Below are 144,179 nucleotides of genomic sequence, written 5' to 3'. Positions count from 1 at the left end.
GCAACACAGGACAGCACTGCAATACAGGACAACACTGCAATATAGAAGAACACTACAATACAGGACAGCACTGCAATACAGGAAGCACTGCAATACAGGACAACACTGCAATACAGGACAGCACTGCAATACAGGGACAGCACTGCAATACAGGACAATGCTGCAATTCAGGGACTGCACTGCAATAAAGGACCACACTACAATACAGGACAGCACTGCAATACAGGGACAGCACTGAAATACAGGGACAGCACTGCAATACAGGGACAGCACTGCAAAACAGGACAGCACTGAAATACAGGGACAGCACTGCAACACAGGACAGCACTGCAATACAGGGAGAGCACTGCAATACAGGACAGCACTGCAATACAGGGACAGCACTGCAATACAGGACAGCACTGCAACACAAGACAGCACTGCAATACAGGACAACACTGCAATACAGGGACAGCACTGCAATACAGGGACAGCACTGCAACACAGGACAGCACTGAAATACAGGGACAGCACTGCAATACAGGACAGTACTGCAATACAGGGAGAGCACTGCAATACAGGACAGTTCAGCAATACAGGGACAGCACTGGAATACAGGACAGCACTGCAATACTGGGACAGCACTGCAAAACAGGACAGCACTGCAATACAGGGACAGCACTGCAATACAGGGACAGCACTGCAACACAAGACAGCACTGCAATACAGAACAGCATTACAATACAGGAACAGCACTGAAATACAGGGACAGCACTGCAATACAGGACAACACTGCAACACAGGACAGCACTGAAATACAGGGACAGCACTGCAAAACAGGACAGTACTGCAATACAGGACAGTACTGCAATATAGGGACAGCACTGCAAAACAGGACAGCACTGCAATACAGGGACAGCACTGCAATACAGGACAGCACTGCAATACAGGACAGCACTGCAATACAGGGACAGCACTGCAATACAGGGATAGCACTGCAAAACAGGACAGCACTGCAATACAGGACAGCACTGCAATACAGGGAGAGTACTGCAACACAGGGAGAGTACTGCAATACAAGACAACACTGAAATACAGGACAGCACTGCAATACAGGGACTGCACTGCAATACAGGGACAGCACTGCAACACAAGACAGCACTGCAATACAGGACAGCATTACAATACAGGAAAAGCACTGAAGTACAGGGACAGCACTGCAATACAGGACAACACTGCAATACAGGGAGAGCACTGCAATACAGGACAGCACTGCAATACAGGGACAGCACTGCAATACAGGACAGTCCTGCAATACAGGGAGAGCACTGCAATACAGGATAGTACTGCAATACTGGGACAGCACTGCAATACAGGACAGCACTGCAATACAGGGACAACACTGCAATACAGGGACAGTACTGCAAAACAGGACAGCACTGAAATACAGGGACGGCACTGCAATACAGGGACAGCACTGCAATACAGGGACAGCACTGCAATACAGGACAGCACTGCAGTACAGGACAGCACTGCAATATAGAAGATCACTACAATACAGGACAGCACTGAAATACAGGGACAGCACTGCAACACAGGACAGCACTGCAATACAGGACAACACTGCAATATAGAAGAACACTACAATACAGTACAGCACTGCAATACAGGGAAAGCATTGCAATACAGGACAGCACTGCAATAAAGGACAGCACTGCAATACAGGACAGCACTGCAATACAGGGACAGCACTGCAATACAGGGACAGCACTGCAAAACAGGACAGCACTGCAATACAGGACAGGACTGAAATACAGGGACAGCACTACAACACAGGACAGCACTACAATACAGGACAGCACTGCAATTCAGGGACAGCACTGCAATACAGGACAGCACTGCAATACAGGGACAGCACTGCAATACAGGGACAGCACTGCAAAACAGGACAGCACTGAAATATAGGGACAGCACTGCAAAACAGGGACAGCACTGCAACACAAGAGAGCACTGCAATACAGGACAGCATTACAATACAGGAACAGCACTGAAATACAGGGACAGCACTGCAATACAGGACAACACTGCAATACAGGGAGAGCACTGCAATACAGGACAGTACTGCAATACAGGAACAGCACTGCAATACAGGGACAGCACTGCAATACAGGGACAGCACTGCAATACAGGACAGCACTGCAATACAGGGACAGCACTGCAATACAGGGACAGCACTGCAATACAGGACAGTACTGCAATATAGGGACAGCACTGCAGTACAGGACAGCACTGCAACACAGGACAGCACTGCAATATAGAAGAACACTACAATACAGGACAGCACTGCAAAACAGGGAAAGCATTGCAATACAGGACAACCCTGCAATACAGGACAGCACTGCAATTCAGGGACAGCACTGCAATACAGGACAATGCTGCAATTCAGGGACTGCACTGCAATAAAGGACAAGACTAAAATACAGGACAGCACTGCAATACAGGGACAGCACTGAAATACAGGGACAGCAGTGCAATACAGGGACAGCACTGCAAAACAGGACAGCACTGAAATACAGGGACAGCACTGCAACACAGGACAGCACTGCAATACAGGACAACACTGCAATATAGAAGAACACTACAGGACAGCACTGCAATACAGGGAAAGCATTGCAATACAGGACAACACTGCAATACAGGGAGAACACTGCAATACAGGACAGTACTGCAATACAGGGACAGCACTGCAATACAGGACAGCACTGCAACACAGAGACAGCACTGCAATACAGGGACAGCACTGCAAAACTGGACAGCACTGAAATACAGGGACAGCACTGCAATACAGGACAGCACTGCAATACAGGGACAGCACTGCAATACAGGGACAGCACTGCAAAACTGGACAGCACTGAAATACAGGGACAGCAGTGCAATACAGGGAGTGCACTGCAACACAAGACAGCACTGCAGTATAGGACAGCATTACAATACAGGAACAGCACTGAAATACAGCGACAGCACTGCAATACAGGACAACACTGCAATACAGGGAGAGCACTGCAATACAGGACAGCACTGCAATACAGGGACAGCACTGCAATACAGGACAGTACTGCAATACAGGGAGAGCACTGCAATACAGGACAGTACTGCAATACAGGGACAGCACTGCAATACAGGACAGCACTGTAATACAGGGACAGCACTGCAAAACAGGACAGCACTGCAACACAAGACAGCACTGCAATACAGGACAGCATTACAATACAGGAACAGCACTGAAATACAGGGACAGCACTGCAATTCAGGAACAACACTGCAATACAGGGAGAGCACTGCAATACAGGACAGCACTGCAATAGAGGGACAGCACTGCAACACAGGACAGTACTGCAATACAGGGAGAGCACTGCAATACTGGGACAGCACTGCAAAACAGGACAGCACTGAAATACAGGGACAGCACTGAAATACAGGACAATACTGCAATACAGGGAGAGCACTGCAATACAGGACAGTTCAGCAATACAGGGACAGCACTGCAATACAGGACAGCACTGCAATACTGGGACAGCACTGCAAAACAGGACAGCACTGAAATACAGGGACAGCACTGCAATACAGGGACAGCACTGCAACACAAGACAGCACTGCAATACAGAACAGCATTGCAATACAGGAACAGCCCTGAAATACAGGGACAGCACTGCAATACAGGACAACACTGCAATACAGGGAGAGCACTGCAATACAGGACAGCACTGCAATACAGGGACAGCACTGCAAAACAGGACAGTACTGCAATACCGGACAGTACTGCAATATAGGGACAGCACTGCAAAACAGGACAGCACTGCAATATCGGGACAGCACTGCAATACAGGACAGCACTGCAATACAGGACAACACTGCAATACAGGACAACACTGCAATACAGGGACAGCACTGCAATACAGGGACAGCACTACAAAACAGGACAGCACTGCAATACAGGACAGCACTGCAATACTGGGACAGCACTGCAACACAGGACAGCACTGCAATACAGGACAGTCCTGCAATATAGGGAGAGTACTGCAACACAGGGAGAGTACTGCAATACAAGACAACACTGCAATACAGGACAGCACTGCAATACAGGGACTGCACTGCAATACAGGAACAGCACTGCAACACAAGACAGCACTGCAATACAGGACAGCATTACAATACAGGAAAAGCACTGAAGTACAGGGACAGCACTGCAATACAGGACAACACTGCAATACAGGGAGAGCACTGCAATACAGGACAGCACTGCAAAACAGGGACAGCACTGCAATACAGGACAGTCCTGCAATACAGGGAGAGCACTGCAATACAGGATAGTACTGCAATACTGGGACAGCACTGCAATACAGGACAGCACTGCAATACAGGGACAGCACTGCAAAACAGGACAGCACTGAAATACAGGGACAGCACTGCAATTCAGGGACTGCACTGCAATAAAGGACAAGACTACAATACAGGACAGCACTGCAATACAGGGACAGCACTGAAATACAGGGACAGCACTGCAATACAGGGACAGTACTGCAAAACAGGACAGCACTGAAATACAGGGACAGCACTGCAACACAGGACAGCACTGCAATACAGGACAACACTGCAATATAGAAGAACACTACAATACAGGACAGCACTGCAATACAGGGAAAGCATTGCAATACAGGACAACACTGCAATACAGGACAGCACTGCAATACAGGGACAGCACTGCAATACAGGACAATGCTGCAATTCAGGGACTGCACTGCAATAAAGGACCACACTACAATACAGGACAGCACTGCAATACAGGGACAGCACTGAAATACAGGGACAGCAGTGCAATACAGGGACAGCACTGCAAAACAGGACAGCACTGAAATACAGGGACAGCACTGCAACACAGGACAGCACTGCAATACAGGACAACACTGCAATATAGAAGAACACTACAATACAGGACAGCACTGCAATACAGGGAAAGCATTGCAATACAGGACAACACTGCAATACAGGGACAGCACTGCAATACAGGACAGCACTGCAATACAGGGACAGCACTGCAATACAGGGACAGCACTGCAATAAAGGACAGCACTGCAATACAGGGACAGCACAGCAATACAGGGACAGCACTGCAATACCGGACAGCACTGCAATACAGCGACAGCACTGCAAAACTGGACAGCACTGAAATACAGGACAGCACTGCAATACAGAACAGCACTGCAATACAGGGACAGCACTGCAATACAGGGACAGCACTGCAAAACTGGACAGCACTGAAATACAGGGACAGCACTGCAATACAGGGACAGCACTGCAACACAAGACAGCACTGCAGTATAGGACAGCATTACAATACAGGAACAGCACTGAAATACAGGGAGAGCACTGCAATACAGGACAACACTGCAATACAGGGAGAGCACTGCAATACAGGACAGCACTGCAATACAGGGACAGCACTGCAATACAGGACAGTACTGCAATACAGGGAGAGCACTGCAATACAGGACAGTACTGCAATACAGGGACAGCACTGCAATACAGGACAGCACTGCAACACAAGACAGCACTGCAATACAGGACAGCATTGCAATACAGGGACAGCACTGCAACACAGGACAACACTGCAATACAGGACAGCACTGCAATGCAGGGACAGCACTGCAATACAGGACAACACTGCAATTCAGGTACTTCACTGCAATAAAGGACAGCACTGCAATACCGGACAGCACTGCAATAAAGGACAGTACTGCAATACAGGACAGCACTGCAATACAGGGACAGCACTGCAATACAGGGACAGCACTGCAAAACAGGACAGCACTGCACAACAGGGACAGCACTGAAATACAGGGACAGCACTGCAATACAGGGACAGCACTGCAAAACAGGACAGCACTGAAATACAGGGACAGCACTGCAACACAGGACAGCACTGCAATACAGGACAACACTGCAATATAGAAGAACACTACAGGACAGCACTGCAATACAGGGAAAGCATTGCAATACAGGACAACACTGCAATACAGGGAGAACACTGCAATACAGGACAGTACTGCAATACAGGGACAGCACTGCAATACAGGACAGCACTGCAACACAGAGACAGCACTGCAATACAGGGACAGCACTGCAAAACTGGACAGCACTGAAATACAGGGACAGCACTGCAATACAGGACAGCACTGCAATACAGGGACAGCACTGCAATACAGGGACAGCACTGCAAAACTGGACAGCACTGAAATACAGGGACACCACTGCAATACAGGGACAGCACTGCAACACAAGACAGCACTGCAGTATAGGACAGCATTACAATACAGGAACAGCACTGAAATACAGGGACAGCACTGCAATACAGGACAACACTGCAATACAGGGAGAGCACTGCAATACAGGACAGCACTGCAATACAGGGACAGCCCTGCAATACAGGACAGTACTGCAATACAGGGAGAGCACTGCAATACAGGACAGTACTGCAATACAGGGACAGCACTGCAATACAGGACAGCACTGTAATACAGGGACAGCACTGCAAAACAGGACAGCACTGCAACACAAGACAGCACTGCAATACAGGACAGCATTACAATACAGGAACAGCACTGAAATACAGGGACAGCACTGCAATTCAGGGACAACACTGCAATACAGGGAGAGCACTGCAATACAGGACAGCACTGCAATAGAGGGACAGCACTGCAACACAGGACAGTACTGCAATACAGGGAGAGCACTGCAATACAGGACAGCACTGCAATACAGGGACCGCACTGCAAAACAGGACAGTACTGCAATACCGGACAGTACTGCAATATAGGGACAGCACTGCAAAACAGGACAGCACTGCAATATAGGGACAGCACTGCAATACAGGACAGCACTGCAATACAGGACAACACTGCAAATAGGACAGCACTGCAATACAGGGACAGCACTGCAATACAGGGAGAGCACTGCAATACAGGACAGTACTGCAATACAGGGACAGCACTGCAATACAGGACAGCACTGCAACACAAGACAGCACTGCAATACAGGACAGCATTGCAATACAGGGACAGCACTGCAACACAGGACAACACTGCAATACAGGACAGCACTGCAATGCAGGGACAGCACTGCAAAACTGGACAGCACTGAAATACAGGACAGCACTGCAATACAGAACAGCACTGCAATACAGGGACAGCACTGCAATACAGGGACAGCACTGCAAAACTGGACAGCACTGAAATACAGGGACAGCACTGCAATACAGGGACAGCACTGCAACACAAGACAGCACTGCAGTATAGGACAGCATTACAATACAGGAACAGCACTGAAATACAGGGAGAGCACTGCAATACAGGACAACACTGCAATACAGGGAGAGCACTGCAATACAGGACAGCACTGCAATACAGGGAGAGCACTGCAATACAGGATAGTACTGCAATACTGGGACAGCACTGCAATACAGGACAGCACTGCAATACAGGGACAGCACTGCAAAACAGGACAGCACTGCAATACAGGGACAGCACTGCAATACAGGGACAGCACTGCAAAACAGGACAGCACTGCAATACAGGACAGCACTGCAATATAGAAGATCACTACAATACAGGACAGCACTGAAATACAGGGACAGCACTGCAACACAGGACAGCACTGCAATACAAGGACAACACTGCAATATAGAAGAACACTACAATACAGGACAGCACTGCAATACAGGGAAAGCATTGCAATACAGGACAGCACTGCAATACAGGACAGCACTGCAATACAGTGACAGCACTGCAAAACAGGACAGCACTGAAATACAGGGACAGCACTGCAACACAGGACAGCACTGCAATACAGGACAACACTGCAATAGAGAAGAGCACTACAATACAGGACAGCACTGCAATACATGGAAAGCATTGCAATACAGGACAACACTGCAATACAGGACAGCACTGCAATACAGGGACAGCACTGCAATACAGGACAACGCTGCAATTCAGGGACTGCACTGCAATTAAGGACAGCACTGCAATACAGGACAGCACTGCAATACAGGACAGCACTGCAATACAGGGACAGCACTGCAAAACAGGACAGCACTGCAATACAGGGACAGCACTGCAAAACAGGACAGCACTGCAAAACAGGACAGCACTGAAATACAGGGACAGCACTACAACACAGGACAGCACTGCAATACAGGACAACACTGCAATATAGAAGAACACTACAATACAGGACAGCACTGCAATACAGGGACAGCACTGCAATACAGTACAACACTGCAATACAGCAACAGCACTGCAATACAGGGACAGCACTGCAATACAGGACAACACTGCAATTCAGGGACAGCACTGCAATACAGGACAGTACTGCAATACAGGGAGAGCACTGCAATACAGGAACAGCACTGCAATACAGGGACTGCACTGCAATACAGGACAGCACTGAAATACAGGGACAGCACTGCAATACAGGGACAGCACTGCAATACAGGGACAGCACTGCAAAACAGGACAGCACTGCAATACAGGACAGCACTGCAAAATAGAAGATCACTACAATACAGGACAGCACTGAAATACAGGGACAGCACTGCAACACAGGACAGCACTACAATAAAGGACAACGCTGCAATATAGAAGAACATTACAATACAGGACAGCACTGCAAAACAGGGAAAGCATTGCAATACAGGACAACACTGCAATACAGGACAGCACTGCAATACTGGGACAGCACTGCAATACAGGACAATGCTGCAATTCAGGGACTGCACTGCAATAAAGGACAACACTACAATACAGGACAGCACTGCAAAACAGGACAGCACTGAAATACAGGGACAGCACTGCACTACAGGGACAGCACTGCAATACAGGACAGTACTGCAATATAGGGACAACACTGCAATACAGGACAGCACTGCAACACAGGACAGCACTGCAATACAGGACAACACTGCAATATAGAAGAACACTACAATACAGGACAGCACTGCAATACAGGGACAGCACTGCAATACAGGGCAACACTGCAATGCAGGGCCGCACTGCAATACAGGGACAGCACTGCAATACAGGACAACGCTGCAATTCAGGAACTGCACTGCAATAAAGGACAGCACTGCAATGCAGGATAGCACTGCAATACAGGGACAGCACTGCAATACAGGACAGCACTGCAATACAGGACAGCACTGCAATACAGGACAGCACTGAAATACAGGGACAGCACTGAAATACAGGGACAGCACTGCAATACAGGACAGCACTGCAATACAGGACAGTACTGCAATATAGGAACAGCACTGCAATACAGGGACAGCACTGCAATACAGGACAGCACTGCAATACAGGGACAGCCCTGCAATACAGGACAGTACTGCAATACAGGGAGAGCACTGCAATACAGGACAGTACTGCAATACAGGGACAGCACTGCAATACAGGACAGCACTGTAATACAGGGACAGCACTGCAAAACAGGACAGCACTGCAACACAAGACAGCACTGCAATACAGGACAGCATTACAATACAGGAACAGCACTGAAATACAGGGACAGCACTGCAATTCAGGGACAACACTGCAATTCAGGGAGAGCACTGCAATACAGGACAGCACTGCAATAGAGGGACAGCACTGCAACACAGGACAGTACTGCAATACGGGGAGAGCACTGCAATACAGGACAGCACTGCAATACAGGGACCGCACTGCAAAACAGGACAGTACTGCAATACCGGACAGTACTGCAATATAGGGACAGCACTGCAAAACAGGACAGCACTGCAATATAGGGACAGCACTGCAATACAGGACAGCACTGCAATACAGGACAACACTGCAAATAGGACAGCACTGCAATACAGGGACAGCACTGCAATACAGGGAGAGCACTACAAAACAGGACAGCACTGCAATACAGGACAGCACTGCAATACTGGGACAGCACTGCAACACAGGACAGCACTGCAATACAGGACAGAACTGCAATACAGGGAGAGTACTGCAACACAGGGAGAGTACTGCAATACAAGACAACACTGCAATACAGGACAGCACTGCAATACAGGGACTGCACTGCAATACAGGAACAGCACTGCAACACAAGACAGCACTGCAATACAGGACAGCATTACAATACAGGAAAAGCACTGAAGTACAGGGACAGCACTGCAATACAGGACAACCCTGCAATACAGGGAGAGCACTGCAATACAGGACAGCACTGCAATACAGGGACAGCACTGCAATACAGGACAGTCCTGCAATACAGGGAGAGCACTGCAATACAGGATAGTACTGCAATACTGGGACAGCACTGCAATACAGGACAGCACTGCAATACAGGGACAGCACTGCAAAACAGGACATCACTGCAATACAGGGACAGCACTGCAATACAGGGACAGCACTGCAAAACAGGACAGCACTGCAATACAGGACAGCACTGCAATATAGAAGATCACTACAATACAGGACAGCACTGAAATACAGGGACAGCACTGCAACACAGGACAGCACTGCAATACAAGACAACACTGCAATATAGAAGAACACTACAATACAGGACAGCACTGCAATACAGGGAAAGCATTGCAATACAGGACAGCACTGCAATACAGGACAGCACTGCAATACAGTGACAGCACTGCAAAACAGGACAGCACTGAAATACAGGGACAGCACTGCAACACAGGACAGCACTGCAATACAGGACAACACTGCAATAGAGAAGAGCACTACAATACAGGACAGCACTGCAATACATGGAAAGCATTGCAATACAGGACAACACTGCAATACAGGACAGCACTGCAATACAGGGACAGCACTGCAATACAGGACAACGCTGCAATTCAGGGACTGCACTGCAATTAAGGACAGCACTGCAATACAGGACAGCACTGCAATACAGGACAGCACTGCAATACAGGGACAGCACTGCAAAACAGGACAGCACTGCAATACAGGGACAGCACTGCAAAACAGGACAGCACTGCAAAACAGGACAGCACTGAAATACAGGGACAGCACTACAACACAGGACAGCACTGCAATACAGGACAACACTGCAATATAGAAGAACACTACAATACAGGACAGCACTGCAATACAGGGACAGCACTGCAATACAGGACAACACTGCAATACAGCAACAGCACTGCAATACAGGGACAGCACTGCAATACAGGACAACACTGCAATTCAGGGACAGCACTGCAATACAGGACAGTACTGCAATACAGGGAGAGCACTGCAATACAGGAACAGCACTGCAATACAGGACAGCACTGCAATACAGGGACTGCACTGCAATACAGGACAGCACTGCAATACAGGGACAGCACTGCAATACAGGGACAGCACTGCAATACAGGGACAGCACTGCAAAACAGGACAGCACTGCAATACAGGACAGCACTGCAAAATAGAAGATCACTACAATACAGGACAGCACTGAAATACAGGGACAGCACTGCAACACAGGACAGCACTACAATAAAGGACAACGCTGCAATATAGAAGAACATTACAATACAGGACAGCACTGCAAAACAGGGAAAGCATTGCAATACAGGACAACACTGCAATACAGGACAGCACTGCAATACTGGGACAGCACTGCAATACAGGACAATGCTGCAATTCAGGGACTGCACTGCAATAAAGGATAACACTACAATACAGGACAGCACTGCAAAACAGGACAGCACTGAAATACAGGGACAGCACTGCACTACAGGGACAGCACTGCAATACAGGACAGTACTGCAATATAGGGACAACACTGCAATACAGGACAGCACTGCAACACAGGACAGCACTGCAATACAGGACAACACTGCAATATAGAAGAACACTACAATACAGGACAGCACTGCAATACAGGGACAGCACTGCAATACAGGGCAACACTGCAATGCAGGGCCGCACTGCAATACAGGGACAGCACTGCAATACAGGACAACGCTGCAATTCAGGAACTGCACTGCAATAAAGGACAGCACTGCAATGCAGGATAGCACTGCAATACAGGGACAGCACTGCAAAACAGGACAGCACTGCAATACAGGACAGCACTGCAATACAGGACAGCACTGAAATACAGGGACAGCACTGAAATACAGGGACAGCACTGCAATACAGGACAGCACTGCAATACAGGACAGTACTGCAATATAGGAACAGCACTGCAATACAGGACAGCACTGCAATACAGGACAGTACTGCAATATAGCCACAGCACTGCAATACAGGACAATGCTGCAATTCAGCAGAACACTGCAATACAGGACAGCACTGCAACACAGGACACCACTGCAATACAGGGACAACACTGCAATACAGAAGAACACTACAAGACAGGGACAGCACTGCAATACAGGGACAGCACTGCAAAATAGGGACAGCACTGCAATAGAGGACAGCGCTGCAATACAGGGACAGCACTGCAATACAGGACAGCACTGCAATACAGGGACAGCACTGCAATACAGGACAGCACTGCAATTCAGGGACTGCACTGCAATAAAGGACAGCACTGCAATACAGGGACAGCACTGCAATAGAGGACAGCGCTGCAATACAGGGACAGCACTGCAATACAGGACAGCACTGCAATACAGGGACAGCACTGCAATAGAGGACAGCGCTGCAATACAGGGACAGCACTGCAATACAGGACAGCACTGCAATACAGGGACAGCACTGCAATACAGGACAGCACTGCAATTCAGGGACTGCACTGCAATAAAGGACAGCACTGCAATACGGGACAGCACTGCAATTCAGGGACTGCACTGCAATACGGGCCAGCACTGCAATACAGGGACAGCACAGCAATACAGGACAGCACTGCAATACAGGGACAGCACTGCAATATAGGACAATGCTGCAATTCAGGGACTGCACTGCAATAAAGGACAGCACTGCAATACAGGACAGCACTGCAATTCAGGGACTGCACTGCAATACGGGCCAGCACTGCAATAAAGGACAGTACTGCAATACAGGGAGAGCACTGCAATACAGGACAGTACTGCAATACAGGAAGAGCACTGCAATACAGGACAGTACTGCAATACAGGGAGAGCACTGCAATACAGGACAGTACTGCAATACAGGAACAGCACTGCAATACAGGACAGCACTGCAATACAGGGACAGCACTGCAATACAGGACAGCACTGAAATACAGGGACAGCACTGCAATACAGGGACAGCACTGCAAAACAGGACAGCACTGCAATACAGGACAGCACTGCAATATAGAAGATCACTACAATACAGGACAGCACTGAAATACAGGGACTGCACTGCAACACAGGACAGCACTACCATAAAGGACAACACTGCAATATAGAAGAACATTACAATACAGGACAGCACTGCAAAACAGGGAAAGCATTGCAATACAGGACAACACTGCAATACAGGACAGCACTGCAATACAGGGACAGCACTGCAATACAGGACAATGCTGCAATTCAGGGACTGCACTGCAATAAAGGACAACACTACAATACAGGACAGCACTGCACAACAGGACAGCACTGAAATACAGGGACAGCACTGCAATACAGGGACAACACTGCAATACAGGACAGCACTGCAACACAGGACAGCACTGCAATACAGGACAACACTGCAATATAGAAGAACACTACAATACAGGACAGCACTGCAATACAGGGACAGCACTGCAATACAGGACAACACTGCAATGCCGGGCCGCACTGCAATACAGGGACAGCACTGCAATGCAGGACAACGCTGCAATTCAGGAACTGCACTGCAATAAAGGACAGCACTGCAATGCAGGATAGCACTGCAATACAGGGACAGCACTGCAAAACAGGACAGCACTGCAATAAAGGACAGCACTGCAATACAGGACAGCACTGAAATACAGGGACAGCACTGAAATACAGGGACAGCACTGCAATACAGGGACAACACTGCAATACAGGGAGAGCACTGCAATACAGGACAGCACGGCAACACAGGACAGCACTGCAATACAGGACAACACTGCAATATAGAAGAACACTACAATACAGGACAGCACTGCAATACAGGGACAGCACTGCAATACAGGACAACACTGCAATGCCGGGCCGCACTGCAATACAGGGACAGCACTGCAATACAGGACAACGCTGCAGTTCAGGAACTGCACTGCAATAAAGGACAGCACTGCAATGCAGGATAGCACTGCAATACAGGGACAGCACTGCAAAACAGGACAGCACTGCAATACAGGACAGCACTGCAATACAGGACAGCACTGAAATACAGGGACAGCACTGAAATACAGGGACAGCACTGCAATACAGGACAGCACTGCAATACAGGACAGTACTGCAATATAGGAACAGCACTGCAATACAGGGACAGCACTGCAATACAGGACAGCACTGCAATACAGGGACAGCCCTGCAATACAGGACAGTACTGCAATACAGGGAGAGCACTGCAATACAGGACAGTACTGCAATACAGGGACAGCACTGCAATACAGGACAGCACTGTAATACAGGGACAGCACTGCAAAACAGGACAGCACTGCAACACAAGACAGCACTGCAATACAGGACAGCATTACAATACAGGAACAGCACTGAAATACAGGGACAGCACTGCAATTCAGGGACAACACTGCAATTCAGGGAGAGCACTGCAATACAGGACAGCACTGCAATAGAGGGACAGCACTGCAACACAGGACAGTACTGCAATACGGGGAGAGCACTGCAATACAGGACAGCACTGCAATACAGGGACCGCACTGCAAAACAGGACAGTACTGCAATACCGGACAGTACTGCAATATAGGGACAGCACTGCAAAACAGGACAGCACTGCAATATAGGGACAGCACTGCAATACAGGACAGCACTGCAATACAGGACAACACTGCAAATAGGACAGCACTGCAATACAGGGACAGCACTGCAATACAGGGAGAGCACTACAAAACAGGACAGCACTGCAATACAGGACAGCACTGCAATACTGGGACAGCACTGCAACACAGGACAGCACTGCAATACAGGACAGAACTGCAATACAGGGAGAGTACTGCAACACAGGGAGAGTACTGCAATACAAGACAACACTGCAATACAGGACAGCACTGCAATACAGGGACTGCACTGCAATACAGGAACAGCACTGCAACACAAGACAGCACTGCAATACAGGACAGCATTACAATACAGGAAAAGCACTGAAGTACAGGGACAGCACTGCAATACAGGACAACCCTGCAATACAGGGAGAGCACTGCAATACAGGACAGCACTGCAATACAGGGACAGCACTGCAATACAGGACAGTCCTGCAATACAGGGAGAGCACTGCAATACAGGATAGTACTGCAATACTGGGACAGCACTGCAATACAGGACAGCACTGCAATACAGGGACAGCACTGCAAAACAGGACATCACTGCAATACAGGGACAGCACTGCAATACAGGGACAGCACTGCAAAACAGGACAGCACTGCAATACAGGACAGCACTGCAATATAGAAGATCACTACAATACAGGACAGCACTGAAATACAGGGACAGCACTGCAACACAGGACAGCACTGCAATACAAGACAACACTGCAATATAGAAGAACACTACAATACAGGACAGCACTGCAATACAGGGAAAGCATTGCAATACAGGACAGCACTGCAATACAGGACAGCACTGCAATACAGTGACAGCACTGCAAAACAGGACAGCACTGAAATACAGGGACAGCACTGCAACACAGGACAGCACTGCAATACAGGACAACACTGCAATATAGAAGAGCACTACAATACAGGACAGCACTGCAATACATGGAAAGCATTGCAATACAGGACAACACTGCAATACAGGACAGCACTGCAATACAGGGACAGCACTGCAATACAGGACAACGCTGCAATTCAGGGACTGCACTGCAATTAAGGACAGCACTGCAATACAGGACAGCACTGCAATACAGGACAGCACTGCAATACAGGGACAGCACTGCAAAACAGGACAGCACTGCAATACAGGGACAGCACTGCAAAACAGGACAGCACTGCAAAACAGGACAGCACTGAAATACAGGGACAGCACTACAACACAGGACAGCACTGCAATACAGGACAACACTGCAATATAGAAGAACACTACAATACAGGACAGCACTGCAATACAGGGACAGCACTGCAATACAGGACAACACTGCAATACAGCAACAGCACTGCAATACAGGGACAGCACTGCAATACAGGACAACACTGCAATTCAGGGACAGCACTGCAATACAGGACAGTACTGCAATACAGGGAGAGCACTGCAATACAGGAACAGCACTGCAATACAGGACAGCACTGCAATACAGGGACTGCACTGCAATACAGGACAGCACTGCAATACAGGGACAGCACTGCAATACAGGGACAGCACTGCAATACAGGGACAGCACTGCAAAACAGGACAGCACTGCAATACAGGACAGCACTGCAAAATAGAAGATCACTACAATACAGGACAGCACTGAAATACAGGGACAGCACTGCAACACAGGACAGCACTACAATAAAGGACAACGCTGCAATATAGAAGAACATTACAATACAGGACAGCACTGCAAAACAGGGAAAGCATTGCAATACAGGACAACACTGCAATACAGGACAGCACTGCAATACTGGGACAGCACTGCAATACAGGACAATGCTGCAATTCAGGGACTGCACTGCAATAAAGGATAACACTACAATACAGGACAGCACTGCAAAACAGGACAGCACTGAAATACAGGGACAGCACTGCACTACAGGGACAGCACTGCAATACAGGACAGTACTGCAATATAGGGACAACACTGCAATACAGGACAGCACTGCAACACAGGACAGCACTGCAATACAGGACAACACTGCAATATAGAAGAACACTACAATACAGGACAGCACTGCAATACAGGGACAGCACTGCAATACAGGGCAACACTGCAATGCAGGGCCGCACTGCAATACAGGGACAGCACTGCAATACAGGACAACGCTGCAATTCAGGAACTGCACTGCAATAAAGGACAGCACTGCAATGCAGGATAGCACTGCAATACAGGGACAGCACTGCAAAACAGGACAGCACTGCAATACAGGACAGCACTGCAATACAGGACAGCACTGAAATACAGGGACAGCACTGAAATACAGGGACAGCACTGCAATACAGGACAGCACTGCAATACAGGACAGTACTGCAATATAGGAACAGCACTGCAATACAGGACAGCACTGCAATACAGGACAGTACTGCAATATAGCCACAGCACTGCAATACAGGACAATGCTGCAATTCAGCAGAACACTGCAATACAGGACAGCACTGCAACACAGGACACCACTGCAATACAGGGACAACACTGCAATACAGAAGAACACTACAAGACAGGGACAGCACTGCAATACAGGGACAGCACTGCAAAATAGGGACAGCACTGCAATAGAGGACAGCGCTGCAATACAGGGACAGCACTGCAATACAGGACAGCACTGCAATACAGGGACAGCACTGCAATACAGGACAGCACTGCAATTCAGGGACTGCACTGCAATAAAGGACAGCACTGCAATACAGGGACAGCACTGCAATAGAGGACAGCGCTGCAATACAGGGACAGCACTGCAATACAGGACAGCACTGCAATACAGGGACAGCACTGCAATAGAGGACAGCGCTGCAATACAGGGACAGCACTGCAATACAGGACAGCACTGCAATACAGGGACAGCACTGCAATACAGGACAGCACTGCAATTCAGGGACTGCACTGCAATAAAGGACAGCACTGCAATACGGGACAGCACTGCAATTCAGGGACTGCACTGCAATACGGGCCAGCACTGCAATACAGGGACAGCACAGCAATACAGGACAGCACTGCAATACAGGGACAGCACTGCAATATAGGACAATGCTGCAATTCAGGGACTGCACTGCAATAAAGGACAGCACTGCAATACAGGACAGCACTGCAATTCAGGGACTGCACTGCAATACGGGCCAGCACTGCAATAAAGGACAGTACTGCAATACAGGGAGAGCACTGCAATACAGGACAGTACTGCAATACAGGAAGAGCACTGCAATACAGGACAGTACTGCAATACAGGGAGAGCACTGCAATACAGGACAGTACTGCAATACAGGAACAGCACTGCAATACAGGACAGCACTGCAATACAGGGACAGCACTGCAATACAGGACAGCACTGAAATACAGGGACAGCACTGCAATACAGGGACAGCACTGCAAAACAGGACAGCACTGCAATACAGGACAGCACTGCAATATAGAAGATCACTACAATACAGGACAGCACTGAAATACAGGGACTGCACTGCAACACAGGACAGCACTACCATAAAGGACAACACTGCAATATAGAAGAACATTACAATACAGGACAGCACTGCAAAACAGGGAAAGCATTGCAATACAGGACAACACTGCAATACAGGACAGCACTGCAATACAGGGACAGCACTGCAATACAGGACAATGCTGCAATTCAGGGACTGCACTGCAATAAAGGACAACACTACAATACAGGACAGCACTGCACAACAGGACAGCACTGAAATACAGGGACAGCACTGCAATACAGGGACAACACTGCAATACAGGACAGCACTGCAACACAGGACAGCACTGCAATACAGGACAACACTGCAATATAGAAGAACACTACAATACAGGACAGCACTGCAATACAGGGACAGCACTGCAATACAGGACAACACTGCAATGCCGGGCCGCACTGCAATACAGGGACAGCACTGCAATGCAGGACAACGCTGCAATTCAGGAACTGCACTGCAATAAAGGACAGCACTGCAATGCAGGATAGCACTGCAATACAGGGACAGCACTGCAAAACAGGACAGCACTGCAATAAAGGACAGCACTGCAATACAGGACAGCACTGAAATACAGGGACAGCACTGAAATACAGGGACAGCACTGCAATACAGGGACAACACTGCAATACAGGGAGAGCACTGCAATACAGGACAGCACGGCAACACAGGACAGCACTGCAATACAGGACAACACTGCAATATAGAAGAACACTACAATACAGGACAGCACTGCAATACAGGGACAGCACTGCAATACAGGACAACACTGCAATGCCGGGCCGCACTGCAATACAGGGACAGCACTGCAATACAGGACAACGCTGCAGTTCAGGAACTGCACTGCAATAAAGGACAGCACTGCAATGCAGGATAGCACTGCAATACAGGGACAGCACTGCAAAACAGGACAGCACTGCAATACAGGACAGCACTGCAATACAGGACAGCACTGAAATACAGGGACAGCACTGAAATACAGGGACAGCACTGCAATACAGGGACAACACTGCAATACAGGGAGAGCACTGCAATACAGGACAGCACTGCAATAGAGGGACAGCACTGCAACACAGGACAGTACTGCAATACAGGGAGAGCACTGCAATACTGGGACAGCACTGCAAAACAGTACAGCACTGAAATACAGGGACAGCACTGCAATACAGGACAATACTGCAATACAGGGAGAGCACTGCAATACAGGACAGTTCAGCAATACAGGGACAGCACTGCAATACAGGACAGCTCTGCAATACAGGGACAGCACTGCAAAACAGGACAGCGCTGAAATACAGGGACAGCACTGCAACACAAGAAAGCACTGCAATACAGAACAGCATTACAATACAGGAACAGCCCTGAAATACAGGGACAGCACTGTAATACAGGACAACACTGCAATACAGGGAGAGCACTGCAATACAGGACAGCACTGCAATACAGGGACAGCACTGCAAAACAGGACAGTACTGCAATACCGGACAGTACTGCAATATAGGGACAGCACTGCAAAACAGGACAGCACTGCAATATAGTGAAAGCACTGCAATACAGGACAGCACTGCAATACAGGACAACACTGCAATACAGGACAGCACTGCAATACAGGGACAGCACTACAAAACAGGACAGCACTGCAATACAGGAGAGTACTGCAATACTGGGACAGCACTGCAACACAGGACAGCACTGCAATACAGGAGAGTACTGCAATACAGGGAGAGTACTGCAACACAGGGAGAGTACTGCAATACAAGACAACACTGCAATACAGGACAGCACTGCAATACAGGGACTGCACTGCAATACAGGAACAGCACTGCAACACAAGACAGCACTGCAATACAGGACAGCATTACAATACAGGAAAAGCACTGAAGTACAGGGACAGCACTGCAATACAGGACAACACTGCAATACAGGGAGAGCACTGCAATACAGGACAGCACTGCAATACAGGACAGCACTGCAATACAGGGACAGCACTGCAATACAGGGACAGCACTACAAAACAGGACAGCACTGCAATACAGGACAGCACTGCAATACTGGGACAGCACTGCAACACAGGACAGCACTGCAATACAGGAGAGTACTGCAATACAGGGAGAGTACTGCAACACAGGGAGAGTACTGCAATACAAGACAACACTGCAATACAGGACAGCACTGCAATACAGGGACTGCACTGCAATACAGGAACAGCACTGCAACACAAGACAGCACTGCAATACAGGACAGCATTACAATACAGGAAAAGCACTGAAGTACAGGGACAGCACTGCAATACAGGACAACACTGCAATACAGGGAGAGCACTGCAATACAGGACAGCACTGCAATACAGGGACAGCACTGCAATACAGGACAGTCCTGCAATACAGGGAGAGCACTGCAATACAGGATAGTACTGCAATACAGGACAGCACTGCAATACAGGGACAGCACTGCAATACAGGACAGCACTGAAATACAGGGACAGCACTGCAATACAGGGACAGCACTGCAATACAGGGACATCACTGCAAAACAGGACAGCACTGCAATACAGGACAGCACTGCAATACAGAAGATCACTACAATACAGGACAGCACTGAAATACAGGGACAGCACTGCAACACAGGACAGCACTGAAATACAGTGACAGCACTGCAACACAGGACAGCACTGCAATACAGGACAACACTGCAATATAGAAGAACACTACAATACAGGACAGCACTGCAATACATGGAAAGCATTGCAATACAGGACAACACTGCAATACAGGACAGCACTGCAATACAGGGACAGCACTGCAATACAGGACAACGCTGCAATTCAGGGACTGCACTGCAATAAAGGACAGCACTGCAATACAGGACAGCACTGCAATACAGGACAGCACTGCAATACAGGGACAGCACTGCAAAACAGGACAGCACTGCAATACAGGGACAGCACTGCAAAACAGGACAGCACTGCAAAACTGGACAGCACTGAAATACAGGGACAGCACTACAACACAGGACAGCACTGCAATACAGGACAACACTGCAATATAGAAGAATACTACAATACAGGACAGCACTGCAATACAGGGACAGCACTGCAATACAGGACAACACTGCAATACCGGACAGCACTGCAATACAGGGACAGCACTGCAATACAGGACAACACTGCAATTCAGGGACAGCACTGCAATACAGGACAGCACTGCAATACAGGGACAGCACTGCAATACAGGGACAGCACTGCAAACCAGGGACAGCACTGCAACACAAGACAGCACTGCAATACAGGACAACGCTGCAATTCAGGGACTGCACTGCAATTCAGGACAGTACTGCAATACAGGAACAGCACTGCAATACAGGACAGCACTGCAATACAGGGACAGCACTGCAATACAGGACAGCACTGAAATACAGGGACAGCACCGAAATACAGGGACAGCACTGCAATACAGGGACAGTACTGCAAAACAGGACAGCACTGCAATACAGGACAGCACTGCAATATAGAAGATCACTACAATACAGGACAGCACTGAAATACAGGGACAGCACTGCAACACAGGACAGCACTACAATAAAGGACAACACTGCAATATAGAAGAACATTACAATACAGGACAGCACTGCAAAACAGGGAAAGCATTGCAATACAGGACAACACTGCAATACAGGACAGCACTGCAATACAGGGACAGCACTGCAATACAGGACAATGCTGCAATTCAGGGACTGCACTGCAATAAAGGACAACACTACAATACAGGACAGCACTGCAAAACAGGACAGCACTGAAATACAGGGACAGCACTGCAATACAGGGACAGCACTGCAATACAGGACAGTACTGCAATATAGGGACAACACTGCAAAACAGGACAGCACTGCAATACAGGACAGCACTGCAAAATAGAAGATCACTACAATACAGGACAGCACTGAAATACAGGGACAGCACTGCAACACAGGACAGCACTACAATAAAGGACAACGCTGCAATATAGAAGAACATTACAATACAGGACAGCACTGCAAAACAGGGAAAGCATTGCAATACAGGACAACACTGCAATACAGGACAGCACTGCAATACTGGGACAGCACTGCAATACAGGACAATGCTGCAATTCAGGGACTGCACTGCAATAAAGGATAACACTACAATACAGGACAGCACTGCAAAACAGGACAGCACTGAAATACAGGACAACACTGCAATATAGAAGAACACTACAATACAGGACAGCACTGCAATACAGGGACAGCACTGCAATACAGGACAACACTGCAATGCAGGGCCGCACTGCAATACAGGGACAGCACTGCAATACAGGACAACGCTGCAATTCAGGAACTGCACTGCAATAAAGGACAGCACTGCAACGCAGGATAGCACTGCAATACAGGGACAGCACTGCAAAACAGGACAGCACTGCAATACAGGACAGCACTGCAATACAGGACAGCACTGAAATACAGGGACAGCACTGCAATACAGGGACAGCACTGCAATACAGGACAGCACTGCAATACAGGACAGTACTGCAATATAGGAACAGCACTGCAATACAGGGACAGCACTGCAATACAGGACAGTACTGCAATATAGCCACAGCACTGCAATACAGGACAATGCTGCAATTCAGCAGAACACTGCAATACAGGACAGCACTGCAACACAGGACACCACTGCAATACAGGGACAACACTGCAAGACAGAAGAACACTACAAGACAGGGACAGCACTGCAATACAGGGACAGCACTGCAAAATAGGGACAGCACTGCAATAGAGGACAGCGTTGCAATACAGGGACAGCACTGCAATAGAGGACAGCGCTGCAATACAGGGACAGCACTGCAATACAGGACAGCACTGCAATACAGGGACAGCACTGCAATACAGGACAGCACTGCAATTCAGGGACTGCACTGCAATAAAGGACAGCACTGCAATACAGGACAGCACTGCAATTCAGGGACTGCACTGCAATACGGGCCAGCACTGCAATACAGGGACAGCACAGCAATACAGGACAGCACTGCAATACAGGGACAGCACTGCAATACAGGACAGCACTGCAATTCAGGGACTGCACTGCAATAAAGGACAGCACTGCAATACAGGACAGCACTGCAATACAGGGACAGCACTGCAAAACAGGGACAGCACTGCAACACAAGACAGCACTGCAATACAGGACAACGCTGCAATTCAGGGACTGCACTGCAATTCAGGACAGTACTGCAATACAGGAACAGCACTGCAATACAGGACAGCACTGCAATACAGGGACAGCACTGCAATACAGGACAGCACTGAAATACAGGGCAGCACCGAAATACAGGGACAGCACTGCAATACAGGGACAGTACTGCAAAACAGGACAGCACTGCAATACAGGACAGCACTGCAATATAGAAGAACACTACAATACAGGACAGCACTGAAATACAGGGACAGCACTGCAACACAGGACAGCACTACAATAAAGGACAACACTGCAATATAGAAGAGCACTACAATACAGGACAGCACTGCAAAACAGGGAAAGCATTGCAATACAGGACAACACTGCAATACAGGACAGCACTGCAATACAGGGACAGCACTGCAATACAGGACAATGCTGCAATTCAGGGACTGCACTGCAATAAAGGACAACACTACAATACAGGACAGCACTGCAAAACAGGACAGCACTGAAATACAGGGACAGCACTGCAATAAAGGGACAGCACTGCAATACAGGACAGTACTGCAATATAGGGACAACACTGCAATACAGGACAGCACTGCAACACAGGACAGCACTGCAATACAGGACAACACTGCAATATAGAAGAACACTACAATACAGGACAGCACTGCAATACAGGGACAGCACTGCAATACAGGACAACACTGCAATGCAGGGCCGCACTGCAATACAGGGACAGCACTGCAATACAGGACAACGCTGCAATTCAGGAACTGCACTGCAATAAAGGACAGCACTGCAACGCAGGATAGCACTGCAATACAGGGACAGCACTGCAAAACAGGACAGCACTGCAATACAGGACAGCACTGCAATACAGGACAGCACTGAAATACAGGGACAGCACTGCAATACAGGGACAGCACTGCAATACAGGACAGCACTGCAATACAGGACAGTACTGCAATATAGGAACAGCACTGCAATACAGGGACAGCACTGCAATACAGGACAGTACTGCAATATAGCCACAGCACTGCAATAGAGGACAATGCTGCAATTCAGCAGAACACTGCAATACAGGACAGCACTGCAACACAGGACGCCAGTGCAATACAGGGACAACACTGCAATACAGAAGAACACTACAAGACAGGGACAGCACTGCAATACAGGGACAGCACTGCAAAATAGGGACAGCACTGCAATAGAGGACAGCGTTGCAATACAGGGACAGCACTGCAATAGAGGACAGCGCTGCAATACAGGGACAGCACTGCAATACAGGACAGCACTGCAATACAGGGACAGCACTGCAATACAGGACAGCACTGCAATTCAGGGACTGCACTGCAATAAAGGACAGCACTGCAATACAGGACAGCACTGCAATTCAGGGACTGCACTGCAATACGGGCCAGCACTGCAATACAGGGACAGCACAGCAATACAGGACAGCACTGCAATACAGGGACAGCACTGCAATACAGGACAGCACTGCAATTCAGGGACTGCACTGCAATAAAGGACAGCACTGCAATACAGGACAGCACTGCAATTCAGGGACTGCACTGCAATACGGGCCAGCACTGCAATAAAGGACAGTACTGCAACACAAGAAAGCACTGCAATACAGAACAGCATTACAATACAGGAACAGCCCTGAAATACAGGGACAGCACTGTAATACAGGACAACACTGCAATACAGGGAGAGCACTGCAATACAGGACAGCACTGCAATACAGGGACAGCACTGCAAAACAGGACAGTACTGCAATACCGGACAGTACTGCAATATAGGGACAGCACTGCAAAACAGGACAGCACTGCAATATAGTGAAAGCACTGCAATACAGGACAGCACTGCAATACAGGACAACACTGCAATACAGGACAGCACTGCAATACAGGGACAGCACTACAAAACAGGACAGCACTGCAATACAGGAGAGTACTGCAATACTGGGACAGCACTGCAACACAGGACAGCACTGCAATACAGGAGAGTACTGCAATACAGGGAGAGTACTGCAACACAGGGAGAGTACTGCAATACAAGACAACACTGCAATACAGGACAGCACTGCAATACAGGGACTGCACTGCAATACAGGAACAGCACTGCAACACAAGACAGCACTGCAATACAGGACAGCATTACAATACAGGAAAAGCACTGAAGTACAGGGACAGCACTGCAATACAGGACAACACTGCAATACAGGGAGAGCACTGCAATACAGGACAGCACTGCAATACAGGACAGCACTGCAATACAGGGACAGCACTGCAATACAGGGACAGCACTACAAAACAGGACAGCACTGCAATACAGGACAGCACTGCAATACTGGGACAGCACTGCAACACAGGACAGCACTGCAATACAGGAGAGTACTGCAATACAGGGAGAGTACTGCAACACAGGGAGAGTACTGCAATACAAGACAACACTGCAATACAGGACAGCACTGCAATACAGGGACTGCACTGCAATACAGGGACAGCACTGCAACACAAGACAGCACTGCAATACAGGACAGCATTACAATACAGGAAAAGCACTGAAGTACAGGGACAGCACTGCAATACAGGACAACACTGCAATACAGGGAGAGCACTGCAATACAGGACAGCACTGCAATACAGGGACAGCACTGCAATACAGGACAGTCCTGCAATACAGGGAGAGCACTGCAATACAGGATAGTACTGCAATACAGGACAGCACTGCAATACAGGGACAGCACTGCAATACAGGACAGCACTGAAATACAGGGACAGCACTGCAATACAGGGACAGCACTGCAATACAGGGACATCACTGCAAAACAGGACAGCACTGCAATACAGGACAGCACTGCAATACAGAAGATCACTACAATACAGGACAGCACTGAAATACAGGGACAGCACTGCAACACAGGACAGCACTGAAATACAGTGACAGCACTGCAACACAGGACAGCACTGCAATACAGGACAACACTGCAATATAGAAGAACACTACAATACAGGACAGCACTGCAATACATGGAAAGCATTGCAATACAGGACAACACTGCAATACAGGACAGCACTGCAATACAGGGACAGCACTGCAATACAGGACAACGCTGCAATTCAGGGACTGCACTGCAATAAAGGACAGCACTGCAATACAGGACAGCACTGCAATACAGGACAGCACTGCAATACAGGGACAGCACTGCAAAACAGGACAGCACTGCAATACAGGGACAGCACTGCAAAACAGGACAGCACTGCAAAACTGGACAGCACTGAAATACAGGGACAGCACTACAACACAGGACAGCACTGCAATACAGGACAACACTGCAATATAGAAGAACACTACAATACAGGACAGCACTGCAATACAGGGACAGCACTGCAATACAGGACAACACTGCAATACCGGACAGCACTGCAATACAGGGACAGCACTGCAATACAGGACAACACTGCAATTCAGGGACAGCACTGCAATACAGGACAGCACTGCAATACAGGGACAGCACTGCAATACAGGGACAGCACTGCAAACCAGGGACAGCACTGCAACACAAGACAGCACTGCAATACAGGACAACGCTGCAATTCAGGGACTGCACTGCAATTCAGGACAGTACTGCAATACAGGAACAGCACTGCAATACAGGACAGCACTGCAATACAGGGACAGCACTGCAATACAGGACAGCACTGAAATACAGGGACAGCACCGAAATACAGGGACAGCACTGCAATACAGGGACAGTACTGCAAAACAGGACAGCACTGCAATACAGGACAGCACTGCAATATAGAAGATCACTACAATACAGGACAGCACTGAAATACAGGGACAGCACTGCAACACAGGACAGCACTACAATAAAGGACAACACTGCAATATAGAAGAACATTACAATACAGGACAGCACTGCAAAACAGGGAAAGCATTGCAATACAGGACAACACTGCAATACAGGACAGCACTGCAATACAGGGACAGCACTGCAATACAGGACAATGCTGCAATTCAGGGACTGCACTGCAATAAAGGACAACACTACAATACAGGACAGCACTGCAAAACAGGACAGCACTGAAATACAGGGACAGCACTGCAATACAGGGACAGCACTGCAATACAGGACAGTACTGCAATATAGGGACAACACTGCAAAACAGGACAGCACTGCAATACAGGACAGCACTGCAAAATAGAAGATCACTACAATACAGGACAGCACTGAAATACAGGGACAGCACTGCAACACAGGACAGCACTACAATAAAGGACAACGCTGCAATATAGAAGAACATTACAATACAGGACAGCACTGCAAAACAGGGAAAGCATTGCAATACAGGACAACACTGCAATACAGGACAGCACTGCAATACTGGGACAGCACTGCAATACAGGACAATGCTGCAATTCAGGGACTGCACTGCAATAAAGGATAACACTACAATACAGGACAGCACTGCAAAACAGGACAGCACTGAAATACAGGACAACACTGCAATATAGAAGAACACTACAATACAGGACAGCACTGCAATACAGGGACAGCACTGCAATACAGGACAACACTGCAATGCAGGGCCGCACTGCAATACAGGGACAGCACTGCAATACAGGACAACGCTGCAATTCAGGAACTGCACTGCAATAAAGGACAGCACTGCAACGCAGGATAGCACTGCAATACAGGGACAGCACTGCAAAACAGGACAGCACTGCAATACAGGACAGCACTGCAATACAGGACAGCACTGAAATACAGGGACAGCACTGCAATACAGGGACAGCACTGCAATACAGGACAGCACTGCAATACAGGACAGTACTGCAATATAGGAACAGCACTGCAATACAGGGACAGCACTGCAATACAGGACAGTACTGCAATATAGCCACAGCACTGCAATACAGGACAATGCTGCAATTCAGCAGAACACTGCAATACAGGACAGCACTGCAACACAGGACACCACTGCAATACAGGGACAACACTGCAAGACAGAAGAACACTACAAGACAGGGACAGCACTGCAATACAGGGACAGCACTGCAAAATAGGGACAGCACTGCAATAGAGGACAGCGTTGCAATACAGGGACAGCACTGCAATAGAGGACAGCGCTGCAATACAGGGACAGCACTGCAATACAGGACAGCACTGCAATACAGGGACAGCACTGCAATACAGGACAGCACTGCAATTCAGGGACTGCACTGCAATAAAGGACAGCACTGCAATACAGGACAGCACTGCAATTCAGGGACTGCACTGCAATACGGGCCAGCACTGCAATACAGGGACAGCACAGCAATACAGGACAGCACTGCAATACAGGGACAGCACTGCAATACAGGACAGCACTGCAATTCAGGGACTGCACTGCAATAAAGGACAGCACTGCAATACAGGACAGCACTGCAATACAGGGACAGCACTGCAAAACAGGGACAGCACTGCAACACAAGACAGCACTGCAATACAGGACAACGCTGCAATTCAGGGACTGCACTGCAATTCAGGACAGTACTGCAATACAGGAACAGCACTGCAATACAGGACAGCACTGCAATACAGGGACAGCACTGCAATACAGGACAGCACTGAAATACAGGGCAGCACCGAAATACAGGGACAGCACTGCAATACAGGGACAGTACTGCAAAACAGGACAGCACTGCAATACAGGACAGCACTGCAATATAGAAGATCACTACAATACAGGACAGCACTGAAATACAGGGACAGCACTGCAACACAGGACAGCACTACAATAAAGGACAACACTGCAATATAGAAGAACATTACAATACAGGACAGCACTGCAAAACAGGGAAAGCATTGCAATACAGGACAACACTGCAATACAGGACAGCACTGCAATACAGGGACAGCACTGCAATACAGGACAATGCTGCAATTCAGGGACTGCACTGCAATAAAGGACAACACTACAATACAGGACAGCACTGCAAAACAGGACAGCACTGAAATACAGGGACAGCACTGCAATAAAGGGACAGCACTGCAATACAGGACAGTACTGCAATATAGGGACAACACTGCAATACAGGACAGCACTGCAACACAGGACAGCACTGCAATACAGGACAACACTGCAATATAGAAGAACACTACAATACAGGACAGCACTGCAATACAGGGACAGCACTGCAATACAGGACAACACTGCAATGCAGGGCCGCACTGCAATACAGGGACAGCACTGCAATACAGGACAACGCTGCAATTCAGGAACTGCACTGCAATAAAGGACAGCACTGCAACGCAGGATAGCACTGCAATACAGGGACAGCACTGCAAAACAGGACAGCACTGCAATACAGGACAGCACTGCAATACAGGACAGCACTGAAATACAGGGACAGCACTGCAATACAGGGACAGCACTGCAATACAGGACAGCACTGCAATACAGGACAGTACTGCAATATAGGAACAGCACTGCAATACAGGGACAGCACTGCAATACAGGACAGTACTGCAATATAGCCACAGCACTGCAATAGAGGACAATGCTGCAATTCAGCAGAACACTGCAATACAGGACAGCACTGCAACACAGGACGCCAGTGCAATACAGGGACAACACTGCAATACAGAAGAACACTACAAGACAGGGACAGCACTGCAATACAGGGACAGCACTGCAAAATAGGGACAGCACTGCAATAGAGGACAGCGTTGCAATACAGGGACAGCACTGCAATAGAGGACAGCGCTGCAATACAGGGACAGCACTGCAATACAGGACAGCACTGCAATACAGGGACAGCACTGCAATACAGGACAGCACTGCAATTCAGGGACTGCACTGCAATAAAGGACAGCACTGCAATACAGGACAGCACTGCAATTCAGGGACTGCACTGCAATACGGGCCAGCACTGCAATACAGGGACAGCACAGCAATACAGGACAGCACTGCAATACAGGGACAGCACTGCAATACAGGACAGCACTGCAATTCAGGGACTGCACTGCAATAAAGGACAGCACTGCAATACAGGACAGCACTGCAATTCAGGGACTGCACTGCAATACGGGCCAGCACTGCAATAAAGGACAGTACTGCAATACAGGGAGAGCACTGCAATACAGGACAGTACTGCAATACAGGAAGAGCACTGCAATACAGGACAGTACTGCAATACAGGGAGAGCACTGCAATACAGGGCAGTACTGCAATACAGGAACAGCACTGCAATACAGGACAGCACTGCAATACAGGGACAGCACTGCAATACAGGACAGCACTGCAATACAGGGACAGCACTGCAAAACAGGACAGCACTGCAATACAGGACAGCACTGCAATACAGGACAGCACTGAAATACAGGGACAGCACTGCAATACAGGGACAACACTGCAATACAGGGAGAGCACTGCAATACAGGACAGCACTGCAACACAGGACAGCACTGCAATACAGGACAACACTGCAATATAGAAGAACACTACAATACAGGACAGCACTGCAATACAGGGACAGCACTGCAATACAGGACAACACTGCAATGCCGGGCCGCACTGCAATACAGGGACAGCACTGCAATACAGGACAACGCTGCAATTCAGGAACTGCACTGCAATAAAGGACAGCACTGCAATGCAGGATAGCACTGCAATACAGGGACAGCACTGCAAAACAGGACAGCACTGCAATACAGGACAGCACTGCAATACAGGACAGCACTGAAATACAGGGACAGCACTGAAATACAGGGACAGCACTGCAATACAGGGACAACACTGCAATACAGGGCAGCACTGCAATACAGGACAGCACTGCAATAGAGGGACAGCACTGCAACACAGGACAGTACTGCAATACAGGGAGAGCACTGCAATACTGGGACAGCACTGCAAAACAGTACAGCACTGAAATACAGGGACAGCACTGCAATACAGGACAATACTGCAATACAGGGAGAGCACTGCAATACAGGACAGTTCAGCAATACAGGGACAGCACTGCAATACAGGACAGCACTGCAATACTGGGACAGCACTGCAAAACAGGACAGCACTGAAATACAGGGACAGCACTGCAACACAAGAAAGCACTGCAATACAGAACAGCATTACAATACAGGAACAGCCCTGAAATACAGGGACAGCACTGTAATACAGGACAACACTGCAATACAGGGAGAGCACTGCAATACAGGACAGCACTGCAATACAGGGACAGCACTGCAAAACAGGACAGTACTGCAATACCGGACAGTACTGCAATATAGGGACAGCACTGCAAAACAGGACAGCACTGCAATATAGTGACAGCACTGCAATACAGGACAGCACTGCAATACAGGACAACACTGCAATACAGGACAGCACTGCAATACAGGGACAGCACTGCAATACAGGGACAGCACTGCAACACAGGACAGCACTGCAATACAGGAGAGTACTGCAATACAGGGAGAGTACTGCAACACAGGGAGAGTACTGCAATACAAACAACACTGCAATACAGGACAGCACTGCAATACAGGGACTGCACTGCAATACAGGAACAGCACTGCAACACAAGACAGCACTGCAATACAGGACAGCATTACAATACAGGAAAAGCACTGAAGTACAGGGACAGCACTGCAATACAGGACAACACTGCAATACAGGGAGAGCACTGCAATACAGGACAGCACTGCAATACAGGGACAGCACTGCAATACAGGACAGTCCTGCAATACAGGGAGAGCACTGCAATACAGGATAGTACTGCAATACAGGACAGCACTGCAATACAGGGACAGCACTGCAAAACAGGACAGCACTGAAATACAGGGACAGCACTGCAATACAGGGACAGCACTGCAATACAGGGACAGCACTGCAAAACAGGACAGCACTGCAATACAGGACAGCACTGCAATATAGAAGATCACTACAATACAGGACAGCACTGAAATACAGGGACAGCACTGCAACACAGGACAGCACTGAAATACAGTGACAGCACTGCAACACAGGACAGCACTGCAATACAGGACAGCACTGCAATATAGAAGAACACTACAATACAGGACAGCACTGCAATACATGGAAAGCATTGCAATACAGTACAACACTGCAATACAGGACAGCACTGCAATACAGGGACAGCACTGCAATACAGGACAACGCTGCAATTCAGGGACTGCACTGCAATAAAGGACAGCACTGCAATACAGGACAGCACTGCAATACAGGACAGCACTGCAATACAGGGACAGCACTGCAAAACAGGACAGCACTGCAGTACAGGGACAGCACTGCAAAACAGGACAGCACTGCAAAACTGGACAGCACTGAAATACAGGGACAGCACTACAACACAGGACAGCACTGCAATACAGGACAACACTGCAATATAGAAGAACACTACAATACAGGACAGCACTGCAATACAGGGACAGCACTGCAATACAGGACAACACTGCAATACCGGACAGCACAGCAATACAGGGACAGCACTGCAATACAGGACAACACTGCAATTCAGGGACAGCACTGCAATACAGGACAGCACTGCAATACAGGGACAGCACTGCAATACAGGGACAGCACTGCAAAACAGGGACAGCACTGCAACACAAGACAGCACTGCAATACAGGACAACGCTGCAATTCAGGGACTGCACTGCAATTCAGGACAGTACTGCAATACAGGAACAGCACTGCAATACAGGACAGCACTGCAATACAGGGACAGCACTGCAATACAGGACAGCATTGAAATACAGGGACAGCACCGAAATACAGGGACAGCACTGCAATACAGGGACAGTACTGCAAAACAGGACAGCACTGCAATACAGGACAGCACTGCAATATAGAAGATCACTACAATACAGGACAGCACTGAAATACAGGGACAGCACTGCAACACAGGACAGCACTACAATAAAGGACAACACTGCAATATAGAAGAACATTACAATACAGGACAGCACTGCAAAACAGGGAAAGCATTGCAATACAGGACAACACTGCAATACAGGACAGCACTGCAATACAGGGACAGCACTGCAATACAGGACAATGCTGCAATTCAGGGACTGCACTGCAATAAAGGACAGCACTGCAACGCAGGATAGCACTGCAATACAGGGACAGCACTGCAAAACAGGACAGCACTGCAATACAGGACAGCACTGCAATACAGGACAGCACTGAAATACAGGGACAGCACTGCAATACAGGGACAGCACTGCAATACAGGACAGCACTGCAATACAGGACAGTACTGCAATATAGGAACAGCACTGCAATACAGGGACAGCACTGCAATACAGGACAGTACTGCAATATAGCCACAGCACTGCAATACAGGACAATGCTGCAATTCAGCAGAACACTGCAATACAGGACAGCACTGCAACACAGGACACCACTGCAATACAGGGACAACACTGCAATACAGAAGAACACTACAAGACAGGGACAGCACTGCAATACAGGGACAGCACTGCAAAATAGGGACAGCACTGCAATAGAGGACAGCGTTGCAATACAGGGACAGCACTGCAATAGAGGACAGCGCTGCAATACAGGGACAGCACTGCAATACAGGACAGCACGGCAATACACGGACAGCACTGCAATACAGGACAGCACTGCAATTCAGGGACTGCACTGCAATAAAGGACAGCACTGCAATACAGGACAGCACTGCAATTCAGGGACTGCACTGCAATACGGGCCAGCACTGCAATACAGGGACAGCACAGCAATACAGGACAGCACTGCAATACAGGGACAGCACTGCAATACAGGACAGCACTGCAATTCAGGGACTGCACTGCAATAAAGGACAGCACTGCAATACAGGACAGCACTGCAATTCAGGGACTGCACTGCAATACGGGCCAGCACTGCAATAAAGGACAGTACTGCAATACAGGGAGAGCACTGCAATACAGGACAGTACTGCAATACAGGAAGAGCACTGCAATACAGGACAGTACTGCAATACAGGGAGAGCACTGCAATACAGGGCAGTACTGCAATACAGGAACAGCACTGCAATACAGGACAGCACTGCAATACAGGGACAGCACTGCAATACAGGACAGCACTGAAATACAGGGACAGCACTGCAAAACAGGACAGCACTGCAATACAGGACAGCACTGCAATATAGAAGATCACTACAATACAGGACAGGACTGAAATACAGGGACAGCACTGCAACACAGGACAGCACTACAATAAAGGACAACACTGCAATATAGAAGAACATTACAATACAGGACAGCACTGCAAAACAGGGAAAGCATTGCAATACAGGACAACACTGCAATACAGGACAGCACTGCAATACAGGGACAGCACTGCAATACAGGACAATGCTGCAATTCAGGGACTGCACTGCAATAACGGACAACACTACAATACAGGACAGCACTGCAAAACAGGACAGCACTGAAATACAGGGACAGCACTGCAATACAGGGACAGCACTGCAATACAGGACAGTACTGCAATATAGGGACAACACTGCAATACAGGACAGCACTGCAACACAGGACAGCACTGCAATTCAGGACAACAATGCAATGTAGAAGAACACTACAATACAGGACAGCACTGCAATACAGGGACAGCACTGCAATACAGGACAACACTGCAATGCAGGGCCGCACTGCAATACAGGGACAGCACTGCAATACAGGACAACGCTGCAATTCAGGAACTGCACTGCAATAAAGGACAGCACTGCAATGCAGGATAGCACTGCAATACAGGGACAGCACTGCAAAACAGGACAGCACTGCAATACAGGACAGCACTGCAATACAGGACAGCACTGAAATACAGGGACAGCACTGAAATACAGGGACAGCACTGCAATACAGGGACAGCACTGCAATACAGGACAGCACTGCAATACAGGACAGTACTGCAATATAGGAACAGCACTGCAATACAGGGACAGCACTGCAATACAGGACAGTACTGCAATATAGCCACAGCACTGCAATACAGGACAATGCTGCAATTCAGCAGAACACTGCAATACAGGACAGCACTGCAACACAGGACACCACTGCAATACAGGGACAACACTGCAATACAGAAGAACACTACAAGACAGGGACAGCACTGCAATACAGGGACAGCACTGCAAAATAGGGACAGCACTGCAATAGAGGACAGCGTTGCAATACAGGGACAGCACTGCAATAGAGGACAGCGCTGCAATACAGGGACAGCACTGCAATACAGGACAGCACTGCAATACAGGGACAGCACTGCAATACAGGACAGCACTGCAATTCAGGGACTGCACTGCAATAAAGGACAGCACTGCAATACGGGACAGCACTGCAATTCAGGGACTGCACTGCAATACGGGCCAGCACTGCAATACAGGGACAGCACAGCAATACAGGACAGCACTGCAATACAGGGACAGCACTGCAATACAGGACAGCACTGCAATTCAGGGACTGCACTGCAATAAAGGACAGCACTGCAATGCAGGACAGCACTGCAATTCAGGGACTGCACTGCAATACGGGCCAGCACTGCAATAAAGGACCGCACTGCAACACAGGGACTGCGTTGCAATACAGGACGGCACTGCAATACAAACAGCAGTGCAATAATGGACAGCACTGCAATTCAGTGACTGCACTGCAACACAGGACAGCACTGCAATACAGGACAGCGCTGAAATACAGAAGAACACTGCAATACAGGACAGCATTGCAATACAGGGACAGCACTGCAACACAGGACAACACTGCAATACAGGACAGCACTGCAATACAGGGACAGCACTGCAATACAGGACAACACTGCAGTTCAGGTACTTCACTGCAATAAAGGACAGCACTGCAATACCGGACAGCACTGCAATAAAGGACAGTACTGCAATACAGGACAGCACTGCAGTACAGGGACAGCACTGCAATACAGGGACAGCACTGCAAAACAGGACAGCACTGCAAAACAGGGACAGCACTGAAATACAGGGACAGCACTGCAATACAGGGACAGCACTGCAAAACAGGACAGCACTGAAATACAGGGACAGCACTGCAACACAGGACAGCACTGCAATACAGGACAACACTGCAATATAGAAGAACACTACAATACAGGACAGCCCTGCAATACAGGGAAAGCATTGCAATACAGGACAACACTGCAATACAGGGACAGCACTGCAATACAGGACAGCACTGCAATACAGGGACAGCACTGCAATACAGGGACAGCACTGCAATACAGGGAGAGCACTGCAATACAGGGAGAGCACTGCAATACAGGGAGAGCACTGCAATACAGGACAGTACAGCAATACATGGACAGCACTGCAATACAGGACAGCACTGCAATACAGGGACAGCACTGCAATACAGGGACAGCACTGCAAAACTGGACAGCACTGAAATACAGGGACAGCACTGTAATACAGAACAGCACTGCAATACAGGGACAGCACTGCAATACAGGGACAGCACTGCAAAACTGGACAGCACTGAAATACAGGGACAGCACTGCAATACAGGGACAGCACTGCAACACAAGACAGCACTGCAGTATAGGACAGTATTACAATACAGGAACAGCACTGAAATACAGGGAGAGCACTGCAATACAGGACAACACTGCAATACAGGGAGAGCACTGCAATACAGGACAGCACTGCAATACAGGGACAGCACTGCAATACAGGGACAGCACTGCAATACAGGACAACACTGCAATACAGGGAGAGCACTGCAATACAGGACAGCACTGCAATAGAGGGACAGCACTGCAACACAGGACAATACTGCAATACAGGGACAGCACTGCAATACAGGACAGCATTACAATACAGGAACAGCACTGAAATACAGGGACAGCACTGCAATACAGGACAACACTGCAATACAGGGAGAGCACTGCAATACAGGACAGCACTGCAATAGAGGGACAGCACTGCAACACAGGACAATACTGCAATACAGGGACAGCACGGAAATACAGGGACAGCACTGCAATACAGGGACAGCACTGCAACGCAAGACAGCACTGCAATACAGAACAGCATTACAATACAGGAACAGCCCTGAAATACAGGGACAGCACTGCAATAGAGGGACAGCACTGCAACACAGGACAATACTGCAAAACAGGACAGCACTGAAATACAGGGACAGCACTGCAAAACAGGACAGCACTGCAATACAGGACAACACTGCAATACAGGGAGAGCACTGCAATACAGGACAGCACTGCAATACAGGGACAGCACTGCAAAATAGTACAGTTCTGCAATACAGGACAGTACTGAAATACAGGGGCAGCACTGCAATGCAGGGACAGCACTGCAATACAGGACAACACTGCAATTCAGGGACTGCACTGCAATAAAGGACAGCACTGCAATACAGGACAGCATTGCAATACAGGGACAGCACTGCAATACAGGGACAGCACTGCAATACAGGACAGCACTGCAATACAGGACAACACTGCAATACAGGACAGCACTGCAATACAGGGACAGCACTGCAATACAGGGACAGCACTGCAAAACAGGACAGCACTGCAATACAGGACAGCACTGCAATACTGGGACAGCACTGCAACACAGGACAGCACTGCAATACAGGACAGTACTGCAATACAGGGAGAGTACTGCAACACAGGGAGAGTACTGCAATGCAAGACAACACTGCAATACAGGACAGCACTGCAATACAGGGACAGCACTGCAACACAAGACAGCACTGCAATACAGGGACAGCACTGCAATACAGGACAGCACTGCAATACAGGGACAGCACTGCAATACAGGACAGTCCTGAAATACAGGGAGAGCACTGCAATACAGGATAGTACTGCAATACTGGGACAGTACTGCAATACTGGGACAGCACTGCAATACAGGACAGCACTGCAATACAGGGACAACACTGCAATACAGGGACAGCACTGCAAAACAGGACAGCACTGAAATACAGGGACAGCACTGCAAAACAGGACAGCACTGAAATACAGGACAGCACTGCAATATAGAAGATCACTACAATACAGGACAGCACTGAAATACAGGGACAGCACTGCAAAACAGGACAGCACTGAAATACAGGGGCAGCACTGCAGCACAGGACAGCACTGCAATACAGGACAACACTGCAATATAGAAGAACACTACAATACAGGACAGCACTGCAATACAGGGAAAGCATTGCAATACAGGACAACACTGCAATACAGGACAGCACTGCAATACAGGGACAGCACTGCAATACAGGACAACGCTGCAATTCAGGGACTGCACTGCAATAAAGGACAGCACTGCAATACAGGACAGCATTGCAATACAGGGACAGCACTGCAATACAGGGACAGCACTGCAATACAGGACAACGCTGCAATTCAGGGACTGCACTGCAATAAAGGAGAGCACTGCAATACAGGACAGCACTGCAATACAGGGACAGCACTGCAAAACAGGGACAGCACTGAAATACAGGGACTGCACTGCAATAAAGGACAGCACTGCAATACAGGACAGCATTGCAATACAGGGACAGCACTGCAATACAGGGACAGCACTGCAATACAGGACAACGCTGCAATTCAGGGACTGCACTGCAATAAAGGAGAGCACTGCAATACAGGACAGCACTGCAATACAGGGACAGCACTGCAATACAGGGACAGCACTGCAAAACAGGGACAGCACTGAAATACAGGGACAGCACTGCAATACAGGGACAGCACTGCAATACAGGGACAGCACTGCAATACAGGACAACGCTGCAATTCAGGGACTGCACTGCAATAAAGGACAGCACTGCAATACAGGGACAGCACTGCAAAACAGGACAGCACTGCAATACAGGGACAGCACTGCAATACAGGGACAGCACTGCAAAACAGGACAGCACTGAAATACAGGGACAGCACTACAACTCAGGACAGCATTGTAACACAGGACCACCGTGAAATACAAGACCACGCTGCAATACAGGGACAGCACTTCCATACAGGGGCAGCACTGCAATACAGTCAGCACTGCAGTACAGACTCAGCTCCTTAAGTTAAAATGTTCATTTAAGCTTGCTAATCTCATTTCTTTCTTGCCTTTTACCTCCCTCCTAGACTCACTAATCCATGTTTTAACTTCTAATTCCATTGCAGGCTGTCTCCTTCCTGAATTACCATCTCCCTGACCATCTAGTCTAAATCCACTCCCAACAGCATTCAGAACCCTTCATGCAATGATGTTGATTTCATTTCTGTTCGGATGTAACCGGCCAGCTTGGACAGAAATGGTTAAATATGTGTCATGTAACAAGCTCAAACAGTTTGTGTCATTCGGCCTCCCATTGATCAATGCAGGCAATGACCGATCCTGACAGGATGGAAAACAACTGGTAGCATGAATTTACCAAGAACTCAGAATAGACAGAAATTAATTCCATCCAGCGATCTCCAATATTATTGTTCGAGGTTTCTTGGTGCAGGACAAAGTGATTAGCCAAGAATTGAATGGGATTGAGTTAACTTTATTGTCATGTGCACTTGAATTAGTACAGTGAAAGGTTGGTACTGTCACCACTTATGGGACCATCTTGGGTACAAGATGGCGAGGTACAGATACTTCAGTATTTGGTACAAAATTGAAAGTGCAATAAATAAAAGTCCAGCATAAGAATAAAAAGGAAAAAAGGTACTCATTTCACCAAACACAATGCCAGCTCAAGACTCCAGACTATGCCGGGCTTCAAAACTGAAGGCCTCGCCTACAGTCCACAATGTTCACATCTCCCAGTGACATCCTCCAGTCTGGGACACACCTCCCCACACCGGCCTCCAGTCTGGGACGCACCTCCCCACACCGGGCTCCAGTCTGGGACACACCTCCCCACACCGGGCTCCAGTCTGGGACACACCTCCCCACACCGGCCTCCAGTCTGGGACGCACCTCCCCACACCGGGCTCCAGTCTGGGACACACCTCCCCACACCGGGCTCCAGTCTGGGACACACCTCCCCACACCGGCCTCCAGTCTGGGACGCACCTCCCCACACCGGCCTCCAGTCTGGGACGCACCTCCCCACACCGGCCTCCAGTCTGGGACGCACCTCCCCACACCGGCCTCCAGTCTGGGACGCACCTCCCCACACCGGCCTCCAGTCTGGGACGCACCTCCCCACACCGGCCTCCAGTCTGGGCCTCCATTCCTCTTTAAGGAAGCTTAAAAAGTTAAACGGTTGAAAGAAACACTAGGAAAGAGAAAAACAAGAGATGAAAAAGAATGGTTGGTGCAGAGGTGTTCTGGCTGCATTGACCTACTCTGCTGCCACTTTAGGATGTTCTCAGATGTATCATGTGGAAGATTAAGGAGATGTGTGGAGGCATTGAGGGGATTTTAATTTGGTATATTGAGCTATGACTATTCTGTATTCTGTTTTCTAGACCATCATCTGGACTGTGCTGGCCTCAGTTCGTATTTATTACAAATATCGCCGAGCGAAGCCCCTCACTAAGCAGGTGCTGATTCGAGATCCTTACGCTATTAAGGGAATTCGTAAAGTGATTGATGGCTGTGCCTTCAAGGTGTATGGACACTGGGTGAAGAAAGGTTTACAACAGAACAGAGCAGCCTTATTTGAGAATTCTCCAAAAGCGTTCCTGTTCTCACTGGGCAATGAGTGTGGTTATGTGTCTGAACAACGTATGGAATGAGTTCTTTCATTTAATTTCTGACCCCACTTTCCTCTTTAGTTTTTTTAGTTTTCAGATGGGTTGTGTGTGAGGCTGATAATCTAACCACCAAGTTAAGATTCATAGAAATGTAGCACCAGTGTGAGCCCCGTTGTAGTGATTAGAATTCAAGCATTCATGTGTGAGGAGCTAACCATTTATTGAACTGTGAGATGTGCACAAATTCTCCAGGCTTTCTGATAGTGCTCTCAAGATGCCCTAACCCTGATGGCAGTAACAATTATTGTGTTCTCCCCCTGCCCAGAGTATTCCTTTCTCCACTTTCCCCTTTCTAGTTCCGTTCCTATCTTAAGGATCCTTGCTGTGTCTCTGACCGTACCTCCCAACGTAAATGCATTTTGGAGAAGCCAGTTCCTACAGTAATTACCAATTTATTGACCATTTAAGGCACCTCCCCTCAGCCCCATACCACCACAGCTTTCAAGTGGTGGCCACTCATGAGACTGCAACCAAGGCCCAGTGGACATCAGAAGTGAAAGTCCCTTGAGGGACTGGAGTCTCACCAGAGCTTGGCTGTCAGGATAGGGTTGTGTTAGTGGGTTGTTGAGCTTGACAGGGTGGGGAAAGGTGAACATAGAGGTGGGAAGAGTTTGGAAGAGTTCATTCGGCCCGGGGAGTCAGTAGACGTTCAGCTTTCCTTTGTTCACAACTAGATCAAGCAGGTGAAGTGTGAAACACACGCTTGGTACAGACCTCCATTCACCACAGGGAAAGTCGTAGCCAATGGAGGCAGGTACAATTGAGGCATTCAAAGAGGGCACTGTATATTTTTTTGGAAAGAGAAAAGGCAGGAGATTGGCACAAAATAATGATACCCATTTGAAGAGACAGTATAGAGACGATGGGCTGAGTGACCTCTTTTTGGATCATAACAATTTTGTGATTCTGTGAGGAGTGGAAAGATGCCCTTAAATGGACCCATGGCAGACAGGCCCTTGAAATCACTATCCTGCACAGATAGTGAGCAGTTGTCTAACGGAGGTACATCAGTAGGGGTATCAAGGGTTACAAGGAAAAACCAGCCTATTGTTCCTATTTCTTATATTATTATGGGAATGGTGCCTCCATCACATTCACTCCACATCTGCCATCCCAACCCCAGACACAGTATTCTCGAAACTGACTCCCCAGAGATGTAAAACTTCAACTTTGAATCTGTGGCACTAGCTTAAATTTATAATCAAAAATGAAAAGAACCAACAAAGAATTCGCTTGCCCTGCATGAAATGGTAACTTCTTTTGTTCAGTCCACCACAGAATCTGTCCTTTACTGAATGATTGTGCTGTCATTGCATGTCCTGTAACAGGCTGTGTGTGTGAATGCCTGCACTCTAGTTCTTTTCCAGTAAAGAAAAAAGTCTCATTTTTGAGACTGTGTGTAAAATTTTTTCATTATTTTGTCATTATTTATATACATGCACATAAACCTGAGGATGACTCTTGTAGGTGCATTCCTGCCTATGTGATTATAATATAACTCCACAGAGTCCGGTATTCCATCACCAAGTCCCCCTTTATTTAAACATGGAAAGTCCTTGACACTGATCCAACTTCCTCAGAGCTGGCTCTCAGTGACCAAAACTTATTTTTTTCCTTTTTTTTTCTTTTATCCTTTTTTTCCTTTTTTTTAAACACCCAGAAACCAAACAATTACAATAAACATTAAAGAAAAACAAAAATTCAAAATAAACTTATCCTCAGTAGTAGTAAATAAGACACACTGACTGTGGTTCCAGGCTGTTCAGAGCTCAGTCTCCTCCTTAACACAGAAAAATGGAGAGTCCTTCACTCACTGATCCAGCTCCCTCAGAGGCAGCTCTCAGAGTGACAGAACCCCTGATGCTTCTGTTTATTTTTGATGTTGTGTGTGTGCAGGTGTCGGACACAGTGAAAAACAACAAGTGTGTAAATCTTTATTTATATTCCACCATCAGGAAAGATGGAGACACCCGAGTGTCCAGTGACAATCAGTGCCCTTCACATCAAAGGGCAATGCTGTGTGATCAAACAGTGAAGGGGAGGGCAGGGATTAAATCAAAATAGAGTTGGAGAGGGAAATAAAACACTCTACTCCTTGCGATGCCCACCTCTCCCTGAACAGCTCAAGCGTATTGGTGGACACCACGTGCTCCTTTTCCAGAGACACCAGGCCCTAACGCAACCGCGGAAAAGAGGCAGGCAATCGGCCCAACGGCCCCCTCCAAGGGCCGCTACCTGAAGCTGCGTGTCGTAGTCGAGGTTACACACCTGGCGGAAAAGATACACCGTCAGGGTGCACCACCAAGGAGAAGGCTCAATGTAAAGGTATCGCTGCAAGGTCTGAAGGCAGAACGTTGCGACCTAGGTGCGGACGCACACCAGCGACCCTCCTCAATAGGGAGACTCAGAACCTGCGCAGCGACCCAGTGCATCCTTTGTCCCAAAAGACATCAACCAACGTTCTCTGGATGTCAGTGACAAAACCAGGAGGAGGGACCAAAGTGACCAGCCAGTACCATAGCATGGCGGCCACCAGCTGGTGTATGACCAGCACTCAACTCCTGTAAGATAGTGCTCAGAGCAGTCCTGTCCAGCAGCCTAGGTGAGCTGAGACTTTGGCCTCCAGCTCCTGCCAGTTGGCCGGCCAGGATTCCTCAGCCAGGCTAAGGTAGACCCCAATACTTTTGTTTATCTTTTTTCTAGTTTTTTCTGTACAAGCAGTGACCTTCTCATGAAAGGGCAATGCTGTGTGATCAGACAGTGAAGGGGAGGGCAGGGCATAAATAAAAATAGAATTGGAGGGGGAAATAATGCACTCCACTCCTTGCGGCACCCACCTATCCCTGAACAACTCCAGGGTGTTGGTGGATACCGCGTGCTCCTTCTCCAGAGACACCCGGGTTCCAGAACAGTCGAGGAGCCAGGCACATTTTTCTCTCACACACTGCGAGTTTGCAGCTTCATATTGATCCTCATGTTTGTTCAGGACTGTCACACCTAGCAAACTTAATACGTCACTAGTCCTGTGAACTCTAGCTTACTTGGGATGCCTGGATCACATTTATTTCCCTTCTAAGACATATGCCTGTCTGGGAGAAACACCTGACAACAATGTCCGAGTCCATGTAAGTGCTCCCTATTGGTCTTCCCTGTTATGAGCATGTCATGTAGGGGTAAACCTTGTAAAATGTTCTCCATCGTTCACTGAAACTGACCATATATTGGTCCTTCTGGGTATTAATTGTGGCTTACTTCTCGGAATCCTCATCGAACCGCAATTGCAGGTACACATGGCTCATCTCCATTTTCATGAAGGACAGCCCCCTGCCAGATTTCCTTATAAATCATCTGTGTGAGGGATATTTGGGTCTTTTGAGTATTTTGGGTATTTATCCAGCTGTTGATCATTTGTTTAAAATCCCCACAAAGGCAAACAGCTTCACAATCAGAACTGCCCATTCGGCAAACTGGACTGATTTGATAATTCCTTCACATTCCAGCCTCCTGATTTCTGCCTCTATTTTGCCCAGAAAGCAAATGGCACTGGGTGGGCCTTGCAGAGTCATGGAATTGCTTCCTGGTCCATGTGGCCTTGGCTCCTTTGATCATCCTTAGACCTACCTGCAACGCATCCGGATATATAATTAGGACTTCACTTAAGCGTCTACTTTCTAATTGGAAAGTGTTGAGTCAATCAAGGTGAATCTTTCTCAATGAATCTCAGGCCTGAGTTTTTAAGTACAATCAGTAATCACTGAACCAGCTGCTTCTGATAAGAGACCGGAACTGAAGTTGTACTCTTAATCTGTAAAGGTTCCCTGGTGTAGGTTCTCAGTTTATGCATAAGCTTAAGTGTTGGAGTTCAGATCAAGTTTTTTTTCAATATTTTTATTGAGAGAAAAAGATTCTTTATTACTAAATTACAAAATTACAACAATAAGCCAACTATATAAATGAAAAACAAATAAAAAACAACATAAACAAAACTATACTCATGTGCAAGATAAACGCCCAGCAGAAGTAATAAATAAATAACATTGCTCAGCGCAACCAAACAATTGCTGTCAACCTTCGAGAGCATTACACCCACATTTATTCGAAATTCTTCCTCTCGGGGTACCAAGTTCGCTAAATCAGATTGTCATGGTTATACAAATGTCCTCGTTAAAAGGCAGACAAATCTGTGTCTAGGTAATCCAAATAGGGCTGCCATATCTTATAAAAATGATCAGTTTTTGGTGCACCATACTTGTGAGAAAGTCCGGGGTGGGGTGGGGGGGAATATGTTCCATGATTAGCTTACGCCAACTTGACAGGCCCAACACATCAAAATGTTTTTCCTAGCGCAGAAAATATGGATATTAAAACATTTTCTCCCCTGAGTATCTAAAGAAGATTAATTGGGCAGGCCCAGGAGAAGAGAGATCGGGTCCATCTTAACTTCAGTCCCCAAGACGCTCTCCATTACTCCTGCCACAGCGCTGCAGCACGTAGAAAGCCTGTGGCAGTACCACGGACAGTGAGTGAGAGTACCAGTACTTATTTTACACTTGGGGCACACTGAGGACACTCCCACCTTAAATTTCGAGAGACTGTCTGGGGCTACATGGATTCTTCATGGCTAGGAAGAATCTTCAACTGCATGGCATGGGTTCTATTATAGATCAAAATCTTTCTCGTATTATGACAAATATCCTCCCATGTCTCAGAGGAGATCGCAACTCCTAACTCTCTCTCCCAGACCTCACATAGTTGCTCAATATCATCTGAGGGACTACCTCACCTGAAATGATGAAGAGGACTAACTGAGAGAGTGTCCTTAGCATGGAGCACCCTCTTCTCTGTATCAGATCTGTAGGAGTCGGTCCTGGGCATCGTTCCTTTTTGAACAAATTTTTCCCTCATCTGGAAAAAGTGAGAAAGGTTTCTGCTAGAGAACCTATACTTGTGGCTTATTTAGTCAAAGGACATCATTGCTTCACCCTCAAAAGTCACCAGGAAACTCCCCTAGCTGCCCAGAGTTTAAACCCAGGGTCCATTATCCCTGGCCGGAACCCTGGCACACCAACTACAGGGGTAAGAAAATAAGTTTTCGATATATTCCCCTCACTCTGCCGCATTGCCCACCACACTTTGACAGTATTACTAATTATTGGATTATGACAGTAGTCCGCAACTTTCCTCATTTTATCTAAGAACAATGGATTCTTTGCCTGAGAGGCCTCAATGTCCAACCATATTGATGCCGGGTCCTCAGTCATTCACAAAAGATGAAAGGGAGCTTAATTGATATTTTTTAATATCCGGGAGGTCCACTCTCCCCTGCCGTTGGCGTAATTGCAATTTGGCGAGCTTAATAAGGGGCCATCTGTGGTGCCAGATAAAAGAGCTAAACCAGCCATTAAGTCGCCAAAGTGTTTGCCTGGGAAAAATCAAAGGAAGCACTTGCATAGGGTATAGCAAACAAGGAAGGACATTCATTTTAATAAGGGCTACTCGACCTAACCAAGATATTGGAAGGACCTCCCATTTTTGATGATTTTGTTTAATCTTGTCAAGCAAGTGGACAAAATAGCATTAAATAACTCATCGAAGGTGGTAGTAACAAAAGTACCGAAATAAATAAAACCCCAACCTATGACCACTTAAAGGGAAACCGTGACTCACCCTCAATGTGAAATATTCCCCCAAGGCCCCTATAGCCTCTGATTTTGAAAAATTAAACTTCTGCCCAAAAAGGAGCCCAATAAATTTGTATCAAATGGGGTACAGAAACTAATGGAGTTCAAAAAAAAAAATCATTTACATATAATTGTGATCTTATGTGCCTTTAATCCCACTTCTGGGGCAGTTATGTTAGAATCCCTGCACATTGCCTTTGCCAGCAGTTCAATCACCGATGTAGAGTGAGTGGATGGGGGACCTTGCCGACTACCCCTACAGATACCAAGATTACTGGATCTTACACCATACAGCGAAAGGATCACTATAAAGGACCCCTACCCACCCAATAAAGACTTCACTTAGACTAAACCACTCCAGGATGTAAAAAGGATATGGCCACTTCGCCCGGTCAAATGTCTTCTCTGCATCTAAATTGATCACTAATCCCTGAACCGATCTCTGCTAACACACTAGGACCATATGAAGTCATCTCCTGACATTGTTGGAGGGTCTGTGCGCGGCCCTTTATAAAACCTGTCTGGTCCACTTTGATAATGGAAAGCAACACCGTTTCCAGCCTTAATGTAAGAGTCTTGGATAAAATTTAAAAATCAGAATTTAGAAGTGAGATGGGCTATAAGGAGCAGAGGCCTCCTGGATTTCCCTTTCTGAAGGATGAGAGATATTAGCCTCTCTCATGGATGGTGAGAGGCAATCATGGCTGTACAAATAATTGTAAATGTCCAGTACTAGCTCTGACAGGATATTTATAAATTCTTTGTAGAATTCTCTAGGGAAACTATCCAGGCTGGGCACCTTCCCACTCTGAAGCTGCTTCACTGCCTCCTGTACCTCTTGCACTGTTAAAGGGGCATTAAGGACACACACCCGTTCAGAGGTCACGCCTGGAAGATCCAGGCTCTTAAAAAAGGATTCCACCTTAGCCCATCTGTCCTCACAGAATTCTGACTGGTATAATTCGGAGTAAAAGCTACAAAATGCAGCATTGATCTTTTTAGAATCACAAGAGTTTCAGTCCCTTCCTTGATTGATCTAATAGATTGGGGGATGTTCTTTTTCCTAGCCAGATATTTGCCCAGCCTATCACTGTGCTCAAACAACCTTTGTTTCACAAAGGAAAGTTCCTTCCCTGCTGTGTGTGAGAGCGTGGAATTCAAGGTGGACTGAAGAGCTGTGACCTGCTGCAACTTAGCCACCAATGGCGGTCTCAGCTGTCTTCAGTCGCTCCTCGAGCAGAAGCTGCTGCTCTCCCTTCTGTTGCTTCCAACTGACAGCAGATAATTATCCCCCTGGCATCAGCCTTAGCAGTCTTCCACAGAACAGATGGGTTGCTAACCATATCCAAATTAATGGCCAAGAATGCTTTACACTCATTAGAGAACTACTCGATGATCTTACTGTCCCTGAGAATAAAGGGATCCATTCACCAGTGCTGTGAACCTGCTCCGTTGATCTGTGTCTTGACGGCTAAGTATACTGCTATGTGATTGGATATGGTAATATTCCCAATTGTGCAGGGCATCATCAAATCCAAATAAATTGCGGGGGCTAGGAAAAGATCAATCCTAGTATGACACTTGTGCAGTGTAACAAAAAACAAAGTCCCTACTTGCAGGACGGAGACACCTCCAAAAATCCACCAGCCCCAATTTCACACATAAATCAACTAGTTGCTTAGATTGCAGAGAAAGTTCTTGGCATCCACCTGACGGAGAACCTCATCTGCGCCTCAACACCAGCTCCATAGCCCCATGGATGTCCCCCATGAATGGGTTGGTATATGGGCACATACTCAACAGTCAGCTTCTTTTCCTGCCATACGGATTTGATTCGCCAGATACAAAATGTTTTGGGGTGTATTGTGATCGCAGAGGGGAAGCTGTTTTTCTCAGCCATACTCTGCAGCACCTGAGGCTTCTCCAAAAGCCAAACCCGAGACTCTAGGCACCAGTGCAAGGAGCTTTGCCCAGGGATACTATATATGGAAAAATACACTATCTCCCTGACCCCTGTATTGACAAACCCCATGTGTCACACGAGAATTGTCGATAAGCTCAGTTTGGGATTGGGAGCAATTCAAATTGCATCTCCGTCTGACACATGCCTGCGAACTCCTTTCACACACTTGCTAGAAAACCCTTTTAGTTTCCATACCTTCCCCTGCAGCACATTCCTTGCAAAACGTGATCCCCCTCACATCCCCGAGAAGCACTACAAGGAAATCTTGGAAAATACGTCAGACAGCGGGAGGCTTAACTTACAAGAACCAACATTGCAAAGCATCTGATACTCGTTTTGACCTCCCACTGTAGTGGAGGAAAGATGGTTAACCCTCCCCAGACCCAAATTTTTCAACATCTGACTAAAAACAGCGTTAGAGTACATCATCATTGCATAACCGATGGGTACTCTTGGCCACACAAGGCCAGATGTATTTAGATTAGATTACTTACAGTGTGGAAACAGGCCCTTCGGCCCAACAAGTCCACATCGGCTCGCCGAAGTGACAACCCACCCATACCCCTACATATACCCCTTACCTAACACTATGGGCAATTTAGCATGGCCAATTCACCTGACCCGCACATCTTTGGACTGTGGGAGGAAACCGGAGCACCCGGAGGAAACCCACGCAGACACAGGGAGAACGTGCAAACTCCACACAGTCAGTCGCCTGAGGCGGGAATTGAACCCAGGTCCCTGGCGCTGTGAGGCAGCAGTGCTAACCACTGTGCCACCGTGCCATCATTCGTTTGCAGGCTGAGGAGGCCCAGGAATTGCATCCGCAGGGTTCTCATCATTCGCTTTAGTAGTTGCCAAGTTGGTGGGGTTATGGATTTTACAGTTGGTCACATGCGCCCACACGTTATATCCTTCCAATTTAATTGCAGCTCAGATTGTCAGTAACACTTGTAACGGTCCCTTCCGCCAAGGAGAGAGAGAAACTGACTTTGTTAAGGTACTTAACATACATGAAATCGCCCACTTAAGAGACTTAACATAAAACAAAATGGATGTTTCTGTAGGCAAGGGAGTCCAGAACTAAGGCAGTCACAGTCTAAGGATATAGGGTAATCCATTTAGGAACTAAGATGAGAAATTTTATCACACAGAGTAGTCAGCTTGTGGAATTCAATCCCACAGAATTAAGTTGAAGACAAAAGCATTGTCTGATTTCAAAAAATATTTGTATCATCCATAAACATAGAAGTACCAGAGGACTGCAGAGTGGCTAATGTTCTGTCATTGTTTAGGAAAGATTGTAAGGTGAAGCCTGGAAACTATTGGCCTGCCAGTCTGACATCAGTGGTGGCTAAGTTCAAGCTGATTCTGAAAGATAGGATTTGGATGAGAATATAGCAGGCATGGTTAGTAAGTTTGCAGATGATACCAAAGTTGGTGGTATAGTGGAGCGTGAGGAAGTTATCTAAGATTACAAAGAGATTGTGATCAATTAGGTTGATGGGCTGAGGGGTGACAGATGGAGTTTAATTTAGATAAATGTGAACTATTGCTTTTTCATTAATACAAACAAGGACAGGACATACATTATACAATGAATGGTAGGGCCCTGGGTAGTGTTGTAGAACAGAAAGACCTAGCAGTTTAGATACATAATTCTTTGAAAGTTGCATCTCAGGTAGACAGAGTGATTTTTTAAAAAATATTTTTATTAGAAATTTAACATTTTTACAAGTTTACAAAGATAAACAAAACTCTCAAATACAAACATTGATGTACAATTAAATCAAATATACAATAGTCAAAATTTAACAAAGGGAAAAAAAATTACCAAAATAAAAAAAAACTCAACTTTCTCCTAATCTAACCTATAACTAACCAGAGTGTATACTTAAGTCTCTTACATGCTCGGAATGTAATAACATCAAATGTAATAAAACCTGTATTCGTGTGGGATTCCTCTCCTAAGGGGCCCCGGAGCAGCCAGGTTTGTGATCTTCATTAAATAAAAGCCCTAGTTAGGATGGCCGAAATATCTGCATTTATGTAATTCAAAAAGGGCTGCCATATTTTATAAAATAATTCAGTCTTTCGGTGCACCATATTTGTAAGGAAGTCAAGGGGAATACATTCCATAATTAATCTGTGCCAATTTGAAAGTCCAGGGGGGCCCTCAGCCACCCAGTTCACCAAAATATTTTTCCTTGCACAGAAAGAGAGAATAGAAAATAGTCTCTTCCCATGCATATCCAGGGAGGGAAAGTTCGAAAAGCCCAAAAGGAGAGATACAGGGTCCACTCTAATTTCCGTTCCTAAAATTTCTGTCAGGGTACTTGCTACTTTAATCCAATTTCTACGGATCTTATGACAAGTCCATAGGCAATGTACAAGAGTGCCCACCTCTATTTTGCATTTGGGACACATTGGAGATGCTCCTGCCTTAAATTTTGCCAATCGAGCCGGTGCTATATGGGCCCTATGAAGTATCTTCAGCTGGATAGCCTGGGTTCTGTTATTTATAGTAATTCTAGCATTTTCCCAAATATCATTCCACATTTCTATAGAGATTTCTAGTCCCAAATCTTGATCCCATGTTTTAAGCAGATTGTCCATATCTCCCGATACTTCATCATGTAGTAAATGATAAATAGTACTGACGGAGGATACCCCCACTGGTTGTAGGACATTACATTCTCTATCTGATTTATAAAGACTATCTATTAACGTAGTCGTCTTCTGTATATAATCTCGAATTTGGAAGTATCAAAAGAGGTCTCCATTGGGTAATCCGAATTTCTGACGCAGCTGTTCAAAAGACATCAGGACCCCATCTTTAAATAGGTCTCCTAAACATGAGATGCCCCTGGATCTCCAGAGTTTAAAAGTGGCATCTGTAAACCCCGGTTGGAATCCCCATGCCCCTACTATCGGTGCATGGGGGGATGTTTTATGTAAATTACCCTCATTTTGCCGCATTATATTCCAGGCCTTAATTGTGTTTAGTATTATGGGGTTTTTACAGTGATCTGTAATGATTTTCCTCTTGTCTGAAAATAAGAGGTTAATAAGTGGGTATTTTACTTGAGAGGCCTCGATGTCCAGCCAGATTGATTGTGGGTTGGACAAGACCCAATCAGCTATGTAGCGTAGTAGGGAACTTAACTGATATTTCCTAAAGTCTGGGAAGTCCAGTCCTCCCCTTGCCTGTGGAAGCTGTAGCTTCTTCAGCTTAATGAGGGGCCGTCTATGATTCCAAATAAAGGAACCCAGCCAGCCATATAATTTACATAGGGCCATCCTTGGCAGCATCACCGGGAGCATTCTCATAGGATATAGGAGATGGGGCAGAACATTCATTTTAATTAGTGCTATTCTACCCAACCAGGAAATTGGAAGGTCTCCCCATCGCTGGAGGTCCTGCCTTATCCTTTCCAGTAATTGCACAAAATTAGCCTTATACAACTGACCAAATACTGGAGTAATAAAAATACCTAAATATAAGAAACCCTCCAGGGACCAACGAAAGGGAAAAAGGGATCCGTCCACTAAGTGGGGTGTCATAACCAGGCCACCCACTGGCATAGCCTCCGATTTTGAAAAATTAATTTTATAGCCTGAGAATGCACTAAATGTATTAATAACTTGAATTAGACGAGGTACAGACATCAGAGGCTTATTGAGGAATAAAAGAACATCATCTGCATAAAGGGTAATTTTGTGTTTACCTGTACCAATCCTCGGGGCCGTTATATTAGGATCAGTCCGTATAGCTTCTGCTAGTGGTTCAACTATTAGCGTAAATAATAATGGCGAGAGAGGACATCCTTGACAGCAGCCCCTACCCACACTGAAGCTATCCGAACCTAATCCATTGGTAACCACAACTGCTTTGGGATCACTGTACAATGTTGAGACCCATTTGGTAAACACCTGTCCAACGCCAAACCTTTCCAATGTGTAAAACAAATATGACCATTCAACCCTATCGAATGCCTTTTCCGCGTCTAATGAGACTACTACTCCTGGTATCTTTCCCTGATGACAGGCTTGGATCATGTTCAAAACCCTTCTAATATTATTGGATGATCTACGGCCCTTAATAAATCCCGTCTGATCCTCCTTTATAATATATGGCAGTACCCTTTCTAGTCTCAGTGCTAACATTTTAGAGAGGATTTTAAAATCTACATTTAGCAAGGATATTGGTCTGTATGATGTAGTCTTCTGGATCTTTTCCTTTTTTAAGGATAAGAGAGATATTTGCCTCTTTCAGCGAAGGCGGGAGACAGCCCTGACTATATGCATAGTTATACATGTCCATAAGTGGATCAGCCAATATTTCTGTAAATTCTTTATAGAATTCAGCTTGAAAACCATCTGGGCCCGGTGCCTTTCTGCTCTGGAGTTGCCTAGTTGAATGAAGTATTTCTTGGACTGTTAGAGGAGCATTTAGGACCGATACCTGTTCTGGAGTCAAGCCCGGAAAGGTCGAATTTTTACAAAATGACTGCATCCTCCTAGTCCTATCTTCACAGTCCTGCGATTTATATAACTCAGAATAAAATTCTCTAAAGATCGCGTTAATCTTTTTATGATCATGAGTCAGAGTACCTGTACTTTCCTTGATAGACGTAATAGTCTGAGGGGCCTTCTTTTTCTTTGCAAGAAATGCTAAGTATCTACCCGGTTTGTCGCCATATTCATATAACCTTTGTTTTGCAAATAATATTTCCCTCTTAGCCGCTTGAGTAAGCGTAGTGATTAGAGCTGTCCTAAGAGCCGTAATCCTCTGCAATAAAAGGTCTATCAGCGTATGCTGTTTCAGCTGCTTTTAAGCGAGCTTCGAGCAGGCGCTGCTGCTCTCCCTTCAGTTTTTTCTGGGTCACTGAGTAGGAGATGATCAAACCTCGTGCATAAGCTTTGATGGTCTCCCACATCATTGATGGGTTGCTAGCCGTACCTGAATTAATTTCTAAAAAAGTTTTAAATTCTTGGGAGAAGTACTTTACAAATTTACTATCTTTTATCAGGAAGGGGTCCATACGCCAATGCCGAGCGGATGTCCCATTGTTCCTTGCCTTAGTTTCCATATATACAGCGGCGTGATCAGAAATTGCTATAGTACCTATTTTACAGGATGATATGGAATTTAAAAAAATTGATGGGGCAAAAAACATATCAATTCTTGTATGACATTTATGTGGATTAGAGTAGAAAGAAAAATCTCTACCCTGTGGATGGAGACATCTCCATACATCTACCAATCCTAATTCTTTATTCAGATCCGCCAGTTGTCTAGATCTGGGAGATACTCCAGCAGCACTCTTGGGAATCCTGTCTATTTCCGGATCCATAATACAATTAAAGTCTCCCCTATAATTGTATGACGGGCACCAAAGGCCATCAATTTTGAAATAGCTTCCGTTATAAATTTAAAGGGGTGTGCCGGGGGGCAGTACAAATTTAGAATCCCATATTCCTCTCCATTTACGAGGGCTTTAATCAAAATATATCGTCCAGATTCGTCTTTTATCTGATTTAGAATTTTGAAAGGGAAATTCTTCCGAACAAGAATAACAACTCCCCTGCTTTTTGAGCTAAAAGAAGAAAAAAAGGCCTGATCAAATCCACCCTGCCATAATTTTAAGTGTTCTTTATCCGACAGGTGTGTCTCCTGTAGGAGAGCTATATCAACTCTTTCTTTCTTAAGATTTGATAATATTTTCTTCCTTTTAACTGGCGAATTACTCCCCCTGACATTCCAGGTGCACCACTGATCACCATAATCATCTGGGCAGATCCGAGACCCCTCAGGAGGGGAAACCCTATCTGGAACATCCTGAGCATGGAGCATATAAAATGTACAAAAATAAAGGCTCTCTAATACACTCAAAACAATATAATAAAAAACTATTTCTAAATAAAAAAAATATAAAACGTACCTAAATGGAGATTTTCCCCCTTGTTCCCAGGGAGCATCACTTCCTCTCCAAAAGTCCATCTTATCCTCTCCCAACCAATGCGCCAACCTTGACCCAGGTGCTCCTCAATAAAATGAGGAGAATTCAAATATAATACAAAGCTAGAGTTAACAGTGAGCACCCTACCCCCGCCCACACCAACACCTGAATATATTTGGGAATGTTAATACCATATATAAATATATAACTATAAAATTACAATCTCAACAAAGTAATAATTAAATATAATAATACAAAATAACAGGGGAAAAACAACCCTGCTCCTAAAGACAGAAGTAAAATAGAATAAGGTAACCACCTCCCCCCAATAACATTAACCAAACGCCCCAACATGTATATACATACATACATACCCACATATATACATAAAGTAATAAAAGAAAACAAACCCACGCGGGGGGGAGAAAATCAAATCCCTCTCCCCACCCCCCATGATAATATTAAACAATTAAACAACAAAAAAGAGAAACAAAAAAGGTGGGGGGATGTAAACCAAAGTAGAGGGAAAGGCAAACCAACATCCACTATCTCTTACAGTTTATTTAAGAGAGTCCAAGAATTCCTTAGCCTTCTCTGGTGATCCGAAGTTATATATGGATCCTTCGTGGTTAAAGCATAGCGTCGCTGGATAGCGTAAGGAGTACTGAGTATTTAAGTCCCTTAAAAGCTTCTTCACCTCATCGAATGCCTTCCTCTTTCAGACCAGAGCTGGGGAAAAGTCCTGGAATAGCATGATCTTGGATCCTTTATAGATCATGGCTTGATTTCTTGAGGCTTCCAGGAGCATCTGCCTCTCCCTATAGCTCTGCAGCTGGAACAGGACGGGGCATGGGCGCTGGTTTGAGCCGGGCCCACGTATTGCGACCCGGTAGGCCCATTCCACCCTTACCTGGCCTGATCCAGCGTGCAGATTTAAAAACCGTGGCAGCCATTGCTCCAGGAATGCTATAAGCTGGCCTTCCTCTTCCCGTTCAGGAAGGCCCAGCAAACGAATATTTTTTCGACGACCTCGATTATCGAGGTCGTCAATATGATTTTCAAAGGTCCGGCTCGCTGCTCGAGAGCCCGGACCTGATCCGCGGCCGATTGAGCTGCAGTCTCGGAGGTCGCGGCCTTTAACTCCGCCCCTCCGACTCGGCGCTCCAGTTCCTGGATGTCTCGGCCGTGCTGCAGAAGCACGGCCGAGAGTGATTCCCAGCGATGTCGGGACTCCTCGATAAAGGCATCGATCTTCGCGTCCAGCTTGGTGATCATCTCCACAAGACTTGTTACCATCGGTAAGTCCCCCCGGGCGGCTGTGGACGCCTCTGCTGCAGCTGAAGAGGGAGAAGGTGGGGGAGGGGGTCCTGCTTATTGAGAGCTGCGGGCTCCTTTCCCTTTGGTCATTTTTCACTAAATGTTAGATTATTTAAATGTTATACTAAGCAGCTATTTAAAGTTAACAGCTATTATGAATGATTTGGTGAGTGTGGTGGTGGTGGGTGACCCACTTTGCCCAAGTCTTGGGAAGAGCACTATAGACTCAGACTTGCTGGGTCGCCGCCATCTTGGATCCCCAGACAGAGTGATTAAGGCGGCATTTAGCACAATTGCTTTCATTGTAGGAGTAGGGATGTCATGTTGAGGTTGTACAAGACATTGGAATATTCTGGGCAGTCTGGTCTAGGAAGGAAATTATTAAATTGGGGGTGGTTCAGAAAAGATTTACCAGGATGTTGCTGGGAAGAGAGTTTGAGATATGAAAATAGACTGGAACAGTTTTCACTGGAGTGTAGGATGTTGAGGGGTAATCTTATTGGAGTTTATAAAATCCTTAGGGGCACAGATAAATGACAAGGGTTTTTTTCCCCCGAGGGTGGGGGGTGCATATTTTTAAGGTGAGAGGTAAAAGATTTGAAGAAAATATGAGGGGCAACTTTTTCTGTTACACAGTTAGTTTGTGGAATGAACTGCCAGAGAAAACGGTGGCTGCAGGTATGGTTACAATTAAAAGACATGGAAAAGTTCAAGAACAGGAAATGTTAGGAGGGATAGGGGCCAAGAGCAGGCAGGTGGAACGAGTTTAGTTTGGGAATATGGTCAGCATGGACTGGTTGGACTAAAAGGTCTGTTTTTGAGCTGTGTGACTAAATAACTCTGAAGAAGTTGGATATAGCTAAAGGAACCAAAGGATGGGTGGGGGGGGAGCAGGAACAGGCATCCAACAGGAGTAAATGGCAGAACAGGTTTCCAGGGATGAATGGCCACCTCCTGATTTCATTATCTATGTTTTTATGATCTTTCAGATTGTCATGAACTTACTTTTTAATCTAACGTTACATTTCCTAAACATTAAAACATGTATAACCCAACAAAATATAAAAGCTCCATTTAGAGATGATTTTCAACTTTAATCTACTTCACATTATAAAAGAGTTAATGGCAATTTAAAAGAAGCAAACAATCTGCTTAATTATTCTGATCCATGGATCATGCTGTACATTCTTCAAAACTATTGCTGTTTTTCAAATGACATTTAGAGCTCCGTTTGAACTTTTGTATTTTGTTTCGGAGATGAAGCCTTGCTTGTAGCACATCGAAAGCCCAAGTTATCAGAAGCTGAGTCAGGCGTGTTCCCCATCCTAGAAAGAAACACAGCAAATTAGCTTTCTGATACTTTTCCTTATTTTTGATATATGTTTAGGTCACAATCACACTTAGTTACTGACTGTCATCAACTTGTATGTGTTGACAGGACAGCACATCACTGTTTTCTTGTTCTCTGTCAGCAGTTTTTTGCAATGCTTGGTATCTTTAAATTCTTCACTGAGGCTGCATATACAACGTTTAACACAAAGTAAGATACCTTACAGGCTGCTGCACATATAATGCTGCACAAAACACTTAGTATGTCAAATGCTGCTCTCATGCTAATTATTGACTCGCTATGCCAGGGGGTTACCAGAAAGACAGCGCTACAGAGAGACAGCTAGTATATTTTTAAGGGGTGGTACATCTAACTGGAAGGATGTTTATGGTACTTGCCACAGAAAATGTTGGAGCTGAGAAATAGCTGGCAACCTTCTCAGATGATGATGTGGTGGTGTAGGTGCAGGAAGTGGGAAGGAGGAAACACACCCTCTCTATCCTCAATGTCACTGATTTTCAACAGGAGTGCTGCATCAAGGTGAGAAGTATGCCACATCGGAAGGCAGTGCCATCTTAATTCCTGATACTAGACACTCAATTGGGTTAAGCAGGGGAGGGGCAATTCCCTGCATCGGATTGGTGAATGGTGCTGTCACTCAGTGTGCAACACTGATGAGTCTGACAATTCCAGCTTCCAGCAACAGGTTTCCTCTCCAGGATTGGGCCACTCAGTGACTTCTGCAGGGTGGGCATGTGCTGAGAAGTGTCTGGTTCATGACTGGGGGATCAATGACACTGAGGAAGCTGCAGGGGAGCCTCACCAGAAACTCAGTCTCCATTCCTACTGAGGTAGTAAATGCAAGTACATGCGATGTTTATGAAAGTAAGTAGATATGCTGTGGAATTGCTTGCCTGATTAAAATGTGCCTTCAGTACAGGAAGCCATCTGTGCAGGTAAAGAGACAAAATCAGGAAGAAGGTGCCTAGGTCATATGGTTGAGGGTTCAAATCTCAGTCTATTTATCCAACTCAGAGTACGAGGAGAAAAACAGAATAATTACGCTCCATCTCAACAACATTTATCCCTAGATCAACATCCAGAACAGAATAATGGCAGCACAGTGGCTCAGTGGTTAGCGCTTCTGCATGAGGGGGCTAGGTTTAATTCCATCCTCTGGCAACTGTCCGAGTGGAGTTTGCTCAATTTCCATGCCTATACGGGTTTCCTTCAGGTACTCCTAATTTTAATGGTACGAGGCAAGAACTTTCAAAATTTGATGGCATGCGATTGTTCGCAGGTAAAGGGACAGCTGGACAATGCAAAACCTTCAAAAATGAGATAACAAGAGTCCAGAGATAATGTGTTCCTGTTCGAGTGAAAGGGAAGGCTGGTAAGTGTAGGCAATGCTGGATGAGGAGAGAAATTAAGGTTTTGGTCAAGAAAAAGAAGTATAGACAGCAGAGATCGAATGAATCCTTAGAGTATAAACACAGTAGGAATATACTTAAAAGGGAAATCAGGAGGGCAAAAAGGGGAGATGAGATAGCTTTGGCAAATAGAGTCAGAGTCAGAGATGTACAGCATGGAAACAGACCCTTCTGTCCAACCTGTCCATGCCGACCAGATATCCCAACCCAATCTAGTCCCATCTGCCAGCACCAGGCCCATATCCCTCCAAACTCTTTCGATTCATATACCCATCCAAATGCCTCTTAAATGTTGCAATTGTACCAGCCTCTACCACTTCCTCTGGCAGTTCGTTCCATACACGTACCACCCTCTGCGTGAAAAAGTTGCCCCTTAGGTCTCTTTTATATCTTTCTCCTCTTACCCTCAACCTATGTCCTCTAGTTCTGGGCTTCCCCACCCCCGGGAAAAGACTTTGTCTATTTATCCTATCCATGTCCCTTATAATTTTTTAAACCTCTATTAGGTTACCCCTCAGCCTCCGATGCTCCAGGGAAAACAGCCACAGCCTGTTGAGCCTCTCCCTATAGCTTAAATCCTCCAACCCTGGCAACACCCTTGTAAATCTTTTCTGAACCCTTTCAAATTTCACAACATCCTTCCGATAGGAAGGAGACCAGAATTGCACACAATATTTCAACAGTGGCCTAACCAATGTCCCGTAAAGATCAGTAAGGCAGCCTGTGTGTGGAACCACAGGAGATGTAGAAAATACTAAATGAGTATTTTGCACATGAGTGTTTACTGTGAAAAGGAGCATGGAAGATATAGAATGCAGGGAAACAGATGGTGACATCTTGAAAATGTCCATATTACAGAGGAGGAAGTGCTGGATGTCTTGAAATGCAAAAAGGTAGATAAATTCCCAGGACCTGATCAGTTGTACCCTAGAACTCTATGGGAAGCTAGAGAATTGATTGTTCAGCCCCTTGCTGAAATATCTGGATCATTAGTGGTCAGAGATGAGGTGCCATAAGTCTGGAGATTGGCTTACATGGTGCCACTATTTAAGAAAAGTGATAAGGAAAAACGAGGGAACCAAAGACCACTGAGCCTGACATTGGTGGTGGGCAAGCTGTTGGACGGAAAATGTAGAGTAATGGGGTAGGGACAGGATGTACATGTGTTTGGATAGGCAAGGACTGATTAGGGATAGTCAACATGGCTTTGTGTGGGAAATCATGTCTCGCTAACTTGATTGAGTTTTTGAAGAAATACCAAAGAGGATTGATGAGGGCAGAGTGGCGGACATGACCTATATGGACTTAGTAAAGCATTGTACAAGGTCCCTCATGATAAACTGGTTAGCAAAGTCAGATCACATGGAATACAGGGAGAGCTAACTAATTGGGTATAGAACTGGATCAAAGGTAGAAGGCCACTTGAAGGTGGTTGTGGAAGATTGCTCTTCAGACGAGAGGCCTGTGACCACTGATGTGCCACGTGGATTGGTGCTGGGTCCACTACTTTTTGTTATTTGCATAAATGATTTGGATGTGAACATAGGAGTGATAGTAAGTTTGCAGATGACACCAAAATTGGAGGTGTAGTGGAAAGTGAAGAAGGTTAACTTAGAGTAAAACAGGATCTTGATCAGATGGGCCAATGGGCCAAGGAGTGACAGATGAAGTTTAATTTAGATAAATCGGAGATGCTGCATTTTTGAAAGGCAAATAAGAGCGGGACTTTCATAGAATTCGTGTGGAAACGAGTCCCTCAGCCCAACAAGCCCACACTGATCCATTCCCCTACCCCATTACTCTACATTTATCCCTGACTAATGCACCTAGTCAGGTGCATCCCTGAACGCTATGGGCGATTTAGCATGGCCAATTCAACTAACCTGCACATCTTTGATTGTGGGAGGAAACCCACGTAGACATGGGGTGAATGTGCAAACTCCACACAGACAGTTGCCCAGGTCCTCGGTGCTGTGAAGGCAGCACGGCTAACCAATGAGCCACCGTGCTGCCCCAACTTATCTTAATGATAAGGTCCTGGGGAGTGTGGCTGAACAAGAGACCTTGGACTGCAGGTTCATAGTTCCTTGAAAATAGAGTGAAGAAGGTGTTTGGCATGCTTTCCTTTATTGGTCAGATCATTGAGTATAGAAGTTGGGAGGGCATGTTATAGCTGTACAGGACATTGGTTAGGCCACTTTTAGAATATTGTGTGCAATTCCTACAGGAAGGATGTTGTGAAACTTACAAGGGTTCAGAAAAGACTTAGAAAGATGTTGCTAGGGTTGAATGATTTGAGTTGCAGGGAGAGGTTGAACAGGCTGGGGCTGTTTTGCCTGGAGCGTTGATGGCTCTCAGCATCTTATGGATGTCCAGACTCGAGTTGCAAGATCTATTCAAAGTCTGACCCATTTAGCACGGTGATAGTTCCAACACGATGGAGGGTATTCTCAATGTGAAGTTGGATTTTTTTTCTCCTGTGCAGTGGTCACTCTTACCATTACTATCATGAACAGATGTATCTGCAGCATTGCAGACTGGTAAGGATGAGGTCAAGTATGTTTTTCTCTCTTGATGGTTCCCTTACCATTTGCTGCAGGCTCAGTCGAGCAGCTATGTCCTTTTGGACACTGATCAACTTGATCAGTAGTGTTAGTGTCAAGCCACTCTTGGGAGGGGCATTAAAGTTCCCCAGCCAGATTACATTTTGTCCAGGTGTTGTTCATCATGGAGGAGCACTGATTCATCAGTGTAATAGAGTATGTGGTAACCAGCAATAGATTTCCTTGTCCATGTTTAACCAGAAGGCACAAGACTTCATGGGGTCTGGAGTCAATTGTTAAGGGCAATTCCTTCCGACTGTACACCACTGTGCTGCCATCTCTGATGTTGGTGGAGGTGTCTGGGACATGATCTGTCAGGTTTGACTAGGTCAGGCTGTTGTTTGACTAGTCTTTACTACAGCATTTCCAATTTTATCACTAAACCCCAGATATAAGTGAGGAGGACTTTGCAGGATTGAGAGGGATGTTTCTGCTGTTGGCTATTCTGGTGCATAGGTTGATGCGAAGGGGTTCACTTCTTTCTTGAGACTTCATAACAACTGTATCAATCAAGTGGCTTGCTCGGCAATTTCAGAGGGCAGTCGAGAGTCAACCACATGACTGTCTAGGGTTGCGGATAGACCAGACCAGTTGAGATAGGCAGATATCCTTTCCTGAAGGACATTAGTAAGCTGGAGGGATTTTTCTGACAATTAACAATGGTTTCATAGTCTTTAGTAGATTCTTAATTTCAGACACATCTTTTGTTGAATTCAAATTCCACCATCTGTCGTGGCAGGACCCGAACCTGGCTCCCAGAACATTAGTTGAGTTTCCAGATTAACAGTCGAGCGATAATACAACCAGGCCATCCCCTCCCCTCATAGATTAAATAGATTGCAGAATTTTGTCCATCAGTTAGCTAACCTATTGGTTCCCGCTTTTCGTTTCCAACCACTTCTTGAATACAGGAGTTATATTTGTTATTTTCCTGTCTAATAGGATCTTTCCAGACAATTTGGACGATTAAACCCAATACTCCTAGTACCTAGTCATGACACTTTAGAAAGGACGGTGAGATTTCTTGAAAGGCTGCAGAGGATATGTTCTAGACTTTAGGAACAAGTTTACTTTCCTAAAGCTGGAATTTTTCTCCTTGTAGCAAAGAAAACTGAAGGGCAAACATATGGAGGTGCACAGGTGAGAAAATCTGTTTGCATTCGTTGTTGACACAGGATGAAAGGATACTGGTTTAGGGTTTTGGGAAAAGAGATAAAGGGGAGATTAATTGACAATGACTTACCCAGGAGGGTGCTATAAGTGAGGACAATGAATGATTTCAGAAGGAAATTGAATTGGCACTTGAGAGAAATAAACTAGCAGGACTTCATGGCTATAGCTAGGAAATTAGATCAGATTAGTCTATAAAATTATGTTGCTGTAAAGTCCAGGTCTTTTAATTTTTCTGTTATTTGATTGTGGACTGAAATGGAAGAAGAACTGTTATAAAACCAATGACAGGCAAAGGATTACGGTGTGTTTTTGAAATCAAATAACATTATACTCATTGTAAGTACTCTTTACACAACTGTTGGTTCAAGCAGAGGGAGCAAATGTAGATAAGCTGCTGCCAAGGGTGCAGACAAATGCAGATGCAGCAGGCAACAAGTTCCTGATTGATAACTGGTCACTACTCCATAGATCAATGACAAAAGCCTGTTGTCTGCCAACAATTATGCAATTGGCTCTCAGGCAGCCAAAAAGCTTCAGGCTGTGAACACGAGAAGCTATAAGATCTCCATGAGCACAGAAGCTATCTGTTCTCTGCAGTAGTTTTAAAAAAACTAAGCCTGAAGTAAACCAGATTATTCTGTCTTCATTTGTTGTAGGCTGGGACTTTTAATTAATAACTCAGAGATCAGTCACTGTAACCTCCTGCAAACCAGTGAAAGATCTGGAGAAGGAAGATTGAGAAACTGCATTCTGATCAACACAAGAATCATCTCTGCAACTCTGCAAACAAGAGCCAGTGAACTGCCTTTCCCTCTGTCCATAACATTCAGGATGACTCTCTGACTGTTATTTCCAGTGCACTACCCAAGTAAGGTTGTGTAAAAATGACTACTTCTGAGATCATTAAAAGACGCAAAGCGGGAGTTATTCGAATATTCTCCACATGTGTGGAAAAGTGCGGCCTTCAAGAACACTCATGAAGCTTGACACCACTGAGGTCAATGCAGCCCATTTGGCTGACCTCCAATACTCCACCTTCAACATTGACATTCTTTATCCAGCAGCATCCTGTGGGAACAGATGTGTTCCATCTCCAAGAAACACTAAAGCAACTCTCCAACTTCTATCACCAGCACTTTCTCAAGGGCATTTAGGACAGACATTAAATGCCAACTAAATCCCAGGAATACCTGCAAATAGGTCAGCATCAATTGATGAAGTTAATGGAAATTGCTGCCGGACCTTGATCAGCTGGGAAGTGGGATGAGAAGTGGTAGATGGAGTTTATCATAGATAAGTGTGAGGTCTGCCATTTTGGAAAGTCAAATTAAGGTAGGAGTTTCATGGTGAATGGAAGGGCCTTAAGGAGTGTAGTGGAACAGAGGGACCTTGGAGTTCAGGTGCATGGTTCTCTGAAAGTGGAGTCCCAGGTAGACAGGGCAGTGAAGAAGGCTTTTGGCACAGTGGCTTTCATTAGTCAGGGCATTGAGTATAGAAGTTGGGAAGTTATGCTGTAGTTACACAGGACATTGGTGAGTCCGCACTTGGGAGTACTGTGTTGAGTTTTGGTCACCTGATTATAAAAAGGATGTTATTAAACTAGAAAGAGTGCAGAAGAAATTTACGAGGATGTTGCCAGGACCCAAGGGTCTGAGTTATAGGGAGAGGTTGGACAAGCTAGGACTTTTTTTCTTTAGAGCTTAGGAGACTGAGGGGTGACCTTACAGAGGTGTATAAGATCATGAGAGGCATGGATAAGGCGAATGCACTCAGTCCTTTTCCCAGCGTTGGGGAATCGAGGACAAGAGGGCATCAATTTACAGTTAGAGGGGAAAGAATAAAAGGGAACCTGAGGGGCAACTTTTGTTTTTACACAGAGGGTGGTATGGACATGGAATGAGCTGCCAGTGGATGTGGTTGAGGTGGGTACATTAACAACATTTAAAAGGCATTTGGACAAATACCTGGATTGGAAAGATTTAGAAGAAAATGGATCAAATGCAGGGAAATGGGGTTAGTGTAGATTGACATTCTGGTCGGCATGGACCAGTTTGGGTCAAAAGGCCTGTCTCCGTGCTGTAGGACTCTTTGACTCTAAAAACGTAAATACACAAATCAGCTGAGTCACGCACGCAGCTAGTTCCTGTGTTAATTAGTGTTGCTTGAGCTGAGGTACCACATTTCAACCAGCAGTACACTCTACGTATTCAGGAAAGTAAATTCTACCTATGGCTCTTGACTCTGGCTTGTCACACACTGTCATTACTGCCCCCATGCTTAACAATCAATCACACTCTTCAAATAGGCACACATTTGCTAAGGCACTGGAAGATGTCCGTATTGATGGAATTATCACCAAGGGTTATTTTAAAAAGAAATGTACCAGAAGCTCAAAATAAAATGAAAAATAAATCATTGTCCCAGAGAAGATACAAGACGGGTCTGGCAGCAAATAATACAAAGAATTCCATAAGTCACATTTAAATTTAAGAAGAGCATTAAGAGGGTGAAGGCATTGTTGAGGTACAGAATGAATAATGTGCGACTGCTTATACCAAACGAGGTCCTACACAATGGGAACAGTTTTATCCTAGACACCTCTGAAGTTTAAACACCTCTTGTAAATCTCTCAATTCTCTTTACTTGAAAGAAAATACGTCTTAACATCTGAAAACTCTCCCCTAAACTGAAGACCCACATCCATGGAACCATTCTTGTGAATGTTTTCTGCACTCTCTCATACAACATTCCAGCGCAGTGCAGACCCTTCCGCCCTCGTCGTGCCGAACTGTGAAATCGATCTGAAGCCCATCTAACTTACACTATTCCATTTTCATCCATATCCATATCCAATGCCCATTTAAATACCTACGAGTCTGCTACTGCTGCAGGCAGTGTGTTCTACGCCCCTCCTACTCTCTGAGTAAAGAAACTACCTTTGACACCTGTCCTATATCTATCACCCCTCAATTTAAAGCTATGTCCCCTCGAGCTAACCATCGCCATCAGAGGAAAAAGGCTCTCCCTGTCTACCCTATCTAACCCTCTGATGATCTGGTGTGCTCACCTGTCTTCACTTTTTCCACATGTGCATTTCACAGAATTGGATGCAATACTCCAGCTCTGCCCAAACTCAAAGGAAGTGTTAGCTGAAGTTTAGTTTGATTTTAATTTCTACCGTTTTGCCTTATAACAGAGATTCTGCAGCAATACTGCTGCAACCATCTGGTGAGTGGAATGTTCATAGGGATTGCGAATGGCTAGTTATCCAATGCATATATGTTAAGGTGTCGTCATCATCATCTACTAATTCATCACAGTATGAAAGTTGATGGAATTTGAATTCAATTAACAATCTAAAATGAAGAGTCTAATGTTGTCCACAAAACCATTGTCGATTCTTTGGTAAAACACAAATTATTCGCTAATGTCTTTGAGGGAAGGAAACTGTCATCCTCATCTGGTTTGGCCATTATGTTACTGACTCTGGACAATTAGGGATTAGAAATAAACACTGTCTGAGCCAGGGACACTCAAGGGACCTGGTCCAATGGGACAGTCTTCATCTGAACCATGCTGGGATCAGAGTCTACTGAATTGCATAATTAGGGGTGTACACAGGACTTAAACTAAATTGGGGGGTTCAGTTACAGGGCAAATTAGAAAACCTGAATTAAAAGAGGTGATAAGAATGCAGAATTCAGGAGTGATTATTAAAATCTGCAGCACAGACACAAATAGGACAGAGTGTATGGATGGATTTAGCAATCAAACTTCAAGCACACTGGACAGATGAATGACAATGAGAGGAGGGACACTTAATACAGAACTGAAGGTGTTATATCTAAATGCACGCAGTATAAGGAATAAGGGAAATGAGCATATGGCGCGGATCAAAATTGGCAGGTAAGACTGTAATTTCCTCCTGCATGAGGATCAGAACTGGGAGCTGAATATTCAAGGATATATTTCCGAATGAAAAGATAGGCAGAGTGGGTGTGTTGGTATTAGTAAAAAATTGAAATTAAATCAATAGTAAGAAATGAAGTGGGGTCAAATGGTGTAGAAGACAGTAAGGTCTGCAAATGCTGGAGATCAGAATTGAGAATGTGTTGCTGGAAAAGGACAACAGATCAGGCAGCATCCGAGGAGCAGGAAAATCGGTATTTAGGGCCGGAGCCCTTCATCGGGAATGAAGGTGACAGCCTTGGGGGTGGAGAGGTAAATAGGAGGGGAGAAGGTAGCTGAGACTGTAATAGGTGGATGGAGGTGGGGGTAAATGTGATGGGTGAAGTGGATAGCTGGGAAGGACGATTGACAGATGGGACAGGTCATGAGGACAGTGCTGAACTGACAAGTTGGAACTGGGGTAAGGTGGGGGGGTGGAGGAATGAGGAAACCGGTGAAGTCCACATTGATGCCGTGGGGTTGAAGGGTCCCAAGGCGGAAGATAAGGCGTTCTTCCTCCATGTCCTCGGCAGAGTGACTTGGAGATGCTGGTGTTGGACTGGGGTGTACAAAGTTAAAAATCACATAACAATATAGTCCAACAGGTTTAATCGAAAGCTAGTGTGTTTCCAATTAAACCTGTTGGACTATAACCTGGTGTTGTGTGATTTTTAACTCGGCAGAGTGGGAGGGGGAGTTGAAGTGTTCAGCCATAGGGCAGTGGGGTTGATTGGTATGGGTATCCCGAAGATGTTCTCTAAAGTGCTCTGCAAGAAGGCGTCCAGTCTCCCCAATCCAGAGGAGACCGCATCGGCAGCAACAGATACAATAAACGAAATGTATGGAAGTGTAGGGGAAACTTTGATGGATGTGGAAGGCTCCTTTGGGGCCTTGGAGGGAAGTAAGGGGAAAGGTGTCGGCCCAGGTTTTGCAATTCCTGCGGTGGCAGGGGAAGGTGCCCGGAGGGGAGGGTGGGTTGCATGGATCTGACCAGGTAGTCACAGAGGGAATGGTCTTTGCGGAAAGCAGATAGGGGTGGGGAGGGAAATGTATCCCTAGTGGTGGGGTCAATTTATAGGTAGCGGAAATGTTGGCTGACGATGCGATTTATGCGGAGGTTGGTGGGGTGGAAGGGGAGGACCAGGTCAGGGGTGACAGGGCTCTGTCCTTGTTGTTGGAGGGGTGGGGTTTGAGGGTGAAGGGGAAATTACAGTCTTTAAAGGAGGCGGCTATCTGGAGTGTTCTGTGGTGGAACTGGTCCTCCTGGGAGCAGATGCGGCAGAGGCGGAGGAATTGGGAATACAGGATGGCATTTTTGCAGAGGTAGGGTGGGAGGAGGTGTAATCCATGTAGCTGTGGGAGTCGGTGGGTTTGTAGAAAATGTCAGTGCTGAGTCTGTCCTTGTGGATGGAGATGGAGGGGCCTAGGAAGGGGATGGAGGTGTCAGAGATGGTCCAGGTGAATTTAAGGTCAGGGTGGAATGTGTTGGTGAAGTTGATGAACTGTTCAACCTCCTTGTGGGAGCACAAGGTGGCGCCGATGCAGTCATCAATGTAGCGGAGGAAGAGGTGGGGAGTGGTGCTGGTGTAACTACGGAAGATGGACTGTTCTACGCAACCAACAAAGAGACAGGCATAGCTGGGGCCCATACAGGTGCCCATGGCTTTCCCTTTCATCTGGAGGAAATGGGAGGATTGGAAGGAGAAACTGTTGAGGGTGAGGACCAGTTCAGCAAAATGAATGAGAATGTTAGTGGAAGGGTACTGTTGGGGACGGTGGGAGAGGAAGAAACAGAGGGCTTGGAAGCCCTGGTCATGGTGGATTAAGGGCGAAGGATTGGATTCCATGGTTAAGATGAGGCATTGGAGGCCAGGGAAACTGAATTCTTGGAGATGGTGGAGGGGGTGGGTGGTGTCCCGAACGTGGGGAGTTACTGGACCGGGGGGGGGCATAGGACAGGATCAAGGTAGGACCGGGGCGGGGGGAATAGGACAAGATCGCGGTAGGACCGGGGGGATAGGGCAGGATTGAGGTAGGACCTGGGGGATAGGGCAGGATTGAGGTAGGACCGGGGGGATAGGGCAGGATTGAGGTAGGACCTGGGGGATAGGGCAGGATTGAGGTAGGACCGGGGGGATAGGACAGGATCGAGGTAGGTGAAAGTGAGGACTGCAGATGCTGGAGATCAGAATCTACATTATAGTGGTGCTGGAAATGCACAGCAGGTCAGGTAGTATTCGAAGAGCAGGAAAATCGAACCTTCCTTCCCACCTATCCGCTCCACCCTCCTCTCCGACCTATCACCTTCATCCCCATCTCTATCTACTGCACTCTCAGCTACCTTCTCTCCAGCCCCACCCCCTATTTATCTCTCCACTCCGGAGGCTCCCTGCCTCATTCCTGATGAAGGGCTTTTGCCCAAAACATCGATTTTCCTGCTCCTCGGATGCTATCTGACCTGCTGTGCTTTTCCAGCACTACTCTAATCCAGTATCAAGGTAGGACCGGAAGGGATAGTGTAGGTGGTGTAGAATCTGTGTGGGTAGAATTGAGGAACCGCAAAAGCTAAAAAAAAATCATAGTTGGAGTCATGTATAGGCCTCTGAACAGTAATCAGGAGCTGGAGCGCAAGATACACCCGGAGATAGAAAAGGTGTTGCAGGAAAGGCAAAGTTGCAGTGATCATGGGGGAATTTCAATATGGAAGTGGACTGGGAAAATCAGGTTGGTAGTGGATTGCAAGAAAAGGAATTTGTGGAACGTGTACAAGATGGCTTTTTGGAGCATCTTGCGGAGGAGCCCACTAGGGAACAGGCATTACTGGATTTAGTGTGCAATGAGACAGACTTGATAAGGGAGCTTAAGATGAAGGAACCCTTAGGAGGCAGTGATTATAATGTGTTTGAATGTACTCTGCAATTTGAGAGAGAGAAGATAGAATCAGGGTCGACGGTATTACGGCTCAATTAAGGCATGAGGGAGGTGGTGGGTCGAATTCACTGGGGCAAGGGCCTAGCAGGAAAGAATGGAACAACAGTGGCAGGAGTTTCTGGAAGTAATTCAGGAGACACAGCAGAGATTCATCCAGAAAGAAAAGCAGCATGGTACAGGGAGGATGGGGCAACCGTGGCTGACCAGAGAAGTCAGGGACAGCATAAAAGCAAAACAGAAAGCATATAATGTAGTGAAGGACAGTGGGGGGAAACCAGAGGATTGGGAAGCTTACAAAGACCAGAGGGGAACGAGAAAAGAAATAAGGAGGGATATTAAATGAAGGTAACCTTGCCAATAATGTAAAGGAAGACTGTGAGAGTTTCTTTAGATAAATAAAAGAAAAAAAAGAGAGGCAAACGTGGACACTGGGCCACTGAAAAATGTCACTGGAGACTTAGCACTGGGGAAATGGAATGAGGATCTGAATAATTACTTTGCGTCAGTCTTCATGGTGGAAGAGACAAGTAATATCCCAAAGATTCACGAGTGAGGGGGCCGAGCTGAGTTTGGTGGCCATCATTGAGGAGGTGTTAGAAAAACTGAATGGCCTGAAGGTGGATAAATCACCTGGACCAGATGGGCTATGCCCCAGAGTTCTAAGACAGATAGCTGAAGAGATAGTGGAGGCGTTAGTGGTGATCTTTCAGGAATTGCTAGAATCAGGGAGTGTCCCAGAGGACTGGAAAATCGCTAACATGACATGTTTCAAAAGGGAGTAAGGCAGAAGTTAGATGATTACAAACCGACTAGCCTAACCTCAGTCACGGGTAGGATACTGGAATCCACTGTGAAGGATGAGATTTCTGAATACTTGGAAGTGTAAGGTAAAACAGGGCAAAGTCAGCATGGTTTCATCAAGGGGAGGTGACGCCTAACAAATCTGCTAGAATTCTTTGAGGAAGTAATTACTTAGATTACTTACAGTGTGGAAACAGGTTCTTCGGCCCAACAAGTCCACACCAACCCACCGAAGTGCATACCACCCATACCCCTACATTTACCCCTTACCTAACACTACGGGCAATTTAGCATGGCCAATTCACCTGACCCGCACATCTTTGGACTGTGGGAGGAAACTGGAGCACTCGGAGGAAACCCACACAGACACGGGGAGAATGTATGGGCAGGTTAGACCAAGGAGAGCCAATGGATTTTTATCTACCTGGACTTCAAGTAGGCCTTTGACAAGGTGCTGCACAGGAGGTGACGGAGTAAGATAAAGCCCATGATATTAACAGGCAAGATACTAGCATGAATAGAAGTTTGGCTGTCTGACAGAAAGCAGAGAGTGGTGATAAAAGGGTCCTTTTCAGGATAGCAGCCGGTGACAAGTGGTGTGCCATAAGGGTCAGTGCTGGGAGCACAATTTTTACTTTAAACATTAACGATCTAGATGAAGGAACTGAAGGCATTCTGACTATGTTTGCAAACAATATAAAGATAGTTAGAGGGACAGGTAGCATTGAGAGGGTGAGGAGGCTGCAAAAGGATTTGGACAGGTTAGGAGAGTGGGCAAAGTAGTACAATGTGGGAAAATGTGAGGTCATGCATTTTGGTCAGAAGAATAGAGGCATAGACTATTTTCTAAATGGGGAGAAAATTCAGAAGTCTGAAAGTGCCAGGAAACTTGGGAGTTCTAGTCCAGGATTCTCTCAATGTAAACTTGTGGGTTGAGTCAGTCGTTAGGAAAGCAAATGAGAATGATCCCAAGAATGAACAGGTTAACATATGAGAAACATTTGACAATTCTGGGTCTATACTCGATGGAGTTGACAAGGATGAGGGTAGATCTAATTGAAATTTAGAGAATACTGAATGGCCTGGACAGAGTGGATGTTGGGAAGATGCTTCCATTGGTAGGAGAGACTAGGATCCGACGGCACAGCCTTAAAGGAAAGACCTTTAAGAACAGAGAGAAGGAGAAACTTCATCAGCCAGAGTGTGACAGATCTATGGAATTCATTGCAACAGAAGACTATGGAGGCCAGGTCATTGAGTATATTTAAGACTGAGATAGACAGGAGATCAAAGGTTACAGGTAGAAAGCAGGAAAACGGGGTTGAGAAACTAATCAGCCATAATTGAATGGTGGAGCAGACTCAATGGGCGGAATGGCCTAATTTCTGCTCCTATGTCTTGTGGTCCTATAGTCAAATCCTGTGAATGAATAAAATGAACTGCTCAATTCTGAAATTTTAGAATGACACAAAAATTTGGAAGTATTGTGATCAGTGAGAAGGATAGCAATGAGCTTCCAGCAAGCTGAGACAGGCTGGTGGAATTGACAGAGCATATAGCAGCTACATTTTAGTAGAGAAGTGTGAATCGATAAATTTGGTAGGAGTAATGAGGAGAGGCAATAGAGAACCAGAAGGCAAAATACTGAAGTGGTTGCAGATACTGAGAGCTGATATTTAAGGGCACAAATCTCCAGAGGCAGAAAGGTTAAGATCAGAGGGCACAGATTTAGTTTTTTAAATTTGATCAGGGAATGTGGGCTTCCCTCGCTGGGCCACTTGCCCTTGAGAAGGTGGGAGTGAAAGTGGCTGCTTTCTTGTATCACTGTAGGCCACGCCCTGTAGGTAAACTCGCAGTGCCATTAGGGCTGGAATTCCAGTCCAGTTTTGAAAAGACCATCACTTGACAGACCGAATGGCAGAGAAGAGACAGATGCAAGAGACCGCAGGGAAAGTACCTGTCAGGAACAAGTTGAATCTTTTGGAAACAGTAGAGACAGATGACACTGCCAGTCTGCGAGGCAGTCAGGTCTGTCAATCAAAAGTTGGCGTGGAGGCAGAGCCGAGGAGTCAGACATCGCACAGAGCCGTGGTAATTGGGGACTCCATAGTGAGAGGAACTGAATGGGGTTTCTGTGGCAACAGGCGGGATTTAAGGATGGTGTGTTGCTTTCCTGGTGCCAGGATTAAGGACATTGCAGACAGAGTGCAGGAAATCCTCAAGGACGAGGGTGAAGAGCCAGAGGTGGTGATACATGTCGGCAAAATGATGTCAGGAAGAGGAGGAGGAACATACTACAGCGGGACTTCGGACAACTAGGAAGAAGGTTGAAAAGCAGGACGTCCAGAGTGGTTATCTCCGGTTTGCTTCCAGTTCCTCGGGCTGGAGAGGCCAGGAACAGGGAGATAATGGACTTGAATGTGTGGCTGGGGAACTGGTGCAGGAAGCAAGGATTTAAATTCTTGGATCACTGGAGCATGTTTTGTGGTAAGCTTAAATTATACAAAAGAGATGATTTGCACCTTAATAGGTTGGGGATCAGCATTCTGGCAGGCAGGTTTGCTACTGCAACACAGCTCCGTTTAAACTAAGTAGCCGGGGGGGGCAAACTGGAAGTTTAAGAAGGAAATTGAAGGGAAAGTTGGAACAAGGGAAGTCAAGAAAGACAACGGTATCAATGAGGCAGAAAACTCAAAAAGGGATCACGCTGTAAGGTTGAGTGAAATAGTGGTTGATAGGAAGGGTGAGGGCAGTAACAAATTAAAAATACTATATATGAATGCACGAAGTATTAGAAATAAGATGGATGAGCTTGAGGCTCTTTGGAAATTGGCAGCTACAATATTGTGGGGATAACTGAGACGTGGCTTCAAGTGGACAGGGCCTAGGAAATGAATATTCAAGGCTATACATGCTATCGTAAGGACAGACTGACGGGCAGTGGGGGTGGGGTGGCCCTGGTGGTAAGGGATGATATTCAGTCCCTTGCGCGGGGGGACCTAGAATCAGGGATATAGAGTCAGTATGAATAGAGATTAGAAATTCTAAGGGTAGAAAGACCCTCTTGGGAGTTATCCACAGGTCCCCAAACAGTAGTATGGATGTAGGGTGTAAGCTGAATAAGGAGCTGAAATTGGCCTGTTGCAAAGATGTTACTACAGTTGCTATGGGGGATTTCAACATGCAAGTAGACTGGGAGAATCAGGATGGTATTGGACCTCAAGAAAGAGACTTTGTGGAGTGCCTCCGACTTGGATTCTTACAACAGCTGGTGCTGGAGCGTACCGGGGAGAAGGCAATTCTGGATCTGGTATTGTGCAACGAACCAGAATTGATCAGGGACCTCGAAGTGAAGGAGCCAATGGGAGGTAGTGACCATAATACAATAAGCTTCGATCTGCAATTTGAAAGGGAGAGGGTACAATCGGTAGTGGCAATATTTCTGTTGAATAAAGGTAACTATGGAGCAATGAGGGAGGAACTGGCCAAAGTTCAATGGTGCAATACCTTAGCAGGGATGACAGTGGAGGAACAATGGCAGATATTTCTGGGTATAATGCAGAATCAGTTCATTCCAAAAAGGAAGAAAGATCCTATGAGGAGGCAGGGGTGGCCATGGCTGACGAGGGAAGTTAAGAAACATATAAAGTCAAAAGAGGAAATGTATAACATAGCAAAGATGAGTGGGAAAACAGAGGACTAGGAAGTTTTTAAAGAACAACAGAGGATTACTAAGAAGGAAATATGCAGAGAAAAAATGAGGTACGAAGGTAAACTGTCCAAAAATATAAAGGAGGATAGTAAAAGCTTTTTTTTAGGTATGTGAAAGGGAAAAAAAATGGTTAAGACTAAAATTGGGCAGAAACATGGGAATATATTACAGGGAACAAAGAAATGGCAGAAGAGTTGAATTGGTACTTCAGATCTGTGTTCACTGGGGAAGACACCAGCAATCTCCCTGAAGTAACAGTGGCTGAAGGACCTGAACTGAAGGGAATTTATATTTGCCAGGAATTGGTGTTGGAGAGACTGTTAGGTCTGAAGGCTGATAAGTCCTTGGGCCTGATGGTCTACATCCCAGGGTACTGGAGGAGGTGGCTCTAGAAATCGTGGATGTGTTGGTGATTATTTTCCTGAGTTCAATAGATTCAGGTTCAGTTCCTGCGGATTGGAGCAAAGAGTCTCTTCCGCAGCTGTACAGGGCCCTGGTGAAACCGTACCTGGAATATTATGTGCAGTTCTGGTCTCCAAATTTGAGGAACGACATTCTGGCTATTGAGGGAGTGCAGCGTAGGTTCACGAGGTCAATTCCTGGAATGGTGGGACTATCTTATGTTGAAAGATTGGAGCGACTGGGCTTGTATACACTTGAGTTTAGACGACTGAGAGGGGATCTGATTGAGACATATAAGATTATTAAAGGATTGGACACTCTGGAGGCAGGAAACATGTTTCCGCTGATGGGCGAGTCCCGAACCAGAGGACACAGCTTAAAAATAAGGGGTAGGCCATGTAGGACAGAGATGAGGAGAAACCTCTTCACCCAGAGAGTGGTGGGTATGTGGAATGCTCTGCCCCAGAAGGCAGTGGAGGCCCAGTCTCTGGATTAGTTTAAGAAAGAGTTGGATAGAGTTTTCAAGGATAGTGGAATCAAGGGTTATGGAGATAAGGCAGGAACAGGATACTGATTGAGGATGATCAGCCATGATCATAATGAATGGTGGTGCAGACTCAAAGGGTAGAATAGCCTACTCCTGCACCTATTGTTTATTGTCTATTGTTCTATTCTATGGTTGGATGAGTTGGCGTAAAAGAGATCAATAAAGGCCAAAAGTACAAAATCAATGAGTTCAGAGAAATACTGCAATACTGGATGCAGAGTTCTACCTGCTGGTAACCCGTGCTTTGTGATTGAATGATCCATCTGCACTGTCAATCCAGGAGGAGCCACGTAGGACATACATTTTCTGAGCACCAGCCTTTAAAGGAAGGCCTTGTGGAAAATATTCAGAGGCTGTCCATTCCCATACATTTCCCAGCATGTCACACAGGCCTGAACAAGAAGCATAAATAAACTGTAACTACAAGTTACTTTCAAAAGCAGAGATATGTATTTCAATAAACCAGAAAATGAGTATTTTCACAATCATTAAATGTACTTGGTGAGCTTACAAATGTATCTGCACATAAATAATAAATTCAGGGGGGGGAATGAGAGAGAATGAGAGGAAGTCAGAGACCTCCAGCACAGAAAACGTTCTATGGCCCATCAACTTTTCACCAGCCAGAAACAACCACCTAAATATTTGAATCTCATTTTCCAGCATTTGACCCACAGATCTGTATGCCTCAAAAACGTACTGTTTAAATTTTATGAGGGTTTCTGCCTTTACCAATCTTACAGGCAGTGAGTTCAAGTTCCCACCACCCTCTGGGTGAAAAGGTTTTTCCTCTCATCTCCTTTAAACCTTCCATCTTTATCCTCTGTCATTGACCGTTCTACCAACGGACTGCAATGGTTCAGGAAAGCAGCCTCCTTGTGTCATCCTAAAATTTCAGAGTTGAGCAGTTTGTTTTATTCATTCAGAGAGTTTGACTATAGGACGATGAGACATAGGAGCAGAAATTAGGCCATTCAGCCCATCACATCTGCTCCGTCATTCAATCATGGCCCTTCATCATTTTTATACATTTCAATCATGTCCATTCAATTTCCCCTGTTTGAAGGAAACAACCCCAATCTCTCTTCATTACAAACTCTCCAGCCCAGGTGTGAACCTTTAGTCTTCTCTGCACACAGCCCAAGACTACCACATGCTTCTCCTATAACGCGGATTGCAGAACTGCACTCAGTACTCTAATCTTGGCCTAACGTTTTATACAGTTCCAGCAAAACCTCCCTCCTGTTAAACTCTGTGCCTCGGCTAATAAAAACAAGTATCTCACATTTTCTTAGCCACTTGATCCTGTCCTTAATACCTTAAGGGGCCAGTGTATATGCAGATTGGGATGCTTCTGAACCTCAGTGCTTCCCAGGATTCTACCACTCATCATGAGTTCCCTTGCCTTGTTTGTTCTAGCCAAGTGCATCACCTCACATTTATCCTGATTTAGAAATGTCAGAGAGAATGACAGTGAGAGTAAGGTAGCAGAAACAGTTGGCCTTTGGCTGGGTTTATTTATAAAATGATTGAGATGGGCTGCAGAGAGTTGCAGACCATGTTCACAGTGACAGATTCTTACCATAGTTATTCTGTGGTGGAAATGCATTTACAGGAGATACACCATGATAACCATCTTCTGCTATGTCTCGATCTGGAAACTTTCCCTGAAAAGACATATCCAGAAATTTTACCATAGAAGTCAATGAGAACATGTGTCTAAAATAAAATGAAACTGTTCGCGAGTTTCGAGAAGATTTGTAGCTTAGTATACAAGATACTGTGCAAGGACAGTAACAAACACTACATTGGACAAACTGGCAGAAAACTAGCCACCAGGGTACATGAACATCAACTAGCCAAAAAGACATGACCCTCTCTCAATAATATCCTTAAATACAGATGAGGAAAGACACTACTTGAATTGGGACAATACATCCATCCTAGGTCAAGCCAAACAGAGACATGCACGAGAATTCCTAGAAGCATGGCATTCCAACTGGAACTCTATCAACAAACACATCGAGTTAGACCCCATCTACCACACCCTGAGAAAAAGAACTGGAAATGACATCATCAACCCTAAGAAACCTAACATATAAATACAAAACAGGAATTATCAACAGTGCTTCACCCGGAAGCCCACTGAAGATGTCATCTAGTAGGGTATCGAAACATCTGGAAATGAACCTTCCAACTCAGTGAGCAAACCTTCATCCAAAAAGAAACTCTTTTAGAATCACCTGCATAGTAAAAGGGTAGGAACAAATAGATGCTGAAAACAGAAATCTTGCAGAGGCAGAGGGCATGGCTGAGATCACATCGAGAGAGAGGCACAGCCCAACTGAGTATATATATTTTGGGATTTTACAGCAGCATGGGAATTCGGTACAAAGGGGATGGAGTGTTATTATTTTGATTGCTTTTTTGCTTCATAGTAAGATTTTTAAGAGAATAAATTGGAAACCCAGGATCGGTGGCCCAGCACAAAGCAAAGAGTGGCATTACAGGAAAATACCGGTTGAGACACACACTGGAAATTCAATAGGAGCTTGTGGGGGAGGAGCAATGAATAATTTTTTAAAAAGGACACTTCTTTCTAAACAGAGAAAAATAATTGGAGTGCCATCACAGGGAAGCAGTGAGGTGAATAGCTGTTTAGGAGCCAGCTTTAGGAACTGACAGTGCAGTACTGGGAGGGAAACAGAGTGTAAAATCCTCATTTTTGTGTTCTGTAATTTGTTAGAAATAGAGAGACAGAAATCTGATTTGGTGAGTCATGGGTAAGGTTGAGTAATTTGCTTGTAGCTTATTACTTGTACTATATGTGTAAGGTTCCCAATGACAGGAGGACTCAACCCCCGCAGAATTCTCTTGCAATATGTGAGAAAGCAGGTACACTTCCAGTGACCACGAACGTAGAATGAATGTTCAGCTGCATCTCCTGATTGATTATGTGGAGTACCTGGAGCTGCAGATGGACTCACTACGGAGCATCTGTGATGTTTAGTGAGATGGTCACATCATAAGGGCTACACAGGCAGAAAAGCACTGGGTGACCACCAGGAAAAATAATACATGTGGGCAGGAGATGGAGGAACCCCCTGTGGCCATTTCCCACATCCCTATTCAAACAGACATACGGTTGGGGGTGGCCTCTTCAGGACAACAGCAACACCAAGTTTATGGCAGTATGGTTGCCTCTACTGCAGACCAAGGAAGGAAAAGGACTGGGAAAGCTTTAGTGATAGGGAACTCAATAGAAACTGACTGATCTGTGACCACAAACAAAACTCTTGAAAGTAATGCTGCCTTTTTGGTGCAAAGATTAGGGATGTCTCAGAAAGACTCCAGGGCATTTTGAAGGGAGAAGATGAACAGCCAGACGTTGTCATACATGTCAAGTAAAAAGTGAGGTCTGCAGATGCTGGAGGTCAGAGCTGAAAATGTGTTGCTGGTTAAAGCACAGCAGGTTAGGCAGCATCCAAGGAACAGGAAATTCGACATTTCGGGCCAGAGCCCTTCATCAGGAATGAGTCATACATGTCAATACCAATGACAGTCTGTGGTGAACTTTATACCATAAGGATGTTGTTTGTGTGTTTGTAGGTTTCTTCTAATTTGTTCCATTTTGTGATGACAAAGGTGTCGTCTACATAATGAACCAAAGCTTGGGCTGGGTCGGAGGAAGAGCTGTTCGTTCCAACCTCTGCATAACTGCTTCTGCCAAGAATCATGATATTGGTGATCCCATGGGTGTCCCGTTGATTTGTTTGTAGGTCTTGTCATTGAAGGTGAAGTGGGTTGTGAGGCACAGGTCTACTAGTTTGAGGATGCTATCCTTGCTGATGAAGTTGGTGCTGTCTGGTGTTTGTGTCCTTGGTTCTTCTAGTAGTGAGATCTGTGTTTCTTTGGCCAAGGTGATGTCCATTCTTGTGATTAGGCCCATCACATCGAACAAAACCATGACCTCGTCAACCTCTACTTTGGTGCCTTTGATGATGTTCAGGAATTCCTGGGTAGAATGGATGGAGTGGCGTGAGTCTTCTGCTAAGTATTTCAGTTTGCGTTGAAGTTCTTTGGCTAGTCTGTATGTTGGTGTGCCAGGAAGTAAGACTATGGGTCTGAGAGGGCTCTTAGTTTGTGTACCTTTTGGTAATCTGTAGAAATTACAATCGGGGTGTGTTGGATCTTTCAGGTTTCATTCTTCGGAGGTCTGTCTTGTTAATTTCATTTGTCACGTGGAGTTTCTTCAGTGCTTTTGTAATACGGTTTTCTAGCTGTGGAGTCGGGTCCATCACCATCTGTTGGTAAGTGTTGGTATCTATGAGTAAGACACGCAAAGGAATTCCTAGAGGCCTGGCATTCAAACTGGAACTCCATCAACAAACACATCGATTTGGACTCCATTTAACAGCCTCTCAGAAAAAGAACCGTAAGTGATAATACCCACCACAACAGACCAAGACACATAATGGTGTAGAATCTGTGTGGGTAGAATTGAGGAACCATACAGGCAAAAAAAAACTATGGTTGGAGTTATGTTCAGGCCACCAAACAGTAGTCAGGAGCTGGGGTGTAAGGTACACCAAGAGATGGAAAAGGTGTCTCGGAAAGACAAAGTTACAGTGATCATGGGGGATTTCAGTATGCAGGTGGACTGGGAAAACTAGGTTGATAGTTGATTGCAAGAAAAGGAATTTGTGGAATGTTTACAGAATGGCTTTTAAAACAAAAGTGGGCGGCACGGTGGCACAGTGGTTAGTACTGCTGCCTCACAGCGCCAGAGACCCGGGTTCAATTCCAGCCTCAGGCGACTGACTGTGTGGAGTTTGCACGTTCTCCCCGTGTCTGCGTGGGTTTCCTCCGGGTGCTCCGGTTTCCTCCCACAGTCCAAAGATGTGCGGGTCAGGTGAACTGGCCATGCTAAATTGCCCATAGGGTTAGGTAAAGGGGTAAATGTAGGGGTTTGGGTGGGTTGCGCTTCGTCAGGTCGGTGTGGACTTGTTGGGCCGAAGGGCCTGTTTCCACACTGTAAGTAATCAAATCTAATAAATAGAAAGTGGATCAGTACACCAGCACTTCAATGGAGGCTCACTGATTATATTACCCAGCATGCCTGAGAACAAATCTTCCAGCACAGCGAGCAAACTTCCAACCTGAACCACAAATGAGCTACAAATCTTCTCAAAAAAATCACAGAGTAAAGGAAATTTCAGCTTTTGTGACGTCAAATGGACTATACCAGTGTAAAGTCATGCCATTTGGTATTTAAAAAAGTGCCAATCACATTTCAGAGACCAACCAATAAAATAATTTTGCCCCGACTCAATTGTGTGGTATGGATGATCTGGTGGGTTTTTTTTAGTCACACATGGAAGGACCTATTGGACTATCTTTGAGAATTATTCAATCAACTTTAGGAGGCAGGCTTGATAATAAACCTGGCTAAGAGCGAGATCGCAAAGGCCCAAATCATAACGATGGCACTGGAAATTATTATGAAAGTGTAGCTGTGTACTGTACCTTTAAGGGGGAGAGGATGCAGGCAAGGACTGAAAGCACAGATTGTGCTGAACAATTTAAAAATGTAACGTTTGGTTGATATAAGTAGCTGGTGCTGTGTTACCATGGTACAAAATCAAATTCAAATCGGCTAATCAATTTAAATTATGCCCGAGACCAAAATCTAATCGAATTTGATTTTCATGTTTTGATGGCATCAAATCAATAAAATTATCTGATGTTTTGTGGTATAAAATGGGACATTTTGAACAGTGAGCAAGAATAGCAAAGAGTACCCACAAGTAAAGACTGCCAGCAGAACAGCTCTCTAAAAGGTACCCATCCAGAAGAAATTTGTGCAGCAGAATACTGAAGCCGACCTAGAGATATCTACAGAGAAAGTTTGACATCCAAAGATGACAACTGGGTTTGAAATTGATTTGCCACAAATTTAAAAGGGAATTTATCGGACCAATATTGTAGAGTGGGAGGTAAAAGTTAGGTTTAAGAGAAAGGAGTTGTAAATAGTTGTCTAATGTTCTTGTTTGGACATAAAGAATAAAACTGTTAATTTTTACTTTAAATAGTAACATCTGGGATAGTTCTTTGCGTCTCGAAATTTAACAGATTACGGCACAAGGTGAGCTCCTGTGTGTTTCGGGTTTAAATTAGTAGAGGGGTTTACCCCATGTCATAACAAAATGGACAAATAACCTCGAGTAAAAAATGAGGTCTGCAGATGCTGGAGATCACAGCTGCAAATGTGTTGCTGGTCAAAGCACAGCAGGTTAGGCAGCATCTCAGGAACAGAGAATTCGACGTTTCGAGCATAAGCCCTTCATCAGGAAACAACCTCACAAGGATGTGAAAACAAAGGTTATTGGGGAGTTTCATATACCGTCAATGAAGACAGAAGTGCTACGGTTTGTGGGACTGAGTGGCTTTTATTGGAAGTTTGTACTTAAAAGCACCAAAAGTGTGTGGTTGGTCCACTGACTGACCTTTTGATGAAGTTCGGAAAATTTCAGTGAATAGAGAATGTCAGAAGGCATTTGACAGCCTGAAAGCTATATTAACTACTGCCTCAGTGTTAGCCACACCTAACTACTAAAAGCTATTCAAGATTTCTGAAACACCTGATCAGCGGATCCAGACACTCTATACAATCAACACAGGAGTTCTTGGACATCATCAGAAATATACACATAGACAAGGAAGAAACCATGGTCTCATTCGATGTTACGGCACTGTTCACCTCTATCAACAAAACCCTAGCCAGAGAAACAATAGCCAACCTGCTGGACATACAGAACAGACAGCAGGACATTGAACCTATCAACAAAGACGGCATTCTTAAACTACTGGACTTGTGCCTCACAACACACTTCACATTCAACAACCAGATATACGAACAAATCAACGGCACACCCAAGGGCTCACCCATCTTTGGACTCATAGCAGAAGCAGTAATGCAAAGGTTAGAACAAACAGTCTTACCGCAAATTCAACCCAAACTCTGGGTCAGATATGTTGATGATACCTTTGTAATTATTAAAAACACAGAAATAGAGATCACACACTGGATCATCAACGCCACACTCACAGGAATCCGATTCATGAGAGAGGAAGAAAAGGAAAACCAACTCCCATTCCTAGACGTGATGGTACAGAGAGCACTGAACGGAGAATTCAGCACAAAGGTATACGGGAAAGCCACACACACAGACCCAAGTCCTGAACTATGAAAGCAACCACCCCAACACACACAAAAGAAGTTGCAACAAGACACTATGCAAAAGGGCCACAACACACCGCAGCACACCAGAACAGCAAAAAGAGGAAGAAGAACACCTATACAATGTATTCGCCAAAAACGGATACCCGCACAATTTCATCAACAGATGCCTAAGGGAAAGACAACGGTACGAGGACATGCCACAACCCAAAGGACTAGCCACACTACTATATATCAGGAGCATTTAGGAACTGACAGCCAGACTACTGTGACCACTAGGACTCACAACAGCCACTCTCAGACGACAACTCACCAGAACGAAGGACCTGATACCCAGCATGAGCAAAACCAATGTAGTGTACAAAATCCCATGCAAGGACTGCACAAAACACTACATAGGACAAACAGAAAGACAGCTAACGATCCGCATCCATGAACACCAACTAGCCACAAAACGACACAACCAGCTATCCTTAGTAGCCACACACGCAGATGACAAGCAACATGAATTCAACTGGGACAACACTACTATTATAGGGCAAGCCAAACAGAGAACTGCCAGGGAATTCCTAGAGGCATGGCACTCATCCACAGATTCTATCAACAAACACATCGACCTGGACCCAATATACTGGCCACTGCAGCGGACAGCTGGAACTGACATCCGGAAGCGGCAGAAAAAAACCACTATAAATGCCGGAGGAAACATCACAGAAGCACCTCACAGGAGGCTCCCAAGCACTGAGGATGTCACCTAGACAGGGGATGAAACATTTGCAACACAAATTCCCTGCTCGGCGAACAGAACCACAACAACGAGCACCCGAGCTACAAATCTTCTCCCAAACTTTGGACAGCTATTCAAGATGGTTATCAATGTGAATTATGTGGATATCAGTGCTTTAGTCTTACAAGATGATGATAAGAAAATAGAAAGACCTGTTGGCTACTTTCCTGTAAAGTGAATAATCATCAATAGAAATATTCCATAATTGACAAGGAAACCTTGAGTTTAGTATTATCAGTGAATATGTCTGAGACAATTGTATACGTTTATCGTAACACCTAAACGTTTCGAAAAAATTTAAGTATAAAAATTCCACATTATTTTGTTGAAGCTTATCATTTTAGCCGATTTGAAAATTATACATGTGGCAGGACAAGAGAATTTAATTGCCGATGTGTTGTCGCGACTTTGATAAACAATTAGTTAACCAAAAGAAAAGACAGAAATGAATTGTAGTAGTGAATGCTTGCATGTTTAGAGTCAATGCAATGTATCATAGTGTACTCGTAGCATAAGGTTAAAAGTTTTTAAAAATAGCAGGATATTGACCAAGTGCAGGTAAATGAGGCAATTATAGTTTGGTGTTTGGTTAAAACAAAAATGGTGGTCTAAAGGGCTTATTTCTATGCTGTTTGACTCTAAAAGAGATTTCACTGCTTGATCCTGTCAACAGAGCAAAGGAGGTGTGGTAGAGACATCGGATAGGATACAAATAAGTAACAGAGGGTGAGAAGTGGAAAATGTAGTTCAATGCAGATAAATGTGAGGTCATTTATTTTGGGAAGAATAACAGGAAGGCAGAAGACTGGGTCAATGGAAAGTTTCTTGGTCGTGTGGATGTGCAAAGGGATCTTGATGTCCATGTACATAGATCCCTGAAAATTGCCACCCAGGTTGATAGTGCTGTTAGGTTTTAATGGAAAAGGGATTGAGTTCTGGAGCCGTGGTGTCATGCTGCAACTGTACAAAACTCTAGCACGGCCTCACTTGGAATATTGTGTACACCCCACCCCCCAAATACAGGAAGGAGGTGGAAAAGGTGAAGAGATTTACCAGGATGTTGCCCAGTCTGGAGAGAAGGTCTTACGAGGAAAGGCTGAGGGAACTTTCTCATTGGAAAGAAGGCGGCTAAGAGCGGATTTAATAGAGACATACAAGAAGATCAGAGGATTAGATAGGCTGGACAGGGACAGTCTTTTTCCTAGGATGATTACATCAGCTTGTACGAAGGGGCATAGCTGCAAATTGCCGGGAGTGGGGGGGGCACTTATTCCTTGCATTCAGATAAAACACCTTCAGTCCTGTATTTTTTTTTAATAGATATTTTTATTGGGAATTTAACATTTTGACAAATTTACAAAAATAAGCAGAATTTTCAAGCACAAACATTAATATAAAAATAGATCTTAAATATATAATCATCAAAATTCAACTAATCCACAATCATCCAGAGTGTATAGTTGAGTCGCTTACATCCTTCAAATAAGAGAAAATGTTCTCTAATACACTCATAACAGTATGATTAAAAGGAAGCTATTTCCAAACAATAAGAACAAACAAAAAAAAATTAAACATGTTTGAATGGAGATCTTCCCCCTTGTTCTCAGGGGGCCTTACTACCTTTCCAACGTTCCACCATATCCTCTCCCAAACAGTGTCCCACCCTCGACCCGGGCGCTCCTTAATAGGATTTAGATATAATACCGAGCTAGAGTTAACAGTGAGCGCCGCACCCCCACCCCACCCCACCCATATTCAGTCCTGTATTAACCATTCATCTTCTCTTTGTCATTCATTTGTCCAGTGTGCTTGAGGTTTGATTGCTAGCCCTTTCCAAACACTCTGTCTTATTGGGGTCTGTGCTGGAGACCTTAATAACTTCTGTTGAGTTCTCCTTCCCTGTCATTTCTTTCCACGCAGTTGAATCCACCCCTACAGATGCTTTGTTTCCCACTGAAGGAACTTCTACCCTGCTCCACTCTTCCCCCCCCCCCTTGTGGACCACAATAACTGGATCCTCCCCCTCCCTCTCCAACATCTTTTCAAGCCGATCAGAGATATCCTTTCCGTGGTTGGGGGCAGGCTGTCCCGCGCGTTGTGCTGCTGCAGTCTCCTGAACAGGGAGCAGACTTTAAAAACTCCAAGCCCCAGAGGAAAGGTATTTAATTGATTTTCCAAATAATCGATTATCCGAACGAAATAGTGCCCGCCCACCTCATTCGGATAGTCGAGTCTCCACTGTACTCCCCGAATTATAGAATCCTATACAATTACCACTTGTCTGTTGGCTCCCCCCTCTTGAATGGCCTCCTGTATCACAGTGCCCTGGTCATCCTCCCTGTAGCCTCTGCCTCTTCCACACAGTCAGCAAGCACCTCATTCCTGCTGGACAAGGTCAAGGGCTGAGCGTCCTCTGTTCCTGACTGCAGGATCTCTCTACCTGCCTCACTTGCAGTTACACCCTGCTGTTCCAGTGTTAACCTCATCTATCCTTTTTGATACCTCTATAAAAAAAACTCCAGCAATGAATTAAACATAACTTCTCACTTAGAAAACCAAGCTAACTAATCAATCTGCCTTGTTCCAAGAAATTACTAATTCTATCTATAATTCTAAAACAGCCGGTTATGCTAAGTAGAGAAGTTGTAACTGAAAGTGGAAGTAGCAGACACATATACAAGAGAGTCAAAATACGATATAATTATAAGAATTAAAGGCATTTTATTTGATAGCACGCAGTGTTCACAGGCAGGTGAATTCATGTCCCAAACAAAAGTTAATGACTATGAACTAATCATCACAATGAAGAGATGGCTGAGGGTGATCAGGGCTGCGAACGGAATATTTAAGGGTACTCTACATTTAGGAAGGATCAGTGAAAAGAAAATCGGAGGGCAGATAACAAGGGATGAGATCAGTACATCAGTGAGACATCTGGTCAGTAGGACAAAATGGAGAATAAAATAAAGTAAAACAAAGATGTAGAATCCGGGTGGAGCTGTGTAACTATATTAAAAGTTATGATGGCCAAGAGGTGATTTCAAGAATGCAGAAAGGGAGGTCATCGAGGAGGGTTTGTCTCCAGAGTCAGTTTGGGTGGAAGTCAGTAACAGGAAAGGAGCAGTTACTTTATTGGGAGTTTTCCTTAGATACCCCAGCAGCAACAGAGGCATGGAGGAACAGACTGGGAAACAGATTCCGGAAAGGTGTAGATGTAACACAGTTGTTGTCATGGGTGACTTTAATTTGCCTAATATTGATTGGCACCTACTTAGTTCAAAAATTTTGAATGGAGCAGATTTTGTCAGGTGTATCCAGGAAAGGTTCCTGACTCAATATATCAATAGGCCGACTAGAAGGGAGGCTATATTGGATTTGGTGCTTGTCAAGGAACCAGGCCAGGTGTCAGATCACTCAGTGGGAGAGCATTTTAGGATAGTGATCACAACTCCTTGACCTTCACTGTACTCGTGGAGAGGAATAGCAGCAGATGGTATAGAAAAGTTGGAGGAGGTAGGGAAGGTCCTTAATGAATACCTTGCTTTAGTATTCACTCCTGAGAGGGACCTTGTCGTTTGTGAGGACAGCATGAAACAGGCTGATACGCTCAAACAGGTTGATGTTAAAGAGGAGGATGAAAATTTTGAAAAATATAAGAATAGCTAAGTTCCCTGGGTCAGAGGGGATATACCCAATGTTACCATAAGAGATGAGGGAAGAGATTGCTGTGCTTTTGGTGATGATCTTTGCATCCTCACTGCCAACTGCAAAAGTGCTAGGTGATTGGAGGATGGCAAATGTTATTCCCTTGTTCAAGAAAGGGAATTACTGGTCTGCAAATTACAGACCAGTCAGTCTTACATCAGTGGTGGGCAAAGTATTGGACAGGATGCTGAGAGACAGGATTTACGATTATTTGGAAGAGCATAGCTTGTTTAGAGATAGTCAGCATGGTTTTGAGGGGGGCAGGTCATGCCTCACAAACTTTATTGAATTCCTTGAGGATGTGACAAAATATTGATGAAGGCAGAGCAGTGGATGCGGCGTATTTGGATTTTAGCAATACGTTTGATAAGGTTCCCGATGGTAGGCTCATTCAGAATTTCAGGAGCCCTGGGATCCAGGAAAATTTGGCTGTCTGGATACAGAATAGGCTTGTCCAAAGAAGACAGAAGTTGGTAGTAGATGGAGCTTAGTGACCTGTGGTGATCCGCAGAGCTGTTCTGGGACCTCTACTCTTTGTGACCTTCATACAAATAACTTGGATGAGAAGTGAAAGGGTGGCTTAGTATGCTTGCTGATGACACTAAGGTTAGTGGAGTTGTGGATAGTGTGGAGGGATGTTGTAGGTTGCAATTGGACATTGACAGGATGCAGAACTGGGCTGAGAATTGGCAGCCTGGGAAAGTACGAAGTAACTCATTTTGAAAGGTCGAATTAGAATGCAGAATACACAGTTAAAGGCAGGATTCTTTGCAGTGTGGAGGAACAGAGGGATCTTGGGATCCATGTCCATAGATCCCTCAAAGTTGTTCCCCAAGTTGATAGGGTTGTTAAGAAGGCATAAAGTGTGTTGGCTTTCATTGGCAAGGGGATTGCGGTTAAGAGCCACGAAGTTGTACTGCAGCTCTATAAAGTCCTGGTTGGACCACACTTGGAATATTGTGTTCAGTTCTGGCACCTCAATATCAAAAGGATGTGAAAGCTTTAGAGTGTGTGGAGAGGAGATTTACCAGGATGCTGCCTGGACTTGACGGCATGTCTTATCCAGAAAGGGTGAGGGAGCGAAGAAGGGTGAGAAGCGACTTGATAGATGCATACAAGATAATGACAGGCATTGGTAGAGTGAATAGTCAGAGATTTGTTCTCAGGGCAGAAATGGCGATCACAAGGGGGTATTATTTTCAAGTAACAGGAAGAAGGCTTGGAGAAATGTCAGCAGTCGGTTCTTTGCACAGAGTTGTAGGTGCATGGAATGCACTGCCAGCTGTCGTAGTGGAGTCAGATACATTAGGAACATTTAAGCAACTCATGGATAGGCACATGTATGATAGTAAAACAAAGGGTATATTAGTTAATTTGACCTCAGATTAAAATAAAAGGTTGGCATAACATCATGGGCCGAAGGGCCTGTCCTGTATTGTACTGTTCTCTGAATACATGGTTTTCAATAAATAAACATTTCTTTAGACAAAACTCCAATAGGAAAGGTGAATCAACTGTGGCTAATAAGAGAAGTTAAAACATTTGATCAGTTCAAAGGAGGCAGATTATGAAGCTGACCAAATAGCAAGTCTGAGGTTGGGAGCGCTCAAGAATTCAGCACAGCAGGACCAAGAAATTAATTTAAAAAGGGAGAAAAGTATATGAATGTATAGTAAGAAATACAAAAATGAACTATTGGGATTAAAATGGCAAAGACGAAAATGGGTCCATTTTAAACTGAGATATGCAAATTTATAATAGGAATTAGCCAAATGGCAGAAAAGGTAAACAATTACTTTGTGTACACAATCACCACAGAGGGAAGTACAATACACTTCTCAGAAACAGCAGCAACCAAGGATTAATTAAGATAGCTGGCAAGGAGCACACATTGTTTTAAGGTTACAACAAGAATTAGAGATCTACAAAAAGACCCTTTAGCCCATCTCATCCATGCCAGTCGAAAATAACTACCTAACCATTCTAATCCCATTTTCTGGCACTTGGTCCATAGTCTTGTAGGCATTAGCATCATGAGTGCACATTTAAATACTTCTTAAATGTTGAATATCTCTGCCTCAACCACCTTTAGTGAGTTCCAGATTCCCATCACTTCAAATGAAAATCTTTTTGCTCACATCTCCTTTTGGATAGACACATGAACAGACAGGGAATAGAGGGACATGGACCATACGCAGGCAGATGCTGCAGCCATGGTAGGCCAAAGTGCTGTTCCTGTGCTGTACTGTTCAATGCACATTTTAAGCCTTCTGCACCTTCCCTTAAATGTGTAATTGCTAGTCATTGATCCTGCCAACAAAAGGGAATGCTTCTTCCTGTCTACCCTATCTAAGCCTGTTATTGTCCCTCTGATCATTAGTGACAGTTTATGCCAGTTTCAGAATTTTTAGTTTGTGGTCCATCTACCTCTTTACCTTCAATGTGCAATCCCTCAAAAACAGGCTGGTCTTCAGGCTCCCCACTTCTTCCTGGAACAAAGGCCTGAACTGTCCCATCCACCACCAGTCTCCTCCACTTAGTTGAGCTCATCCTTACCCGTAACTTGTCTATTAACTTCTCTCACTTTCTTCAGGTCAGAAAGCTGGCCATGGCTACCCACATACACCCAGTTATACCTGTCTCTTTGTGGGTACGAAGAGCATTCCTTGTTCCAGCCCACAACTCTTTCTCCAGTAGATCAACAATATCATCGATGCTACTTTCCTCTCTTATCCAGAATTTATTGACTTTGCTCCTAATTTCCATTCCACACTCACTTTCACATGATCTACCTCTGATTCCTCCCTTCCCTTCCTCAATATCTGAGGGGCTGACCACCAATATTTATTATAAAACCCACCGACCCCCATAGGTAACTTCACTATACGTCCTCAGACCTTGCTTCCTGTAAAGACTCTATTCCATTCTCCCAGCTCCCCTGTTTCCGTCGCATCTGTTCCAATGATGGCAACTTTGATAAAGGAGTCTTCAAAATGTTCACCTTCTTCCTCAACCAAGGATTCCCTAACACTGTTGTTGACAGGGCTCTCTGTCAGGCCTGACCCATCTCATCCCTTCTCTTCCTTCTCACAATAGCAGTAGGGTCCCCCTTGTCCTTGCATACCATCCCTCCAGCATCCATATCCAAAGGATCATCAGCTGCCATTTCCACCACTTCCAGCAAGATCCGCCACAAGACACATATTCCTCTCCCCTCACTTCCACAGGGACCATTGCCTCTACAACATTCTGCTCCACTCTTTCTTCAGTCTCAACACCTCCAAGGTCCCCCAACACCTTCCAGCGCTTTACCTGCAATTCACATAATCTAGCCGATTGCATTCCCTACTTACAACGTGGTCTCCTCTACATTGGCAAAGCAAAGAGTAGACGAGGGGACTGACCCTGAGCTTCCAGTTTCCTGCCACGTCAACACACTACCGTGTTCCCTGACCAACATTTGTCTCAGACTTGCTGCAATGCTCCAATGAAGTTCAGTGCAAGCTGGAAGAACAGCACCTCATTTTCCAACTGGAAACCTTGCAGCCTTCTGGACTCAATACAGAATTCAACAGCTTCCAGGCTTGAGCTCTTCCCAACTCCAAACCTCAGGTCTTGTTGTCACATAAACTGTTATCACACACAACGCATTGATTGCCATGAACGGTCACCTTTAATAGCTATTCACCCTCCTAGCCAGACAATTAACCTTCCCTTTGTCTGTCCAACTGTTCTTCTGTCTCAATGGGCTCTATCCCACCCTCCTCCATAGTTTACTCCTTAACCCTTCACCCCACCTGTGGCATAGGTGGAACTTGGACCTAGGTCTCCTGGCTCAGAGAGAGATACAGTACCACTGTGCCATAAGAGACTTTTTAACCCTTTGGAAAAAAAGCAGGTTCGCTCTGCAATCAAACAGCTTGATGCTCATCAGCTTTACACACACATAACAGTAGCAACTTGGAAGAGATAATGAGGCTGCTGGGACCTCCAACAAGAATCACCAACTTCAATAAAGTGTTTATTTATCTGCATCTACATCTCTAAAGGTTGACAAGTTGCAGATCATAAAGTTCTATAATTCCAGTTAAAATCAAAATTGTAGACTACCTGCCAGAGATTTGTGCGATTGGGTTGAAATTTGTTTCCCCACGGGTACACTCTACCTGAAAACAGAAATAACAAGAACGTCTTCAATTAAAGATCAAAACAAACAGAAATCCTTGGCATTACACACAACTTTATCAGGAAGGTGCTACACAGTGCAATCCAGAAGTCTGAAAAGAAAGGAGAGAATAAGGGACATTGGAACAGTTCACAACTTGAGCTGCACATCTGGAAGAAAATCACGTAACAGATTGACTTTGCCAAAAAGTTTCATTTTTGTAATTCTCTAAGACACAAGATAAAGAACCTTTATCCATCTTGAGAGACAGTGAGAGAAGGAAAGTAGAGAGGGAACAGAATACCAAGTAGGGGCGTGTCATTTGGGAGAGTGGGTGCCGGGAATGTCATGTAGGTGGGCAATGCTTAGAGGAGGGAAAAATGGAAGTTAAAGCCTGTCAAAGCAGGTTCAATCAGTGCACTGTGTCTTGGGTACTGGGGGTTGGGCCAGATCTGGAGGAGTTTCGCAGGGTCACAGTTGTCAGGCTGGTTAAATTGAGGGTCAATCTGAACGATTCATGACAGAGTGTCAAAATGTAACAAAGGTGATTGATGAAGAGAGAGCCATGGGCACTATCTATCTAGACTTCAGCAAAGCGTGCAACAAGATTCCAGTTAGTAGACGAGTTAGCAAGGTTACATCACATGGAATCAGAGAGAGCTAGCCATGTGGATGTTTAATGGCAAATTGGCTTGAAGGCAGGAAATGGAGAGTGGTGGAGGGTTGCTTTTATGACTAGAGGCCTGTGACTAGTGGTATGCCACAAGGATTGGTGCTGGGCCCACCAGCTTTTCATCATTTGGATGTGAGTATAGGATATATGGTTAATAAGTTTATAGATTATACCAACACTGATGGTGGAGTGGACACAATGAAGGAGGTTATCTCAGTATAACAGGGCCAATGGGCTGAGGAATGCAGTTGGAGTTTAATTTAGATAGATGAGGTGGTGCATTCTGGTGAGGCAGGTCTTGGCAGGACTTAATGGCAGGTTCCTGGGAAGTGTTGCCGAATGAAGAGATCTTGAGGCGCAGGTTCATAGTTCCTTGAAAGTGGAGTCACAGGTAGACAGGGTGGTGACGACAAAGTTTGGTACACTTGCCTTTATTGGCCAGTGAACTGAGTATAAGAGTTGGGATGTCATAAAAACAAAAAAAAACTGTGGATGGTTTAAATCAGAAACAAAAACAGAAATAGTAGGAAAGGCTCAGCAGGTCTGGCAGCATCTGTGAAAAGGTCACTCAACCCAAAACATTAACTGTTTTCTCTCTACAGATGCTGGCAGACATGCTAAGCTTTTCAAGCAATTTCTGTTGTTGTTTGGATGTCATGTTGCAGATGTACAGGACATTGGTAAAGCCACTTTTGGAATACCTGTTCAATTCTGGTCTCCCTGCTATAGCGAAGATGTTGAAATGAGGCTGAGGGGTGACCTTACAGAAGTTTATAAAATCACGAGGGACATCGATAGGCTGAATCACCAAGAGATCTGGAAGGGTACATGAATAGGAAGGGTATGAAGTGGTATAGGCCAATTGCTGGCAAATGGGACTAGATTGATTTCTGGTCGGCATGAACAAATTGCGCTGAAGGGTCTGTTTCCATGCTGTACAACTCAACGACTATGTAGCTTCCAATACAAGTAACTGTTCCACACTGTAGAACAACTAACAATCCTAGTTTGGTTAACAAAATATGCAACATTCCAAAACAGTATGAGAGCAAGGATTTTTTTTTAGAACCTCAGCTGGAGTACTGTATGCAATTTTAAGGAAGTTGTAATGGGGGGATCCAAGATGGTGGCGACCCAGCTAGTCTAGTCTATAGTGCTCCTCCCAAGACTTGGGCAAAGTGGGCCACCCGCCTCCACCACACTCACCAAATCATTCAAAATAGTTTTTACTTAATGTAATTAGCTGCTTAGTACTGAATTTAAACAATTCAATCTCCAATAAAAATGACTAAAGGGAAGGGAGCACGCAGTTCTCAGCAGGCAGGAAGCCCTCCCGCACCCTCTCCAGCTGCAGCAGAGGCATCTGCAGCCACCCCGGGGGACTTACCTACGGTGATGAACCTCGCGGAAATAATCTCTAAACTGGATGCAAAGATCGATGCCTTCATCGAAGAGTCCCGGAGCCCATGGGACTCACTCTTGGCTACGCTACAAAAGCACGACCGAGACATCAAGGAAATTGATCACTGAGTCGGAGAGACTATAGCAGAATCGGCCAGGGAACAGGTCCAGATTCTCGAACAGCGAGTTCGCACCTTACAGAATCACTTTTACTGAGGTTGTCGAAAAAATATTCGTTTGCTGGGCCTTCCCGAATGGGAAGAGGAAGGCCAGCTTATAGCATTTCTCGAACAGTGGCTTCCACAGCTTTTAAATCTGGAGGCTGGATCAGGCCAGGTAAGGGTGGAATGGGCCTACCGGGTTGTAATATGGGGGCCCGGCTCAAACCAGCGCCCCGCCCGGTCCTGTTCCGGCTGCAGAGCTATAAGGAGAGGCAGATGCTCTTAGAAGCTTTCAGAAATCTTGGCAAAGATCCCCAAACCATGATTTATAAAGGATCCAAGATTATGTTATTCCAGGACTTTTCCCCAACTCTGGTCCGAAAGAGGAAGGCGTTTGATGAAGCGAAGAAGTGTTTAAGGGACTTAAATATTCAGTACTCCGTGCACTACCCAGCGACGCTATGCTTTAACCATGAAGGGTCAGTGTATAACTTTGGATCACCAGAAAAGACCAAGGAATCTTTGCAATCTCTTAGATAAATTGTAAGAGTTAATTGATGTCGTTTTGCTCTCCCTCCACTCTGGTTTACATCTTTTTTTATATTAATCCCTTTTTTTAACTTACTGTTTAACATTACCTTCAGGGGGTGGGGAGAGGGATTTATTTATTAGTGATTTTCTCCCCTTTTTATATATATGAGACACACTTATTGGATAAAGAACACTTGAAATTATGACAGGGTGGATTTGATCAGGCCTTTTTTTCTTCTTTCAGCTCAAAAAGCAAGTTTTGTTATTCTTATTCGGAAGAACATAGAACATAGAACAATACAGCACAGAACAGGCCCTTCGGCCCACAATGTTGTGCCGAACATTTCTCCTAGCTTAAGCACCAATCCATGTACCTATCCAATTGCCGCTTAAAGGTCACCAATGATTCTGACTCTGCCACTCCCACAGGCAGCGTATTCCATGCCTCCACCACTCTCTGGGTAAAGAACCTACCCCTAACATCCCCCCTATACTTTCCACTCTTCACCTTAAATTTATGTACCCTTGTAACACTCTGTTGTACCCGGGGAAAAAGTTTCTGACTGTCTACTCTATCTATTCCCCTGATCATGTTATAAACCTCTATCAAGTCACCCCTCATCCTTCGCCGTTCCAATGAGAAAAGACCTAGCACTCTCAACCTATCCTCGTACGACCTATTCTCCATTCCAGGCAACATCCCGGTAAGTCTCCTCTGCACCCTTTCCAAAGCTTCCACATCTTTCCTAAAATGAGGCGACCAGAACTGCAGTACTCCAAATGTGGCCTTACCAAGGTCCTGTACAGCTGTAACATCATCTCACGACTCTTGAATTCAACCCCTCTGCTAATGACCACTAATACACCATAGGCCTTCTTACAAACTCTAGCTACCTGAGTGGCAACTTTCAAAGAGCTATAAACATAAACCTCAAGATCCCTCTGCTCCTCCCCCTTACTAAGAACCCTACCGTTAACCCTGTATTCCGCAAAAGAAAGAATTTCCCTTTCAAATAAAACATAAAAGACGAATCAGAACGATATATTCTGATTAATGCCCTTATAAATGGAGAGGAATATGGGATCTTAAATTTGTCTGGCCCCCTGCACATCCTTTTAAATTTATAACAGAAGCTATCTACAAATTGATGGCTCTCAGTGCTCGTCATAAATTAAAATCTCCTCCTATAATTGTATTATGGACCTGGGAATACATAGGATTCCCAAGAGCACTGCAGGAGTATCTCCCAGATCTAGACAATTGGTGGATTTGAACAAAGATGTATGGCGATGCCTTCAATCTCAGGGCAGAGATTTGTCCACATAAATGTCATACCAGAATCGATACTTTTTCTGCCCCCTCGATTTTTTAAAATTCCATATCATTCTGTAAAATAGGTAGTATAGCAATTTCTGATCAAGCTGCTGTATATATGGAAATCAAGGCGAGAAACAATGAGACATCCCCACGGCATTGGCGTATGGACCCCTTCCTGATGAAAGATAGTAAATTTGTAAAGTACTTCTCTCAAGAATTTAAAACTTTTTTAGAAATTAATTCAGATACGGCTAGCAACCCATCAATGATGTGGGAGACCGTCAAAGCTTACGCGCGAGGTTTGATCATCTCCTACTCAGCGACCCAGAAAAAAACAGCCTCTGCTCGAAGCTCGCTTAAAAGCAACTGAAACAGCATACACTGACAGACCTTCTATTATCAAATTACAAAGGATTACGGCTCTTAGGACAGCTCTCAACACCACGCTTACCCAAACGGCTAAGTGGGAAATAGTATTTGCAAAACAAAGGTTATATGAATTTGGCGATAAACCTGGTAGATACTTAGCATTTCTCGCAAAGAAAAAGGCGGCCCCTCAAACTATCATGTCTATCAAGGAAAGTACGGGTATTCTGACTCATAATCATAAAAGGATTAATGCAATCTTTAGAAAATTTTATTCTGATTTATATAAATCGCAGGATTGCGAAGACAGGACCAGGAGGATGCAGTCAATCTTTAAAAACCTGACCTTTCCGGACATAACTCCGGAACAGGTATCGGTCTTGAACGTTCCCCTAACAATCCAAGAAATACTTGACGCAATCAGGCAACTTCAGAGCGGTAAGGCATCTAGCCCAGATGGCTCTCAAGCTGAATTCTATAAAGAATTTAGAGGAATATTGGCTGGTCCACTTATGTATAACTATTCATACAGTCAGGGCTGTCTCCCGCCTTCGCTGAAAGAGGCAAATATCTCTCTTATCCTCAAGAAAGGAAAGGACCCAGAAGATTACGCGTCATACAGACCAATATGCTTGCTAAATATAGAGTTTTAAATCCTCTCTAAAACGTTGGCATTAAGGCTAGAAAGAGTATTGCCACATATCATAAAGGAGGATCAGACGGGGTTTATTAAGGGCCGTAAATCATCCAATAACGTAAGAAGGGTTTTGAATGTGATTCAAGCCTGCCATCAGGGAAAGATATCAGGAGTAGTAGTCTCATTAGACGTGGAAAAGGCATTCAACAGGGTTGAATGGTCATATTTGTTTTACACATTGGAAAGGTTTGGCGTTGGAAAGGTGTTTACCAAATGGGTCTCAATACTGTATAGTGATCCCAAAGCAGTTGTGATTACCAATGGATTAGGCTCAGGTAACTTCAGTGTGGATAGGGGCTGCCGTCAGGGATGTCCTCTTTCGCCATTGCTACTTACGCTAATAATTGAGCCACTAGCAGTAGCTATACGGGCTGACTCTAATATAACGGCCCCGAGGACTGGTACAGGTAAACATAAAATTACCCTTTATGCAGATGAAATTACTTCTATTTCTCAGTAATCCTTTGATGTTCGTGCCTCGCTTAATCCAAGTTATAAATACATTTATTGTAGTTTCAGGCTATAAAATTAATTTCTCAAAATCGGAGACTATGCCAATGGGTGGCCTTGCTAGTATATCCCACTTACTGGACAGATCCCACTTTCCCTTTCAGTGGTCCCTGAAGGGTTTCTTATATTTAGGCATTTTTATTACCCCAGTATTTGGTCAGTTATACAACGCTAACTTTCTGCATTTACTGGAGTGGATAAGGCAGGACCTCCAGCGATGGGGAGACCTTCCAATTTCCTGGTTGGGTAGAATAACACTAATTAAAATGAATGCCCTGCCCCGTCTCATATACCCTATGAGAATGCTTCCAGTGATGCTAAAGAGGCTGGCACTACATAAACTATAAGGCTGGTTGGGTTCCTTTATGTGGAATCATAGATGTCCCCTCATTAAGCTGAATAAGCTTCAGCTTCCACAGGCAAGGGGAGGATTGGATTTCCCAGATTTTAGGAAATATCAGTTAAGTTCCCTATTAAGTTACATAGCCAATTGGGTCTTGTCTGACCCACAATCAAACTGACTGGACATCGAGGCTTCTCAAGTAAAATGCCCACTTATTAACCTTTTATTTTCAGACAAGAGGAAAATCATTACGGATCAATGTAAAAACCCTGTAATACTAAACACAATTAAAGCTCGGAATATAATGCAGCAAAATGAGGGCAACTCACATAAAACATCCCCCTATGCTCCGATAGTGGGAGCATGGGGATTTCAACTGGGGCTTACAGATGTCACTTTCAAACTCTGGAGATCCAGGGGTATGTGAGATGCAGATGCTGGAGATCAGAGCTGAAAATGTGTTGCTGGAAAAGTGCAGCAGGTCAGGCAACATCCAAGGAACAGGAGATTCGACGTTTCAGGCATGAGCCATTCCTGAAGAAGATCCAGGGGTATCTCATGTTTAGGGGATCTGTTTAAAGAAGGAGTCCTGATGTCTTTTAAACAGCTTGTCAGAAATTTGGATTACCTAATGGAGACCTCTTTCGATACTTCCAAATTCGAGATTACATACAGAAGACTACGTTATTAGATAGTCTTTATAAATCAGATAGAGAACGTACAGTGCTATGGCCAATGGGGGTATCTTCTGTCAGTACTAGTTATCATTTATTACATGATGAAGTATGATGAAGTATGGACAATCTGCTTAAAATATGGGATCAGGATTTGGGACTGGAAATCTCTATAGAAACGTGGAATGACATTTGGGAAAATGCCAGAAGAATCACCATCTGCAACAGAAATCAGGCCATTCAGTTGAAGATACTTCATAGCACCGGACCGATTGGTAAAATTTAAGGCAGGAGCATCTCCAACGTGTCCCAAATGTAAAATAGAGGTGGGCACTCTTGTACATTTCTTATGGACCTGTCATCAGATCTGCAGATATTGGACTAAAGTAGCAAGTGCTCTGACAGAAATCTTAGGAACAGAAATTAGAGTGAACTCTGCATCTCTCCTTTTGGGCTTTTAGAACTTAACCTCCCTGTATATGCACGGGAAGAGATTATTTTCCATTCTCTCTTTCTGTGCAAGGAAAAATATTTTGGTAAACTGGGTGGCTGAGGGCCCTCCTGGACTTTCGAATTGGCCCAGATTAATCATGGAATGTATTCCCTTGACTTCCTTACAAATATGATGCACCAAAAGGCCGTATTATTCCATAAAATATGGTAGCCCTTCTTAAATTATATAAATACAGATATTTCAGCCATCCTAACAAGGGCTTTTATTTAATTGAGATGGCGAACCAAGCTGGTCCGGGGCCCCTTGGGAGAGGAATCCCGCATGAATACCGGTTTTGTTACAATTTGATGTTAACACATTCCGAACATGTATCTCACTACCCAATTTCTGTGTTATCCGTCGGGTTTTTTTTCTCTTCTTTGAATAATGTAAGAGACTTAATCATACACTCTGGTTAGTTGTAGGTTAGATTAGTAGTTAGTTGAGTATTTTTTTCTCTTTTTTTTGTTTGATAAATTTTGGTTATTATTTATTTAAGATTTATATCAATATTTATACTTTTTTTTATTTGTAAACTTGTAAAAATGTTAAATTTTCAATTAAAAATCTATTAAAAAAAGGAAGTTGTAATGACATTCGAGAGGGTGCAGAACAGATTGACAATGGCCCCAGAGATGAGGAATTTCAGTACATAGTTTGGAGAAACTGGACTATTTTCCTTGAAGAGAAGGTTGAGCAGAACTCTTATAGCGATATTCCATAGCTTAAGGATTTTGATAAGGAAAAACTATTCCTATTGGTAAAAGGATTGAGAACAAAGAGTATAGATTTCAGATGATTGAAGACACAAGGAAAATCCTTCATACAGTATGTGATTAGGATGTGGAATGTTCAATGTGCAGTAGAGGTGCATTGAGTTATAGCCTTCAAAAGGGAATTGAATACAATATGAGAAGAGAGCACATTCAGGGTTTTCAGGGTTACAGGGGGAAAGACCAAGGAGTGGCTCTTGGTAAACAGTTCCTTTAGAGAGCCAGAACAAACCCAATGGTGGGCTCCTGACCCTCTTGCTAGTTCATTCACAGTATCAAAACTTTGTATGGTTTTGATATGTTGGTCCAATTGCCTCTTAACCTCCTTTACTCTAAGGAGAGCAAGGAAGCTCCTCATTCCTGCTGCCGTCCCAGTAAATCTCCAAGGTCCTGACATTGATTCTAAAGTGTGGCATTCAGGTTTGGGCATTAATGAAGCTGAAGCATAATTAGCATTTCCAAAGAATTTTTGCTTAATTTGTGAAAAAGCACTGGTATTGACTAGTTAGCAATTTTGTTGGCATTATTTAATTCATTCCAACAAACTACAGGAGCCAAAGCGAATATCCAGTATGTTTGTAAAGGCCATATCATTACATTTCCGTATTTTTGATTGTAGACTGAAATTGGATGACATGTGTTTTAGAACCAATTGTTATGAAAGGGATAGAACATAGAACAGTACAGGGTCTGGATTAGTGGTGCTGGAAGAGCACAGCAGTTCAGGGAGCATCCGAGGAGCAGCGAAATTGACGTTTCGGGCAAAAGCCCTTCATCAGGAACAGTACAGCACAGGCTCTTCCGCCCACAATGTTGATAAATGGCCGGGCATTTATCTTAATCTTAGATCAACCTAAACTCCATACCCTTCGATTTACTGCCGTCCATATGCTTGTCCAGCAGTCACTTAAATGTCCCTACTGTCTCTGACTCTACTACCACTGCTGCCAGTGCATTCCACACAACCACCACTCTCTGTGTAGAGAACCTATCTCTGACATCTCCCCAATTCCTTTCTCCAATCACCCTCAAAATTGTGACCCCTCAAGACAGCTATTCCCTGGGGAAAAGTCTCTGGCTATCTATCTATGCCTCTCCATTACCCTGTACACCTCCATCAAGTCACCTCTGTTCCTTCTTCTCTCCAGCGTGAAAGGCCCTAGCTCCCTCAACCTCTCTTCATAAGACAAGCCCTCCAATCTAGGCAGCATCCTGGTAAATCTCCTCTGCACCCTCTCTAAAGTATCTACATCCTTCCTATAATGAGTTGACCAGCACTGGACACAATATTCCAAGTGTTATCTAACCAGGGCATTCATAGATCTGCAGTAAAACCTTGCGGTTCTTAGGCTCAATCCCCCTGTTAATGAAAGCCAAACTACCACACACCTCCTTAACAACCCTATCAACTTGGGTGACAACATTGAGGGATCTACGTATGTGGATCCCAAGATCCTCCACACTGCCAAGACTTCTGTCTTTAACCCTGTATTCAGCATTCAAATTCGACCTTCCAAAATAAATCACTTTGCATTTATCCAGGTTGAACTCCATAACAGTTGCACTTTTTCAAAACAGGCTATCAAATTCATTGTAGGTGCAGTTTATACTGATTGTCCAAGCAACAGATGGAAGTTACTGCAGATGAGCAGAGGATGTGTATGAAGGGGATTCAGCTAGAAATAGGTTAGTCTACTGAATGGTGGCCAGTTTTTGGAGACAAAGTCCTTCATTCTACCAATGATCAAGAGATTTGTTCCCAGTAGCTAAACAGCTTGCGGATGTGAACAATATAATCGAAACCACTGGACCTCCAAAACGTTCTTTTCCCTGCTGTAAAAACACCTATGTCTGAAGGAATCCAGTTTATTTCCACTCATCAGTTGTTGTAAGCTGTGGCTTTTAATCAATAAGTCAGAGACTTTGCGAGTGTGAACCAGCCACTCTGTCCCACTTGTAAGCATGTTTAAGTGCCTGGAGGAGGATGAAGGAGCAGCAGTCCTAACAAACCAAAACAATCATCTCAGTGAAACCAGTGTACAGGGTCCATTGAAATGCCTTCCCAGTTTTCCTTTCCACCCAAAACAACCTTATTTTGTGCATCTCTGTCTGTCTCTCCAAGGGTGTGTGTGTGTATATATAAAGGGATAGGAGGTTACGGAGAGGATTTGTAGCTCAGGTTCCAGTCAGTTGTAAGTTTGCTCGCTGAGCTGGTGGATTTCTTCTCACATATTTCGTCACCATGCTGAGTAACACCATCAGTGAGCCTCCGGTGAAGCTTCGGTATTCTGTCCCCCTTGCTATTTGTGTCTTGGTTTGTTGTGGTAGGTGATATCATTTCTGGTTGTTTCTGAAAGGTTGGTAAATGAGGTTCAGATCTACATTTGTTAATGGGGTTCCGGTTTGAATGCCAGGCCTCTAGGAATTCCCATGTGTGTCTTTGTTTAGCCTATCCACGGATGGATGTATTGTCCTAGTCAAACTGGTGTTCCTCTTCGTCTGTGTGTATGGATACTAGCGATGGTTGGTCATGTCTTTTGGTGGCTAGTTGGCGCTCATGGATCCTGGTAGCTAGTTTCCTGCCCATTTGTCTAATGTAATGTTCGTTGCAGACCCTACTGGGTATTTTGTATATAACGTGTGTTCTGCTGGCTGTGCTTACGGGGTCCTTTAAATTCATCAGTAGCTGTTTCAGTGTGGTGATAAGTTTGTGCACTATCATGATGCCTAGAGACTGGAGCAGTCTGGTCATCATCTCTGAAATGTCTTTGATGTATGGTAGGTGTCTACCTGTTTAGGTCTGTTGTGCAGGAATTGGTGAACTGCTGTTCCTGAATATGTTGTATATGTTGTCTCATAGGTCCTGGGTGCTGCAGTGTGTTGGTGTTCGTTTAAATAATGCCCTGATGCAGCTCCATTTGTGGGTGTTGGGAATGGTTGTTCCCGTAGCTGAGTATCTGGTCAGTGTGTGTGGATTTCCTGTAGACGCGGGTCTGCCGTTCTCCACTGGCATTTTGTTTTGCTGTGACATCCAAGGGGAGTAGGTTGATTTGATTAGTCTCCCTACAAGTGTGGAAACAAGTCCTTCGGCCCAACAAGTCCACACCGACCCTCCGAAGAGCAACCCACCCAGACCCATTTCCCTCTGACTAATGCACCTAACACTATGGGCAATTTAGCACAGCCAATTCATCTAACCTGCACATCTTTGGACTGTGGGAGGAAATGGGAGAAACCGGAGCACCCTGAGGAAACCCACGCAGACACGGGGAGAATGTGCAAACTACACACAGTCACCCGAGGCTGGAATCGAACCTAGGACCCGGGTGCTGTGAGGCAGCAGTGCTAACTACTAAACCACTGTACCGCCCTACGGTGTTGGTCTCTTCCTCTTTATTGAACATTATACCAGTAAGGATGTTATTTGTGTGTTTGTGGGTTTCTTCTAATTTATCGTGTTTCATGGTGACAAAGGTGTCATCCACATAGCACACCCATTGGTTGGGCTAGAATTTGGGAAGGGCTGTTCGTTCTAACTTCTGCATAACCGCTTCTGCTACAAGTCCTGATGTTGGTGACCCGATAGGCATCCCACTGATTTATTTGTAGATCTTGTCGTTGAAGGTGGTGGGTTGTGAGGCACAGGTCTAGTAGCTTGAGGATGCTGTCCTTGCTGATGGAGGTGGTGCTGTCTGGGTGTTTGTATCCCTGGATTGTCAGTGTTTCTTTGACTAGGATGTTGTTTATTGATGTGAATAGGGCTGTCCATCGAAGGAAACCATGATGTCGTCATCCTCTATCTTGGTGTCTTTGATGATGTTAAGGAATTCCTGGGTCGCGTAAATGGAATGGGTTGAGTCTTCTACCAGGTGTTTCAGTGTATGTTGCAGTTCCTTTGCGAGCATGCATCGGTGTGCTGGGAAATGCGACTATGGGTCAGGTGGGGGTGGTTTGGCCCTCATTTAAATATCTTTGGTAATCTATAGAAACAGTCGACACCCTGTTTGCAGGGACTACTGAAGATACATAAACAAAGGGCATTTCCAGAGTCTCACTTCCCAGCACACCGGCATACAGGCTAGCAAGAAACTGCAACATACACAAACATCTGGCAGAAGACTCAACCCACTCCATCCACTCAACCCAGGAATTCCTTAACATCAAGGATACCAAGGTAGAGGATGACAAGGTCATGGTTTCCTTTGACATGATGGTCCTACTTACGTCAATAAACATCACCCTAGCCAAACAAACACTGGCCTCACTGTTAGATAAACCAGGGATACAAACATCCAGCAATGCCAACTCCATCAGCAAGGACAGCATCCTCAAACTACTGTGCCTCACAACCCACCTCACCTTCACAGACAAGATCTATAAACAAATCAACGGGGCACCTGTGGAGTCACCAATATCAGGACTTAAAGCAGAAGCGATTATGAAGAGGTTAGAACAACAGCCCTTCCCACAATCCAGACCAAGCTTTGGGTCCGCTATATGGACGACACCTTTGTCATCACAAAACATGACACATTAGTAGAAACCCACAAACACATAAACAACATCCTTACTGGCATAAAGTTCACCGAAGTGAAAGAGAATAACAACCGACCCCCCCCTTCTTGGGTGTCACATTAGGATGAAAAGCCAATGAAGAACTGTATTCTGGATTAATGGTGCTGTATTCCTAATGAAGGGCTGTTGCCCGAAACATCGATTTTCCTGCTCCTCGGATGCTGCCTGAACTGCTGTGCTTTTCCGGCACCACTAATCCAGAATCTGGTTTCCAGCATCTGCAGTCATTGTTTTTACCTAATGAAGAACTGTAGACTGGCATTTACAGGAAAGCCACACACACTGACCAGATATTCAACTACAGGAGCAATCACCCCAACACCCACAAATGGAGTTGCAACAGGACATTATTTAAACAAGCCACAACACACTGCAGCACCCAGAAGTCGAGGAAGAACACCTATACAACATATTCAGGAACAGTAGTTACCCAATAAGTGTAGTCCGCCGATTCCTGCACAACAGACCTAAACAGGTAGACACAACACGTCGAGACTCTAGTCATCCTACAATACATCGAAGACATTTCAGAGATGATGACCAGACTACTCCGGCCATTAGGCATCATGGTAACCCATAAACCTACCATCACACTGAAACAGCTACTGATAAATTTGAAGGACCCAATATGTAGAGCCAGCAGAATGAAAGCAATATACAAAATATCCTGCAAGGACTGCAACATTACATTGGATAAACGGACAGGAAACTAGCCACCAGGACACATGAGCACCAACTAGCCACCAAAAGATATGACCAACTATCACTGGTTTCTCCACACACACAGACGAAGAGGGAGACCAGTTCGATTGGGACAATACATCCATCCTGGTACAGGCCAAACAAAGACACACACAGGAACTCCTATAGGCCGGGCATTCAAACTGGAACCTCGTTAATAAACATATAGACCTGGACCTCATTTAACAATCTTTCAGAAACAGAACCAGAAATAGAAATTATATCACCTACCACAACAAACCAAGACACATAAATAGCAAGCGGGACAGAACACCAACACTTCATCGGAGGCTCACTGCTGGTACCTAGAATGGTGACAAAACGTGAGAGAAGAAACTTTCCAGCTCAGCAAGCAAACCTACAACCTGATAAAAGGAACATTTTATAAAGGATAAGAATTTTAACAAGCTCAGTTATATGTCAATATGTCACAATTATTTATCTGTAGTTGGAATTTACTTATTTGTATTAAATAGTAATTCATTTCAAATACAGAGGCCTGGCCCATAATTTCTGTCAATCTAGGTCCAAAAGAAAGGCAATTCCAGCATTTTGTGTCATTTAATAAGACCTTTAAATAATGTGATGACTCCATGAATAAAGGAGGTTGGGGGAAGACCCTTGAAATCCATCACTTGAATGGGGCATAACACAACACGTCAATGAAAAGGAACATTATATTGGAGGTTTTCGTCTGTGTCACTCAGACAATGAAGTAGACGGGCGCTTCCATTCAACAGCTGAGAGTCTAATAAGTAACAATTCAAGAGTCAAGCAAAAAGAAACTTGGTGCTGAATAACCTCTGGTCTGATAAGGTTATTCGGAATCAAAACTGGTAAATGTGTCAGGTATAGACATTTAAGGGTACAGAAGCAAAGTAAGGAAGTGGAGTTAAGATATCAACCATCATCTAATTGAATAGCAAGACAGGAAAGATGCGGTTAAGCAGCTTTCTCTTGTATCTAATTAACCATTCTGCCACCCCGTCACTATAGTTCCTATAGTGTGGAAGCAGACCATTCAGTCCACATTGACCATCCATACAGCATCCCATCCAGGCTGGCAGCTCTACTAGCCAACTCCCATCCCCACTATCCCTCCCTTATCCCTGAACCCTGCATTTCCCATGACTAACTCATCTAACCTGCATATCTTTGGACTGTGGGAGAAAACCAGAGAACCCAGAGGAAACCCATGCAGACAGGGGAGAATGCAGAAACTCCACACAGTCACCAAGGGTGGAACTGAACCTGGGCCCCTGGCGCTCTGAGGCAGCAGTGTTAACCACTGAGCCACTATGCTGTTCTGGTACCTCCAATTATTAACACACATATACACCCACATCCATTCACTTGAAAATTCTGCCCTTTGTTTTATATTATCATCTCCCCACCTCCCAACACTCAATCAAAATCAAAGATTTCACATTTTTCAATGTTAAATTCCATCTGCCATCTGTTCCACCAGCTTCTATGCCCTTTCCAAGTTATACACCAGAGATGAGGAATTTCCACCCAACAATGGATTTCTGACACTGGAAGTTTAGAAATTCAGCATTGTTTCTGATATTCCTGGCTATTTAACAAAAAAAATCAGCGGGAGTCGTCGGGTTCTTTGGACAATAGTGCTTTGAACATCCATGGATTGCACAAAGCTTCTATGTTTTGCATCGTCTACAGACTTTATATGGCTGGTATACTAAGATCTAGGTTGTCAATATATAAAAGAGCAAGGAACCCAACAATGACATGTGATCATACCTTCCAAACCCCCTCGAGCAGCAAATTCCCACTCTTCCTCTGTTGGCAATCGCATCCCCTTCCACTCACAGAAGGCCTGAGCATCAGACCAGCTCACCTGCACCACTGGGTAATGCAGTTTTTCTTTAATTCCAGAGCCAGGGCCTGCTGGCTTAAAACAATTGGAGAAATCTGATTAATTATAATGATTACGCTCTTTACAACCAAAAAAGAACTGCCATTCAGTTGTTAAAAACGGCATCTAATTCCACATGCTGAAAGCCACCACTATGTTACAGTTGGTTATTTACCTGAAACTCTAAACCAAACTATTCTCAATGAAGAACAACCAAAATACACCAAGCAATTCAACTCAATTGTGATGTCAGGTGTAAAATTCACCTATACTTTAATACCATTGAGTTCATTTTTTAAATATTTTGAACTGGTGGCTTACAATTTTCCATGTGTCCGAAGGAGGTGAGCAATTAACCTTTCAGTATTTCTATAGCAATTAGCATTTTCAAAAAGTGTTAGAGAGACACTTTCCAAAGAGCAATGGGAATTTGCTCATAAACTCTGCCAGTCTAAACAAAGTAAAGAGCGCTGTGCTTTCAGATAGGAGATTCTGGATTTGGTAGTGGGTAATGAGCCTGGTCAGGTGTTAGACTTGGAAGTAGGTGAGCACTTTAGTGATAGCGATCACAATTCTGTTATGTTTACTTTAGTGATAGAAAGGGATAGGTGTATACCAGTGGACAAGAGTTACAGATTGGGGGAAAGGCAATTACAATGTGATTAGGCAAGATTTAGGATGCATAGGATGGGGAAGGAAACTGCAGGGGATGGGCACATTAGAAATGTGGAGCTTATTCAAGGAAAAGCTACTGTGTGTCCTTGATAAGTATGTACCTGTCAGGCAGGAGGAAGCTGTAGAGCGCGGGAGCCGTGGTTTACGAAGGAAGTGGAATCTCTGGTCAAGAGGAAGGCGGCGGCTTATGTTAGGATGAGATGTGAAGGCTCAGTTAGGGCGCTTGAGGGTTACAAGGTAGCCAGGAAAGACCTAAAGATAGAGCTCAGAAGAGCCAGGAGGAGACATGAGAAGTTGTTGGCGGATAGGATTAGGGTAAACCCTAAGGCTTTCTATAGGTATCTAAGAAATAAAAGAATGACAAGAGTAAGATTAGGGCCAATCAAGGATAGTAGTGGGAGATTGTGTGTGGAGTCAGAGGAGATAGGGGAAGCACTTAATGAATATTTTTCGACAGTATTCACTCTAGAAAACGACAATGTTGTCGAGGAGAATACTGAGATACAGGCTACTAGACTAGGTGGGATTGAGGTGCACAAGGAGGAGGTATCAGAAATCCTGCAGAGTGTGAAAGTAGATAAGTCCCCTGGGCCAGATGGGATTTATCCTAGGATCCTCTGGGAAGCCAGGGAGGAGATTGCCGAGCCTTTGGAATTGATCTTTAAATCGCCATTGTCTACAGGAATAGTGCCAGAAGACTGGAGGATAGCAAATGTGGTTCCCCTGTTCAAGAAGGGGAGTAGAGACAATCCTGTTAATTATAGACCAGTGAGTCTCACTTCAGTTGTTGGTAAAGTGTTGGAAAAGGTTATAAGAGATTTATAATCATCTAGAAAAGAATAATTTGATTAGGATAGTCGGCACGGTTTTGAGAAGGGTAGGTCATGCCTCACAAACCTTATTGAGTTCTTCGAGGTGAGCAAACAAATAGATGAGAGTAAACCGGTTGATGTGGTGTATATGGTTTTCAGCAAGGCGTTCGATGAGGTTCCCCACAGTAGGCTATTGTACAAAATGTGGAAGAATGGGATTGTGGAAGATATAGCAGTTTGGATCAGTAATTGGCTTGCTGAAAGAAGACAGGGGGTGGTGGTTGATGGGAAATGTTCATCCTGGAGTCCAGTTACCAGTGGTGTACTGCAAGGATCGGTATTGGGTCCACTGCTGTTCGGCATTTTTATAAATAGCCTGGATGAGGGTGTAGAAGTAGATTTTCAGACAACATGAAGGTCCAGTGGAGTTGTGGATAACAATGAAGGATGTTGTAGGTTACAGACAGAGATAGATAAACTGCAGAGCTGGGCTGAGAGGTGGCAAATGGAGTTTAATGCAGACAAGTGTGAGGTGATTCACTTTGGTCGGAGTAACCAGAATGCAAAGTACTGGGCTAATGGTAAGATTCTTGGTAGTGTAGATGAGCAGAGAGATCTCGGTGTCCAAGTACACAGATCCTTGAAAGTTGCCACCCAGGTTGACAGGGTTGTTAAGAAGGCATACAGTATTTTAGCTTTTATTAATAGAGGGATTGAGTTCCAGAACCATGAGGTTATGCTACGGCTGTACAAAACTCTTGTGCGACTATTGTGTACGGTTCTGGTCACCGCATTATAAGAAGGATATGGAAGCTTTGAAAAGGGTGCAGAGGATGTTACCAGGGATGGAGGGAAGGTCTTACGAGGAAAGGCTGAGGGACTTGAGGCTGTTTTCGTTAGAGAGAAGGAGGTTGGGAGGTGACTTAATAGAGACATATAAGATAATCAGAGGGTTAGATAGGGTGGACAGGGAGAGCCTTTTTCCAAGTATGGTGACGGCGAGCACGAGGGGACATAGCTTTAAATTGAGGGGTGATAGATATCGGACAGATGTCTGAGGTAGTTTCTTTACTCAGAGAGTAGTAAGGATATGGAATGCTTTGCCTGCAACGGTAGTAGATTCACCAACTTTAAGTACATTTAAGTAGTCACTGGAAAAGCATATGGACGTACATGGAATAATGTAGGTTAAATGGGCTTCAGATTGGTACGAAAGGTCGCACAACATCTATGTTCTACGTTCTATTCTGGAATTGTTTTTATACTTTGGGGAAATATCCATAGCTTGGGAAAATGCTTTTTAAGTTTTAGTTTGGAACAGTTTGCATAAGTCTCAGCAGACCTGAATGTCAAAAACAGTTGATCCTGAGTAATTGAGCTAGTTAAAGAAAAGAGATTACCCCAGTGTAAGGAGTTTGATTTACAAGTTCTGGACCAGAAATGTCTGGCTAACATCCCGAAGGACTTATCTGAAACTCAGAAATTCAGTAAACATTGTAACAGTGTTATTAGAATAGTATTTTGAGAGTCTCCAGGATTTTGCCATGAAAGGCAGCACTACTGCAATCCAGCTGCTGATCGATACTTCAGTGTTTACTGCCTAATTCAGATTCCAGAGGCAAGAGCTCAGGATAGCGAGGTTCACTGCAAAGCCGAGATCCTCAAATCCAATAGCAATCAGGAACATCTTCCAAAGAATTTCATACTCAACAGCAAGGCTGTGAATTAACATGACAGCAACATTTGTCATTTTCCACTGGTACCCGTTCAAATATCTCTATTTGGAACACAGCTGGATTTTGCAATTTCTGGTGAAATGAGGGAGTTAAGAATGAGAAATATTCAGTCCATTTGCTCCTGACCGTACCATTTTAGCACAGCTAATTAAGTTGGTAAATTAACTGAACATACGTAATCACCTAGCCCACATCCCTTTGTCATAAAGCATTCCATATATTCACTACTCTAAAAGAAGAAACTTGCTTCTCCTCACTGTCTCAAATATGTAACCCTTATCCTGAGATTATGGTCCTTGACTCTTCCACAAGGAGAAACAATTGCTCTGCATCTACCCAGTCAAGTCTGGCATCCAGTGATAGTTAATTGGAGTCAAAATTGGCTCAATGGTAGGAAGCAGAGGATGACAGTTGAAAATGGTTTCTTGGACTGGAGGCCTGTGACCAGTGGTCTGCCACAGAGGTTGGTGCTGGGACCTTTGCTTTTGTTATTTACATCAATGATCTGGATAAGAACGTACAGGCATGATTAAAAAGATTGCAGATAATACAAAATTAGAAGGTATCATTGATAGCAATGAAGATTATCAAAAAGTACAGAGGAATCTTGATCATACAATTCTATTAGATGGGAAAGTGTGCTGAGGATTGGCAAATGCAATTCAATACAGCAAAATGTGAGGTTTGGAACGTCAATCAAAGGAAGGATCCTCACAGTAAATGATAAGGTCCTCAGGTGTGTTGTGGCACAAAAGGACCTAGGAATACAAGTACAAAATTCATTGAAAGTGATGCCAGGTAGACAGGGTGGTGAAAAAGGCATTTAGCCACGCTGGCCTTCATCTGTCGAGGCACTTAATATAGGAGTTGGGATGTTATGTCACAGTTGTGAGACTGCACTTGGAGTATCGTGTACAGTTTTGATCATTCTGTTATAAGAGAGACATAATTAAACAGGAAAGAGTGTAAAGAAGATTGACGAGGACGTGGCCATGACAAGTAGGTCCGAGTTCTAGGGAGAGGTTGGCCAGGATAGGGCTTCAATCCTTGGAATGTAGGAGAATGACAGATGACCCTATTGAGGTGTATAAAATCATGAGCAACATAGACAGGATGAAAGTATATAGTCTTTTCCCCAGCGATGGGGAATTGAAAACTAGAGGGCATAGGTTTAAGGCAAGAGGAGAAAAGTTAATCGATTCAATGCCTTTCCTCTGGGCTTGGGAGTTTTCTATTAAGTCCGCTCCCTGTTGAAACCAGGCAGCAGCACAGCATGCGCATGCCCCTTGCCCGCTCCCAACACTGGCTCCTGCTTGCACCCCAACACCGCCTCCCCCATCCACCCCCAAACTGACCTCCCGCCCGCCCCCTTCCTTCCCCCAACACCACCCCCACCCGACTCCAAAACTGCCTCCCGCCCGCCCCCAACACCGCTGTCTGCCCCGCCTCCTCTCCGGGGCAGGCAGATTGGAAACCAACAAGACTGCTGCTGCTGCTACTGCCTTTTTTGGGGGGGCGGGGGTGAGTCTCCAAATAGCACGTGCACATACACACAACTTTTTGATAGGTTCCACCTTTGCCCTGTACAGGACAATGTTAGAGAAATTATCTGGGGAAGGGGGGGGTTTAGGTATACCCCTCTATAGACTCCAGGGAAAGTGTAGGAAGAGAAAAAGAGGGGCGGGAGGTCAGTCATTTAGAGATGGGGCCTGCACTCCCATCAGTCCAGGAGTATTCTCAGCAGCGATTTTAATCACTGTAAATGAAAGACGCGATCAGTGTTGGACACGCTTCTTTGATGTAATGTTTCTGTCAGAGCCTCGAGATCACCTTCAGATAATCCGATTTTCGGATAATTGGTATTCGGATAATCATGGTTCCTCTGTATACCATTTTCAGGCATATATCATTGGTATATAACAATACCAATGTTTAAAAAACTTTGAATAGGCACATGGATGGGAAGGGTTTAGAGCGATATGGACCAAATATGGGTAGTTGGGACTAACTGAACCAGCATGGACCAGTTTGTGTCCAAGGGCCATTTCCATGCTGTATTATGCTATGACTAAGTCCCCAGAAATCTTGTATGTTTCAAGGAGGTGTCTTCTCCCTTTTTGAATATTCCAGTAAGTACACGTCTAATCTATTCAAACTCTCCTCCAAACCTGACATCAGCCGAGTAAATCTTCTCTGCACCACTTCCTTAGATAAGGAGATTAAAATGTTCACAGTATTCCTGCTGAGGTCTAATTGGTGCTTTACATCTTTTATTGCTAAAACTCTCTCCTTTTATACTCCCTTCCTTTTCTATCAGAGAATCACAAAATACAGGCCTTTAAGTCCATCAAGATCTGCAACCACCATAAATATACTATTACCTACGTGAATCCTATTACTTTTTAGATATTACTTTAGATTATTTACGGTGTGGAAACCGGCCCTTCGGCCCAAGTCCACACTGAACTGCCGAAGCGCAACCCACCCAGACCCATTCCCCTCTATTTACCCCTTCACCTAACACTACGGGCAATTGCCCTGACCTAGACCCATAACCTTAAACGCCATGATATTTCAAGTGCTTAGCCACAAACATTTGAAGTTTGTGAGGTTTCCTGCCCCCAAATACCCTCTCAGGCTGTACATTCCAGACCTCTAGCACCTTTTGGATGAAAACATTTTTCTTCAAATCCACTCTTCAATCTCGTTTAAAATTTTGCCTCCTTGTTACTGACCCTTCAACTAAAAGAAACCAATGCTTTCTATTCATCCTGTTGGTACCCCTCAATCTCTATCAGGTCCACCTCAACCATCTTTACTCCAAAGAAAATAACTTGCGTTTAATCAACCTCTCTTCACACTTGGAATGCTCCACCACAGTAAACACCCCTGGGAATCTTCCCTGCAGCCTCTCCAGTGCAATCACATTCTTGCTACGGTATGGTGACCAGAAATGCAAGCAGTGCTCTAGCTGTAGCATAAGCAAAGTCCTGTACAGCTGCACCATGACCTCCCTGCTCTTATAATCTATGCCATGACTGATAAAGACAAGCGTATGCCTTAACTATCCGTTTAACCCTTTATATGTTGTGGTTCTGTTCGCCAAGCTGGGAATTTGTGTTGCATACACAAATTCCCAGCTTGGCAAACAGAACCACAACAACGAGCACCTGAGCTACAAATCTTCTCACAAACTTTGAACACCTTTTATATTGCATATCATTTCCTCCAAAGGAAATAAAACCAAGATTCCCATTAACTTTCTCTACTACGGTGATCATGGATGCCAGTTTTCTGTGACTCAGAGATTTTGGAGTCCTCATCTATGTTCTGTAGCTTTCTCCAATCTTCCTTAAGTTACATAATATTTAGCTCTTAACTCCAGAATTCAGTTTTTTAATTGCCAATTTTTATTGAATTCAAATTTCACCAGCTAGCATGGCAGATTCAATCCAGAGCAATATTCTGGACTACTACTTCAGTGACATTACTGCTTTGCCACTGCCTCTCATGATCAAAATTCTGCCAAGTGATCAGAAACTTGCAAGTTAAAAGCATCAATTCCAATGATTTGACAGACAATATATCAGCATACACAAAACTGTTTACAGTGGGAAAAGTGTATATGGATGTTTAACAAAAATCTCTGCAATGTAACACAAAATATATAATTTACAACACACTTCCAATACCTATCAGGAAACTGTACTTTAGACACCAAACTCCTTTGGTTTTTATTCCAAACAGGTTCATAGGAGGAAAATAAAACAATGTAAGGTTGGTAGAGGAAGAATTTTTAGATTGGATTAGATTAGATTAGATTCCCTACAGTATGGAAACAGACCCTTTGGCCCAACAAGTCCACACCGACCCTCCGAGGAGTAACCCACCCAGACCCATTCCCGTATCCTACGTTAACCCCTGACTAATGCACCTAACACTATGGGCAATTTAGCATGGCCAATTCACCTGACCTGGACATCTTTAGATTGTGGGAGGAAACCAGAGCACTCAGAGGAAAGCCACACAAACACAGAGAGAATGTGCAAACTCCACACAGACAATTGCCCGAGGCAGGAATCGAATATGGGTCCCTGGTACTGTGAGGCAGCAGTGCTAACCACTGAGCCACCATGCTACCCAAATAGTATTAAGTAGTTTAAGTAGTATTTAGACATGCACTTGTAAAGCCAAGGCAAACAGGAGTGCTGTAAAATGGGCTTAGAATAGTTAGATGGCTGTTTTTGACTGACAAGGATGTAATGGGCTGAAGGGCCTTTATCTGTGCTGTACATCTCTATCAATCAATGATTCTAAATGAAAGGACTGAGATGAATTTAATACATTTGGAGATGCCTCTTTTGTGTATATGTATTTTTTTTTGTAGATATTTTTATTGAAATTTAACATTTTTGCAAATTTACAAAAATAAACAAAACTCTCAAATACAAACATTGATGTACAATTAAATCATATATACAATAGTCATAATTTAACAAAGAAAAGAGAAAGAAAGAAAACAAAAAGAGAAAAAAAAACGAAAAAAGAAAAAAAAACTCAACTTTCTACTAATCTAACCTATAAACTAACCAGAGTGTATACTTAAGTCTCTTACATGCTCGGAATGTATAAACATCAAATATAATAAAACCCGCATTCGTGCAGGATTCCTCTCCCAAGGGGCCCCGGAGCAGCCCGGTCTGAAATCTTCACTAAATGAAAGCCCTTGTTAGGATAGCCGAAATATCTGCATTTATATAATTCAAAAAGGGCTGCCGTATTTTATAAAATAATTCAGTCTTTCGGTGCACCATATTTGTGAGGAAGTCAAGGGGGATATATTCCATAATTAATCTGTGCCAATTTGAAAGTCCAGGGGGGCCCTCAGCCACCCAGTTCACCAAAATATTTTTCCTTGCACAGAAAGAGAGAATAGAAAATAGTCTCTTCCCATGCATATCCAGAGATGAGAGGTTCGAAAAGCCCAAAAGGAGAGATACAGGGTCCACCCTAATTTCCGTTCCTAAAATCTCTGTCAGGGTATTTGCCACTTTAGTCCAGCATCTGCGGATTTTCTGACAAGTCCACAGACAATGTACAAGAGTACCCACCTCTATTTTGCATTTGGGACACATTGGAGATGCTCCTGCCTTAAATTTTGCCAGTCGAGCCGGAGCTATATGGGCCCTATGAAGTATCTTTAGTTGGATAGCCTGAGTTCTGTTACAGATAGCAATTCTTCTAGCATTTTCCCAAATGTCATTCCACATATCCTCAGAGATTTCTAGCCCCAAGTCCTGCTCCCATGTTTTAAGCAGGTCATCCATGTCTCCTGAGACTCCATCATGTAGCAAATGGTATACAGTACTAACAGAGGATGCCCCCGCTGGTCGTAAGACATTACGTTCTCTGTCTGATTTATAAAGACTATCTATTAATGTAGTCTTCCTCTGTATATAATCTCGAACTTGGAAGTATCGAAAGAGATCCCCATTAGGTATTCCGAATTTCAGACGCAGCTGCTCAAAGGACATCAGGATCCCATCTTTAAATAGGTCCCCTAAGCATGAGATGCCCCTGGATCTCCAGAGTTTAAAGGTGGCATCTGTAATCCCCGGTTGGAATCCCCATGCGCCTACTATTGGTGCATGGGGGGATGTTTTATGTGAGTTACCCTCATTTTGCCGCATTATATTCCAGGCCTTAATTGTGTTTAATATTATGGGATTTTTACAGTGGTCTGTAATGATTTTCCTCTTATCTGAAAATAAAAGGTTAATAAGTGGGTATTTTACTTGAGAGACTTCGATATCCAGCCAAATTGATTGTGGATCAGATGAAACCCAATCAGCTATGTAACTTAGTAGGGAGCTTAACTGATATTTCCTAAAGTCTGGGAAGTCCAGTCCTCCCCTTGCCTGTGGAAGCTGTAGCTTCTTCAGCTTAATAAGGGGCCGTCTATGGTTCCAAATAAAGGAGCCCAACCAGCCATATAATTTACGTAGGGCTAGCCTTGGCAGCATCAGTGGGAGCACTCTCATAGGATATAAGAGACGGGCATGAACATTCATTTTAATTAATGCTATTCTCCCTAGCCAGGAAGTCGGAAGGTTTCTCCATCGCTGGAGGTCCTGCCTTATCCTTTCCATTAATTGTACAAAATTAGCCCTATACAGCTGATCAAATACTGGCGTGATAAAAATACCTAAATATAAGAAGCCCTCCAGGGACCAACGGAAGGGAAAAGGGGATCCGTCCATTAAGTGGGGTATCATAGCCAGACCACCCATTGGCATGGCTTCCGATTTTGAAAAATTAATTTTATAGCCTGAGAATGCACTAAATGTATTAATAACTTGAATTAGACGAGGCACTGACATTAAAGGATTACTGAGGAATAAGAGAACGTCGTCTGCATAGAGGGTAATTTTGTGTTTACCTGTACCAATCCTCGGGGCCGTTATATTAGGATCAGTCCGGATGGCTTCTGCTAATGGTTCGATTATCAGTGTAAACAACAATGGTGAGAGAGGACATCCTTGACGGCAGCCCCTACCCACACTGAAGCCATCCGATCTTAACCCATTAGTAATAACAGCTGCTTTGGGGTCATTATACAATGTTGAAACCCATTTGGTAAACACCTGTCCAACGCCAAACCTTTCCAATGTGTAAAATAAATATGACCATTCAACCCTATCGAATGCCTTTTCCACATCCAATGAAATTACTACTCCAGGTATCTTTCCCTGATGACAGGCTTGGATCATATTCAAGACCCTTCTGATATTATTGGATGATCTGCGGCCCTTAATAAATCCCGTCTGGTCCTCCTTTATAATATATGGCAGTACCCTTTCTAGTCTTAGTGCTAACATTTTTGAGAGAATTTTAAAGTCTACATTTAGTAAGGATATTGGTCTGTAAGATGCACAATCTTCTGGGTCTTTTCGTTTTTTGAGGATAAGAGAAATATTTGCTTCTTTCAGCATGGGCGGGAGACAGACCTGACTATGCGCAAAATTATACATATCCATAAGTGGGTCAACCAATATTCCTGTAAATTCTTTATAGAATTCAGCTTGAAAACCATCCGGGCCCGGTGCTTTTCCGCTCTGAAGTTGCCTAATTGCCTCAAGTATTTCTTGGACTGTTAAAGGGGTATTTAGGGCCGACACCTGTTCCGGAGTCAGGCCCGGGAAGGTCAAATTTTTAAAAAATGACTGCATCTTCCTAATCCTATCTTCACAATCCTGCGATCTATATAGTTCAGAATAAAATTTTTTAAAGGTCGCATTGATCTTTTTATGATCATGAGTCAGGGTACCTGTACTTTCCTTGATGGTCGGAATAGTTTGAGGGGCTTTCTTTTTCTTTGCAAGAAATGCTAAGTATCTACCCGGTTTGTCGCCATATTCATATAATCTTTGTTTCACAAATAATATTTCCCTTTTAGCCGTTAGAGTAAGCGCGGTGTTTAAAGCTGTCCTAAGAGCTGTAATCCTCTGCAATTTTGTGATAGAAGGTCTATCAGCGTATGCTGTTTCGGCTGCTTTTAGGCGAGCTTCGAGCAGACGCTGTTGCTCTCCCTTCATTTTCCTCTGGGTCGCTGAATAGGAGATGATCAAACCTCGTGCATAAGCTTTGATGGTCTCCCACATCATTGACGGATTGCTAGCCGTACCAGTATTAATTTCTAAGAAAGTTTTAAGTTCTTGGGAGAAGTACTTTAAAAATTTGCTATCTTTTATCAGGAAGGGGTCCATACGCCAATGCCGAGCAGATGTCCCATTGTTCTTTACCTTAGTTTCCATGTATACAGCGGCATGGTCAGAGATTGCTATAGTACCTATTTTACAGGTTGCTATAGAATTTAGAAAAATCGATGGGGCAAAAAACATATCAATTCTTGTGTAACATTTATGTGGATTAGAGTAGAAAGAAAAATCTCTACCCTGTGGATGGAGACATCTCCATACATCTACCAATCCTAATTCTTTATTCAGGTCCGCCAGTTGTCTAGATCTGGGAGATACTCCAGCGGCACTCTTGGGAATCCTGTCTATTTCCGGATCCATAATACAATTAAAGTCTCCCCCTATAATTGTATGACGGGCACCAAAGGCCATCAGTTTTGAAAAAGCTTCCGTTATGAATTTAAAGGGGTGTGCCGGGGGGCAGTACACATTTAAGATCCCATATTCCTCTCCATTTATGAGGGCTTTAATCAAAATATATCATCCAGATTCGTCTTTTATCTGATTTAGAATTTTCAAAGGGAAGTTCTTCCGGACAAGGATAACGACTCCCCTGCTTTTTGAATTAAAAGAGGAAAAAAAGGCCTGATCAAATCCGCCCTGTCGTAATTTTAAGTGTTCTTTATCCGACAGGTGTGTCTCCTGTAGGAGAGCTATATCAACTCTCTCCTTCTTAAGATTTGATAATATTTTCTTCCTTTTAACTGGCGAATTACTCCCCCTGACATTCCAGGTGCACCACTTAACCGACTGTTCAGCCATAATCATCTGGACAGATCCGAGACCCCTCGGGAGGGGAAACCCTATCTAGAACATCCCGAGCATGGAGCATACAAGATTTACAAAAGTAAAGACTCTCTGATACACTCAAAACAATGTAACAAAAAACTCTTTCTAAGTATAAAAGATATAAAACATTCCGAATTGGAGATTTTCTCCCTTGTTCCCAGGGAGCGTCACTTCCTCTCCCACAGTCCATCTTACCCTCTTCCAACCAGAGCCCCACCCTTGACCCAGGTGTTCCTCAATAAAATGAGGAGAATTCAAATATACTATAAAGCTAGAGTTAACAGTGAGCACCCCACCCCCACCCACACCTAAATATATTTGGGAATATTAATACCATATATAACTATAAGATTACAATCTCAACATGTAATACTTAAATATAATACCACAAAATAACAGGGGAAAGAAAAACAACCCCGCTCCTAAAAACAGAAGTAAAATAGAATAAGGTAACCACCTCTCCCCATCAACATTAACCAAACGCCCCAACATATATATATATACATACACACATAGGGGGAAAGATAAGAAAAGATGAAGGGATGTAAACCAAAATAATGGGAAAGGCAGACCAGCGTCCACAATCTCTTACAGTTTATTTAAGAGAGTCCAAGAATTCCTTAGCCTTCTCCGGTGATCCGAAGTTATATATGGATCCTTTGTGACTAAGGCGTAGCGTCGCTGGATATCGTAAGGAGTACTGGATATTTAAGTCCATTAAACGCTTCTTCGCCTCATCGAATGCCTTCCTCTTTCGGACCAAAGCCGGGGAGAAGTCCTGGAACAGCATGATCCTGGATCCTTTGTGGGTCATGGCTTGGGGATCTTTTCCCAGATTTCTTGAGGCTTCCAGGAGCATCTGCCTCTCCCTATAGCTCTGCAGCTGGAACAGGACCAGGCGTGGGCGCTGGGTTGAGCCGGGCCCACGTACTGTGACCCGGTAGGCCCATTCTACCCTTACCTGGCCTGATCCATTATGCAGATTTAAAAGTTGTGGCAGCCAATGCTCTAAGAATGCTGTCAGCTGACCTCCCTCTTCCTGCTCGTGCAGGCCCAACAACCGAATATTTTTTCTACGACATCGATTTTCGAGATCATCAATGTGGTTTTCTAGGTTCTGGACTCGATTCTCGAGAAAACGGATGTGGTCGGCTGCCGATTTTATCGCAGTCTCTGAGGCTGCGGCTTCGACTCCACCTCTCTGACTCGGCACTCCAATTCCTGAATGTCTCTGCCCTGCTTCTGCAGCTCGGCTGATAGTGCTTCTCTGCTCTGCCGAGACTCATCGATAAAAGCATCAATCTTCGCCTCCCACCTGGCAAACATCTCCTCAAAACTCATCTTCATTGTTAACTCTCCTGAAGTAGCTGAAGACACCTTTGCTGCAGCTGAAGAGGGAGAGGGTGGGGGAGGGGTCCCTGCTTTCTTAGAGCCGCCTGTTCCCTTCCCTTTACTCATTTTCCAGCTAGTATTAGACTATTTAAATGTACTAATAGGTAACTATTTAAGGTTAACAACTATTATAAATGGTTTAGTGACTGTGGTGGGGGTGGATAGCCCACTTTGCCCAAGTTTTGGGTAGAGCACTGTGGACTCAGTCTTGCTGGGTCGCCGCCATCTTGGATCCCCCCGTGTATATGTATTGTTAGTTTGTTGAATATCAGAGTGGCATCCGTGTCTGTATTCTAACCAGAACAGAAGTTTTTTTTTGGATGTCCTAAATCAAAATACATATTACATATATTTTAATTTTCAACAATGTATACAATCATGAAACAAAATGCAAAAATGTCAAACTCTACAGGACTCACCTGGCGCCAAAATGCTCTTTCAATTGGCAGCCACCAAGGAGCAGACTGAAATGGTAATATATAAACAAGTCACTCTTCCAAATAATGATATATTCCATAAAAATAGCATTTTCCACATTTCATTGCAGTATTGTCAATTTTACTTTAGATATCAAAGTTCATGGCTATTTCTGACATTCAAGAAATTGTAAATTACATAACTACACAAATGCAACATTAAATTCAAGCAAAAGCCATGTCAGAAACTATAATAGGTTCTCAAACATTGGCTTTTAATCACACTGTAATAAGGACTGATGCCCCTCATAATTTTATAAATCTCTATCAGTCCCCCCCTCAACCTTCTTTCCTCCAAAGAAAACAAAGATTATGCAGCCTCTCTTGATCATTGTCATGTGCCATTCCAGGCAACATCCTGATGAAACCCCTCTGCATGCCCTTCAGTCCAATTACATCCTTGCTATAGCATATAGTCTCTACATTTTGATTATCTCAATCACTTCCTTGAAAAGAAGAAAGATTTGTATTTATACAGCATCTTATACAATCTTAGGAGGTCAACCAGCTGGGAAGCCAAGATTACTTTTGATGCGCAATCACTGTTACAGCGTGGAAAATTGGACAGATAATTTGCGTACAGTAAAACCGCACCAATGAGCAATTCAAAACTACAGGATAGAGGGGGGTTACTCTGCTCATTAGAGGGAACATAGCAGTAGAAAAAATAAACAGAATTCACATGAATTGAAATTTTAAAAAACTCAATTGCTGGTAAAGGTGCACTCATTGTCAGAAGTGTCCCATACACCATGATCACTGTGACTTCAAAACTCTCTCTGTGCTTTGTTGTTCTACATTCTAACTGCCAGACAGGAAGCAAATTAATCCAGAGTACTGGAAAGTTTTGTGAACCAACATTCTAAGGTCATCTGCCCTCCCAAATTGCACTCACTGCATCATGTCTGAAATTATGCATAAACTGCATCCCAAAATGTAACTTTCACAAAGAAATCGATCTAATCGGTATATGATTAAATCAACATCAGCTTTCTGCAGAACCTGCTGTACAGAATTAATATTCACTGAACTATTACCCCTTTCAACTACAACCAATAATTAGCCATGGTTCCACTGGAAATGGCCAGCATGCAAAGCCTTATCTAGAGTTTTCAAATAACCATAATTAATCATTGCAGTATAGATTCAGCACAGTAATCTTAAATTTGAATTCTACTGCATTTACTGCTGAGTACTTGATTTTCTTTTGATGAACACAGCTCATTCATTATTGTAGAGCTAAGTGCAATACTTATTATTTCAAGGTAAGTTATTGATTTTTTTTCCCTTGCTAGGTTTTATACCATTAAGTAGGTTTCCCACTTATCTTTCAATATTTTACATATTTTCTCCCTTGAATTTCATCTGTCACAGCTTTGCCCACATGTAGTTACCGCTGATGTCCTTCTACACTCCTTGCCTGCTTCATCAAACTCTATTGTCCCTAACCCAAGCTTACCACTGTCAAAGAATCTAAAGTTTTATATATCCAAATTCATGCTGACCAAAAGACAGTTGTCTCATTGAGGAAATATCCTGTCATTGTCACATTAGTCTGTTGATTTCCACCAATCCTCACCCTGTAAACTTTATAACCAGGTTTCCAGCTCCACCATTAGAAGTTATGTACCTTTCTATAGTATTCTCCTTTAAGTGTGATGTAGAAATGCTGGTTCAATAAGAATTAATTATACCTCAATTCTTTGTGTCACTTTGCTTTTCAATTCTTCAGATACAAAATCTTCAAATACAAAACTCCAACCAAATGATTCTGCTTCTGTTTTATACTTCTGTGATCTGACAAACTCTCTGCAAAATATTACAAAAATGTTATAATCAATAAATCAGACACTAACAAAAATTGGTCTCTGCTTTGCTACTTGTCAGTAAATGAAACACACTGCTAAATGCACAATGTCAATGTGCAAACTGAACACTAACGTATGTTCGAATTGACATCATGATCATCACCAGTAAGAAACAATTTAACCATCACCCTAGCCATTCATTGGCATCACCATCACTGAAACCCTCACATCAACATCCTGAGGTTACCATTGACCATGAACTGAACCGAACTAACCATGTACTTACTGTAGGTAAAAGACTGGGTCAGAAACTGAGAATTCTTCTCATAAATCACTCCTCATAGCCTGCCCCTATGGCACAAGTCAGATTTGCAATGGAGCACACTCTACTTGTCTGGATGAGTGCAGCTCTAACAACACTCAAGATGCTCAACACACCCAAGACAAAGCAGTCACTTGATTATCACCACATCCACCACCTGAAGCATTCACTCTCTTCACCACTGACACACGTTGGCAGCAGCATGCACCATTTACAGGATGTACTGCTGCAACCCTTTAAGGCTCCCTCAATAGCACTTGCCAAAGCTGTGATTTCTACTATTATAGGGTAAAGAAAGCAGGTACATGAGAACAATACAACCTGCAAGAATAGTTAGGTGCTCGCTTTTGACTAGTATGGCAAAGGTTCCTTCAGCCTAACTTGTCCATGCCGCCCAGTTTTCCATCCATATCCCTCCATACCTATCCCAGCCATGTACTGCCCAAATGTTTTTTTAAAATGATAAAGCTGTATTCGCTTTCACCAACTCTGGCAGCCCATTCCAGACACTCACAACCCTGAAATAATTGCCCTTCTGGGCCCTTTTGTATCTCTTCCCTCTCCACTTAAACCTATGTCCTCAATCATGGGGAGAAGCTGTTGGCTACCTACCTTATCTATGCCTCTCATGATTTTATAGTCCTCTGTAAGGTCAGCCCTCAGTCTCCTACGGTGCAGGTGAAAAAAGTCCCAGCCCTATCCAGCTTCTCCTTATAACTCAAACCTTCCAGTCCAGATAGCATTCTAGTAAATCTTCTTTGCTCTCTTTCTAGTTGAATAATAAGTGACCAGAACTGCATGCAGTACTCCAAATGTGGCCTTACCAACATCTTGTACAGCTGCAATAAGACATCCTAACTGCTATACTCAATGCTGTAACGCAAGCATGTCCATGCCAGCATTGGGAAGAACGACCACCACACAGACCTTGTGGAGACGAAGTTCCACTTGCACATTGAGAATAACCACCATCACGTTGTGTGGCACTACCACCGTGCTAAATAGGCCAGACTTCAAACAGATCTAGCAACTCAGTGAGCCTGGCATCCATGAACTGCTGTAGACCATCAACAGAGGCAGAATTGTACTCCAGCACAATCTATAACCTCATGGCCTGGCATATCCCCCACTCAACCATTACCATCAAGCCAGGGGATCAATCCTGGTTGAATCGAGAGTGCGGGAAGGCATGCCACGAGCAGCACCAGGCATACTTGATCAACCTGGTGAAGCCACCAAACAGAACTACTGGCATGCCAAACAGCATAAGCACCAACTAATATACAGAGCTAAGCGATCCCACAACCAATGGATCAGATCTAAGCTCTGCAGTCCTGCCACATCCAGGCATGAATGGTGGTGGATGATTAAATAACTCACCAGAGGAAACGCCACAAATATCTCCATTTACAATGATGGAATTGCCCAACACATCAGTGCTTCCGCAGCAATCTTTAGCCAGAAGTGCTGAGTGGATGATCCATTGCAGCCTCTTCCAGTGGTCACCAGCATTACAAATACCCACCTTTAGCCAATTCAATTCACTCCATGTGGTATCAAGAAACAGTTGGAGATACTTGATACTACAAAGGCCACTGGCCCTGAAAATGTACCAGCAATGTAACTGAAGACTTGTGCTCCAGAATTTGCCATTGCCCTAGCCAAGCTGTCCCAGTGCAGTTACAACATTGGCATCTTCCTGCAATATGGAAAATTGCCGGGTATGTCCTGTACATAAAAAGCAGGACAAATCCAACCCAGCCACGTAATACCCTGTCAGTTTACTCTTGCTCATCAGTAAAATGATGGAAGATGTCATCAAGTACTATCAGTCAGCACCTGCTTAGCGATGCCGAGTTCAGGTTCTGCCAGGGCAACTCAGCTCTGGACCTCATTACAGCCTTGGTCCAAACATGGACAAAACAGCTGAATTCTAAAGATGAAGATAGAGTGACAGCCCTTGACATCAAGGCTGCATTCAACCAATGTGGCATTAAGGAACCCTCGCAAAACTGGAATCAATGGGTATAAGGAACCAATCTCTCCGGTGACTGGAGTCATACCTGACACATAGGAAGATGGTTATGGTTGTTGGAGGTCAGTCATCTCAGCTCCAGGACATCTCTGGATTTCCTCAGGGTGCTGCACTGGGCTCAACCACCTTCAGCTGCTTTGTCAATGACCTTCCCTCCATCATAAGGTCAGAAGTGGGGATATTCACTGATGATTGCACAATGTTCAGCACCACTCGTGATCCCTCAGATACTGAAGCAGCCCATGTTCAAATTTAACACGATCTGGACAATATCCAGGCTGGGGCTGACAAGTCGCCAGAGACAGTCTAACCACCGCCCAGTGACATTCAATGGTGTTACCACACAGCACAGAAACAGATCCTTTAGTCCAACCGGTCCATGTCAAACATAATCCCAAACTAAACTAGTCCCACCTGCCTGCTCCTGGCCCATATCCTTCCTTATTCGTGTATCTATCCAAATGTCTTTTGTACAGTGAAATTGTACCCACATCCACCACTTCCTCAGGAAGTTCATTCCACACACGAACAAACCTGTATAAAAAATTTGCCTCTCATGTCTTATTGTGGCCACAGAAACGTCTGTCTGTGCCCAACCAGCGAGTCTCCTACCACTAATGCTCACTTGGACTTTGCCTGGCTCTGCTGTAGATCAGGGACAGTTATGGTGCCACAGGCCTGGCTGCTGCTGCTGTATTCCCCTGAGAAACTATGCCCCCCAAGACAATATACTTGTTTGAGAGGGGAATAAACACAGGAGACTCCTGCACTACTTGCTTGCATCTCTTGGCTGTCACCAATCTGCCTGACTGATCACGTGGTGTGACCACATCACTGCAACTAGTGTCTATCACACTCTCTAGACACCTATATGTTCCTTAGTGCATCTAACTGATGCTCCAAACAAGCCACAAGGTCTGTGAGGAGTTGCAGCTAGTTACACTTCCTGCAGACACAATCATCAAGGACTCTAGACTGTTCCCTGGTCTCCCACATTTGGCAGGAGCAGCATACCAGCGCCTGAAATGCCGCTGCGGACCCTTGATGTAAGGCAAAGAACAAAATCTTATCTTGTCCTCACCTAGTTTCTGATCGTCATTCTCAATGAAGCCCTTCACCAAAGTTCGCACTTAAACTCCAGCAGCACTTCCATCACACAGCAGTTCTTCTCAAAATTAATGTTCCAGAAATGGCTGCTCCGCTATAGCTTGCTTGTCTTTTATTTGTTCCTGGGCAATCTCTGCTGACTCCTCCCAGAATCTTCCTCAGTCACCTCTCAGCAACACCATCTGTTGGATGGGCTAAAGGGCCTTATCCTCTACTGTAAACCTCTATGGCTCTCAGCTTTCCTTCAAAACACACATCTGATTTGAAACATATAGTCATCTCTTCAGCAGCATTGGTGAAAATCTTGGAACTCACTTCCCTAAAGTATTATGGATGTATCTACACCATTGATCAACATGAAAGACCACCACCACTTTCTCCAGGGCAATTAGGCTGATGTTGAATGCTCGCCCTGTCAATAATTCCCACATTCTATGAATGAATTTAAAATCTCTCATTCTTCAAATGTAGGCCCAACCTCTTCAAAACGGCTCACAGCAGAGATTTTGTCTCACCTCTACCATTTCCTGGTTTTCCATTATTGTTACTTAGTCTCACTGTCTCTCTCTCTCTCTAGATGCCAACATTTACTCTTTTCCTACTAAATATTTAGTGAAACTTTTACTATCTGCTTTTGTATTACTCGCTTTTTTTTTCCTCATTCTCTGCTTTCTCCTTTTTATAATTTCACAAAATCAAAGTCAAAGATGATTGAGCAACAAATGTACAAACACTTCAACTATTGGATTTGGTTTGGGGATTTTGCTTCGACAACACAACACAACTACTAATCTGTTAACTATTTAAAGTAGGGTTTAAAACCATTATATTTCTCTGACCTGAATTCCACATTAGTAACTGGATACTGATGTAAAGCATATGGTTTTACAGTCACTCTTCTGACAGGAGCTTCGCCGTCTCTAGCATCGGCTTCATCAGTGCCCATGTGAAAGGTGCCACCAGGCAGCTTCACCACAATCGAATCTAAAAGGTAGACACACAAGTTAGAAAAAAATGAAAGGGGGCATGAAGAATGTTAAGGAAGATAACAAAGCAGACAGTGGATAAGAGTACAGGACAGCACGAGTGCATATCTGAGTTTTATGCAGAGCATTAAAACATAGAGGCCCTTCAGGAGCACAGTGAGAATCAGGTTTCAACCTGAACACAGGCTGAGGGGACTAGTTGTAGTCAGGGGCAACCACCTAACAGATGCTCTTAATAACCTAGGTGGCAACAAGATGGCTTCTCGATGCAAATAACATGACAAAATGACTTCTAGGCTGTAAACTGACAATTCTGCTAAAGCTGCATAAAATGGCTTTTAAGTTACTAACTGCTCGTTCTGCTATAGCTGCATAAGTACTAACTACAATCTGCTTCAATAGAGATTAGCAGTCAATGTGCCCTTTTAAAGCATTGAAATAACGCAACTAGATAAGACATTACTAGCCACCCTGACTGACCTTTGGGTGCAGGTGCAGTGGTTTTGTTCGTGAGCATAAGCGTTGGAAAGTAAAGTTGGTTCCCAGGAAATGTTATTGGACTAAGTAACTATCAAATAAAGCAATATTGTGTATTGATTGATAATTGTTTGAATGTACAATGCGATCACGGCCTGTACCCTTCTTTAAGAAAAGTATAAAAATGTCTTTGTTTGAAGCTGTGTATAGCTCCTCCAAGGAATACAGAAGGGCTCAACTTCTGTGTTCCTGGATGCTCTGTACCCGGCCGTATGAAGAAATAAAGAGTGAAGTCTTAAAGAACCAGACTGATTGTGAATGTTTATTGACCGATCACGGAACTGAGAGGACCCCCTCCCCACTTCCCTCCGCCACCCCAGGGCCCAGATCTTCATCTGGTGCCGTGACCCAGACTCAGTACGGACGGATTGTGGGCAGTGGTGTAACAGCCTTGAGTTCTCCAGTATTGAGTGGAGAGAAATTGGGCCGCCAGACGGGAGTATTTTCTCCCTTTGGGTTTCCCCTCATTCAAGTTGTGGTTGACTCGATGACCAGTCGCTGCTTATTATCTCAGTCCAGCCTGAAAAGCCTTTCCTGAAGAAGGGCTTATGCCCGAAACGTCGAATTTTGTGTTCCTTGGATGCTGCCTGGCCTGCTGCGCTTTTCTAGCAACACATTTTCAGCCCTGAAAAGTATCAGTCTTAATAAGAATTCATTCAGAAAAGATGAACTTAAAAGGTCAGGAACCTCGGGACCTGGGATTCTAACGTTAAATAAACAAGTCAGGGACCTGAGTAAGGAAGTACTTCAAATGAATCAGGACTCAAATTCAGCCAAATTGGCGTCGTCTAAATTGATTTCCAAACTATTCTGTGAAAGGCAAAACAAAGAAGTATCGTGAATATATTATAATGAGACTGTCAGAGTTTTAGAATGTCAAGAATGTTTTGCAGAAATCATTAGTTTGTTGTTCGTTGTCGGGTTGTTGATTAGTGAAAGTTTTAGGTCTAGATTATCTTCTCTGTTGTAGCTTTTCACTTTTTTTTGTGGGCAGCACGGTGGCACAGTGGTTAGCACAGCTGCCTCACAACGCCTGAGACCCGGGTTTAATTCCCGACTCAGGCGACTGACTGTGCGGAGTTTGCACGTTCTCCCCGTGTCTGCGTGGGTTTCCTCCGGGTGCTCCGGTTTCCTCCCACAGTCCAAAGATGTACGGGTCAGATGAATTGGCCATGAAATATAGAGGGTGGTTGCTGCTTTTGTCACGTTAAAAAAGAAAGCTAGCCAGGGACAAAATGCTGATACAATTCTCGCACACTTGGTTAAGCAGCCATGTGCTACAGCCAAGATTTATAAGGCTAAACTTCTTAACTTTGACTGTTCTGGAGTGTGAGTGCCTCATTATCTTTAAAATGTTCACGTGTGTGTGTGTGTGTGTGTGTGTGTGTGTGTGTGTGTGTGTGTGTGTGAGAGAGAGAGAGAGAGAGAGACTCAGCGCTGATTCTCTGCAGCTTGCAGCAAGTTTAACCCTTTGAGATTCAGTTTGAATGCACATTTGTTTGTGGTGATTGAATGTGTTTTGTTCCCTGGAGCTCGAGATCTGGGACTGTTTTGGATTTAACTTGCATTTTGAAAATTTAAGATGATTTCTTTTAAGGTTAAGGATCCATCAGGAGGAGATCCAAGATGGCGGCGACTCAGCAAGTCTGAGTCTACAGAGCCCTTCCCAAAACCTGGGTAAAGTGGGTTTCCTGTCCCCACCACACTTGCCAAACCACCCAAAAAATTTCTTTAATCTTAATTAGCTGCTGAATATTATATTTAAATAGTCTAATACTGAGTGGATAATGAGTAAATCAAAGGGACCCCGCAGCTCTCAGAAAACAAAGACCCCTCCCCCACCCTCCTCTCCTCTGGCTGCAGCTGATGTAAAAACAGGCCTTATAGAGATGATTGCTAGACTGGAATCGACACTCGTCAATTTCATCGCAGAATCCCGACAGCGATGGAATGCATTCGAAGAAAAGCTGCAGAAACAGAATCAAACCATGGAAGAGCTGCAGGGCCGAGTGGAGGGGGTGGAACTAAAGGCCACGACCTCCGAGGCTGCAGCTCAAACAGCTGCAGAACAGGTGAGAGCTCTGGAGCAGAGAGTCAGGGCCTTTGAAATCTACATGGATGATATTGACAACAGAAATCGGAGAAAGAATATTCGGCTGCTGGGCCTTCAAGAGCAAGAAGGGAAAGAACAGTTAGTAGCATTTCTGGAGCGATGGCTGCCGCAGATTTTAAACCTGGGGGCTGAAACTGACCGGGTAAGGGTGGAGTGGGCCTACCGGGTCGCAGTACGCGGATCTGGCCCAAACCAGCGCCCACGCCCGGTCCTGTTCCGGCTGCAGAGTTATAGGGAGAGGCAGATACTCCTGGATGCCTCCAGAAAGCTTGGAAAGGATCCTAAAGCTATGATTCATGAAGGATCCAAGATTATGTTATTTCAGGACTTCTCCCTGACTTTGGCACGAAGAAGGAAGGCGTTTGATGAGGTGAAGAAATGTTTAAGGGACTTAGATATTCAATACACCTTACGCTACCCAGCGACGTTATGCTTTACCCACGAAGGATCCGAGTATAATTTTAGATCATCGGAAGAGGCCAAGAAACTTTTAGACTCGGTTAAATAAATCGTAAGAGACAATTTATGTTGGCTTGCCTCTCCCACACTCCGTGGGGAGAAATGGTTACTTTATTCTACTTTACTTTTGCCTCTGGGAGCGGGGTTGTCTTCCTTGCTATGTTATTATACTTAACTGTAATCTGTTGGAGTTGTAATTTTATAGTTATGTGTGTTTGTACGTGGCATTGATGCTATTAGATATACTCAGGTATGGGTGGGGTGGGGTGGGGGTGCGGCGCTCACTGTTAACTCTAGCTCGGTATTATATCTAAATCCTATTAAGGAGCGCCCGGGTCGAGGGTGGGACACTGTTTGGGAGAGGATATGGTGGAACGTTGGAAAGGTAGTAAGGCCCCCTGAGAACAAGGGGGAAGATCTCCATTCAAACATGTTTAATTTTTTTTTTGTTTGTTCTTATTGTTTGGAAATAGCTTCCTTTTAATCATACTGTTATGAGTGTATTAGAGAACATTTTCTCTTATTTGAAGGATGTAAGCGACTCAACTATACACTCTGGATGATTGTAGATTAGTTGAATTTTGATGATTATATATTTAAGATCTATTTTTATATTAATGTTTGTGCTTGAAAATTCTGCTTATTTTTGTAAATTTGTCAAAATGTTAAATTCCCAATAAAAATATCTATAAAAAAAAGGATCCATCAGTGATTATGAAATGAAATATTAACCTCTTCTTCTTACAGTTCATGTCAATTTGTAGCTAATCACTTTTATGCTTACATGAAAGTCAATCTTATTTAACTTCAAATCAGTTTAATATGGAGGAAGACAACATTACAATCTTTTAAAAAACGTCTTGTCCTTTAATTCTCTTCCATTTGACATTAGTATAAACTTGCTCTCAAAATCTCCATCACAGAGGAACCTCAATTATCTGAAAATCAGATAATCCAAAGGAGATCATGAGGTCCTGAAGTTAAAAATTATACTACATCAGATTATAGTCCAAAAGGTTTAATTGGAAGAACTAGCTTTTGGAGCGCGGCTCCTTCATCAACCACCTGATAAAGGAGCAGCCCTCCGAAAGCTAGTGCTTTCAATTAAACCTGTTGGACTATAACTTGGTGTAGTATGATTTTTAACTTTGTACACCCCAGTCCAACACCGGCATCTCCAAATCAAGGTCCCGACAGAAACATTACATCAAAGACGTGTTTCCAGCAGTGATCCCGTCTTTTGTTTACAGTGATTAAACAGGCACCGTCTCCAAATGACTGACCTCCCACCCTCTCTCTCTCTTTCTCTACAGAAGGGTGCACCCTAAACACTCCCCCTCCCTTCCCCAGGTAATCTCTCCAACACTGTCCTGTACAAGGTATACGTGGAACCTGTCAAAAAGGTGCAGTAAAAAGTTGTGTGTGTGGGACTGTGGCCATGTGTGGGGCATTTGGAGACTTACCCCACAAAGGCAGCAGCAGCAGTCTTATCGTTGATGTCCAGTCTGTCTGCCCCTGAAAGGAGGGTATGATGTTTTTGGGGAGGGGGGTGGGAGTGCGCGCAGGGGAGCAGTGTTGGACAGGGCCGGGGTGGGGCACAGGCTGGGGTGGATGAGAGAGGTGTGCACGGGGGGGCAGTGTTGGTCAGGGCTGTGGGGGCACAGGCGGGGGTGGATGGGCAGTGTGCACGGGGGGCGGCGGTGTTGGACAGGGCTGTGGGGGCACAGGCAGGGGTGGATGGGGGTGTGCATGGGGGCGCGGTGTTGGACAGGGCTGTGGGGGCACAGGCAGGGTTGGATGGTGGGTGTGCACAGGGACGTGGTGTTGGACAGGGCTGGGGGAGGAAACAGGCGGGGGTGGATGGGGGGGGGTGTACACAGGGGGGTAGTGTTGGACAGGGCTATGGGTGCACAGGCAGGGGTGGATGGCAGGTACGCACGGGAGGGGCAGTGTTGGACAGGGCTGTGGGTGCACAGGCAGGGGTGGATGGCAGGTGCACACGGGAGGGGCAGTGTTGGACAGGGCTGTGGGTGCACAGGCAGGGGTGGATGGCAGGTGCGTGGTGTTGGACAAGGCTGGGAGCTCACAGGCGGGGTTGGATGGGGGGTATGCACGGGGGCGCGGTGTTGGACAGGGCTGGGGGGGCACAGGCGTGAGTGCATGAGGGGGTGTGCGCGGGGGGGGCGGTGATGGACAGGGCTATGGAGAACAGGTGGGGGTGAATGGGTGGGGGGGCAGTGTTGGACAGGGCTGTGGAGACACAGGTGGGGGTGGATGGATGGGGGGCGGTGTTGGACAGGGCTAGGTAACACAGGCGGGGGTGTGCACTAGGGTGGCGGTGTTGGACATGAGTTGGGGGTGGGTGGAGGGATTTGAAGGGCAGGCAAGGGGCAGTGTTGAATGGGGGCAGAGAGCAGTATTGAACAGGGTTGTGGACAGGCAGGGGGTTGTGTTGGATACAACCGGGGTGGGGGTTTGTGTTGGACAGGACGGGGACGGTGTTCGACATGTTTGGGGACAAGAGCGATTCTGGAGTAGGGACTCATGCGCTATGTACAGCTGCGGTCTCCTGAACAGGGAGCAGACTTTTAAAACTCCGAGCCCCAGAGGAAAGGCATTTAATCGATTAGCCAAATAATCGATTATCCGAATGAAATGTGCCCCCGCCCATCACATTCAGATAATTGAGGTTCCCCTGTATTTCATGCTACTGCTAAAGATCGTTTTCAATCCTCTCACCTCTATTTGTTGTATGCATGAAAGAATTGACTCAAGGAAGTAAAGCAGTAGCACTAAATCTGGGCCTCAGATGCAGAATCATTCTGCTCCAGGATGAGTGCAGGTCTCTGCTCAATTTTATTTATTATTGAAACCTAACATTGAGGAAAATCACTTTAGATTTCAACTTTGATCACCGAGTGGAGGAATTGCATGAACCTTATTTTATTTAGTTAAATTTTGTAAAACTGCAAGTATAAAGACAGATCCAAAATATCCCAAACCAACAGTATTGTTTTCAGAAAATGATACTAGCAGATCTAATTTTTGTTTCAAACTTGTTTGTTTCCACTTAAGTTTAAGACTGCTGTGTCTCATTGGTGATGATGGTTTGCCAGTCGTAGCTTTATTTTATTCCCCTCCCTCACTGACAATTGAAGTTTCAGTTCAAAATTATGTTGTGACTCATGTAACAAAATTAATATCCTGTTGTTAATATCGGTGTTGGCCATTTGGCCATTATTTATATATTAGAAGTATTTTGTTGCATGTGAGTAGACAAGATCTTTTAATGCTGCTGCAGTCATTTCACAACCTATAGCATTGTAAATGAGCAATGACTGATCAGGACCGCTTAAGGAACCTAATCTGGGATTTAAATTAAGGGACTAGAACCAGATAATGGATTTCAGAGTTGGAAACTGTATACATTTTAAATATTGAATATTCAATAAATGAACTTCCAGTTTATATTAATGACTCTAAAATGTCTTAGTCATTTGTTCAGTTTCCACCTCTGAATTACTGATAATGATTACTTTAATTTATTTTTTAATAATAGTTGTATTGGCCCTGAATCACAAAATCAGAATTAATTGGCAGGATCACTTGGTTTTATTCCTTAACACATTGTCAGTGACCCGTCTCATTGTCTCATGGTTAATTTGAAGCATGGCTACATTAATTTGTTGCTAACTAAAGAATGGGAAGATACCTTACCGGCCAATTCAAGGAATGCTGCATGTGATTGGGGCTTAGAGGTTTGCATAGCAAATGGAACTCCCAAAAACTGGGAGATATCACAGCTGACTGGGAATGAGTAGATGAAACAATTTAGGGGACATGAGAAGCTACCTATTAAGAGATCAAAGGAACAATCTGTGTGTGGAACCAGTGGATGAGGTCTCAAATGAATACTTCTGACCTGTCTTCACAGAGGACAGAGAAACAACATAGCCAGTGACATCACTTGGGTTGGTGAGGTTTGAGAACACATTAATACTAATGAGAAAGAAATATAAAATGCTTCAGCAGCATACAGACACATATATCCCCAGGGCCTCATGAGATGTTTCCCAAACTGCTTTGGGAGGTTAGGGAGGAGATTGCTAGGGCCCTGGCAGATAAACTGTATTTAATATTTCGCTGGTCACAGGCAAAGTGCCAGATGACTGGAGGAAAGCAAATGTGATTACTTTGTTCAAGAAAGGCAGGGTAATTCCAGAAGAGTTAGTCTGATGTCAGTAACAAAAACAGAAAATTGCTGGAAAAACTCAGCAGATCTGGCAACATCTGTGGAGAAAAATAAGAGATAACATTTCTGGTCCAGTGACCCTTTCTCAGAACGTGCAGTCACTGGAAAGGTCACTGGACTCGAAACATTAACTGATTCCTCTTCACAGATGCTGCCTGACCACCTGAGCTTTTCCTACAATCTCTGTTGTTGTTTCCAATTTCTAGCATCTTCAGTTCTTTCAGTTTTTATTTCGTTTGATGTCAGTGTCAAGGAAATTATTTGAAAAAAAAAATGGAGATGATTAATCCACACTTTGATAGACACAGATTGATCAGGGATAGTCAGCATGGATTTGTTAGAGAGAAATCCTGTATGACTAATTTAACTGAAGTTTTTTCAAAAGGTGACTAAATATATTGAAGAGGGTCGTGCAGTTGATCTGTTTTACACAGACTTCAGTTAGGTCTTTGACAAAGTCCTACATGGAAAACTAGTCCAAAAGTTAAGAGCCTATGGGATTCAAAGCAAACTGTATTCAAAACTGGCTTACAAATAGAATACAAAGGATTGTTTTTGTATTTGGAAGCCTGTAACCAGCAGTGTACCACACGGATCAGTGCTGGGACGCTTGCCATTTCTTACATACACAAACAACTTTGATGAATGTAGAATGTGTGATTAGTAAATTTGCAGATGACATGAAAAGTGGAGGTGTTGTTGATCGTGAGGACGGTCTCAGGCTAGCCAGCTAGTAAATTAAGCTCAGCAATGGCAAATGGAATTTAATCCTGCTAAGTGCAAGGTGATATATTTTGGGAGGTCTAATGCTTGAAGGAATATATACAATGAACAATAACTCCGGTCACAAGTAAGAGTGACTTGAGCAAATGCCAGTTAATTATAAGGGAAACGAACACTGATTTAAGGATAAATCGTGTTTAACAAACTTGAAGCGGTCTATGCAGATTTACGAACATACTACTCTGTAGTAGACTATTCAGCTCCTCAAGCCTGTTTCACCATTCAATGAAATAATGACTGATCTGTGGCGCAACTCCATGTACCTGCCAAAGGTAGATACCAGTACTTTGTAAAAGTGTATCACCAATTTAAAATCAACAACCGAGCCTGTACCCACTACCATTTGTGAAGAGAGTTCTAAATATCTACCATCCTGTGCGTGTTCAAGTGCTTCCTAACATCGCCTGAATATTCTGAGAATTCAGGCCAGATCGAGTCTCTGTCTAGAATACCCAACCAGTGAAAATAGTTTTTCTTTGTAGACCCTTTTCCTCTTAATATCTTGAAGACTTGAATAGATCACATCAACTTTTTAAAATTCTACAGAAAATGGACCTAATCTGTATAATCTTTCCTCATAACAATTACTGAAAGCAGGTATCATTCTTGCAAACTTATGTTGCCCTCCCTTCCAATGTTCCCTTTCTAAGGTGAGGTGTCCAGATCTGCTCACAGTACTCCATATGGGGTCTAAGGTTCTGCATAACTGCAGTCTTCCACATCAGTATATTCCAGTACAAGGATGATCATTACAATCTGAAGACCATTAGCTTTCTTGATTATTTTCTGCACGTGAGACATTGTGAAGATCTATCCGCTTCAACCTATCATCTCTTTGGATTCAGTGCACTACATTCAACTTTGTACCTTCCAGAAAGTACCCTAATGTATCCTTTTTCAGTCCAAAATGGATGACCTCAAATTGTGTATACAATGTACTCCATCTGTCACAGTTTCGCCCATTCACTTAGTCAATCAAGATCCTTATGTAATTTTATGCTATCATCTTTAAAGTCTACAACCCTGCCTAATTTTGTGCCATAGCAAATTTGGATATATGACTCCCTCTGCCATTACCCAAATCATTAATGTGAAAAATTGAGATCTGAACGCAGGTCCTTATGGGACACCCATGGCCAATCTAACTACGTACCCATTATCCCTACTTTCTGTTACCTGCTATTCAAGCATTCTCCTAGCAATGTCAACAATTTGCCCTCAGTTCTATGGGTTTCTACCCCACTCCGGCCTATCACCCTCACCTTGACCTCCTTCCACCTATCACATCTCCATCACCCCTCCCCCAAGTCCCTCCCCCCTACCTTTTATCTTAGCCTGCTTGGCACACTCTCCTCATTCTTGATGAAGGGCTTATGCCAGAAACGTCGAATTTCCTATTCCTTGGATGCTGCCTGACCTGCTGTGCTTTAACCAGCAACACATTTTCAGCTGTGATCTCCAGCATCTGCAGACCTCATTTTTTACCCGAAGATTTTAACCTACTGCGAATCCTCTTACAAGGATGCCTTCCTTGAAGAAGCTCTCTTCCTCCCTCTACAAGGATTTCAGTGAGTCTCTCTCTCACTGCACCCCCCAGGTCATCTCCTCTGCACAGAAACTCTTCAGCCTAACCTGCAATCTTCTTCCTGACCTCTCCGCCCCCACCCCACTCCGGCCTATCACCCTCACCTTGACCTCCTTCCACCTATCACATCTCCATCGCCCCTCCCCCAAGTCCCTCCCCCCTACCTTTTATCTTAGCCTGCTTGGCACACTCTCCTCATTCCTGATGAAGGGCTTATGCCCGAAACGTCGAATTTCCTATTCCTTGGATGCTGCCTGACCTGCTGTGCTTTAACCAGCAACACATTTTCAGCTTTCTACCTTAGCTGACAGTCTCTTTTGTACGATCTTATCAAATCCTTCTGGATGTCTGTATAAACAATATAGACATGCCCCATTCCCTCTTCAAAAATTGTGAGCAGCACAGTGGCACAGCAGTTAGCACTGCTGCCTCACAATTCGAGACCCAGGTTCAATTCCTACCTCAGGCAACTGTCTGTGTGGAGTTTGCACATTCTCCTTGTGTCTGCGTGGGTTTCCTCTGGGTGCTCTGGCTTCCTCCCACAGTCCAAAGATGTGCAGGTTAGGTGCATTGGCTATGCTAAGTTGCCCGTAGTGTTAGGTGAATGGGTCTGGGTGGGTTGTTCTTCAGAGGGTCGGTGTGGACCTGTTGGGCCAAAGGGTCTGTTTCCACACAGTAGGTAATCTAAACTTTGTCAGGCACTGCCTACCTATCATGAATCCATGTCTGCTCTCCCTGATTAACTGAAAATTTACAAGGTGTTCAGCTACCCCATCCTTTCAAACATGATACAGTACTATGCCCTGAGCAAATGTGGGACTCACTGAATGAAAAGAAATATGGAAAATAAATTGGTTGAGTGACAGGAAACAAAGTTGCAGTTAACGGATGCTTTTCAGACGAGAGAAAGGTTTGCAGGTGAGCTCCTTGGGGTTGCAATTTAGAAGACAGGTCTTCCTGATTTAGAAAAATGTGTAGAATTTTCAAACAAGATGAAACTTGGGCACATTTGTGAACAGTAAAGATGTTAAAAATTCAAACTGATAGCTAAGTTGGTGGATAGGGCAAGTAAGTGGCAAATTAACACAAAGCAGTGATTGATATTGGGAGTAAGAACACTACGAGCCAACACAAAATAAAGGATATAATTCTAAAGGTGGTGCCAGAACATAGGGACTGGAGCCCATAAATCAATAAACACAGCAGGCCTGGTTCAAAGATATTAAATCATATCTGAGTTTTATAAATAGAAGCATAAAGGAACTAAAGCATGGAAGTGATGTTAAACCCTTATCCAGCCTGAACTACAGTACTGGGGCACCATACTTTAAGGAAGATGTGAAGCAATTAAGAGAATACAGAAAGCATTCAAAAGTATGGTTCCAATGATGAGGAACTTCAGTTATCATCGGAGAAATTGTTCTTGTTGAAGAGGAATGAGAGGAGATTTGATACAGGTGTGCTAAATCCTAAGGGGTCTGGACAGAGATGAGAAAAACTTTTTCCATTCATGGGAAGATTAAGAATCAAACGAGATATATTAAGTATTTGGCAAAATAAACAATAGCAACAACAGAAAAATCTTTTTCATACACCAAGTGTTTAGGATCTGTAGAATGTCACAGACAGATCACTGGATCATTCAAATTTGACTAAGATCATCTAAATAGGTATCGGTGGTGGTGAAGGGTGAGGTAAATAAAGAGAATTGGAAAACAGTAGGAGAGAAGCTTGAAATAAACAACCTCTCCCCACTCCCAATATGCCTACCACATAACCACTATCTACTACTTATAAGCAACCCATCTCTATACAGCCTCCCTCTCTGTACCCACCTCATCCCATACAGCTCACAGCCACCATGTCCTCATGCCATCCCTTCATACCCTTCCAACACAAGTCACATCCCCCTCTCTACACTCTTGCACCATTCCCTCCCAAAATCTCACTTGTTGCACCTCACCTTATCCCTTTTCTATCTTCTTGCAAAACCGTGGGCAGCACGGTGGCACAGTAGTTAGCACTGCTGCTTCACAGCACCAGAGACCCGGGTTCAATTCCCGATTCACATTCGGGAATTGCACATTCTCCCCGTATCTGCGTGGGAGACACCCACGCAGTTTCCTACGGGTGCTCCGGTTTCCTCCCACAGTCCAAAGATGTGCAGGTCAGGTGAATTGGCCATGTGTTAGTTAAGGGGCAAATGTATGGGTGGGTTTCGCTTCGGTGGGTCGGTGTGGACTTGTTGGACTGAAGGGCCTGTTTCCACACTGTAAGTAATCTAATCTAATCTTCCCAACACACTAATACTGTACTTTTAGCAAACCCATTCCAACATACCCCTCTCCCTTCCCATTCCCCCTTCCCCGTTCTACTGCACCATACCACACATCACTATCCCCTTCACCCACCCTCCACTCCTCTTCCCAACTCCACCATTCTTCCTTTCATTTCTTTTCTGCCCTGGCACCAGTTCCTCTCCCGCAGTCCACGCCATTCCTCCCACACGTACATCTCCGTGACCCTCCCCTCACACATCCCACTTTCCCTTGACCCCTCATCTCCCCACCCCACCTCCATCTGATTTCTGTCCAGCCTCCTCTAACAGAAACTCTTAACCCCCTCAGACTTCCTCCTGTACAGCCTGTTCCCACCCCACCCATACTGACTGACCTGTGGCCGGGATGGCCGCAGCCCCCCGCTGCCAGAGGTATAGAAAAAGCCACTGCCAGGCTCTCAGACGGAGACAGCTCCTCATTGTCGCCGGAAACGGGCCCATTCCGCCCGTGCGGCTCTGCGCATGCTCGGACGGGGGTGGGGAGAGGGCCCGGTTTGTAACAGAAGCCTTACTGCAACTGTATTTCACAAGTACATTATAACTCGGAGAACTGCTGTTATTCAGCCAAGCTAAAACTGAATCTTAAATCAACGAACAATAGCAGAAAAGTAAAAGCCTAGAAACGTTTGGGAAATGTTGTAGCTGAGCTGAAAATGGGTTGCTGGAAAAGCGCAGCAGGTCAGGCAGCATCACCAATTAGATCATACCCTCTTCCTGTGTTAACCTGCTGCGCTTTTCCAGCAACACGTTTTCAGCTCTGATACTCCAGCACCTGCAGACCTCACTTTCTCCTCGAAAATGTTGTGGCTGGCATTGTTCTGTGACATGGGCCCTATTCCCACTGAGACAAGGAGGCTGGAAGAACACAGCAGCATCAGCTGGCGAAGTCAATGTTTCCGGTGTTACCTTCAGGGCTGAGGGCGGGTGTCAGGGAGCTGCAGATAAAGGGGGTGAACACAGGAAGAGGGTATGATCTAATTGGTCGAGGGAAAGAATGAGTTCTGTTTGTGGCTGGAAGGGAGGGTCGATCAGAGGGGGGTTGGGGAAGGGACTGGGAAGGGAGGCTATTTGAAATTAGAGAACTCAATGTTGAGTCCTCCGGGCTGTAGGCTGCCCAGGTGGAAGATGAGATGTTATTCCTCCAATTTGCAGTTTGATTCATTACGGCAAAGTCACGTCAGAATTACGGCCAAGGATAGTCATGTCCGAAAGGGAATGGGAAGGGGAACTAAAATGAGCGGTCAGGTCGATTCTGGAGGCCCGCTGAGATGCTCGGCGAAATGTTCCTTAGTTTTGCCTTTATTGGGATGTATATTAAGGTCCTGCACAGCCACAACATCAGCTAGGTCACTTTTGGAATCCTGTGTGCAATTCTGATCACCCTATTAGGAAGAATGTTGTGAAACTTGGAAAGGTTCAGAAGAGATTTACAAAGAATGTTGCCAGGGTTGGAGAGTTTGCACTATCTGGCTATTTTCCCTGGATCATAGAACATAGAAAAATACAGCACAGTACAGGCCCTTCGGCCCTCGATGTTGCGCCTACCGAAGCCTACCTAACACTAGCCCAATAACCTCCATATGCTTATCCAATGCACGCTTAAATGACCATAAAGAGGGAGATCACAGCTGAAAACGGACCCCACCACCAAGGATATATTTCCCTCCCCTCCCCTATCAGCGTTCCGCAAGGACCACTCCCTTCGTGACTCCCTCGTCAGATCCACACCCCCCACCAACCCAACCTCCACCCCCGGCACCTTCCCCTGCAACCGCAGGAAATGTAAAACTTGCGCCCACACCTCCACACTCACTTCCCTCCAAGGCCCCAAGGGATCCTTCCATATCCGCCACAAGTTCACCTGTACCTCCACACACATCATCTATTGCATCCGCTGCACCCGATGTGGCCTCCTCTATATTGGTGAGACAGGCCGCTTACTTGCAGAACGCTTCAGAGAACACCTCAGGGATGCCCGGACCAACCAACCCAACCACCCCGTGGCTCAACACTTTAACTCTCCCTCCCACTCCACCGAGGACAAGCAGGTCCTTGGACTCCTCCACCGGCAGAACATAACAACACGACGGCTGGAGGAGGAGCGCCTCATCTTCCGCCTGGGAACCCTCCAACCACAAGGTATGAATTCAGATTTCTCCAGTTTCCTCATTTCCCCTCCTCCCACCTTGTCTCAGTCGGATCCCTCAACTCAGCACCGCCCTCCTAACCTGCAATCTTCTTCCTGACCTCTCCGCCCCCACCCCACTCCGGCCTATCACCCTCACCTTGACCTCCTTCCACCTATCCCACCTCCATCACCCCTCCCCCAAGTCCCTCCTCCCTACCTTTTATCTTAGCCTGCTTGGCTACTCTCTCTCATTCCTGATGAAGGGCTTATGCTCGAAACGTCGAATTCTCTATTCCTGAGATGCTGCCTGGCCTGCTGTGCTTTGACCAGCAACACATTTTCAGCTGTGATCTCCAGCATCTGCAGACCTCATTTTTTACTCTTACATAAAGAGGGAGAGTCCACCACTGCTACTGGCAGGGCATTCCATGAACTCTCAACCCGCTGAGTAAAGGATCATGGTGAGAGGGGAAGATTTTAAAAAAGGACTTAAAGGGGCAACTTATTCACTCAGAGGGCAGTGTGTGTATGTAATGAGCTGCCAGCTGGTACAATTACAACAGTTAAAAGGCATCTGGATGCAAATGAATAGGAAGGGTTTAAGAGGGAGATGGGCCAAATGCTGATGAATCTAGTCCCGTTTGTCCAAGATATCTGACTCTGGCAAGTTGGATCGAAGGGTCTGTTTCTGTGCCATACATCTGAGTTGTTTGCTAGGCCACTTCACAGGGTAATTAAGAATTAACTGTATGACTCATGCTTCTAAACACAAATGGATATTTGAAGTGCAGAAGGCTCTCCACGACATCAAGAGTACATGGTTAGCTATCTTAGACCATGCTTTCATTAACAGGGGGATTGAGTTGAAGAGTCGTGAGATCTTGTTGCAGCTCTATAAAACTTTGGTTAGACCGCACTTGGAATACTGCGTCCAGTTCTGGTCGCCCTATTATAGGAAAGATGTGGATGCTTTGGAGAGGGTTCAGAGGAGGTTTACCAGGATGCAGCCTGGACAGGAAGGCTTACCTTATGAAGAGGTTGACTGAGCTCAGACTTTTTTCATTGGAGAAAAGGAGGAGGGGAGGGGACCTAATTGAGGTGTACAAGATAATGAGAGGCATAAATAGAGTCGAAAGCCAGAGACTCTTTCCCAGGGCAGAAATGACTAACACGAGGGGTCATAATTTTAAGCTAGTTGGAGGAAAGTATTGAGGGGATGTCAGAGGCGGGTTCTTTACACAGAGTTGAGAGAGTATGGAATGCATCCCCAGCAGCAGTTGTGGAAGCAAGGTCATTGGGAACATTTAAGGACATGCATATGGTCACAGAAATTTGAGGGTACATACATGAGGATCAGTGGTCAGCACATCGTGGGCTGAAGGGCCTGTTCTGTGCTGGACTGTTCTATGTTCTAAGTCACAGGTTAACCTATCCAATTTTCTCCGCTGGTAGCATGCAACACCACTGACAGAAGTCCTATTTTTAAAGACTCAATTCTCATTCAAAAATCGCACCACAGAACTTCATTCCTACTCCACGTTGCTGGCATTACATCTACCAGAATTTCTGGCTCACTTCTCCCCACACCCTCATTGATGTCTTTTATCCTGACATTAAGGAGGTAACATACTGTGCAAATCTCAATGAGTCTCAGGGAACCAGTATCCATATAATTAGTGAAATCTCCTGTAATGACAGAATTGCTGATCTTTGATTACCTCTCCTAGGAACTCGTATTTATTAGTGCCTTGAGCTGAACTGAACTTAGAACTGGCCCTTCAGTCCACAATGTGGTCTTGAACATGATGCTAAATTAATCTCTTCTGCCTGCCCTTGGTCCATATTCCTCCATTCCTTGCACATTCATGTGCCTATCTAAATGTTCCTTAAAATGCCCCTATTATATCTGCCTTCACTAACATCCCTGGCAACATGTTCCAGATTCCTACCACTACATGGAAAAAACTTGCCCCTCACATCTTTGAACTTTTCCCCACCCCTCACCTTAAACGCATGCCCCTTAGTATTATACATTTGAATTCAGCAAAAAGATTCTGACCATCAACCCTAACTACGCATCTCAAATTTATAAACTTCTATCAAGTCTCCTCAGCCCCCACTGCTCCACGCAAAGTGAGCCCAGTTATTATAGAAGTCCTACAGTGTGAAAGCAGGCCCATCAAGTCCACACCAACACTCCAAAAGGGCAGCCCACTCCGCTGAGCCTGCATTCTTCAATAGGTAAGCTACAAAACCTTCGAGGAGAAAGTGAGGTCTGCAAATGCTGGAGATCAGAGCTGAAAACGTGTTGCTGGAAAAGCACAAGCATATCCTTGAAGAAGGGCTTATGCCCGAAACGTCGACTCTCCTGTTCCTTGGATGCTGCCTGACCTGCTGCGCTTTTCCAGCAACACATTTTCAGCTCCAAGCTACAAACCTGCACATCTTTGTATGTGGGAGAAAATCAGAGCAGCCAGGAGGAAACCCATCCAGGCAAGAGGAGAATGTGCAAACTCCACACAGGCTGGAATGGAGTGTGGTGCTGGAAAAGCACAACAGGTCGGGCAGCATCTGAGCTACAGGAGAATCGATGTTTTGGGCATAAGCCCTCCCCATCAGATGAAGGGCTTATGCCCGAAACATCAATTCTCCTGCTCCTCAGATGCTGCCGGAGTTGCTGTCCTCTTCCAGTACCACTCACACGACTCTGATCTCCTAAAGGCTGGAATTGAAGTTGGGTCTCTGGTGCTGAGGCAGCAACACTAACCATTGAGCCACCGTGCTGCCCTAGCTTTTCTAGCTTCTCCTTATAGCTCATACTCTCTAATCCAAACAACATCCTGGTAAATCTCTTCTGTACCCTCAGCCTTCAGATCTGTCACAATGTGGTGACAGAGATTGAACACAATTCTAAGTGTGACCGAACCAAAGTCTTATAAAGCTACAACATCACATCCTGACTTGTATTCAATTCTCCAAATAAAAAAGGCAAGCATACCATTTCCTTCTTTACAACCTCTACTGTGTGGCCACTTTCAGGGAGCTATGGACTTGAACCAAGATCCCTCCATACATCAATACTATTCAGGGTCCTGCCATTAACTATAACTTCTTCAGAGCCATCACTCCCAGCTGCCTTAAGAATACTAGCATAAGAAAGCATCATTCCTGAAGAAGGGCTCCGGCCCAAAACGTCAATTCTCCTGCTCCTCTGATGCTGCCTGACTTGCTGTGCTTTTCCAGCAACACACACTACTCTGATCTCCAACATTTGCAGACCTCATTGAAGCTTTCTTAGGAGACAGACAACCAAAAGGATCCTACCTCTTCCAAGGCTTCTGGCCATCTCTTTCCACTTGTGAGATCACCTCCTGGACTCAGTCTCTCAAATGCCCCAGTTGCTCCTTGAGCTAAGAAATCCTGAACTCAATCTCAAACTAGAGACACATCCTATTCAAGTGGCAGCCATAGTGCAGCACAGTGGAACAGTGCCAGCCAGCAATCCTGATTTGATTCCAGTCTCCATTGGTGTGGAGTTCACATGTTCTCATGTCGGCTGGAGCTCCCACTGGGTGTTGTGGTTCCTCCCACAGTCCAAAGATGTGGTTAGGATGGATTGGACGCACTAAAATAATTCTGTAGTGTCCAGGGATAAATAGGCTTGGTGGATTAGCAATGGTAAATGCAAGTTACAAGTATAGGGAGGTAACAGGGGAGCGGTGTGTGGATGGGATGTTCTTCAGTCAGTGCTGCCTCAATGGGCCGAACAGCCTCTAGCTGCACTGTATGGATTCCATGAAGTAGCTTTCCAATCAACCTATTTGGAGATATTATTACACATCCATGACCAGATGGGAC

General features: G+C 44.9%; 2 protein-coding genes across 4 annotated transcripts in view; one reads left to right on the top strand and one right to left on the bottom strand.

The window, feature by feature from the left end:
- The window catches only part of LOC132830609 (phosphorylase b kinase gamma catalytic chain, skeletal muscle/heart isoform-like), a 184,627-nt gene extending 141,821 nt beyond the window's left edge, over positions 1-42,806 (top strand). For both annotated transcript variants that reach the window (XM_060848481.1, XM_060848480.1), the window contains exon 10: positions 41,114-42,806. In XM_060848481.1, coding sequence (XP_060704464.1) covers positions 41,114-41,383 — 270 coding nt within the window. In that variant the 3' untranslated portion in view covers positions 41,384-42,806. The remainder of the gene's footprint in view (positions 1-41,113) is intronic.
- A 14,598-nt stretch (positions 42,807-57,404) lies between these two features.
- On the bottom strand, positions 57,405-138,775 carry sumf2 (sulfatase modifying factor 2). 2 transcript variants are annotated; one of them, XM_060847933.1, is made up of 9 exons: positions 138,529-138,765; positions 125,980-126,124; positions 121,563-121,677; positions 119,812-119,856; positions 106,117-106,267; positions 91,045-91,100; positions 76,785-76,869; positions 75,429-75,594; positions 57,452-57,650 (listed from the first exon to the last, which is right to left on the bottom strand). In XM_060847933.1, exons 1-9 carry the CDS (start codon positions 138,632-138,634, stop codon positions 57,545-57,547), a joined length of 975 nt encoding a protein of 324 aa, XP_060703916.1. In that variant the 5' UTR covers positions 138,635-138,765; the 3' UTR covers positions 57,452-57,544. The 2 variants fall into 2 exon arrangements, with proteins under 2 accessions (XP_060703917.1, XP_060703916.1); XM_060847934.1 differs by lacking the exon at positions 75,429-75,594 and having other exon boundaries at positions 57,405-57,650; positions 138,529-138,775.
- Between the last annotated feature and the right edge of the window lie 5,404 nt (positions 138,776-144,179).

The sequence above is a fragment of the Hemiscyllium ocellatum genome, chromosome 31 (assembly GCF_020745735.1).
Source record: "Hemiscyllium ocellatum isolate sHemOce1 chromosome 31, sHemOce1.pat.X.cur, whole genome shotgun sequence".
In the NCBI taxonomy this organism is placed as follows: domain Eukaryota; kingdom Metazoa; phylum Chordata; class Chondrichthyes; order Orectolobiformes; family Hemiscylliidae; genus Hemiscyllium; species Hemiscyllium ocellatum.
Note: the sequence above shows the minus strand (reverse complement) of the source record. Positions and strands in the feature narration are given on the sequence as shown.

What these genes read in the sequence shown, in the direction of transcription:
- sumf2 (XM_060847933.1), bottom strand. Translation starts at nt 138,634, where the DNA reads ATGGGCCCGTTTCCGGCGACAATGAGGAGCTGTCTCCGTCTGAGAGCC. An exon ending in AAGTGACACAAAGAATTGAG is followed by an intron (nt 119,857 to 121,562) that starts GTATAATTAATT and finishes TTACCATTTCAG; the next exon opens with TCTGCTCCTTGGTGGCTGCC. An exon ending in AAAGCACGGGTTACCAGCAG is followed by an intron (nt 57,651 to 75,428) that starts GTAGAACTCTGC and finishes GTTTCTTTCTAG; the next exon opens with GATGGGGAACACGCCTGACT.